This window comes from Anastrepha ludens, chromosome 5, assembly GCF_028408465.1.
Source record: "Anastrepha ludens isolate Willacy chromosome 5, idAnaLude1.1, whole genome shotgun sequence".
NCBI classification, from domain to species: Eukaryota; Metazoa; Arthropoda; class Insecta; order Diptera; family Tephritidae; genus Anastrepha; species Anastrepha ludens.
In genome coordinates, this window is record NC_071501.1 from 67546253 (window position 1) to 67690431 (window position 144179).

The 144179-nt window shown below is 36.6% G+C and overlaps 1 protein-coding gene across 6 annotated transcripts; it reads right to left on the reverse strand.

The window, feature by feature from the left end:
• Positions 1-3693: 3693 nt before the first annotated feature.
• On the reverse strand, positions 3694-104552 carry LOC128864493 (protein decapentaplegic). Of its 6 annotated transcripts, none has more exons than XM_054104183.1 (4): positions 104491-104552; positions 20266-21291; positions 10125-11570; positions 3694-4818 (listed from the first exon to the last, which is right to left on the reverse strand). In XM_054104183.1, exons 3-4 carry the CDS (start codon positions 11554-11556, stop codon positions 3941-3943), a joined length of 2310 nt encoding a protein of 769 aa, XP_053960158.1. In that variant the 5' UTR covers positions 11557-11570; positions 20266-21291; positions 104491-104552; the 3' UTR covers positions 3694-3940. The 6 variants fall into 6 exon arrangements, with proteins under 6 accessions (XP_053960158.1, XP_053960155.1, XP_053960157.1 ...); XM_054104180.1 differs by lacking the exon at positions 104491-104552 and adding an exon at positions 103541-103721; XM_054104182.1 differs by lacking the exon at positions 104491-104552 and adding an exon at positions 43478-43803.
• Between the last annotated feature and the right edge of the window lie 39627 nt (positions 104553-144179).

Here is a 144179-nt window from a genome sequence, read left to right on the forward strand (position 1 = left end):
ATAGCTCATTAATTTGATCTTTTAAATGCTCGAAACCTCTCATGTGAAGTGGCGTTTGAGTTTCCCTAATTTTTCTAATTTTTTATGTCAAATAAATGTTGTGTACCTCTCTGAATTTACTATTTTAAGTTATTCCAGCGGTACCAGCCATTCGCTTCGAGGTGCTTCTTCCGCGAACATCTTTTCTTGAATGAAGCTCGTCAGGTAACACCCATATTGTCCGTTGCTGTTTTGTTTTTGGCTCATATACATAGATCCAAGATACATAGATCCAAGATTCATCAGCTTTTACGATTTCATAGATGTGTTTTCAACTAACGTGGCTGAATTTATTTAACATTTCTTTACCCCAATCGACACGAGTTCTTTTTTGGGCAATTCTCAAATTATGCGTATCCAATGGCAATAAATCTCCTTGACGACCAGCTGCTCATGCAATATTGAATGTATGTTGGTCCATTAATACCCATGGATGCCTATATCGGCAACGCTTATTTCTTGTACAATAATCGTTTTTGAACGAAATTGTAAGCATCGACGGTCACGTTAGAACTCTTTGTACCAGCGTTTCACAGCGGCAATATCAAAAATTGAAGTCAGTTGATCAATGCACTCCTGACTCGATAATTCACGTCGAAAATCGTAGTAAATCATCGGCCGAAAAATCATGTTTTTTTGAAAAAAAATAACATAAATGGTATCGTTATTCTATTCGTTTGTAGAATTTGGACGTGACTTCTTTACTTTCCTCTTGTATTCTGCTTCTGCATCATCTCGACAAACAGTCCAGAATAATCCGCTAACATTGCAAATTTCCAATTGCCCTGATACCGTTCTCCCATATTTGCGATATCCTGATGGAGTCGCTCAACATATTCATCGCTGAAAGCCCCACAATTGTCCGGAAAACTTTCAAATATGAATGGAAATGTGAATTTGTAGGGACATGTTGCAGCCCAGTTCTTTATATGATGACAAGATATTTTTGACAAGTTCAGCATAATTATCACTCCCTTTATTTCCTAAAAAGTTTTTTGCGAGAAGGTGAAAATTATCGAAGGCCTTTTTTCTTTACCTTCTAAAAGAGAGTCAGAGTTACCATCTTTAAATAAATTCCTTAATTAAGGCGGGCGCATGCTTCTTTTTTTTTGGGAATACCCTTACCTGTTCCGAATACAGGTATATGATCTGTCAGGCAGAAATAACAATCAATTACACGATTTGTTGATTCTCGCTACAGCAGTGGCACTGCGAAACGAAATGAAAGAAAGCTTTGAGAATTATGCCAAGATACTTGGCTTCGTTTGATAGGGTGAGTGCTACTCCATCAATAGAAGGTAACTGAAAACTCGGTATCTTATACTTTCTAGTGAACAGAACTATATATTATCATTTATTTGTGCTCTTCGAAGTGCCGAAACTAAAGAAATGCTAATAAACTCAACAATCAGTTGGTTATGGTTACGGCGAACAACCAGAATTCAATTGGTCTATACGGTAGGGATATGACTACGACTTTATGCCAGTATGCCACCTCTAATTGATAACAGTGTTGCCCATAGGTTGGCCCGTTCAGCAGATTTATGTGGTTATGGTTATTGCCTCGCTACTTTGAGTTAAACGCAGCACTATTTGCCGGCAACTACCGGCACAAACTATTCTGGTTTCTACATGCGAAGTACATATTTGTTTTTCTATTCCATAATTTTCCTTTGCCATGAAAATAAACAAGTGCAGATGTTTTTCTATAAAAATTTTGTTTTATATTTTTTCTTTTTTCGTTCTTTTTGTTTTCAAATATATTTATAAATAAATAAAAATTTATGTTTATTTATGTTGTTTTTTTTTTTGGGTGTGTATGTGAGATTGTTGTTTTTAACATTCTTTGCATTTAATTTTTTAGTATAATTTTCCACTTAAAAATAATTTAATCTACATACACATATTGTAGTATTCCACCATTTCTGCATATATAATAAAATTTATATATATTTAATAATTTTTAGGAAAGCATACACATTCGCTTGTAAGTATGCATGCATACAAATGTTGCTATTTAGTAGTAAAAAAAACTTTACAAAGTAATTGTTTTTATATATTTAAATAATAAATTTAAATAGTATCAAAATAATCGCCATATAACTGTATAACTAAGACTTTGTGTGGAATAATTAAACGAAAACTTAAAATTAAAATAAAAAAAAAAATATTATCATAAGATAAACATACATACATACATAAGCATAATAAGGATGTGGCAAATGAATGCAGGATTCCTACTGTTACTGCAGCCACATACATACTCGTACATAACAAATTCTATCAGTAAATTGTATGAGTATAAGTAGAAGCTAAGTTCTGTTTTTTATGTTGTCATTATCCCTACTCATACATATATATTATGTGTAATGAATATATATAGGTGAATATGTACATATATCTTTAAGCCTGGCGTAAAGCCCATATTACGCAACGGCTTAGTAGTCAAGTGTGCTTGAAGGAGGTACTTGTATACTTTCTTCGTTCGGAAGAAAATCGAAGCATTTTTTCAAAATTTGTAGTGCTTATAAATTTCGTTTTTCCCTTAAGCAGGCGTAAATTACATACCGCTACTACCAATGACTCAATTCGATTGTAAACAAAAAAAAAAAAAAACAAATATTGTTATTGCGATTTACACATAATACAAATTGCATACATTCTAAAAACTAACAGTTATTAACAAAACATTAATTTATTTAAAATTACTATAAATTTTTTCTTACTAACGCTACTGTACAACGTATTCTTTACATCTCAGCTAGCTTAGTTGCGTCTGCGCAGAAGTGCGCACACATCTACAGCCCGTGTGGTCAATGATGCTCACGGCAAGATAGTTGCCAACGCGCAGTTGTCAGCAGCACGTAGCTATTGGAAAATGACTAAGGACGCCGCAACAAGGTAGGCATTTGTGTATTTGTGTGGCGGCGACGACGGTGTCGGTGTTGTTCGCGACTTCGTTAGATGATCGGTCGTGGCGATACACGAGGTTCATGGTGAGCACTTAATTTTCTCCCTCTTTCGCGTATTCACTTCCTTGTGCGTGCAGTATGTAGTTTCTACGGCTATGGCGGCTCTGCTGTGGTGTTGGTGTTTTCTTTTCTCAACTGCTAAAAGTCTTCACAACCGGGCTGTCAATAGTGAGAATCGTGAGCATTCAAAGCAAACTTTCAACCAACTCTCAACGCAACTCAGCTACTTCTCGCATTTGCTTATTTGTCCTAATCTGCGCTGTGCTGTCACTTATCAACTTGCTCCATCATACAAAATAAAGTCTAATTTATACTTAAAATTCATATAATCAGTCCATTTTATTTTCATTTCGTTTAATAAAATTTAAACTTATTAAAGCGTGAAGCGGCTTGAAACCCAGCAATTAATGCTCTCTCGCCTGCGCTCCCGACTCGTGTGCTCGTGTGTTTATGTGTGGGGCATTGCATACTGCGATTGGTCTGCGAACTTTGACCTTTCGTACGTTGGCAAGAGACTGGTAACCTGAGGCTACTCGTTTTCATTCGTTAACTCCTTCACTTATGTTGCTAACGAATTGGCGTACATCAGTTCGCATATCGCGTACAGTGGTCATCTCGTTTCCTCATAATTACCAATCGTATCGTTCCGCTTCGCAATGGAATTTCACTTTCAACTCCCCTACTGTACGCGATAAGCTAAACTATATTTTGTGTTGTAGTTATTTTTTTTTTTGTTTTTTAATTTTTTGCGGTTGCACAAGCACACGGCGTTTGCATTGTTTGGTCGACGCATTCGACTACATTGGTTTGGCTTCTTGTTTTTATTTGCATTCGTTTATCTGTTTGTTGCGAATATCAACAGTTTGTTTGTTGTTTGTTTTGTTGTTTTTGTCGTTTAGAGCATTATTGCTGCTCCCTTTGGCGCCTGATTACCGACACCCACAGCCGACCACTGTCATGTCCTGATAGTTCTTAAGCACAACGCTATTCTGATCATTCAGATAGAGCATCGAGACACCCTCCAATTGTGTGGGCACACAGCAGGCCTTTGGCACCTTCCCCGGATTGATGTTATTGACTAAGGTTTGCACGACCGCATGATTTGTAGAGTTCAAATGCTCCGCAAGTGGAAACGGACATTTGCCCTGACAATAGAAAGCATCATAGCCAGGTGGTGCTACGATCCAATCACTCCAGCCCACATCCGCAAAGTCCACATACAACGAATGCCGCCGACAAATCTCGTCATTATTCTTCCTACGATGCGTACGTCGATGATGTCCGGCACGTTTCGATCGTGAACTCACTTCACGTATTGGACGAGATTTGGGTTTGCCATCGTCGGTGTATGTATAGAGCACCGGTTGTTTTCGTTGCCAAGATTCTTGTGATTCGTCGGCGTTGCGTCGCAGGCGTACATGATTATAGGGTGCAGGCTTTAGTGAGCGCGACGTTCGCACTTCAATTAGCAGGCCGTAGTTCTTTTTCGGTTGCTGCAGCCATCGATCAACCGCTGCTTGTACATCAAGACTGAGTGCCTCGGTGCTATTTAGACGCACCGTCTTGTTGTCCAACAGGAGATAACTGGGCTCTCGCTTACCTCGCACACCCACCCGGGTTATATCATAAACGAGCACCTGATAGCTTGTCCGATTGGCAAGGTCTGCATTGAAAACCGCATTATTAATGGCGACACGTGACAGCTGCAATTCGGCAGCTTTCAGCTTCTCATCGGCGGGTATGCTCTTCACATCAAAGTACAAACGAAACCGATGATGATGCGGAAAGCGATCGTCGATTTTACTCTCTGCAAAATAAAAAGATAGAAAATTATAGAAAATTAGATAATGTCTATACCAAATGAGTTAAATCGAGATAATCGATTTGTAAGGAAGGGATTATTATTAAGTCTATGTTGCTAAAACTATTAATAAGGGTTGCCTTAGGAAAAAGTTGACCACCGACAACAGTGAACATAAATTTTAATTATTTAAAGTCACAAACTAGTAGAAAACCAGAGAAAAGATGTTAAGACCGTTCATCCAACGACACTACGTACCAGGAGTCATGATATAATAATAGCTTTAAAGGGTAAAATTTCTAATATTCTGTTTGCTAAAAATTTCTTTGACGATGCCGAATGCTTATTTTTGTGAAGCAGAAACTCTTTTTGAGAAACAAGTTTGCTAATATTTAAATTATTAAAAGGGTCTACGAATATCTGATATAAGTATCCACCTAAAAAAGGTTTCGAGCTCAAAACTAGTACTACTCGGCTAGGGCCGAACGCAAGACTAATGGTTAAGGAAGAAGATTTTATGTATGAGCCATTCTTCGTCAACTGAGCCGCATTTCTGCCCAAAATTGGTTTAATTTTAAATTATCGTTTTCAATGCCGAGTGCGGATTTATTTGAAACTCGTTACGGATATGAAGTATTGTAAAATTTTTAGAATATGTCGCACAAATGGACAAAAACGAGCCAGGCTTGGAAGTCTGTATTCGAAGCGAAACCTGCTGGAGTTAGTAGTGGAGTAATATGACATCTTGTGCAGTACGAATATCAGCTGAGAAAGTACTTGAATGCACACGAAGTGAGTGCCTAACTAGGCACGAGAAATAAACGTTTTTGCGGGCTTTGCTGAATTCGGATCAAAATCGCTTAAGCGGTTTCGCGGCAATCCAGAAACAGAATATATAGAAAATTATTCCGAGGTTTGCGATTCCGATTAGGCGAGCGCGCTAACTCTAAGTGGACTTGATATCGCATTCATTTGAGAATGCAAAGCCACGCAACCAGTTCATTCAATGAAACACGCAACAGTTGTTACTCTATAATTTGACATCCTTGCACTTTCCATCAAACAACAGAGAGCACTTTGTGCCACAGTCAAATCTAAGTGACAGTAAATACCTATACGTTGGATTTTTCCGGCGTCCCAGAATGTAGGCATTTTGAAATCCCGAAAAACCCGGGATTTTAATATCAAGAATCCGAAAATTTCGGGATCGTTAATTTTTAAAAATTTCCATTTCTCTACCACACACACACATGCATATTCGAAACGAAAATTCACACATATCCACAGTGTGAGTTCTCTGTAGCTGTATGAATGCAATGTAATGTCAACCCGCCGTCTCGCTACCTACAGTGACATGAACAAAAAAATTATTTGCGGTACTTGAAAATTTAGCGGGAAACCGCCATAGGTAACAACTTTGCTGAAATTTGTTGCAATCACCTTTTAAACCCTCAAATGTTAGCAGAATGGTCAAGCACTCGAATGCGCAGTAGGAGTTTAAGGATTTTGCGTTTAGCGGCAAATGAAAGGATCTTTCTGTGCATACACATTTACTATTTCTATAGAATATATGGCACAAAGCCGTTTAACCTTTTGTGCTGGTTATTGTTGCACTTTACGTTTCATACCAACAACAGGTAAATCGTTAAATAAATAAACAGGATAAACGCTGTTACTCGAGCCGTTTTAGCACAGCGCTGCAGCAGCGTGCTTCTAGGCAGCTCCTTTCATATCGATCCATTGCAGTTGCTCTCTGTAATAATTGAGCCTGCGGATGTTGTGTGTGTGGTAAAAGGTAGATGTGCCGAAGCAAATATGCTTTGTAATTGTTGTTACCAAGGACAAGTGCATTTTATGATTTTTAGTACTTATAGATCCTGGTGACGCTCAAGCATGCATCTTCTGCAACTTCTATGTGTGCGTGTCGGGTGCATGACGCTAATATCTAAAATTTTTGATTTTCATCATGCAAAAGCCGACAACCAGTATGTGTTACACGAAGCAAGTTCGTGTGCCACCCGACACGCACACATACTCGTAAAAGCTGCAGGGCACGCATGCTTGAGCGTCTCCAGGAGCAATTAGATATATGTATAGATACTTCGATAGGATTATAGATTATTTGAGTGTGCGCACATGTGTATGTGTGTGGATTCTATTGAATCAACATCAAGGTCATTCACTTTCATATTTCATACAAATCCCGACTTTAAGCGTCTTTAGATGCCAACTATTGAAGCAATGAATTTGATGGAAATAGAAGTGATTTTTAAGCCATTGCAGAAAGTGTGATTTGCATATCCGCATATATGTATTTAGGAATATATAAATATTTTGGCGGAAACATCCTTAACCAGGTGTTTGGCACAGCGGGTGATTTGATGCTGATCTTTAACTATTCAACCATTTTCGAGGCTGGCAATGCCGATGACCAAAACTTGACTTTAATTTCTTTCACTTAAAGCTTAACTACAAATTTTAAGAGGCATTCCAAATAATCTTCACGAATATATAAAATTATAAATAGTAGACGCACATAACCTTTAATTTTGCTGATTTTTCTCTATATTTGTTGAACGTGCGAAGAGAAACAAGCAAAACCAACCAAAGAAGCATTGGTACAGTACTGTGCAAAACATAAATGGCTGCTTTTTTCTTGTTCGTATACATACTAAGATTCTTCTTAGCTGGTTCTTGAAAATAATCTTCTTCTTCGTCTTGCAATCTTCTTTGCACGAAACACTTGTGAGCTTAGGCGAAAAATGCACTTAAGCGAATTTTTCTACTGAAAGTGCAATACCGTTGAAACGTGTTCTGGGGCCTGTATCTTAAATGCGCGCTTAAGTATATATGGATGTATAAATTCACATTTCATTTTTCATCATTACAATATGCATTCCATACATACACAAGGACAAAATAAATTTAAAAAATCAGCGTAATAATTTTAATTTCACGCAATTCACAGTAAAAAAGAAACAAACAAATTACGGTTTAAATACAATTTCCATCAAAAATGCCTGTTCTCAATTCTCGTAAACACCACAGCTGCAAGCCCAGGAGAAAGATATTCGGTGGAATCGTATTTTAAGACGGTCAATTCGCAAATTAGTCACACACTTAACTCAGATCCTTCAGTAAAGCAAAAGATCGCCAAAACACAAAGTGCACAAATATCAAATCTAATGCATTGCACTGGCCTTTTTCCTGCCAACAACTGCAAATGTCGTTCTCCTGAGCGTTGCTCTTTGCATTAGTGATTCGTTTCTAACGAAATGCCAGTTAAACATTCGTGGAAGACTAAATCATTTCAAGGACTTAAATGTATGGTACATTTGCAGGTTTGGAATGTATTCTGCTGGAGTTGAGGTAAATAACAACTATGGGTATTGGCAAAGGACATGATTTTAAGCCTATGAATTAGTTGAAAGGCAATTTTTCAAAAGTATTTCTGTTGAATACTGGAATGCGTTTGCATGCACCGTGCAGTGAATAGCCAAACTACCCATAAACTTTCTATAAGTAACATATGTACTAAAGAAAGTAACTAACTGTATTCATATTAATTCATATGTAACATTCTATAAGTTCGTGCACTGGTCCCAGAGTGTCTATAATTGTACCAGTTGCAAAGTATGCGATTAAAAAAAATTTTTGAAATGCATGATTTTTAAAACTAAATCATTGCTGGCTTGGCACAAAGTGGTGATTCAAGCCACAAATTGGTCTAGAATTTGGAGTGTTCATTATGAATTAGGTCGTTAAATTCAATGAAACACTGATAGTTAAATTTACATCTGACAGCTGATATTTCGCAGTACATCGCATTGATTAAAATACCCGTTGCTAGCAATGAAAAAAGGTAGGATACGAAGTACTTCAGCTACAGAGGGAAGAGGCAGTCAAGTATTTCAGAACTATTTGGTGTGACAGCATAGGCTCAATACATTTATCTATGGGCCATGGCAGTAAATGTATTTTCGTACTATTAAGGGCTTATTAAACTCTGAGGCCCATATACATGTATAACGGGTGATGATTGATATTCCTTTTAAAATTCTGCAGGTAGGTTTTGCTTTTGTTGCATTGAAATAACGGAATCAAGCAAGCTAGTTTGGCGTTCTCAGAATATTAACAAAGCATGCCCTGATTTTTCACGATCCATGTAATTGCATGCCAATTTGCAGAAAAGGGTGTGGACGTTTAGTTGGCTTCTTTTGTGTTCTCTGAAAAATAGCTGCCTACATTGATTTGTTCTTCTTGTGCTAAATTACCGAGAGCAGAAATTTAAGGATTCCCAATTCGCAGATGTTTTTGGGTTAAAGGATTAAGAAAAATAATACCTTTTCGGAAGTACTATTTTTTTTCATTACTACTAAGATTTAATTACCGCGTATATTTTAATACTAAGGTCACAGGAGGTAATATTATGGTCATTTGAGGAGACTATAACAAAAATAGTTTGGTCCCTACATAGGGCCTTGAAATGTGTTCAGGCTAAGCCATTCCTTAATGTTGCCCTATAAATTATGTGGCCCTCAGCTTTATAGTACCTTCCAATGGCAGATATTTCTAATGGAGGCTCTCTCTTTGATTTAATGGATTTCAGGCACGACAAGAAGCAAAGAAATACCGCCAAGCCGAGCTTGAGTTAGAAGAGAAATTCCATTCAGTAGATAAGAGGAATAAGCTTAGACCGTAAGGCATGCTTGGTGGCAAGTCATGCGAAGCGTCATGCGCGACTGTTGTTTGAAAAATGCAATGATTAACTTTTGCAGAAATCAGCGGTAGCTCAACGATGATTTTCAAATTCATGCGTGCAAGCTCCTGACATAACTTGTCGGTCTTCAATTGGGTTCATAGGGTTATGAATACTAAGTACGAATACTAAACAAAACTATAGTCCACAATTTATGTACATATTTCTATCTTATATATTTAACCTAATTTTGAAACAATAAACTGTCTAATAGTACAGTCTGGGAAAAATCTTAACGATCCTAAGGTGCATTTCGGTATAACTTTAGCTATTAAAATAAAATCTAAAATTGTCTTGCAAAAGATGTAGTAATTAATTATCGATGCGCATGACTGGCTTTTGTTGCTTATTGCTGCAAGATAATTTGGGTATACTTGCGAGTCTACTTAAGTTTTGCAAGAACAGTGTGCAGTGAAATCTTTATAATGTTTTAATGTTAGAGACTTTAGGCTTACGTCTAACCCTGAAGGCATTTAATTTTTTTGTTTTTGTTTTTTTGATTATGAAAATTAAAATAGAGTCGGAAAAGGAAAAAATTGTAATTTCCACTCACCTATATGTGTAAAACTTCGCACTGTATTCGCTGATTTAGTAAGTAGACCCGGCCGTGGTATCATCACTGAATCCAAGTCATGACCCATAATTTGTGCGTACAGCTGTTTCATCGCTTCCGGTATAATAATTTTAGTGCGATCTATTTTTGGTGGCCTCTTCATATTGAATAGCGACAAAAGGCTATTCTCAATTTGGACTAGAGTCGATGGATCGGGCTTGAGTTTCTCACCGATGATGTCTTTATTACTGTATGTGGCGGGTTCCCTGTTGATGTCGATATGATCTTCGCTGTCGATATCTTTATCGGTATTTATAGCAGACATATAGTTTGAGGAGAAGGAAGAAGTAGAATCAGCAGGGCTACCATCTGGTATTGTCGCTGATTCTCGCGCCAGCTTTTCAGCGGCTTCTTCGTGTGAAATTGTGTTTGCTGCTAAAATGTCTTCTGCTGATTTTGTCGCTAAACGGTCTACCGTCGCTAAGCGTTCATTTTCTGTCGCTAAACGCTTTTCCACAGCCGCAAACTCCTGTATCGCTTTTGCTTCAGCTTGAATTTTTTTATGTTGCTGATGATGATGGATGATATGTTGATGTGTGTACTGCTCCTGCTGTGAGTCCTTATGCTGATGCTGCTGTTGCTGATGCTGATGGTAGGGGTGGGGTTGCCTATGATGTTTGTGGTACTGTTTGCTGTGGGTGGCGTGCATTTTGAGCGCTGCCACAATAGATTCTGCATTTTCTTTAATCGCCATTTGTCTAAGATATTCGAGTTCGGTTCGTACTTTTTTTGCACTAATCACTGCACTGTTTTCTTCTAATTTATTAGTACTTTTTGTTTCTTGATTACGTAGATGTTGTTGCACTTTATTTGTTTGCGATTCCCAGGCGCTATTTTTCTTTATTGTATTTTCTAAAGTATTTCCCGCACTTTTTTCGTTCACTTCGTTGTAGTTTTGAATTTTGTTTATAAACTTTTGTTTTACTTCGAAATTTTCTTCAATTGCTTTCAGAGCGTCACTTGTTTTCCCGCTTTTGCTTTCTTTAATATCCTTTGAACTAATTTTATTTAAATTATTACTATTATTATCACTTCTAACGATCGTAGAGTTTGCTGTATCACCGACGGTGTTTGATTTTGTTAAACGCGTGAAAGCACCCGCAATTTTAGTCGTTGCTGATTTTGTCTCTGATAACGGTGTTATATCGCTAATTGCTGGTAGACCTATTGACGTCACGTTTGATGATTTTTTTCTTACTTCAAATATTTCGGTCATAAATGGTTTTCGCGTACTAAATGCTGTCTGTTGTGTTTCTTTAATTGGCGGGGATATCGCTTGAATGAATCTCGAAGTTATATCCTCGGTGCTAGCAACTTGAACGATCGCTTGAAAAGTCGCCAGCACTGCGAGGAATAGAAGCCATGCGCGCATGGTCGTTTGCAACTCTGAAACGATACAAAAACATGGAAATTGACCAGCGTTAGTCAAAACGTTAACAACGATTAAATAACAGACGAAGCGTACACGACAACTAAACGGTTGAGAGCCGAATGCCAATTAATTGGCAATACCTAAGTATATACATGAAATCGTACACTAACTAACCATAGGCCAGCACACGCCGATCATGAGCACGAATATGAGAGCGCGAGCACACAACTGCGGCTAAATATTGAGTGGCAATGATACTGAAGTGTGGTGGTGGTGGCTGAATAGACACGCCAACTTGGCTGGCTAGTAGCCGTGCAATAGTGTTAGTTATGTGTTAAATGAGCGTAGTGGAAGTGCAGGCGAACAACGAGTGCGATCGAATGAGTAAAAATTGGTATAGTATAGATTTGGTTTTTGCTATGAGCTAGAACCGCACAACTAGCTGGAGCACTATTCACTCAATTCGATCAGTAAAAATGACTCAAAATGCAGTTAGCGAAAGAGTCACACTCTAGGTGACTGTATTAAGTGAATACATAACAACTGCGTAAATGAGTTATGATTTCAGTGCCAAATTCGAGAGAGTTCGCTTTTCTATAATTACGCTCTCTCTCTCTCTGTACCTTTTACTACAATGATACCTGTTGTTGCTGCTACCACTGCCATTGTCATTGTTGCACATGTGCAGCTGTGTATGAGTATTAGCCCATGCAAGTGCAACAACAACAGGTATGTCCTCATGCGAAAGTGCATACGGTCAGTCCTTTAAACCGTCGGATATTATTTGCGCTGAGAATTTTCGTGCCTGGATCATATCCTTTTTCCCTCTGTTCTATTGTAGGATTTCATTGCCAGGTGGAAATGGCACATGGGTGTGTACACTAGAAATTAGGAACATTTTCAATTTTAGGTATTTCTAAAAACCTTTCCATTTCGCAATGCTATTGTACTATTGTACTAAGCGATTAAAATTCTCGGTAGTTGCTAGTATCTATACTTAAAGCCTGCAAGTGGATGCAGGTGAGGTTTGAAGGACACCGTTTTTCAGGGTCAGAGAAATATAAGCGAATGAAAAATTTGGTATGGGAAGCATTTATTTTCTTATACATAATGTATGAAGGTACTAAAAATATGCATACATATAAACCTGCTTTCGAAGCGCAACATTTCTTCTTTGCTAACGAAAAATGTGTACGGGAAAGAAACAAGAGTTCAGCGGTTTTAACGTGACATGCCGAGGCCTGAAGAAAAATTTTGTACAGTCATTAGAAGACAAAAACTTTTTCTTAAAGTAGAAAGTAATTACTTAAATAAAGCCGTGATCAAGTCTACTGAATCAAGAAAATTGAATGTTAGTCAGAGACAAACTAATTCGGCTTTGATAGCCGTCCAGGAAAAATATTGAACAAAGAATTATCCACGTGTAACTACGTAGAAGAATTCGTGGAAAAAATAGGTTCCCAGAGATTGTCATACTATACTAAAACAAAAAAAAAATATGTAATATATATTTCTGGGGGGGTCGAGATATTTCTAAAAATCAGTGTGATATCTCAATTCTTCTGCCCTTTATTTAAATATAAAAAAACGTTATGCTCTTATAGAGATAAACTTGATTCAGTTACCTAGCATTGAAAAATGAAGTACACTTTTTAGACCCACTGGATTACACACATCACCTTAAAAACGTTTTTTATTTAAACTGAGTTACGTCGTAGCAAGAATTGTCCAATATTTCATCTAAATGCGTTGGAAGGTTTCATATCATATCGTGCTTCATCATCATCGGCACGCACATATGTATGTACATACATATGTATGGCATATCTATATATTGTGCTGCACCCATCACAACTCCACATTTATTACTTTAACACACACCAAAGCCTCAGAATGAAGCTCTCGCTTGTTAAATTTCCCACACATCTACTCTCAGTGGAATATTAAAAAAATGGAAAAATAAATTAATTTATAGACAAATTTTTATTGCTTAAGATTGCTCAAAATAAGAAAGAAAAAAAACCAGCGCAGCGGCACTTTTGAAATACAAAAAAAAATCTTGTCAAGTTACTAATGTACTTTCATTATAATTTTAAGGTTCGCTCAAGAAAAGAAAAAATAATAATAGAAAAATATTGAATTGTTTTCAAGTATTTTTTTGTAATAAATTTCATTTCCGCTGTCCAGATTCTAATCTACAGCAAACCATTTTAGTGTCGCTTAAACACAGAGCGATAATCTAAAAGAAATAAAATGAAAAATTCAAGAACACAAAATAAAAAAAAATGTGAGACGTGTTCGAGAACAACACATCACAGCCAACAGTTCAATTCAAAACTACGCCAAATCGCATTGGCTTAGAACTTACAGCAACAATTCATAAGGAACAGTTCTCCAAGCATCTAAGAACTACGAGTATGCATGGAAAGATGAGGAAAGCAGAGGAAACAAGTAATCCGCATAAAATAACTACGTTAGAATTTATGTGCTTTTGTACGTGTGTGCAACACTAATGTTCCATAACTGCGCTACAAACAAATTAGAAGTTATGCGCTTGTTGTTATTCCAAAAACAAAAGCAAAGAGAAAAAACAATATATCCCGAAATTTAGTTTTTGTGCACCTAAATTTTTGTAGATTAAAATCTTATCGCATTTAGTATGCAGACGAAATCGCAGCTAAGTAGAGAGGTACGCATATACACACATAAATAAGCAAAAACCAGGAGAGCGAGGAAAAAAAAACCAAATTCAAAAATACCAATCATGAAGAATTTCTAAAATATTCTTTAGCACACGCCAGGGGGTAATTGAGTTTAATTCCTTGCTACGATGAGGTATGAGCCCACACGAATAACCCAAGATCTCAACGAGCTGATAATAAGAGTATTTTACTACATTCATTTACAACACTAAGTGAGTGTATGTGTATGTGTAGAGTTATAGCCATGCACGAAAATTAGGCGCTGCAACTAAGCAACAACATGAAATTATGAGCACGAGCAGTGAAAGAGCGAGCAGCCGCAGTAGAGGGTAAAATACACTAATGTTAAGTGAAAGCAGCAGCAGTGCACATTAACAGCGATCACTTTGCCGTCTGTTATCAACAGGAAATAGCTAAGCGCATTATGTACGCATTGCAGGCCCTCCAAGTAACAAAGCAATAGCAATAGCAAATATAGTACTCAATGCAGCTGCACGTACACAATGAATGTCCTTGAAAATCCGTACACATTCAAATCACTTACCACTGGTACAAACATGCACGTGCAAGCGTACGCAGTCAATAACTTTCCAGGCAATAATGCTAACGCGTCGCTGCCAGTACCTGTATCATTCCAGTTTCACGTACAAGCATATGTGTGCTTGTGTGTAGCGTGTAGTTGTTGGCTAGTTAGTAGTGAAGGCTTGGAAGAATAGTTTTTGGGGAATTTTAAGCTCAATGCAAGAGGTCATGAATGAATTGAGGGTGGGAATTTCCATGATCACATGAAAGGCACCAAATTCACTCACTTACTCACATAGTTAGCTACCGACTGCTAATCGTAGAGGTAAGTAGTGTAAACCTGATATGCGAATTTGGTCACTGCCATTTATAATACTGTTGTATACATATGTATGTGTATTTAGAACAAGAAGTCGTATAATAGTTAAAGCACAGTTGAATAAATATACCATTTATATGCCATACAATATATTAGTAATCAACGAATTAGCATTTATCGCGCCAAATTTCGTATATAAATTTGAAAATTATCTCAAACTTGTTTTCTTAGTCGCAATTATTTTGTTTATTTAATAAGATTTTGTTATAGTTTTGACAACTAAAATGCAAATTAGGTAATTGTGAGAGATAAGCAAATTATAATTTTTACATATACAAATATAACGGCTAACTATTCATATACATACGTATATATGTATATGCATGTATTTATGCTGGATCATAAGGTTGTGCAAGCAGCTGTGGTGTATTGGGTTGAATGACTCAGCGACACAATAGTTAAAGAGTGCTTCGCAAATTTAACCCTTTGATGCCGGTTTGCACTCATCTAAACTAACTGCTCTTTTGGTTCCCTATATTATGCAGCGACAGATCGGCACTATATGTCGCCTATCATTTTGCCCAAAAACAAAAAATAGAGAAAAACCTTGCAAATTTCGGTGTTTAGTAAATTAGTGTAATATCATTTTTATATAGAAAACTCTTCTAATAACCCGCTTCCCTTAGATACGACCTCGCAAAAATCAGCTCGCCTCTTGCGCATGGTATTGATGACGACGACAAGCGGGAGACGATAGAGGGGCAAATCGACAAGTGTTATGTTTAGTAAGCTGCTACCACAACAGCAACAAAAGCACTTATAAAACAATTTGCTGTATGCACCACACTACAGTTTAAATAAATTATTATAAAAGCATAATTACCTATAATTTCGAAATCGTTGGAATACGAAGACTTTCTTTGCACTGATTTATAGTTGGAGAATCGAAATGGTTTATTTTCATAAAGACGGATATGCGAGAGAAATGCAATTTTTTTTAGTTTAACTATTTTTAATTTGATCTTATTAAAGATTCGCTTTTATATTGGTTTTCAGGATGAATATTTTTACCAACAATCAAAAAAATTTCTAACTTTCGCGAATGAAATTCCGCGCTTTTCACTTTCACATATTTTTATGTAAAATAGATCGTTAAAAACAACAAGCACACAGAAACCGGCCGGCTGATCAGCTGCTTTGATTAGAAATTAAAGCACAAGCACTTCCAGCAGAATGAGCGTTCATCTGCAAATTGGGTGTCGAGCAGCGTCTAAACATCAACTAAATATATTTTGTGCATGTGCGGGCATGCATGACCTCTAGACCAGCTGACCGAAAAAGTCAAATAATTTCCAATGGAATAAAATTTGATATACATACATACATAAATTTCGAACACTGATTCCAACGAAAATGTTTGCAATGCATCAGAATGTGATTTTTCCTAATAAAAAGGTGCTTAGTGGAAAAATGGACAGGGAGAACGTATAGTTCAGAAAATGTAGACAACGATGACGTTAATAGGAGCGAACCTAAAAAAGAGGTTGTACTCGCCCCTCCAATAAAAAAAACTTTAAATAGAATAAACCTGTTGAAAGATTGTTTAGGCCAAAAGTGTTTGGAAGAACTCCAGCGGTGTCTACAGCAAGGGGGATAGGGACGTCCGAGTGTGCGTTCATATATATTCCTGCATGTGTGCATGGACAGGTGTGTGTGTTTGCAAGGGGTGTGCTACATATATACTTTGAAAACAATTGAAATTCTTTGTTGAAAATCTCTTTATACATAGAATACTTTCATATAAGTATTTCATCAAATTACAACAACGCATTTAAGTGTAAGTAGCGCTAGTGTAGAGCTCCAGAGTTTGAACGGGTGGCGGCGGGCTATTGAGCGGTGCCACTCTGACGTACTCACACGCCAAATAATCACGAAGCTAGCGATACGCGGAAGAAAATCAATATTATTTACGTAAACTATAAGAAAAATAATCGTTCATAGAAAAGCGAAAGGCTACAGCTGTTGCGATTTTTGAAATTGTCTAATTAAAAATAAAGAAAGGGAATATTACATCTACTTAAGTATGTCCAGTTGCGAAATTAGACCGATTGTTTGGCATTTTCAATATAGTGCAATATTTTCAGACTTTTCAAAATTTATCGAATACTTATATGGATGTCTCCCTAAAAAGGATTGCAGTTTTTCAACGGTGTTATAAAATTTATAATCTAGTAATGCCAACGCCAAAATATTTCGGAAAAATATATAGATTTACGTGAGCTGATTTGAAAATACCTCCAAAAATCAGATTTCTTTTAAATGAAAGAGTTTTTAAAAATATGTTACCGAAAAATCACATCAGATGATAGAAGAATTTATGCTTAAAATGTCTGCATAAAAATCATTAAACAATTTATCAAAAATTTACTTTTATATTGGATTCAGCTAACATAAGCTCACAATATGGCAATCCCATTCAAAATAACAAAAGCAACAGTTAAGATTAGGCTAACTAGAGGTAGCTACCGCAAGTTTCAGCGGTGACCCACTTAGGATAAAGATGGACTCCTGTTTTACCATCACATTTGGCCTAACAATAATCATCCAGGGTCTTTGAGAATCCATCAGTTCTCTTAATTCGACTGATTTAGATGTGCTAAAAATTAAGTTTTCAGATGTCGAATCGGGGTTTTGGAAAGTGGAAGGTAGTAAACGAATTTTATATTGTACAATTCTAGAATTTCACACCTCGTGTTCTTATTAATTTTTGTGTGGCTAATGTGTTAAAATGTTCTATGAAAATATTACCTGTGAAATTTTACCGTACATGGCTTAAACTTTCATTTTGCTAAAAATATATTTTAAGCTCTTTTCACTTTTTTTGAAAACTACTTAGGGCGGAAAATGAAAACTGTCTAGGCCGTAAAAAGAATCGAGCTAATGTTTTACTATAGAAAGGTGTACCTGTACTTTCAGAAAATACTAACAAAGTCCGGACTGGTTTGAGTTGCCACAAAATAGCCACAGAATGTAAACGACTACGTTACCATCTGCATCGGATGGACTTTTTTGCTTAGACGTAAGCTGACTGTGCTTTAGGCATGAAGATTCATGAATCACTCACTGCTTACATGCTGCATTAGGGGGTCTCCTATTTTGGATATAAAATATTACATACGTATTATTGGGCTACAAAAAATCACTATTGTGCTGCCGTTCAGCGGGAATCAACCCTGAAGCCTTGCACTCCCTTACTAGTGGTAAATAAGAATAAAAAAAGAGCAGGAATAATTTTTAGTGCGAAATTTGCTAATTATAAATGTGAAGGTTGGGAAAACTGCGAAACATTTGTCTTTAGCTCACAACAGGTGCGAAAAAGTCGCTGCAGCAGCTGGTTGCAATTAGATTTGTTTCGCATGCCGTCACTACTTCGATTCGTGAGTATTTGCGTAGTTTCCACATAAAAATATAGCTATGTACAAATATTTAAATAATCCATATTTTTTTCGTAAAATCAAGTTTAAAAATATCAATAAAATTCTGCTTTATTTAAATGTAGCAACTTGTCGTTTGCGTAGGTGCGGCACGTCAGCGCTTATAAAAAATTATGAGAGCAATAAAACACAGATATGCTGGCAGTTGTTGTTTACAATTGAAAAGTATTGTAGCTATTTTTGAATGAGTAGCTGGAAGCGCGAAAGCAGAAAAATGATGAATTGCTTGACTATCGATGAGTTGCTGTTTACACGTGGCACATATGCCCACACATACAAACACATGTATACATTAACATTTTCTGCTTCAGCTACATTCAAGCACAAAAAGTGGCACTTGCAAATCCTTTGATTGGAAGAAATCAGTGGTTACACAAATGCATTCACCAATACATAAACGCTCGCGCGTCAGCTGCTGTATAGGAGGTAGGTGCAGTATGTAAATGTGTTTGTTTATATATATATATATATTTTTTTTTTAACTTTTTATGCACTTTCTTATAATTGACGTCTTTGGCAGTAAGATTCCCGGGGCTCATGCACTTCGGCGCTTGCATGGAGTCAAAATTTCTTGTATTTAGAGCAATTAAAAAAAAATGCTTTACTGGCCAGCATTGCATCGACTCGAAATGAGTTGTGAACTCAATTCAGTTGCTTGTTTATTTATTCATCATTGCAGTGCAATCAATTCCTTTAAATGCTCTACACACAGGCGCTTGTCAAAATAATTAAATAACATGCGAAAAGCTGTTAAAGGTGTTGCGCGCAGATCTATCAAGGATTGGACGTACATACATATTTACACAAATGCAGTTGTATATATGTCTATATGAGAGCGTAAATATTTATGACATTTGATAGCAATGACTATTTGGATGGATGGCCAGTGTGCGTATACAAAGTGTATATATACATACATACATATGCATATACAGGTACGTACGCCTTATTTTTTGGTTAAAAAAGTCGTTGTCGTAGGATTGAAGTCAAAATAAAAAATGTTTGAATGATTCTCCATGGAAAATGAGGTTAGGTGATAAATAAATTTCGTCTTATTCAGTCATTCGCGAGTTCTCTTTTTACAAATAATTACCGGGAAGCAATAGAAACCTAGTCAAAGGAATTTCAAAACAACAAAAGTGCTTGACACAGATATGTGACTAAGTAGACCAAAAAGCAACTTTTAAATTTACACTTTTTTCGTATACGAGGTGTGTGTCAAAAAATAAGGTGGCTTTCTGCTTTTATCTAAAAATATTTCTTTATTATCAATGAGTATTTTATCCGCTTCAAAGTAGTCCCTTCAAATATAATGCACTTGTGTCAACTTTTTTCTAATCCACAAAGGGCTTTGGTATGGCCACGATGCTGCCACTTTGAATATTTTCGTTTTTCCTACTTTTAACAATTAAAAACAAAAACCTAAGCCGTTTTGCTTGTTCTTATTTTTCTTATTTGCGAAAAAAATAAATAAATTGACCTTCAGCCGCTTTGGGCCACGATAACAGCAAACACGTTTAAATGGTAAGCAGGATTTGGTTGTTTTAGTAAAAGTTATAATGGTATGCAAGTATGAAACGATTAGTCACTCTTCGATATTTCGATACTCCACAATCACCGTTAGTATATTCACATATGTATATGATAATATTTGTAATACTTTTCACTGTACCTTTTAACTTTCTTTGCCACCCAAAGTTGTCGACTAGGTTGTGTTGCCTCTACTGATTGCACAGAGTGTTGTGGAATTGCGGGAACAAGTGAAATATTGTTGAGCTATGTAGGAATACTGCTGCAGATATAGCTGCCGCTGATGCTGCCGATGCTTTTTCTTTTGTTTTAGCGTTAGCTGATAGTTCTTCACTTGCCGTAAAATCAGCACTTTTTCTTCTCCTTCTTCTTCTGCAGTGGTCTTGCACACTCTACTACTGGCTGGACTTGCTGACAGTGCCGTCGCTGACGTTTCTGACACTAAACGCTCAACTGTTGGCAAATGTGCTGTTAACGTTAATGACGGCAACAACATTTAGACTGCTCAATAGTGGTGGAGAATGGAGTGAAATGCAAAGACTTCTGCTGTGCACTACTGCTTAGCGCTTCAATGCGAACTCGAATGTGTTGTTGTGGTTGTTGTTGAGTTTTTGTTTTGTTGCTGTTCTTGTGCACGTGGCTTGTGTCAACACTATTGCTATTACAAAACTTTCAAAGTATGATGATTGTGGCAGCAGCTTAAATGGCGGCTTTGTCCCATTGGCTTATTGGTCAATATTTCGATGGCGTATGATGCAAATGCAACAATTGCTGACTATGGCACTGAATTTAGTTCTGCTGTTCGCTTTACAGTTACGCCGATGTTGGTGTTGTTGGTTGTACTAGAATTTTGGGCACCTTTGTGGCTGTTGCTAATTTTATATGTTTAAAAAAATGTTCTTTGTTTGCTCTTAAGCAAGTTTGCTTTGTTCATGTAATTCAAGTCGCTTTGGTGTCTCTTACAACAAGTTGCATGCAATTTGATAACACCTTTTAGTCATTGACGGTCGGTCGGTCTTCTTGCTTTTAATGTCATTGCAGTTTTTTCACACAGTTTAATTTCATTTACTTTGCTGAGGAATTTGTTTGACATTAAAACCATAACTTTTTAATAATTTTTTATTTTTTTTTTTTTTTGCTTTGCTTTTGTTTGAGTTTATGTTGCAATCTGAAATTTCGGAAAGAAAATCGAAATTAATTCAGTTGCCATAACTTTTGCAGTTCTCAGTCTATCATATAACATTTCAATAATCGGAATGCATTGTGGGGTGGTGTGGCTGTTTACAGAAAATTAAATTGATATGTTTGGCTTATTGTGGAGTTTGTACTTTCTAGGGAATTTCAGGAGCCATTTATGCAGTACCTTCAAAAGTGTATTTGCAAGTGGTTTACTCTTCTTTTATAAATAAATTGTTGATTTATTAAAATTAAATTTTTTTTAGGGTTATTTTAATTATTTAGGAGATTTTAAATTACTCGGCTGCAAAAAAATATAATTATTTGAAAAAATCGAAAAAACATGCCCTAATTCAACAAAGTATTTCTACAATTAAGGGGGCAGCCTGGTTTATAAGGTCAAAAAAATCAATTTTTTTTTTTTTTTCGTTTTAAGCGATTCCTAATATTTTTCAGAATATTCACTCAAAGTTACAGAGCCTAATTCTCAATATTTCCGTAGATACAAAGCCAAAGGTAGGCGAGCGTTAGGTAGTTACGCTGACAGACGCGGACAGCTATAGTACAAACTTTATCTTCTTTTCTCGACTTTTCATTTTTATGATTTCTTTGAATTGGCGTACATGAATGAAAAAAAACTAATGAACCTTTTGAAATGAATCATAGCTTGTTCCCTTCAGTATTAAATTCTCTTCTATTTGAATTAACAAAATAGATAAAAAAAAAATTTTCAAGATTTTTATACCAAGTTGAAGTGAATTTTTTTTTTATAGAAAGGCATTTTTTTTTTAAACCTCCAAAAAGTTGAAATTTTGGAATTTCTCTCAGTTTTCTTAGCTCATCTAGAATAAAAAATCATGGTAATTAGAAATCCATTTGAATTTTTTGCTTTAGATAATAATTACGAGCTGTATCTTGTACGTCAGTTGGAAACTCCAGCGTTGCAGCGCTCTACTAATTTCTATGTTAAACATTTTTTTCAACTTATTTTAACCAGTACAAAATTTGTTTATACTTTTTAAATGTTCATTAAAAGACAGAAAAAAATTGGCAGTGCTAAATTAATTTTTTCCTTAAAAGAAAAGAAAAATCGCAAAGAGATACAATTTTTAGACCTCATAAACCAGGCTCCCTCTTTAAAGTGTTTTCAGTTTTGAAACTTCCTGGAATACAGAAACTCAAAGTTGTAGCTGCGATTTCTACGAATAAACCTCTGCTGCTGTTGATATTTTTGTTTCTGTCAGTCAGCTAGTCATAAAACTCTTTCCTCATTTACCTCGACGTCTCTGCTTGCGTTGATAAAACAAAAGCATGCGACCTCTAAAGTTGCCCATCACAACCTGGATTTAGCAGGTAACACTTCGGAAATTTAAAATAGTTTTTCTGACGAAATGACTACGCCGATGATAGTCAAAGCATGGCGTAGCGTACTTCAGGTCAGTGAAATCTGGAAAGAAATTTTACGAGAAGCAGCTACATCTCTTGCTGAGTGCTTGAAAACTGAAAAGATGTACTTGGAGAACTGAATTCGTACTCGCCAGGTAGTCTACCCTTTAATGCGAGGCAAATGGTAATTGCAACGCAAAGGGAGATTTAGTGATTTGTATTGTATTAAATATCATCGTACATCTAGGTATATATCAGGTCAGTCCATAAGTTCGTGCGTATTTTACCCATAATTTCAATTATGTACGATTTTTGCATACAAAAAATTATTCGCGGAATATAACGGAACTATTTGTATTTTCTTTGATATATTGTGCATTCAACAAGTGATTTTAATCGCGGATAGAAGCACGTGTTGTTAAAAACTAAAATGGAATCTTCGAACGCGTATAAGAGACATATTTTGTATTTTTTTATAAAAGTGGTAAAAATGCAACACCTGCTGCTGCAGAAATAAACACTGTTCACGGAGAGGATACCGTGAGTGTAAGGACTGCGCAAAAGTGGTTTTCAAAATTCCGAAGTGGTAACTGCGACATGGAGGATGCCTGGCGCGCTGGTCGTCCTGTAGTCTCGTGGAAGCTGAGCCAAATTTGACAGTCGATATGATAGCTCAGAGGTTAAATTCATCGCATGGAATAGTTCACAGTTCACAGGCACCTCGTTCAGTTCGGTAAGGTTTCAAAGCTGGGAAAATGGGTTACGCATAGACTTTCCGTGGCCAACCTTCAGCAGAGAGTGAATGTGTGTTCTCAGCTGCTACAACGGCTTGAAAATTAAAGTTTTTTGAACCGTATCGTTACGGGTGATAAAAAATGGTTCCTTTACAAAAGTCCTGTTCGCAAACGCCAATGATTAGATAAAGATGAAACACCAGAACCGACCTCTAGAGATGGCCTTCACCCCAAGAAGATTCTCCTGTCTATTTGGTGGGATATGCCCGGTATTGTTTATTATGAACTTCTGGAACCAAACCAGACGATAACTGCTGATTATTATTCCCATCAGCTATCAAACCTGAATGAGACACTTAACAAAAATCGACGATCTTTAGTGAATAGACGCAAAGCTTTGTTTCACCACGGCAACGCAAGACCTCATACCGCAAGGCAAACATTAGGCAAGCAGAACTATCCATACTCTCTGGATATTGAACTTTGTTATTATCACCTTTTCCGTGGACTTCAATCCCATATGAGTAACAAGAACGACCCCTCAAAAGAAGTTATAAAAAGGGATATCGAAGCGGATTTTGGCTCCAAGAACAAGCAATTTTTTGAGCAGTGAATTAAAAATTTGCCTAAACGTTGGGAAGACATTGTAAATAATGAAGGAAAATATATTATTGATTAATAAATACTTTAATATTTTTTAGTAATTTTAAAACCACCTTTAAAAAGGGCACGGACTTATGGATTGCCCTGATAGAAATATAGTTTGCAAGAAACTTGACTACATTGTCAAACAAATGGTTTTGATAATACAATTTTCGTTCAAATAACATTACAGAGTAGAGCAGTTGGTAGTATCTAAATAAGGGTTCAATAATAATGTTAAAGGATTACCAAAATTGTTTATTTTAATGAAACTTTAACACAAAAAAAAAAAAATAGTAATTTATTGCGGATTATTCCGTTCTTGGTGATAAGAAAGAGATTTTGTTGGCGGATTATGCCGTCGAATGATGAATCTATGCCTTGCCTGTGTGCCGCTTATCTCGCTTACTGGAGCTTGGCAGACAGCGAATACGCACAAACAGTAATTTTTTGATAAAATCTTCTCTTCGTTTTCCAAATTTTAGTATTAATAGCAAGCAATTGATAAATCGGCCGCCGTAGCCGAATGGGTTGGTGCGTGATTACCATTCGGAATTCACTGAGAGGTCGTTGGTTCGAATCTCGGTGAAAGCAAAATTAATAAAAACATTTTTCTAATAGCGGTCGCCCCTCGGCAGGCAATGGCAAACCTCCGAGTGTATTTCTGCCATGAAAAAGCTCCTCATAAAAATATCTGCCGTTCGGAGTCGGCTTGAAACTGTAGGTCCCTCCATTTGTGGAACAACATCAAGACGCACACCACAAATAGGAGGAGGAGCTCGGCCAAACACCTAACAGAAGTGTACGCGCCAATTATTTATTTATTTTTATTTAATTGATAAATTTGATTAATTCAGTGTGAGAGTAAACAGGGGTTTATAGCAATAAAAGTGTGTTTTACTTGGTTGCGTAATTTTTGACTTTTTGCAGTTTGAAAATTAATTTTATGATTTTTTAACGTATTTTGGCTTATAGAAACGCCGCTTTTGAAAGTTTATGTAATCTATGGCGGCCGCCGTAACCGAATGGGTTCGGAATTCACAGAGAGAACGCAGGTTAGAATCTCGGTGAAACACCAAAATTAAGAAAACGTTTTTTCTAATAGCGGTCGCCCCTCGGCAGGCAATGGCAAACCTCCGAGTGTATTTCTGCCGGAGTCGGCTTGTAACTGTAGGTCCCTCCATTTGTGGGTCAACATCAAGACGCACACTACAAATAGGAGGAGGAGCTCGCCCAAATACCCAAAAAGGGTGTACGCGCCAATTATACATATATATATGTATATATCTATGTCCTTCCAAAAGAGATTAGCTTCAAAATACAAAAAACCCTCTGCAAATCGGAGCAGTGTGTACGTAGTTATTGGCGTACATACGTCAATCACATTTCACACTTACAATCTAAATAAGTGCAGTATACAAACAGCAAAGCATGGAAGCGCCAAAAAGTCAAAATAAAGATTTCCATCATTCAAAATCTATTTTTGTTTAGTAAAACCGTTGGATGATTAAACAAAATCGGTGCTACTTTTGCCATCCGAACTATACAATTTCTTACATTTTAAGACTCTTTTGGCCATTTACCTAGATAATTGTCGGGTATTTGGCCGAGCTGCTCCTTCTACTTTTGGGGATGTCAAAATTTTCGATTTTTGGTGACGCACCCTAATGTGCATACATGTATGTATGTATGTATGCGTGTATGCATGTTTGTAGGTCTTCATATTTTTTCCGTATTTTGGATTTATTGTTTCCACTTTGCTTTGCCTCCTGCAATGCTGCACATCTTGTCTTGTATTTGTTACAAACAAAGAAATATACAAACATCCATACATACACATATAAGTATACTAAATGCACCGGCACTGGCACGCGTTCAGGGTTGAAAACGTAATTTTTCCAGTTACTCATTTCAGTCAACTTACACGCTTTTATTAATACAGCAACCGCTCACTTATGTGAACTAAGCCTTCGGCTGAGAAGATGAGTTATTTGGCAAAACTTTTCGACTTTACCGACTTTACCGTTGGTCGCATGATACCAATTCGTGCACCGATCGAACCTTGTAAGGCTTAAGACCAAATATTATCTCGAAATTCGCTATGTGATGGTTTTAGGATGGTTTGCTGCGAAAACCGTGCAATTCGAAAAGTTTAATATTCTTCAAAGCTTTCTCTTAAGGCACTGGTATTTTCGAGTGAACGTCTGTAACGAACATGCGTTGATCTTTTTATGTATGAGAGGCAGTCACAAAGTAATAATAAACGGAAATTATTAGGGTTCCAACAATCTAAAGAAAATCGTTTTCACTTGTATACCCGTGGTAATTAGCGGGGGGAAAGTACATAAAAAGGAAATCCTTTCTGGAGGACATATTCATTAGCGTTGAGTGAAAACTGAAGTGGAGAAAAATTAAGTATATTAGCTCTTACGCTAATGAATGTGTCTTCCAGAAACACGAACCTTAGTACAACCTTAAACAACATCTAGACAAAAATTCATTCCGACTTAGTGGAAACATTGAGATGGTCTTCTTTTCCACGTAATCCAATTGCAATATGTTTCAAGGAGTTTTAGTTGGGCAAAACAACGCTCATCCATCTGCCATACCTAAGTTAACGTAAAAAAGCCCTAGAAATTGTAGTAGCTGATTAACGAATGGCCTTTCGGTATATGATTTAAATCATAGATCAGAATAAGGAGGGTAGCCATCGAAAAAAGAGGCGAGGAAAACTGCTAACAATAGCTGAAGTTGCAATAACTACCTTAAAATAATTGGCTTTCGAATTGCTTAAATAACATCCATTCTTCTCAGATTAACTTCCTATTCTCATTTCTTACAACTAGAAACAACTCAGCGGCTAAAAGTTTTATGACAAAGAGAGTATTTTTTTTAAAATCCATAAAAACTTTAGGAAAGAGATGGATCAACTCTATCGAAATATTAAAATATTGTGTAGAAAACAGTTTACTATGAACAATTAAATGCTGCTTACCGAAGAAAAACAAGTTTTAAAATTTACTTTTGTTTAAAAACAAAATTTTGAGTTTCCTCAAATTCAAAGAAATACTAGGCATTTTTTATATGGAAACAACCAACATCATCAACATTTAATAATTTAAAATAATTTAATGAGTTATAAACAATCAATACGATGTTTTTCTAGAAAATCTGATTAAAAAGTTTGAAATTTTGTTGAAAAGTAAAAAAAAAATTCTTTAATCAACGTAAATTTTAAAATTTGGGTTTTATGCTTTTTATAGTAGAATAATTTATGCTTGCATACAAAAATTATTAAATTTAAATGAGTAACAAATAGATTGCCAAAAATTGCCAATAAGCCCCTGTGCTATGGTCATGAAATGCACTTAAGTAAGCTAATCGGTTGATCGACGTGATTTTTGTAATAAATCTGGGAAACCTGTATTTTGCAAAATTGTGGATATTTTCGGTCATTATAAAGCGAGCAAACGCGGCCGGAATAAAAATTTTAGCACATAATTTTTGTCAACGGGCTGAATACAATGCGAGGAACGTAAAATTTATTAAAATTTGTGGAATGTGTATGCAATTTAAATTTGCGTACATAGATTCCTATGGTTGTTTTAGTAGAAAAGGTATAGTAGATTCTATTAAAAAACAAAAATTAAAATTAAATAAAAAACAAAAAACAAGAAGAAAAAAATCGTCGAAATTTCACCATAAATAGGTACCTCTGCTATGGTTATGAAATTCGATTTTAAAATTTTTTTAGTTGCGCCATTTTTGAAAAATACTCTGAAGTGCCAAATATCTATCTGAGTGTCCCTTTAACCGAGTGGCTACTGCACATTTGTATTTTATTTGATTATATTGTATTATTATGCTTTTACAATTACTCGTATTTTAAAACACAAGCACACACTTGCATGCACACATAAACCTATGTATATACACATATATGTATATGTAAGTAGTATATTTTTGCAGTGCTGCTGCCCCAACACTTTCAACCGAAATGAAATGTGAAACTTTGCGTATACGCACCGTGAAACCGACGTGTGCCGCGCCGCAAAGTACAAAACAACAAAGCAAATGAATAATCAACAAAAACACAAAGAAATAAACATAAAATACTGTTGATTTTTTTGCGATGCCTGGTTTTTACTTTCTTAGCGTACCCTGCGACGTTTGCTTATATTACAAGTACATTACATTACAATTAAATGAGAAGTGTTGTTTTGTTTATCCTATCCTATACTTGTGCATATACACACACACATACACATAAATTTAATTATTTTGATTTTTTCGAAGTTTACGCCTGTTTATTAGATATTACTGCAATTTACAGCAAAGCTCGAGAGCAAAAGTATAAATACTTCTCTTGTTTTTGTTTTTTGTTTTTTGGCTTTTTAACAGAAAAATTGCTTATGTCGAAACAAAAATTAAATGAAAAAAATGAATAAATAATCTAAACAAAATAAAATGCGTGAAAAAACATAAATCCAGTTATATGTTGATTAAATTAAAAAATAAAAATGAAAAAGGAATAAGAAACATAAATACACAACATTTTTTATTTATTTACGGGTATTGTCGCTATGGTGTAGTCCATTGTGGTTGTTGTTGTTTTCCACTATTACTTGAGTCGCTGTTAATGCATTGACAGCGTATTAATATTAAAATAAAACTCGATATTCACACAGGTGGCTTGTTAGCTGCCTGGCTGGCTGGCTGGCTGGCTGGCCGGCTGTCTGTCTCGCTCACTTAAATACCAACTGTCTGACAGCCGAAATGTTCAGCCAACTGGCTTACTGCCCAGCCGGCTGCCTGGTTGACTAGTTGACTGCTTGACTGGCTATCCATCTAACTAGGCTCGCTTTTCAAGCTACAAAGCTGTGGTTATGTTTGCATGTTTGACTGTTTGAATGTTTGTTTGCTTGTATGTATGTGTGTCATTTTGACTGACAATTTTTCGGTTACTCGCTGTTGCCATGATTTTTGATTTTTGATTTGTGTATTTCTTTATATTTTTGCGTTTTCGCCGTTTTGCCTTTTTGTTTCTGCAGCCGGTTGCTGCTGCATGTTGCATACGATTTATCGATTTTTCGTTGCTATCATTTGAAATTGTGTTGTTGCTGTTGTTTCTGTTGTGCGCATTATGTTGGATCAAATTTATGGCTTGTTGGTTTTTGTTAACACTGCGTAAGTGAGCAATGCATTTTCATTAAACTCGTTTTTTTTTTGGTTGCCTTTCGTTACAACAAAGTTAATCAGCTGTGGTTTGTTGAATTCGTATAAGTATTTTTACACCCTTATTGCATTAAAGTAATAGCTCAAGCAAGTTACCTCTTAAGTTTATTACGAGTATTTCATTCGCCTAGCAATATGTTTGTAATTCTCATATGGCCAGATTTTGAGGGTATATTCAAAACACTGAGAAGATAGTTCTTTTAAAGTAAAAAAAAAACTGTTTTTTAGTTTACTTCAAATAAGTTTTTTTGGCGCACAGTGCAATTGAAATGAAACGCATGCTGCTTACATCATACCCGATAGTAGGCAAAGCTTCCATCTTAAGTGAACTCCGTGAAATTCCAGCCGATAGCGGCCATAGCTTCTATCTTCCACTCGGTGACAATAATGAGGTTCACAGTAGCTACATACCTATACCTCAAGGCACTGAGTGGACATTATTGAATATCAAGTGATTGTTAGCAGCATCACGTGCAATCGTTTCATTAAATCTGCTATGACCTCTACAAGTCTCATCAAGCTCATGAAATGAATAGCTAACAATAACAGAAGTTCATCTTTGAGCTTTGCCTGGCTGTTCACATGACCATCTGTACCAACAAATCAAATAGCGAATATTACTTCCATGGGCAAGCGAAATAGCTTATTGAGCGATTTCACGGCAAGTGATCCAAGTATTTTGGATACTGTAGTACATTTGTCTGAAAATTGTTTTATTTTCAGGCTTGATCATCTTTTTTTGTTGGAATTGAAAAAAAAAAATTTTTGTGTTGTTAAAACACTTTTATAATTTAAGCAATAAACTGAAAACAATTTGAAAAAAATTACAAAATTTGAGATATATTCAGTGCCAGAAATTTTGGTATAGTTTATTTTTTGAAATGCTTACATTTTTCGTGTAATTTTTTTAGAATGAAACACACTTTACAAAATGTTTTTTTCTTTGAAAAAAATTTAGGCATTTTGTCGAAAAAATAGGGGAAAAACATTTTATTGTTGTTTTTGAACACCACGTGCTCAAATATTACAAAAAAATGATCCCCAAAATTTTTCAAAAATTTAAATTTTTTACAAAAAACATTAAATTTTTAAATTTGTTTTAAATTGTTTTCAGTTTACTGCCTAAATTATAAAAGTGTTTTAACAAATCAAATTTTTTGTTTCAATTCCAACAAAAAAAAAATTATCAAGTGGCTGCTTAACTTTTGGCCAATACTGTATGCACACCCACGTACATAAATTTCCTTAACAGCAATTTATTAGAAATGTTAAATGAATAGTTTCTTTTACCTTGTTTTTTTACAAAACTTTTAACCCTCTGTAGTCCAATGCGTGCTTTAGCGCGCGCTCCAAGAAACTATTTCTGTTATCGAGACGATCTTTTGTTTTGTACATTGTGTAGAGGCATTTGTACACGTTTGTATGCACATACCTACATACATGCATACATATGTTTGTATGTATTTCACTTTTTCTGCTGACATAGTAATCCAAATAACTTTGAAGTGACAATTTGAATATCGCTTGGGTATCTGTTTGCATCAGCTGTGTGTGTGTGTGTGTGTGCGTAAGTTGTTTTTAACATTCGATATCTTTTTTATTTACCTTTTATTTACATACTTTTGATTTTATTTTAATTAAAATTCACACTTAATTTTTTCAGCTGCATACGTGAATATGGATTTGTTACATATGTATGTATGTATATATAAGCGGCTCGTACGTTATGCCGCCGGCTACCAGTTGTCGGCCGCCTTCCTCTTCCTCTTACACGCCTACTTGCGCTTATTCTTCCTCTTCTACTTATGTTTCTCCTTCTTCCGCTCAGCCACAAGTTAACCTAACAAAAACAGCAACAACGTGAGCAACAACAGCTGTAACGGCAACACGTTTTCTTGCTGCAACGTCCTCCAGTCCGGGGTTTTCTTTACAACTTGTCTGTTGACATTCCAATGAAATAATTTTTTTCGTTGTATTTTTTTATTTGTTTGTTTTTTTTTTTTTAATTTTTGTAATGTGTTTCTGTTTTTTTTGTATTTCCGTATGCACTCTGGAACTTTTTCGAATTTTTTGCATAATTTTATTGTAGCTTAAGATTTAATTGTCGCTTAACGCTTTGTTACTGATTATATTAAAATATGGATGAATAGGGTATTTAATTCAACATTGTTTAAATATTTGTGTTCAATAAATAATGCTCGTTTTTAAGTGAAATAAATTTCACTTACTTTTAAAAGTTTTTGCTTTTATTCATTTTTGAAATTTTATTTTGGTAAATCCTGAATTGCAACTTTTTCGGTTTTGAATTTCTGAAATTTGTTTTTGTAAATATGTTCATGTTTTTCGCATTCGTGTCCCATATGCACGTAGTGATGCATATGTATCGGGTGTTTTTTTAGGAGCTTGGGGATTTAAAATGGTAATGCAAAATATAAATATTTTTCTGATGCAATTTTTGATTATTATCTGATAAATAATTTCATGGCATTTATTTTTTGAATATGATATTCGGCATATATTCCATGTATTGGCCATTCGATTAGTCCAATTTTTGTCTACTTTTTCCAATAAATCGCACCGTATGGCGTCAATGGCAGCTTGAATATTGCAATAAATCGATTATTAAGCGCGCTGCATGGCAAGCTGAGGAGGCACCAAATGTCGTCGATGTTGGCTAAATAGTTTTTGGAAATAAAAATTCAGTCAACAGGGCTCAATAGTGGTCGCCATTCACCGTAACGGAAGCTCCTTCCTTATTTCAAAAGATGCCGCCAGTCGCGAACAGATTTTTTTTTTAAGTAAATCTCCAAAATTTGAAAGCGTTTTTCTGGCGTTAAGTGATTGATGATGACTTGCTAAACCTTACTGAACAGAAATATTAGCACAGTTTTGCATTCTCAGCTGTCAAATCGTAGTTATCGCTATCGATATTGAGAACTGCAGCTAAAAAAACAACAATACAACCATAATTTCGTTCAAGTTATTTGTGATTTATTTTAGAATTGAATTAAGTTCAAAAGAAAATGAAGTTTTGGAAACGCTTGAGCTTTTCCTTGTTCCTTCCATACTTGAAAATGACCAATATTTGTAACAAATTCCAAAGAGTTTCAATTGTGTACTTCATCAGTTTTTTACTTTTCATTGGAAAATAAATAATCAACTATTCAGTTATTTTCAAAAATTGAACAAAACTTCTATCTCAACTAAAACTTCGAAATAAGGGCATTTTACATTACAAAAATTCTTTATATTCTTTTATGAAGGGTACTGTTGAGGCATTACAAAGCATATATTGTAATCCAAATGCGCCGATTTCATAAAAGAATATTATCAAAACAAAGAAAAATTGTGAAGTGGTTGCTTAACTTTTGGCCATTACTGTATATACACCGACGTACATACATTTCCTTTTCAGACATTTCTTAGCAATGTTAAATTAATAACCTAGTCTTCAATATTTTCAAGTATCTGAATAACCTACTAAAAATATTAAAAGAAAAAATTAGGCCAATCAACGATTATATATTTGAATATATTAACGACAAAAGCATGGAAAATTTCATCCCCAAAGGGTTTGGGGTTAGAATTTGTTCGCTGTAACGGAAAAAATTGTAAGAGGCAACTTAAATCCACAACTCAGCAGCACTGAATTCCCTCATAATAATAACATTATTACCATTGAAAATTTTCGAAGGATTTAAAAAAACAATTTTTTTTTTAAGTATACAAGTATAAAAAGTATCAAATTGAAAAATAAATTCAATTTTATTATTATTACGTTACATAATTTTTACGAGAAAAGTACTTTTTAAACTTCATTTCACATTTTTCCGTGTTTTAAATATATTAAAATTTTCAAATTTTGTTGTAAGTATTTTCTTGAATGAATATGAACATGAATTAAATTTAAAATGATATCGCATTTGCAAGTTTTTTGACGAAAACTGTCAATTGTTACTCTAATATTCAAGATTTTTTTGTTGATTTCAAACATTTAAAAATAATAATTAAAACATGTAAGAATGCGGAATTATTGAAAAGCATCAAAAATATGTATTTTTCACATAGAATTTCTAAAGAATTGGGTTTTCTTAGTTAAAAGAATTGATTTATAAAAAAAAAAAAAATTGGCGCGTACACTCCTGTTAGGTGTTTGGGCGAGCTCCTCCGACCGCTATTAGAAAAATGTTTTTTTTTTTTTTATTAATTTTGCTTTCACCGAGATTCGAACCAACGACCTCTCTGTGAATTCCGAATGGTAATCAGGCACCAACCCATTCGGCTACGGCGGCCGGAATTGATTTATAAAGTAAACATAATGCTAAAGTAATTGATGACAAAGGAATCGTTAAATGAATGCCCCTCTTAATAATGAATTTTAATCATAAACAATATAAGAAATAGTTACAATTACTTTGTAAGCATTGTGAAAGTAATTGATTACAAAGGAATTGTATATTTCAATCAAATGCAAGAGTAAAAAAACAATCAACAACTATTATACAGAACACGGAACAGATTGCAAATAATCTCGAAATATGAAAGTATTCCAAATCAACCAAGATTATGAGTAATTGATTACAGGGTAATCATTAAATTCCTAGCTCAGATTGTAGTGAGGTGGTCATTTCCGACAAGTAACAAAACCAAGACAAAAAAGTATACTAAAAGTTTATTAAAAAAGTATCAATAAATTCACAATCCGTATTGCAAGTAATCATTCAAAACAAAAACAAATAGTAGTGTGTGACATTTTGATATTCAAAGTGGATATCGAACATATGTATGCAAGAGGATCGGACTACGAACACGCGCTAGCAAAAAGTATTAAAGCGCTCTTCTGTACATATTTCTTTCTAGTTCTAGGTAAGATAAGGTAAGTTATAAGGGTATCATAAGGGGGAGGGTAAATAATATTTTGCACGCCGATATTACGCCCCTAATCTGAAATACCCAAGGCGCCTTCAGACTCCCTAATGAAGAGGAAGAAGTAATTGACCAGCCACACTCCTAACAGTCTTAGCATTAACTAGACTTTTCTGAAAAAATATTAACCTAGAACTAGCCAAAGTTGGACTGCTAATAAAATGTGTTGAGCTATTTCCCCGGCCGGCCAAGGCATAGACGACAGACACATTCTCTCTAACTCTTAAGTGATATATAATATATAGGGTTGTTCAATAGGTGCGCTTCAACTTCCGATAGGGAGAGCGAACGACGCAATATTTTTTATTTTTCGCTTGTCATTTGTAAACTTCATTAGTATACATTTCATCATGGAACGCTACACACTTGAGCAACGATTGCAAATCGTGCAAATTTTTTATGAAAATAATCGTTCTGTTGCTGCTACTTTATGAGCATTACGGCCATTTTACGGTCCATTTAACAAGCCGTCCCGTTTTGGGGTTATGTGAAGTCATTGGTCTACAGTAACAAGCCGGCGACGATTTGTGAGCTCAGAGCCAATATTGAACGCGAAATTGCTGGAATTTCGGCCGATTTATGCAAAAGAGTGGTCGAAAATTGGGTTCAACGATTGGACTTCGTAAAACGTGCACGCGGTGGTCATGCAAAAGAAATCGAATTTCATACTTAAATGTATATGTTGAAACTCGATAATAAAAAAAAATTAGTTAAAAAAGTCAAACCGTTTGTGTTTTATTCAAAAAAGTTCAAAAGTTGAAGTGCTCTTACTGAAAAACCCTATATTTAAAATGCAATCGTGTATACATTTTTAAGAACATACATACTTTTAAGAATTATTTGTTAATATTTACTCAACATTCTTGTAATCCATTATTTTCATTTCATTCGAATTATGAGTTCCATGTAGTTTTTCATAATTTTTTTTTCGTCATTTTAGTTGGTGGGTTAAAGATGTTGGTAAGTTTTTGTGTTGAAAAACAAATTGTGCACACAAGTTTGATGTACACTTTTTCAAAATTTCTTTTGTTAAAGTTCTTTTGAAAAGTTTTGGTTTTGTTTTATTTACAGTTTGTTGACAGTTCCGATGTATCACTATAATATAGATAGATTATTTTAACGTGCCGTGTTGATTGGAACTGATACTTTTTCCAAACAGAATTTATAGCAGTATTCTTGAAAAAAAACGGAATATTGCTTTTTGGCAAAACAAAATTTTCGAATTTCTTATTGTTATTTAAATTTTTTAAATACAGTTTTCATGCGCAAAAAATACATTTTCGTAATTACCCGGCCCACAACAGTGTTTGTCGTTAAAACGTTGCCTTTGAATAAGTATTCAAAATTTAAAAAAAATTCACAATACAAATTGTTTTCATGTCACTTCAATTTTCTTTTATTCCATTGCTTAAACCAAATGCAAATTTCATTGATTTAAAATTAAAAAATTCTCAAGCACTTAAAAATTTTTCAACCACATTTATCACCCAAAAGTAACCGGTAATATTTCGAATAAGTTTTTATTTTTGAGGTACTACAAGTTTGCAATATTCTCTACACGTACGATCTATCCAAATATGCTGTACTTCTTTTTCTCCTCTCGCTTCTGCTTTAGCTCTGTTTCAGGCATTTTACAGTAAAACATTTCACCAAAATAATACATTAAATTGTTCTAATTTGAATGAGGATAAAACGACGCATTGTCGTTTGGCTTTTCCATCGATCTACTTTAACTTTACACCGAAAAATTGATTTAAACTCGAACAGCGTTGTAGAACGACTAACGCCTTACTGTCTACCTGTGCCACAAAATCAACCGATCTACCGATCAGACGATCGATCTTACATACGAGTGTATATATGTATATAAACATGCATACATGTATGAGTATGTTACGAAAACAAAAACAACGAACCAAAATCAGCGCCTATAGCCAACTCGACCAACACAAACACTAGCCACTAACATCGCCGACACTACTCTCAACACACTAACACGATCTCTGCGATACGCACATTGAGAGACAATTGCGTTCTCATGCTATCGAGTAGGAGTGTGAGGCGTTTGGAGAAGTGATATGTGAGTGAGCGCGCAGAATTGCTCAACTTGGGTGAGTTTCCGATCGCTGCAGAGTTTTTGGTTGAATGTTTGAACACAGCTGGCTGGACATTAGCTAAGCTATTATAGTTGGCTTGCTTGCAATAAGTTCGGCATATGTGTTTGGCTGCGTGTGAGCGCGCTTTTCCACTAATTGTCGGCACTTTGTTATACGACACGACGCAACGAATTTGAGAAATGTAGGCAAAGTATTTGTTACAGGTAAAAGGTATACTAACTAAAACATATTGGAATTTTAAATGTTAAATGCAACTTTAGAGATAATCGGCGCGGAAATTATTAGTAGCAGATATTGCAGCATTAAAAGGCGAATGTTAATTAGTTTACTCGTATTTGTGCAAAAAGAAATTGCGATATTGTAAGGAGTTGTAGGCTCTTTTACTTCATTTTTCTAACGTCATATGCGTCAAAAGAGCTGCACTATTTATTTTAATCAAAGCTTGGATTTATGCAGCCGATAATCATCTCTTTAATTCACTCAGTTAACCAGCTACGGCTAACAGGTAATGAGTGAGCAGATGAATAAGTGAGTAAGTGGGTTGAGTTGAGTGAGTGAGTGAGTGGGCGCGCGCGCAAACTAAGCCGCCACGATTACTTGCTATACATCACTCTCATAATTATACTTATCAACTCATAAAGGCATGATTTGTTAAAAAATAAAAAAGTGGTATGTGCTGATTTTATGATAATAATCAAACTCTCTGAGCCACAAAAGTGTGGTGAATTTATTCTTTCAAAAACTCTTTGTAAAACATTAGAGCACGTACAGTGCATGTATACATACACATATACATATACATACCTGTGCATGCATTACGCGCTTTGTTGCCTGGAGCAAAAGCGAAAGCACAAATAAATAACTGAATTAAAATGAAATATCTTAAGTTAATTAAACTCTTTATTTCACCTGAAGAATTAAGGAAAAGTTCATTAAATTTATAAAAACTGCAAACCTGTGCATTTATATACTTAGTAGGAGAATATTTTTGTGTTTAGGGGCCTCATAATTTGTGTGTGTGCGCTAATACACACAAAAATTGCGAATATTCGATAGTATCACCCACAGCAATTCCTCAAGATCCCCAAGATGTATGGAGAAACTCCATAAGATGCATTTATTGTGCAGGGTCAATTGGCTCATGGCGTCGTTTAGGACGTTGGCGAATAGAAGGGGCGACAGGGGTTAACCTTGCCTTACGTTTGAGCTAGTAATAAATGGGTCGCTGATGTTGCCGCTGTGAAGCACTGCCACTTCGCCTCATAGCTGTGGCCGCTTTTAATAAAACGAAAAATTCTTGCCAGAGTCGTAGTTAAGCCTTGTTCAAAAATTAGTAATACCATCGATAGTATGCGCTTAAAATTCTAGAAGCAACTAACTTTTGGGGTGTGAAAACTCGTGGTTATATTCTATAAAAAAAATACGCCTTTAAGTAGTAAGCTTAGTTTCAGTTAAAATATTGTTCGCTCAACTTTTATGGAATTATGTTTTTAAGCATTTGAATTTAAATTTGCCACCTTAAGCCAGTATACTACTATAAATAGTTCATTATTTTAAAGTTAGTCTCTATAAAATGTTTAAAAAACTACTAAATTGGATGTTTCACAGGTTGGGTTAGTACTGACGTTTCAGACAAATGCAATTTTTTTGATATCCTTTTCGTGGAAATTAAGTAAAGCGACCGACTTAAGGATTAGTACCAAAGAAAATTCATTTTTTGGCGAACATTTGTAGAATTTTTGGGGAAAACGTTACTTAGGTAAAAAGATCGGGTTTTTCGAAAATCGCAAAACAACGTCAGCGACTCTTATACTCAGAATGGGCATTTAAGCTTCGAAAGCCTTTTTTCGAAACAACGTTGAACGACTTGGTTAACTTGATTTAGATCGGACTAAATTCGTACAGCTCATTCTGCTATTCTGCGCATGCATATGCATGCTATTTACAGCATGAACTGTGATTGTAATTATTAATTAATATTTAACAAACTTTTTTAACAATTTACGCTTGAAAAAATTTTTAATTTGTTGTTTTTTTTTTGGATTTTACGAAGGCAAATCTCTTAAAAGTGGTATTGGAAAATCAGCTGATTATTTTTTTTTTGCCGTGCCCATGCGGCTGTCAGCACTGAATAAATCAAGGCAGATTCAGTCTTTGATCTTTACTTTATCGTGAAATTCAAACGTGCAATACATTGTTGTTGGTCTAGTGCCACCACCTTTAATTATTTCGCCTTGGAATCACCATTAATAACTAGCTTTTTTGTTATTTCAGTACCTCCAAATTTGAGACATCATGTCAAACGTTTTGTAATATGGGCAACTTCAAATTTATCAATGAGAACCAATATTCATGTGGAAAAAACTGAAATCATCAAAATAAGTTCGAATATGCATCAACAAATTTTGAGAAAAAAGTTAACTCTTTGGTAATAGCAACTTAAGACCACAGAAGCAGTTTACCACACCAGTAGTACTCGACTGCATTCGCGTTTGCATCGAATGGGTCTATCAGATACAAAATTCCGCTTATGTACTCGTATGCCTGGAGGCCTAAACACATTTTCTTAAAATAATAGATATAAACAAAAGCTTAATTCATCATTGAACTTTTGAAAAGGTTGCTAGCAAGATCTTCTTAGCCTTCACTAAGTAGTCTGAAGGTGTTCTGTGCATTGGGACTTAGGAAACCGTCGCGGTGCTACCCAAAATCTATCTTACCTTATGCAGATAATTTTAAAGAATCATTATTTTGTGTAATAGATGCATTGATTTATATATTTAATGCAATATACTTTTTAGAGAAGCCAGCTGATTAGCTCTGGGATAGTGTAGCGAGAGTGACGGAAATATTATTATAAATATATAGATGTGTTGGATTTATGTTGTGAGGTATTTATGCATATCGTGAACCCGGGTAATCGGCTGCTATTATTTGGAAGGTTTATTATTTTGGCAGCCCAAACTATTACTCGTACTACCGTCGGTTGCATGGTTATAAGTCATATGCAAAGCGTGCGAAGAGAGTGCCCTTAAGGCTTGATTGCGCACATCACTTAACAGCAACTAAAAATGTTGAGCCTTGCGACTCGGTGACTCTCTTTAAATGACGAAAATTGCTCATTTAAATATGAAAATAAACGACGAACAGCAAAGTGATCTGTTACTGTTACGAACGAAGAATTTCGTTTGTAGAAACGTCTACCGAACATGCTGTACAGCAAAAATACATACATATATGCATGTATGAGTAGAGAATTTTAATGGTGGTGTGGACGAATCTACTTATGAACGATATACTGGTTTTTAGTCCTGTTGGTATATCGTGAATTCGGGCTCTGCTTTAAGGTGTGCAAGAGCAAAACGATAGATACATAAATGCAAAATAATGCTGATTGTGGAGGGCACAACAAATAATCGAATGCATTTCTAATATAAGGGGCGCAAAATTAATCACCCTAACGGAAGGTGTTATAATTTTGCAAGTGGCGTCGTACGTCAGTCATATTTAAAACTTGTGAACTAGACAGCTGGAGTATTCAAACAGACAAATAATGGAGCGAGTAAAGGTCAAAATAAAGATTTACATCAGTTAAAATAATATTTGGTATTTAGTAAATTTTTTTAATTTTCTTCATTTAGCATAAAAACGAAATTGATTATGTTTGCGAAAACAAATTATTAATTTTGCGCCACCTTGTATAAAAAACTAAATTATTTCAAGCGTATTTTTAGAGAAAGAGGCCTGGTTTTCTGCCTTATAAACAGAATTGTGATATGAGTGGGAAGTTTGAACTACATTGTTGGATGTTTATGAGGAGTGGGCATGGTTTCCTTTTTTTTGATTTCAGCAATAAAATTTTGGAAAAAAAGTATCAGAATAATATAATGAATGGTGTCTGAAATTCACGCAAATTCAACTGAATATCATTACATAAGTTCGGTAGGATGATTTATTTAAGTCAAATATTAAATCTTATAAAACTAATTAAAATAATCTACAACGTGGCAAAGGTAATCATCCAGTTATTTTTGAGTAACATTCTCCTAAATAAAAAACAAATATTTTGTGTGATGGAAATCTTTATTTTCACCTATAGACGCTTGTCTGTTTGTATACTGCAGTTGTGTAGTTGACTAGTGTACGACGTCATTTGCAAGAATTATAACTGTTTATGGTAGGATGATTAATTTTTCGCCACCTTGTTACATACATATATAAAATATAAAAACTTCCCACGATTAAATTCAAATTTGAAACAAACGTTTATCTGGATTATAATTTTTGTTATACACATACATATACATACATAATTCTAAAGAGCTTTCAATTAAACTTCTGATAAAAAACCACATTCTGATTGTTTTCTTTTTAACTTTCGTGAATATAAATCGTGGCTAGCTTTGGCTTGAGGCTGCTAAGTACTAGAATAATAAGAGATAGGCTCATAAAAAATTATACTAAATTGAGCAGAACGATGAGTTGATTCGGTTAAGGCCTTTCTTTGCCCACCTGTATGAAATCGAATTATAAATAACCTCTCAATTTTCAAGGTATCCTATTCTAACTATGGTGTGTCTTTCATAGTGGGTGTCTTTCATAGTGTTTTTATGGTTTGATCATTTTCCGAAAGATTTGACTACATCGAATGCCTATAACTTAATGCTCCCATATAACAGATTATTCAGATATGAAATTTTTCTATAAAATTCCATTTTGACTGCTAAAGCCGTGAAATTGAGTGATCTGTTCACTTACCAATCATACAAAGTGTTTTAGGGTAATCTTCAAAATCGTACGTATTTACACATACACACATATATTTATATGCATCTCTGCATCTCTGATACCACCGACATTGTAGTAATCAGGATTGGGCATTTTGCACTACGACTAATATTTAAGTGGTTTTATTATCACTAAATCATCAGTGTTTCAGTGTTTTGACTATCTGCTTAAGGCATTGAATATTTAGTGCACTACGCCCCACCCTGGCAATAATAAAGAATTTTTAAAACTTTTTCGAAAAAATGGTGCTTAGCTAATATTTTTCTCTCATTTTGGACATTTTGCAATTTTTGTCACCCTTTTCATTCATTTCAACATTTTCCGTTTCGGTAAGACATGTTTTCGAGATTTTAAAAATGATTAATTTCGACATTTCAATTTTAATATCATAAGTTCGACTTATCGTACGAATTCCATATGTTTTATATTTAAGTATATAAAACTGTCTGCTTGTCCAACTAAAACGTTCATCCGATTGCAACATTTGAAAGAACTGGGAGTGTACCCCGTTGGCGATTTGCAAATTTTCTTTGGCCCACGAGGTGGTGCTGGAGTCGGAATATTTCTAAGAATCGTATTTACAGACCGATTTGGCTCATATTGAGAATGTAAATTAACTACGTAAGGTTAAGTAATTTGTAGAAATGTGGGCCTAGCATAATAACTATAAAAAGTGTTATTTAAAAGCAAGAAATATTTCATAAAATAAAGCCGACTGAGGTTTTTTGACAGAAACCATGCGAAAGCAATTCTGGGTATTTTACAATTGAATTTTTTTATATTTATTAATCAATAAAATCAATAAAAAACGATACCAAATTATTGCTTTCTTTAAAATCTAACGGGTGATTTTTTTGCTATTATCTTTTTAAAAAGTTGGTTTAAACAGCTGACGCACGTTTCGTGTTTTGTTTCACTGTCAATCATCTTCAGTTTGGTCTATAATTTAACCATGAATCGTCTTGCAAACGAACAACGCTTGCAAATCATTGAATTTTATTATAAAAATGCGTGTTCTGGTAAGAAAGTTTATCGCGCGTTTCTTCCATTTTATGGTCAGTTTAATCGACCCACTGAAGCGGCTATTCGAGCTATTGTGACTAAATTTAGAACCAAAGTTACATTATTGGACATCAAACCACCAACACGCTTACGTAGAGTGCGAACTGAAGAACATATCGCAGCTGTATCGGCCAGCGTTAATGATGACCATCAATTATCGATTCGTCGCCGCTCGCAGCAATTGGGCCTCTGTTACTCAACAACGTGGAAAATACAGCTGGTGCAAGAATTGAAGCCGAACGACCTACCGCAACGCAGAATTTTTGGTGAATGGACTCTTGGAAAGTTGGCCGAAGATCCACTTTTTTATCGAAAAATTATGTTCAGCGACGAAGCTCATTTTTGGATCAATGGGTACGTAAATAAGCAGAATTGTCGATTTTGGAGTGAAGATCAGCAAGAAGAATTGCAAGAACTACCAAGCGCAGTCGCGATCAAATAATCTGCTTGAAATAATCTTCAAACATCAAATGTTATGGACTGTACTATCGATGTAAATAAAAATGTCATGCATTTTTCTGAATTGTACGTGTGTTTTTTTGAAAAACTTTCCTACAGCTCTTAAAAAATCACCCTTTACATCTCCGAAGGTTTTGAGCTATTTTGTTTTGTTTTTTTGTTTTCGGGTGTACTTGTATCCATCAGCAACAACAAGGCACATTTTGTATTGTATGTACAAGTATTGGTACGCATAACTTCTATTCTCAAACACCAATACAATTCGAGGACAATTCGTTGACGATCGCAAGGGCCCGATACAAAACGATTTATGACAAACGAAAACCGCTATTGCGCTTGCAGGTGTACGCACGCACTAATGTTTTCCTCAGAAAACGTGTAAAATTATTTTACAATGGTGAACTACGTACGCAACACATTCGCAGAAATTGCATACATTGACCTTAGGCACAGCTGATTTATAGTAAAAAAATGCTCACGGAGTTGTGAACTATCCGCTAGACTTTTGAAAGTCGGAGTCGAGCCGGCTGGAGTACAATATTTTTTCGTAAACTTGAAAGTCGGTTTTTGTAAACATATTTTGGGTTTTCTATTGTATTGTAAATATGTACACCACTTCATTTACAATCCAGTTGATTTAAATCCAGTAGGCAGGAATATGTGAAAATGTTGAAACTGCTTGCTCCAGTATCACCCAAAAAAACGTTGAGCTCAGCAGAGACTGAAGAAAATCCCCATAAGATCTTTCTTTTTCCACAAGATTATATTATATCTGAGTCACCAGTTTATAGAAAAAAAAACTTTATAAAATAAAGGTAATTTTGCTTACCAAAATATCGTCGCTATCAAAAAACACTGAGTTTCCAATTCTTTCAAGTTCACCCGACGGTTTTTGGAATTACTTCTGTATTTCTGTGTCACTAAGCACAACAACTACACGCGTCACTATCTTTCGCCGTCGTTGAATTAAAAATCACTTTGCATTGAAATGCGAGTAGTACATTAGCCAAATGTTTGGCAAATCACAAATTCACAAGCCAATAATTTTCAACAACTACTAAGTCAGTAATTAAATTCTTATGCTCTTGTTCATGCTCATGCTCATGAGCGGTGCACGTTTCGGGACGAGAGATCTGGTTCGTGTCGTTTGATGGACTAAATAATGCAACAGACTAAGAACAGCACCAAACTGTCTCGAAGATCGAGCATCAGAAGAACAAGCCATACAGGCAAACAGAGCACATACACACATAGCCACACACACTCATGCAAACGAGGTAGGTACATATAGGTATGTATGTAAACGCATAGTTCAAGAAGCACATAATTGGTATGGCGAACGACCGAAGAATGTGCCTGAACAACCGACTGGGTGGCCGGTACCAAAGCTGTTGCGTTACGGAGCTGTTTAGTTTGAGTTTTTAGTCCTTAATGAGTGACCTTAATGCGGTTGAGCGCACGCACACGTACACATATTTCCATATACATATCTATGTATACACTCTCATGTGCACCAGAGCCAACAAACACTCATTCACTCGTTTCTTTAGGTAGTTTAGCGTGAATGAACAACGTGACTCAGGTGCGGAGGTGTGCACAAGCATGCCTAGAAATACATATACACAAACACACACACACACAAATGCAACACTCGCGACTAGAATGAAACCTAAGGCAAAAGCATGAATTAGGATAATTTTTATTGGTCAAAATGTGCCAGCCGTCGTGGCGCAGCATAAGGAAGCCGCTACATACATACACACATACATAAGCCACAGCCGTACGCTGAAGAGGGAAGGCACTTAACATTCTGATGCATTCGCTCCTACTCGCATCTACATACACACATACAGACATACTGTCCATACAAATATGCAACGAAGTAACGGTGTGCCGGTGTGCGTGCGCAGTGCTTTTGTCGCGCACACCCGCGCTCACTACTACATCTGCATGTATGCATCAGCAGAAAAGTGAATGAGCAGCACGAAGTCAAAATATTACTTTGCTTCCATATTTCTTGTTGTTTCTTTTTGTTTTGTTCTTTGCGAGACTTTGAAGCGACGCAGGCGTGACGCAGTCAAAGAGGAAGACTAGTCTGCGCCGCCACCACGAGTGCGCGATCTACCAATACTAAGGCAATTTTCAAAATGTTCTTCTGCTCTGGTGGTTCACTTAAGCACCTGTCGTGACTTACTTTGCGCTTGTGTTTGTGCGCGCACCGCTTTGTATTCCTTGTATGTTTGTGTTTGTTAAACAAATCTATATATGTGCATATATACATATATGTATATATGTTTTTTCGTTTTCGAGGCTCACGGTTTTGTGGCGCCGCGAGTGTCGTCGCTGTGGCTCTGTTGAATTCTGAGCTCAACAACAATGGATTGTTGTCTTTGGTTTCGTTGTATCCCCGCGAGTGCCATTGCCATCGCAGCAGAATCGGCGATACTTATGGCGCATGCGCTGCTGCAAGACGTATTGACGACATGGCTGGCGTCAAAGGGCTAAGCACAGTGGGTTTAGTTTTGTCAATGTTAGTTGTAATTGTGCGCGTTCTGCTTTGTATTCGTTAATTCATTTGTCTCCCAGCAAATATGGCTGCGATTCTCAAACGATTTATAAGATAAATAAAAAGCACTTGTGGGTTGTATCTCAAAATCAGGCTCTGGCCAATAGCACTTCTAGCCTAAGCCAACTCCCTTGTAATCAAAATACCTGCATTAGCCAGATCCACTGAGCCACTGAACCTTAATATTTGTGCTATCGTTTTATCATCGTTTTTTCAGAAGTTGAGATACCAGATAGAAATGAAGCAGGGAACATCGAGATACACGCATTTATTCAAAAGTGAGCGTGACACCGTACATTTTTCATTTTTAGTTGTATCTCATTTATTTGTACTAAATTTGAGTAATTTTGCATAATTTATAACGCAGATATAAAGAATGGTTGAACTCTCTCCACCGCACAGACACATACATTTTTTAAATGACCGTTAGATGCGAGGCGGCCATGGTTATTGACCGATTCGCCATAGAAAATCTCCTCGGATAAAGAGTAATATGATTTATTGAGATTTTATACTAATCATACTTGGACGGATGGACATATGAATTGGCTAAATTGACTACTCTCATCATTCTGAAGATTTTTGTATATGCGTCATGGTGAGTTTTATATGGCGCAAGAAGTGTGTTTACTGAAAAGAAATCAAAATCATCTTTTCTGGTGAAGCGCATTTTCTGCTCGGCGGCTATGTTAACAAACAACAGTGAATATCGAGCAAGCCATCAGTGAAATAGAGCCAGAGATCGCTACCAAGACCTTGGAAAGCTGGATTAAAAGGATGCGCTCCTGCGCAGTTAACCGAGAAAGCTACAATAATGAAATCCTGCTCCATACATAATGAGAATTTTTGCTCTTTTGAATAAACCAATAATATACCGAAACAACTTTAGAAAATTAAGAAAAAATCCACTATAAGGATAACTATCTATATCTATCGTCATTTCTTTATGTTGTTACATACGACAACCGTTATGTGGGAAAAAAAGTAAGAATACCCTTGGGCACAAATTAGCACGGGTATAAAAGAGAGTGTAGGCCCATTACATACCGGCCTCTGCTATGGCACTATCGAAGAAAAGCTACTTATGTAGAATTAAGAAGCCTAGAAAAGTTTCTAGAATGATATACTTTGACGGAGCAATATGCGGAGCTTCCGCATTTGAAGCCGATTGAACTTTGAAACTTCATAAAATGAAGAGTCTAACCTTAGGTATAAGTAGTATAGTCCAAGGTATGCAGAGCTGAAATTGATTTCAAACAAGATTTCGTTTAGTACTCCAGTGACTACAAGGGAATTCAAAATAGAGTGCAGCGAACCAGTGGCTGTTGGTCCTGGGCTCGAACCATACTGTAGACATGATCACTTCTGAGCAGACAATTTTTTGTTTTGGCGGTGAGGTTGGTTTAAAAATGCCTTCGCACCATATAGTAACCGTCGCTACTACGTGTGTGGTGATTCCACTAAAAATATCCCTCCACTTCTCTTGGATTTTTCCCTCCACCCCGGGACTGCTTCCGCATTGCTTCGAGGTAGAGGGCCAAGACGGCGTCCTAAGAAGGACACTTACTTACTCACCCTGCGTCCAGGGTCGCCTGTTTTGAGAAACCTATGCTCAATGCTCTTCAACATAACTTTCCATTTCGCGCTTTTTTTCGGATCATATCCTCCACAACATTTTTGACGGTATTTCTTTTTTCTTCGTCTATCATCATTTTCTCGATAATTTCTTCAGGTGTAAATACACCAATAGCTCGTTGTAGACCTGTTCTCCCTATGTTCCACCTCTCGCATTTGAAGAAGGTGTGCTCCGCATCATCATACTCAGTATCTCCATATATGCAGTTTGGTTGGCTCACTTTTCCCATTCGCCACAAATACTTGCGAAAGGACCCATCCCGGACGAAAACCGTGTGAGGTAATAGTTAACCTAACCGTGCTTTCTTTCTACCCACTTTTTTAGATCGTTTATTAGTCTCGCTGTCCATTTACCATACCGTTCAGAGTTCCATCTTGCCAAAGTGTGAGCGTTTGAACTCTAATATCGGAGAAGCATGGTACTGGGATTCCTGTGATTTTTGCATACAATGGCAAGCTGCTGAATGCATTTCTGTCTTGAAAAAGCGTCTCTTAAAAACTATCTGCCGTTCGTAGATGGCAAAAAAACTGTAGAGAGATCAAATGTAACAAAAAAGTATATCCATGGTAAAAGGAGAAGCTTGATATAAACACCAGCTGATTACATTAGATAAGACAACATATCAATACTTCAGGAATACAAAAGCTATAGAAAATATCTGTTGTCCGTGAGATACACAAAATTGAGCAAAATTTGAGCCCGTAGAAAACAACTGCTTTCGTTTGGTTACATATAATATTTGCACAATACATGGGCTTGTGTTTGGTGGTATCGACACAATGTTGCCATTGATATTTTCGCATACACACTTGTCACTTACAATTTTGTTTGTATAATAAATCAAGCCAAAAACCAACAAATGCAAATAGTTAATTTATCTAAAGAACACAATTAAACAGCGTGTTTAAGTTATTTTAATAAATATTACAATCTTTCTAAGTTTACATATTTTGTTAATGATTTCGAAATGCACTGTTTGGCAACACTGTGTGGTGAGAGTGGAATCAGCTGACACGTTTTTACGGAACAACCCAAAATGTTTCATTTACCCAGGTCAACGGTCTACGATACTACGTAACGGATTGGTGGTGATTTTTCATTTACATGGCACTCTCATAAGTTTGATCGTGTCAGCTGACATGGAACGCACGTTTACGTTGGTGAGTGTAAGCACCATAAGGCTCTTCGCACACGGCTCGTATTGCCCTCATAGCGTATGTGACAAAATGTACACGAGATATACCTTACGATTTGTTGTCGCACACTTTTGTTCAAAGGTTTTTGCCTGTAATTAAAAATATATTCTACGAACTTTTTTCAAAAATTTTGAGCTTCCTATTAATAATTATCTACAGGTAGTATAGTTTAAAAATGGTTTCCGCAGGGTTCCTACGGAGAAATCCACAGCTTTTTGTAATCTATTCACCACAAATCTCAAAAAGAATGGTACTTGCCTCAGCCTAATTACATATAATCCTTTCCTCCAGGCTAATGCATTCGCGCATGTTAGTAGTTTGTTTTTGAATAGCCGGTTTCGTAATTTTTACAAGCTGCTTAAAAGCATTTTTAAACATCCTGTAAATTGACTGAAATTTGTAAACATCTCCGAAGGAAAAGATAATATAATATAATAAATTACATTTTTCTTAATCGCTCAACATTTTCACAACTCGTACTTTGATTATAGATGGTCGCATGGTGTACGGACAGGAATGCGTTTCGTCATCGGCGCTGCATTAAAAAACATGACGTGCCGATGACAATAAGATCACAATACAAGCCGTGTGCGAAGGACCTAAGCACTCTCGGGTTTTCCTTAGATTTTTCCATGGCAGGTGGCAAGAGTAACCACGGGTACACTACAAGTAGTACTAGAGTGGCGTTTTGAAACCATAATGTAGACCACTACCCGCGAAAAATTCCGAAAACTTAAAGGAAGAAAAACCATCTACAGCCATCTAGTGCTGTTGATGTATTGCAGGGGAGAAACGTGATCTAGGCTAGAGAACTGCCTAACCTAAGTAACCTCAAGAGCTTACCACCAAACCCGGACATTTGCAAAGAAAGTGTTCAACAGTTTCTTTCTCTGAAGGATCCCCACAGCTTCTGCAATGGGGGTTGCGTGGAAGTCCAAGCTTCTCCGCATACTTTCCTACTACCCAGTGACCGGTGAACACCGCTATGAGTTTGGAAATTGAGTGGCGTGGCACTTTCCGCATTCTAAGCGTCCTGCTTCTATTGTACTGAGGTCAACGTATTTTTGAGATAGCACATGATAAGATAGAGGCCCTACATCTGTTTTGCGCTTTTTTAAGAAAGAAATTGAGCAGGAAGAGATATTTATGTATCCCTCCCAGTAGCGATCCCTAAGCATTTTGCAAGCCCTGCAGGACCACGAAGACCTCTGTTTGAAAAACACAACAAGTTTTTGGCAGTTTAAAGAAGACTGGAATATTGGCTGATCTAAAGAAAACCCCCGCTCCAACTCCAGATTCCATCTTGGATCCGTTGGTGAAAGCAGAGGTACCCATGTCCGTGCAGACTCTCCTATCTTTCGAATCCAGCCTGCTGGGAAATATAGATTTTTTTCTATATCTGTTTGAAACATATTGTATTTATTCAACTCAATCCACTGTATGTTCTAGGTATGTACAATACATATGTAGGTAAGTACAGATAAATGTTCAATAAGTATGTGGTTGTAGTTGTGTGGCAGTGTTTTACAGCAGGAGGTGGAGCTGAACTGGAGTTTGAACGAGACTCATTGTGTATTGACGAATTTCGTTATTGAGACTTTTCATCCACCACATTCATTCGGGCCTTTTCGAGTGTTACAGGTAAATATAACAATAACAAAAAATAGATGTACGTTTTTTCTTAATTTCTTGTACATACATATATACACACGTATGCATGTAGGTACAGATATTTAATGACTGCTGTAGAGAATGTTGCCACATCATTATTTCAGCAGCCATTACGACTTGTTTGCGGGCTGATCGAACGTTTGGTTGGTTGATTCGTTAGTCGCTTGATCCGCTGGCTGGCCGTACGTCTGACTGACTCGCTATCTTAATGGACGACTGCGCATTGATGCCCCTTAAATATATACATACATACAAACATATGCATACCAGTACATATACCTATGTATGTATATATAAATGGCGGACTCTCTCTAAACCGACCGAAAGTCTGACCATTTGGACCAGCGCGTGTGCCATGTGCGCCGATATGCCGACGTGGCTCAGTTGCTGTAGCCAAGCTGGCGAGTAGCTTTGGAGTCGAGCATTCTTGAATTGTTGTTGTTGAATGCACCGAAGCGCTGAGTGGTAGCTTCTTATACAGTCGAGTCCCGATAATTCGAAATTGCAAGGGGATCAGTTTTTTTTTTCGATTTACACAGAAATTCAAATTATCGCGGTTTCCATTAAACGAAGCTCAAAAAAGAAGAATTCAAATAAACGAGGCTTTTATATTTCATCATGCATGCTTAATAAATTTAATAAAAAAAAAAAATATTTAAATACATTCAATTGTACGTTGTCATATTAAATCATAATTGAAGAATAAATAAAATTATATTAACAAAATTCATAATTTGTTAATAACATAAAATTAGTTTTTAAAAAAGTCTGTTATTTTCAATTGGTTGACACTTTTTTCTTTAAGTTTTTCTATTTCATTTTCTAAACTAATAAGGCTATCAAAGACACTGTCTTGAATATCATTTGTTGAAAGAAAATGTTTCAATCGATGAACTAACGCTATGGCTTGTGAGGTTGTTAAAGTTTCATCTCCTTCGGCTTTCCACAAATAACACAGGTCAACAACGTTTTGTTCTAGGAAAGTGTAGGGTCATTTTCGAAGTAATTTTTTGCGTAGAATCCGAATCCGGGGTTTAAATTGCTCTATCACGTCAGGATTTTTAGATATCCTAACCTAAAAGTGCAAAAACGCTGTTTTTCCCCATTTTTGAGGTTATGGAGCTACGCAGATTTTGCTCTTCATAAAAAAGTAAACATAGTATTTTAAAGTATAAGTCTTTCTCTTTTAAATGCCGTTGAGTTTGCTTAAATATCTGTAGTTTTCACTGAGATATCACATTTTGAAGTTTCCATCTTTCAGAATTTTTCGATATTCGAAAATCCATTTTTGCACTTTTAGGTTAGGATATCTCAAAGTCCTGACGTGATAGAGCAATTTAAACCCCGGATTCGGATTCTACGCAAAAAATTACTTCGGAAATGACACTACACTTTTATAGAACATTCCGAACCCATTTTTTTGCAGACCTGTGTAATCTATGTTTGATTGACTATCTTCTAAATAATCATCGTTTAATGTTTTATTGAAACCACAAGCACGGAAGCAGTTTAGAATGCACGAAATGCTTACATTTTTTCAAGCTTTGTAAGCTATTTTTGTAGCTGTTAACAGTGTGCAACTAAACTTTTTCTTTTGATCAATGCTGTTAACTAGATTAATAACCATTTCCTTGCGGTATAAGGATTTAAGATCTTTTATAATGCACCTGTCAAGGGGCTGCAGCTTGGATGTGGTGTTAGGTGGCAAAAACTAACGTGGCTCAGATGGGAATTTACGCTATGCGCCGTATAGTTGTCTACTCGTATAAATAACAATATCATTCGATTCTTAGCTGCCATGGTGTTATTTAATATATATTTGAAGCCATTCGTTAAAAATTATTGATGTCATCCAGGCCTTCTTGTTGTGCCGATAATGCACTGGAAAGTAAGAAATGTTGTTAAAGCACCTTGGTTTTGTTGACTTCCCAATAAGCAAGGGCGTAAGTTTTCCCCTGCCATCCATGTTTACGCAAAATAACAAAGTCACTCTTTCCTTACTGTGCTTGCCCCCATAACATTTTTCATTTTTAAAGCAGTAGGTTCGATCTGGTAAACACTTATAAAACAACCCAGTTTCATCTGCATTAAATATATCCTTAGCTTCGTAGTTTTTAATCAGGTCAACTTTTTCTTCCAGTCAGAACAAAACGCATTTTCGCCGCACATTTTTTTTAAAGGAGATATTGTTTCGTTGTTTAAAACGTTCTAGCCAACCACTGCTTCCCTTAAAATCTGTTATGTTCATAGCTCTGGCAAAAAACAAAGCTTTTTATTTTAATAGTTCTCCGCCAATGGGAACATTACTCTCACGGCATCGTGTAAACGACAAAAGTTCAGATGTTTTCTACATTTGGATGTTCAGCATGTTTCTGACGTTTCAGTTTACTATGAGATGATGTTTGCAGAATAAACTCTCTTTTATGTAAAATTGACGTGATTGTTGATGGAGCGATATTAAATTGTTTTGCACGTCAATTTTTTTTGTCCCATTATCAATGGCTGAAATAATGTATTGCTTTTGCGTGATTGATAAGGTCTTATGCGTACGTCTATTTGCCATTTCTAAGAAATGATGTTGCGCTTAGAATAAAACTCGACAAACTAAACGAAAACAGTGTGCGAAGCGCAAAATTCAACATGCACAGCAACAATAAGGTGTCATAGCTGTTTGAAAAATGCAACAGTAATTTAACGACAAAAAGTTTCAAATTGCAATACGAATTATAAGAGGTTACGAAAACAAAATTTCAATTTGTAAGAGGTTTAATATTCTATGAGTTGTGAAAAAGACTACGAATTAACGAGGGGACCAAAATATAGGGAATTTTTACAAATTAACGCATTTTTTTCATGGGGATAGAATTTTGTTTAGATTTTTCGCGATTTTCGAATTTGCGGGTTACAAATTATCGAGACTCGACTGTACAAACAATGAACTTTCACATGCTTATGCAGTTAAATGCTTGTGTGTGTGGACACGCGCTTTTGTGGGAGTGTGTGTGAGTGTCTGTTTGTGTTGGGTACTGTATTTCTTTAAGTTATGCACCGCGTGAAGATCTGCGCAGTCGTCCAACCAACCCCTACTGCCATAGTAGGTAAGTGAGTGGTTCAGTCCCACCAACTCTTCAAGGAGGAGGTAACTATTCGCATGTTTATTCGCGTCGTTCATTTCATGTATGTTTTCTTATGTTTTCTTTATTATGATTATTATTATTTTTGTTATCATACTTCGATTTCTGTCGTTTTTGCTGTTCATTTATTGTTTGTTGCTTATTCTGGTTTGCATGTTGCCGTTTATTTATTTAGCAACTGACCAGACAAAATGTTGAAATTTTGTTTTACATATTTTTGTGTTTTTTTGTTTTAGTTTTTATTCATTTGGTCTCTTTAAGTAAGTCAGAATTTATTTTTTTATGATTGTTGACTTTTCTGTTTTCTGTAGCCATGTATTTTCAGCTTGAAATGCTTCCCAGCTGGTTTATGTGAACACACTTTGCGGGTCGTTTTACTCGCACAAATGTTCCTTTATTTTGCTTTGTCTTGAGGACCAGAATGTTTCGGTGATACGAGTGATCGCAAATATGTATAGTACTCGGTGCGTACATATGTATGCATGTATATACATACCAGCAAATAGTGTCACTCATATTCCTACATACACCCTTTGCTAACATGATTCTTGTTTTGCAAATGTAGTCGAATTGAAAAGGAGGGGTTTTTGTGTATTCAACAGCCTGTGTTAGGTATGCTGGAATACATATATACATATGTATGGTAAATACGTATGCCTATATGGGTGAATCATGAGTTTGCGATGCCATGCTTTTACTTGGGCATACCAGACGTTTTGACTATTTCGATTTTATTGAAAATATTTGATAGGCGTAGAAAGAACTCAATTCGCTTTGAAGAGTTGCAAAAAAAAATTATGTACATATATAAAAAATTATGTACATAGGCTTTCGTGCGCCTGGGGCGAAGTGTGCAGTTCAATCGTAAGTTATGTTTATCCCACCCTGTAGAGCCTTGTTTCATAGCTTAGAAGCAAGAGAGATTCAATTCCAATTTATTTCGTAATTTTTGCCAACTAATTGAGATGCCAGTGGGCGAAATCCTCCAGAGAGTGATGTTGCGTGATGCAACTCGTAAGGCACGCAAGATAGTTTACGTTGACTTGGTAGCCTAAACGATGGCCTTCCATAGATCAAATGCGTAATATTTTCCGCGTGAAACCCGAACTTCTATCCACTGCCCTTAAGCAATGTAAAACATGACGCCCCTTTGATAATAGAGTAGAATTTTCTGTTCACTGAGTGGGCAACATTTGAGCCTGTCGAGTACAAAAGTAAGTGCCTGCAGTGACAGTTTGCTATTTGAAGGCGATCAGGGCAAATATGCAACGCATTATGATTTTATTTGTGCAGTGTGCTTTTTGCAGTGTGTTGTCTATCCACCTTCATTTTCGTAATTTAATATCGCAGGCCATTGCCTGCAAGTAACACTTTTTATATAACTCATCGTTATGTTTGATTTAAATATTCTCATTTTTGTTTGGAAGGATATTTGTGATAAGTCTCAGATTTGGCGCAGCTGAACATAAGCTCCAGTTACTTTATTTATTCTGGCCGGGATATTCTTTCGCGCACTATTCTCAGCAGATATTCCACTTCCTTGGTAAGTAAAATCTCCGACTTGTTCGATTTCTTTGATTGATTTCGTTTTGTCGGTGTTGATTTTAAGGCCAAATTTACCCAATTCGGCGTACAGAGCGTCGACTTTTGCTTGCATGCCAGAGTGTTTTACTGATAATAACCAAATGCCGTCCGTATAACCAATAGATGTCTCTTCTCTTATCATCTCCAGAATTCAATAGAATGCTACCAATGACAATAAGAAAGAGGATCGGTCGAAGTAAACATCCTTGTGGAACACCTGTGCTGGTTGTGATGCTGCCTCAGAGCTCGCCGTTGTGCAGTATTCTGCACTTGAAATTAGCATATTGTGCTCTGATTAAAGCTGCCAGGTTCTCAGGAACACCCCTGGATCATTAACATGAGTTCAACTATGAGAAACATGTGATAAAAAATGCCTTAATGGGTCGAACTGCTTGACTTTTTTGAAATTGCTTAAATTCTTCTTCTTTTAATAGGCCTTACTAGAATTAGTAATGACGACCAAGTGTAATTAAGAGTACCAATTAGTTTTTCGGGTGCCCGTGCATTGCAAACAGATCTCACATCGAACAATTTGATCATCCGGCTAAGTCTGTCCAAGTATTGCAAAGCTGTACCAGCAATGATGATAGTCCTAAGTTACACAAAGACTGTAACCAGCTGCCCAGATGTTTTTATTAAGAGATCAGGCGCTGCAGTTAACGCGCTGAAATCTTACGCCTTCTTACAGTAGCCAATGCTACCATCAAAAACAGTGTCAGACCAGTTGGCAGATTTTCTTGTCACCGAGACTCCTTGGTACAACACGTTCCTACAACTGTAGTCGAAACTCTTCGCGAATAGATTTGAATCAGCTGTTAAAAGGATTAGGGGGTGTTTGTATTTGACACAATCCATCATCACCAATTACCAGAGTACCAAGTGAACATATCGCACCCTAAATACAAAAGGGTCACAACTCAAAATGTACCTTCTGCTTAAATATGAACGAGACGTTATCAATAAAACGGTCTGCGGATGACATATGGCAAAAATAAATTTTTTGTTTTTTGGTAGGACTGTTATAAGCTTACATAGCAAATTTCAGCGTGATATGTCACATAGTTTGTTTTCTGTGCTACTGTAAACAAGTCAAGCTCGAGTGTGGAAAATTTCGAGTTGTGACCCTTTTGTATTTAGGGTGCGATATGTAGAGCCACATAGGGACACAAGCCCTATTTCATAAAAAAATACGATTCTGCCTACTTTTCTTTACTTTCAACAAATCATGAATATTTTGCACAGTTTGGCGCACATGAAAAGTCAAAATGTTTCAAGTGCTCGTGCATTGCTACTTGATGATGATTTTTATTGCGTATTCAGTTGAAAGTACTATCATCAGTAGTCCAGCCTATCTATCGGGTTTGATTCAAATGAAGAGTTTTGTTTGTTATTAATGGCTTCTCATAAGTTTTGTCGCTATTATAAAGTATGTTATTAGCGACTGTTTTTTTCGTTTCTCCAGTTGCTTATACAGTTCTTGATGTCCAGCTATTCAAAACCCAAAATTAGGTAGAAATTTTGATGTATGCTATGTGGGAGGATCATGAGTAGAAAATGTTGTTCCAGTCCCACTTGGTTAGTTCTAAAAAGTACTTATTGCGTCGTTTCATGGAATATAGACGGTGGCGCAAAATTAAGCATCTAATTTGGTTTTTGAATAACTTTTTTACCAAATAAAAAAAAATTATTTTGAGTGATGAAAATCTCGTCTGTTTGAATATTTACTGCCACTGTTTAGTTCACAAGTGTCAAATACGATTGACAGACGACGCCATTTGCAAAACTTATAAATCGTCTGATAGGATGATTAATTTTGTGCCACCTTGTATGTCTGTACTTTACATGAATTTCAAGAAAGCTCTTTATTTGATATTACATTATTTTAGAAATAATATTTCGCTTAGAATAATTTTTGTTTTTCATTTTGGGAAGTCGCGGAATTGGAACATTTTGAGTAAAAAATGCACGGTTCTCCAATTTTATTTCAAAATCGTGTAAAAATACCGTTTTTTTTGTTTTTGTAAAGCAGCTTGTCAGCTGTCGTTTGCCTCGTCGTTTTCATATTTTTTCTTCATAAAATGGGATCGAAAGTGAAAAATATTCGACGTATGTCTGCCAGCTAAATTAACATTCGGCTCATTCCACTCTATTAACATATTTTCTGCATTGATTGCATCGGCGTACGAAACAAGAACCTTTTATCTCTCGTTTACTTGTTTGTTTTCGTCTATCACTACTGCGAAAGCAAATAAAATTGATAAAAAAAAAAAAATAGAAACTACCAGATATCTGAAGTAAAATCTTAACTATCATAGAATCTTATGATTTTAGCTTAAACCTTAACTAAAATTTTAAGATTTTGAGAAGTTATATCATCATCATCATAAAGTAGCGATTACAGCTCAGGCTGAGGTTCGTCCTCAATCCTCTTCCATTCTGCAGGATTCACAGCAGCAAAACTCCAGCTGTTAACTTGCAGTTTTCTCAGGCGGGTTATGACTTGGTCAAGCTAGGTCAACTTTAAACGTCGTCCGGCCCGGGTTGTTAAAGAATTTGTTGCTAGAAACTATTTTTGAGGGGGGCTGTCCTCCTCGAAAACTCCTAAGCTCATTTCAGCTTTGCTTTTCACCGTCCAGCACTCGCAGCCGTAAGACAGCACCGACTGTAATATTAAGATTTTTGGACCTTTGCACGTTGGCAACGGCGAATATCGCAGACGATGGAACGATGAGCTGTATGAGCTTTACGACGACATAGACATAGCACAGCGAATAAAGATCCAGCGGCTGGGTCATGTCGTCCGAATGGATACAAACGCTCCAGCTTTGAAAGTATTCGATGTGGTACCAGCTGGTGGTAGTAGAGCAAAAGGAAGGCCTCCTCTGCGTTGGAAAGATCAGGTGGAGAAGGACTTGGCTGCACTTGGTGTGTCCAATTGGCGCCGGTTAGCACGAGAAAGAAACGACTGGCGCGCTTTGTTAAACTCGGCCAAAATCGCGTAAGCGGTTATAACGCCAATTAAGAAGAAGAAGAGAGGCGACTTTCAATGCTACGGAAGGTTTCCATTAGATACCTTTTGCCCTTGCCACTATTTCGATATTGTCAGCATAGGCGAGCAGCTAAGAAGGTTCCTACATTTGACTTCATTTCTTATAATAGACTTCCAAACTTTCCAAACTAGACTTAATTTCGTTTAATGGAAGAGGAGATTAAAAAAACATTTGTTGAAAGCGAGTCGCCCTCTTATACGCCAGTTAGCTGGGTAGTGTAGATTCTAGAGAGGATTTTATATGTGGTGTTTAGGAGTGTAATTAAGAAAGTTTCATGCAGGAAAAATTTCTTTAGTTTTCGGTACAATCTAGATTTCCGCACTTACTCAGCGTCCACTCTGTACCATAACTTTAGCTACAGAATTTATTCACAAACTGAAAAATTATTCGCGCATATTCTAGTTATTTCCCCTTTATATACTATATAGCACATTTAATTCCTTTTTCAATCTTACAAATCCGATGCGTGCATGGGAGTATGTAACCAATGGTAAGCATAACCGAATTTGCGGCATTTGATATCAATTTCACCTTTTCACATCAGCTGCCGCATGTATGTCTGTCCATTTAACTTCAGCACAAATGTCGCACGCTCTGGACGGCTGTTCATTTTGTTGAGAGCTAAGCAAATGCTAAATGCGGTATCTCAATTGCACAGCATAGGGCGCACTGTTGTGCCATTGTCTCGCTGTTGGGCCGCCTTCTTCGAGTATCATTTGTTAGGCTCCTGCTGTGCGTTCAAGTACCGACCCGAAATCAAATTCCAAAATTATTTGATAACAATTTACGAAATGTTAAGTGTTTTTCCCTTTCTTCGTGTGTTGTTTTTGCGCTTGTCAGTCTTTCGAATAGTTAGTAGTCATGTATGTACACATGTGTATGTATGTGGGTAAGTATGTGTGCATGAAGATTGTAGATCGGTTTTGATGGGATTTGCTTAGGTTAGGTGCGTGCTGTACTTGTTTGCAGTTTTATTGCAAGAGTCATGCATTTTCATTGGAAAATGCTACTAAGAGCGAAAAATTTTGCTTCAGCAACGGAAAAAAGGAAAAAAAAAATATAAACGCCAAGTGCACTCAGTTTTTCCTGTTTCCATTTTATAAATGACTTCTCAGGTGATAATAAATGAAGGTTTGCTCATTTTTCCATTACTTTTGGAAAAGTGATTTAGATTTTGGAGAAGTGCAGCAAAAAAGAAAATTTTACGCCGTTGATAAATGTCCACAGATAAGGAAAGGAAAGATCCTGTGTGTTCTTGAAGAGGCAGCAAATCACGTCCGGCTTTCAGTGATTTGGAATGTTAGTTGATTTTTTCTTTCTTGGAAACTTTAAAATTGTTACTACTCGTATTTGTGTGTATGTAAGCCGCATTTTTGCGTGTGTGTGTGTGGCTTTTTCAGCGGCTTGCCCTTTGTGGTCAGAGTGGGGTCTTTCCGGTGCATTTCATCAATTTTAACAATTTAATTGCATATTGTGGAGTGACGGAGGGATCAATCAGTTGAGCACAGACCAAAAATTGTGGAAATTAAAAAGAAGCACAGAAGGTGAAAGTCTGTAATTAGACGCAGCAGATAAAACTTAAGAAATTCGGAGGAATTCTGCATCAAGTTGGCTGATCAGTACTTCGAACGAACTAAGTTGGAGAGACATTTATTGGTTTTTCGACACAGAGGAGATAAATGGCCAACTAAATGGTCAGCAAAAATATGTACAATAGGTGCATTTCTTTTAAAACAAGTTTTGCACTTAAGACTGTGTACATATATGTATGTATGTATTTTAATATGTGCAGATATATTTCTCTTAAAAAAGTAGCTAGCACTGTATTAGGGGTGTTCTCATTTCTTTTTAATTTCTCATTTCTGTTAACTCAGTCCTTTATGGATCTGAAGATCTAAAGACGCAAAAACTCCAATGGCTAATTGGCAGAAACTCCTTATTTACAACCAAGTGCTAAAGCCGGTGTGGACCTATGGTCTTCAATTATGGGGATGTACTGCAAAGACCAACATCGACATTATACAGCGCCTCCAAAATAGAGTAATCAGGGGAATCGTTAAAGCTCCTTGGTACGTGCGTAATGAAGATCTGCACAAGGATTTAAATTTAAAAACCGTGCAGTTAAGCATGCGGAAAAGTTAAAAAAACACATTAACGCAGAAGCTTCCGTACTAAGCGATGAAGCAACTGTAAAAAGAAGATTAAAAAGAAAGAAACCTCAAGACTTAGTAGTCAATATTGTTTAAGCTACTTCAAATTGTGAAATGAAAATTGCTTATTAGTTTTATACTAGGTGTAATCTTTATGGAATGTAAATAAAAATTTATAACATTTCAATAAAAAAAAAAGTCCTTTATGGATTTCTGAAAAGTTAAGCAAAAATATGGAACACGGAGTTGTACAAAATTTCTAATCTCTGTAATTGAGGACTAAGAATTAATTTTATACCTAACCAAAAACCATTTCTGGCCTGCCACTCAATCATTTCTTGCAACTCAATTTCTTTCCTCTAAATTTAAGTTTTATTAACGCTCAAATTGCTACCCTCACCGTGTTGCGTTCTATACGTCATTGTTTTTGTTTACTGTATTCCATCTTTAGAGCGATTCCAAGTATTTTAAACATTATAGATATTTAAACATTTCATATATTTACTTAAATTATACATCGTACAACATCAACGAAAGTGACGGCTCAGCAACCGACATTCGCAGTCGAATATCGAAGGGTTGCGTCTTTTAGAGAAAGTGTGGAGATCATCACATACTCGTATATCCAGGCGCCCGAAATTGCGAGACGTGGAACACAACAATTCGTGATATACAAGCACTCCAGGTGTTTATCAATCGCAGTATTCGCAAAATTGTGCGCGTTTTCTGGCCTGATACCCTCACCAACACCGACCTCTGGTCATTAACGAAGTAGATACCCGTTCACCTTGAAATCCGACGGTGAAAGTGGAAATTAATCGCTCCACTTTGCGAAAACTCTTGGAGATATCAGAAAAGCAGCTCTAGGCTGAAACCCGCAAGGCAATCGGAGATATGGTAGGAAATTTAACACGTAGATGCGACTAGCGGAAGTAGAAGCGCTAGAAGCTGATCATATTAACGGACCAATCAAATTCTTCGGCGTCTTCTGAGGTAAAATGTGTAGGGGCAATTTTAAATATTAAGCTCACCTGGAAGATGCGCATTGAGTAGAAGGGCTCTTGAGCAACAAAAAGCCTTCCGGCGGTGTGAGAGAACCTTTGGCAAGTCATGGGGTCCGACATTGGTTGTACATCGCCATGCTTATACCCATTATTACTTACGCCTTTGTAGTCTGCTAGAAGGCTACTATGGCTAATTCCAGAGTAAAAACCTTAACCAAGAAAAGGGACCCCACGAATCAAATGCCACACCTAGATCAGAAAACTCTTTAAATTTACGAATCAAATTTCGTGTTTTAATTTTACACTGCTTCTTGATGGGAAAAAATACCGCTTTGAATGATCGAAAAGTTCAGTTGTGTGAGTTACCTCATATCATAAAGATGTCAAAAGAGCGCATTGGCTTTATATTGCATGATCATTTGACTATGAGAAAGCTCTGTTTAAACTGGGTGCCGCGTTTGTTCACTATTTTGCTTCATCAAGACAATGTCACAAGTCAGTCAAAACAATGATAAAACTGCATAAATTGGACTTCGAATTGCTCCCACATCCACCGATATCGCCAGATCGCTACTGGCTGTTCGCAGACCTAAAAAAAATGCTCGCCGGTAAGAAATTTTGCTTGAATGAAGGGACCTGAGACCGGAGCCTATTTTGAGGCAAAAGATAAATCGTTCTACAAAAGAGGTATTGAAATAATAGAGCGGCGATAGAATGATGTTGGATTTGGATGCTTTATCTCAGATTTCTATTCCATATGTCCAAAGTGGTGGAATTATCGTTTTGCCTGTTTTGACTGATGTCGTAAAAGCCAGTAAAGTTAGCGATCGCGACTTTCAATTTCAATACATCTTTTCATGAAGTGATCCATCCATGTTAATTTTGCGTCAATTGTTTTGTAATTCCTAAATAAGTGACCAATCTCTCGAGGTGAATAAAAACCACACTTAATAAGACTCATTAATCTTCTCTTGTTAACAACATTGAATGTGGCGATCCTTTGATGTTTCGAGAGAAACTTTATTAGCAACTCTTGCGAGTTAGTTGATTACTCGTATGAACAATTTAGCGGGATAGACATAGCCAAGTAGTGCAGAGAAATAAAATAGCGGCTCCACTGATAAGTTCACATTTAGGCGTTTGCAGCGCCAGTTATAAGGAAGAAGAAGGAGCTCGTCGTTAGATTACATTTTGCGAAAGTTTGGTCGAGACCATGAGTACCAGCCTTGTCACTCTCAAACGTTTATCCCTGCGGTACCAAATATCCAATCGAGAGTAGACTAAGAATCTCGTTCTTAAAAAGCTGAAGCCTTGAGCTTCGGTTATATTGGACATTTTTGAAATCAGGTTCTTTATAAATTTCGTCAAATTGTTCATCTCGCCATGCTTCAAAATTCGAAATACTGTTTGGCTAACTCCAAACGAAAACATTTTGTGACATATTTTAGAAACTTTTTTTTTACCTGAAATTTGTTCACTTCTTCACTTAAGACCCGCAGGTGGAAGAAATACAGGTAAGTGTAATTTTAAAAGCAAAACAGAAATTCATACAAATTCGAACACCCAGTATATGAGGCATTATATAATATAAGAAAATATATAAAAATTTGCAGCAAGTGGGAATATTTACTGCGAGTTGAATAGCATTGAAATGAGGATAAAAATCAATTGCTAAAAGCTAGAAGCAATGAAAAAGGGTGAAAAATAGGGTAATCGGTCTGATTTTTAGAAGTTGAAATTGATGTAGCTTTCACTGTTTTGCACATTCTTATGGAAAAGCGGTAGAGGAAATTCATCATCTTTATAATTCAGATATATGATATGTTCAGTAGTTCTATCAAAGGAAAAAACATCAGAGAACATTTTAGTGAAACATTTTAACCCCCAACTCTTCAATAGAAGGTTTTTTTTTTCTTTTTCTGGAAAGAGCCGAAAATACTCATAACAGAAAGTTAAATGTCCTACGCAAATATATTTCAGCAAATTCTAATACAAGTCTCTAAATACTCCGAAGCTCAAAATTCAACTTAAACGATAGAAATAAGGCACAGTGGAAAATGTTTAAGGGTTAATTTCGATAGTATGTATTGAAAAATTTGTTTTCAATATATTTAATTTATTGCAAAAAAATTTAATAGGCCTTAAAATCGCGTACTTATTTTTTTTTTATTTGGATTAAAAAGTTTGAAATTTGCATAAACATTTGTCGATGTTTTATTAATCTTGCACAAACTTTAAAAATTTAATTTATTTAATATTTATTGTAAAATAAACTATATTTTTATAAAAAATTTATAAAAATTAAAAGACGAAAGAAAAGTAGTCAAAACTAGTTAAAATGTTGTGGTACTACAGTTTTTCCGCGCTAGGGGGAATTTACATCCTTCTTTTGAAAGCTCCACCAGGTGAAAAATCTGGTATTTTGTATTTAAATACACCAGCCCTAACTTGTAAACTTCAAGGATAATAGCGTAATGTTATTAATTAGAAACATTATTTCGATGAAAATTGTAGATCTCTGTACGATAATTTTATTAATTCTAATATCAGCAGAGCCAAAAACATTATTTGCAGAGCCACGAGTACATCTACAGGGTGGGCCCAATAAGACCTACTAAGCAGGTCCATAGTTTGCCTAGCAGTATGCGCAGTTGCTCCATCTTGTTGAAAACACAAATTAGGATACTGCTCCGCCATTGGCCACAAAAAGTTTTCAGTCAATGTTCTGTAGGAAGCTCCTGAAACCGATTCCTAGTGGCCATAACACCGCACCAAACATTACATTTAGATGGGTGCAACTGATGTTGGTGTGTTGCCCTTCGATTTTCAGAGCCCCACAATCTACAGTTTTGTTTGTTGACGTAACCATTTAAATGGAAATGCGCTTCATTCGACATTAAAACATTATTTAAAAATCAATTTGTGTGGCTAATTATGTAAAACGGATAGTGTATTGAATGTAGTCGTTGTTGGTGGTCTTGCGGTAGGGTTCCATAATAAATTTCCAACAATTCAATTATATCCTACAAAAAGAGAAAAATAAATATGTCAAAAAAGAAAAAAGTTATTTGTGCTTAACATTAGTAGGTCTTATTTGGCCCACTCTGTATAACGGGCGTGGAATTCCCGTACCGGAAACTTGGTAAAGGGATCGGATGAGCTCGTACGTTATGTCTGAGACAAACTTCGGATTGCCTTCCAACATTGGATGAATTCAAAAAAATTTAATATTCTTTAGCTTTTGATTTTTCATCTTCAAAAGGCGAGCCAAGAAGCACCGAAAGATTGGTAACTCCTAAAACACTCATGATAAAGAGTAGAAAGTTAAAGGGTTGATAGTCAATGAGGAAAGGAGAGAAGTGACAGAGAAAAAGAGATGGGATAGATTGGAAACAGAGGCAGAGATAGCTGTACTATGAGGATTTTCCAAATTCTTTGCAAAACCTGAAAATATCCTCCAGTTTAAGAAAACGAATTTTACTCATTCTCATGACATCGGAACCCAAAATTCGTAGCCTTGTCCTAGCAAAGGCAGCACATTCACTCAGAAAATGCTCAGTGCTATCCAGCTTCTCTAAGCAAGACAGGCAGCAATGGTGGTCATATGCTGACCTCATACCGACTATCAAGCGAACGTCTTTTCTACCAAGTCTTAGAAGAAAGTTCGACAGTTTTCTGTTCGGGCTTGTCATAAAAAACTTTGCAGTCCTATAGCGTTCTAAACTTTTCTAACGCTGTTCATGTAAATTGCGTACATAATCGCTGATTTAATAAAGTTAGATTCTCAAAATTCAAAAAAAGAGGAAAAATGGTGGTTGTGCACCCCTTTATGTAAGCAGCTTCATTCAATAACGAAAGTTTGTTAAATTCTGCTTAATTTGATTTATTTAATTTGACCGCCAGCTGCTGTTAAATGTTCGCGTGAAATAAAATGATGTTGCGAGCAAAATTTCACTTCGGAGAACGTAGTACAACACTTTAGTCTCTAAATTTGAATTGATAATTTTTATAATGGACTTTATTTCAAATAAAAATAAGTAATAAAATAAACTAGATTACATTTCTTTTACGATTGCTGTGAAGGGTAAACTCTAAAATTGTTCGCCATGATGCCTACCTACCAATGAAGCTGTATTCTACAGTTGAAATGGTGTGGCGCTTACAGTATAAACAGAATCAAATCGCTGAGCGAATTTCGTTGGGTGAAGCGATGACGTCGGGATCAGCTGGATTTCACCCAGTTAAACAGAACCAAAACGAAATTTGCAACATAGGCGAACATTTGAATCCCCACATTTTTCGATTAATTAAAATTATAAAGTTTAAATATCCTCTTTATAATATGGCATTTCCGCAAGATTTATTCACATTTTTCACTGAGAACTTGTCGCCGGCAGTATTGGAAAAGCTAAAAGTTATAATAATAATAATAATAATAATAATTCATCAGGCGAAAACCGCCGTCATTTTCGTAGTGTGCAGTCTCATATAATTTTGACAACGAAATTTCGCCCGACGAAGTTCGCTCAGCGATTCAATTCTGTTCCTACCATTAGGTGGATATGTAGACACAATGACCTCAAGGATAATAAACAAATCAATGCACTAATAATAGCAGGCTCGAGAGCGCAACTCACTGGGCTCAGCAGGTTGCTACCAATTGTCTATTGTCACAAAAACAATGTAAATGCTGACACAGCTATGAGTCATCTCAATTTGTAGTGCAAGCTGTTTATCCTCCGCTGCAGCTGCAATGAAGTCTACCTCCCGAGTTCACCATTGCTTTCTGATGGTGGGGTTAATATGTTAATTTAATATATTCAAAGCTTCAAAATGTTTTGAACTCACAGAGTTTAACGATCAATATCTTCAAAACTAAATTTTATATCAGTAATTCAGTAATTCGACCGCCGTAGCCGAATGGGTTGGTGCGTGACTACCATTCGGAATTCAGAGAGAACGCAGGTTCGAATCTCGTTGAAAGACTAAAATGCAGAAAACAGAAAAAACCGCCAGACTAATTGACGAACACCCACTTGCGATAAAATCATCCTGATTCAAAAAAATTATGGCATTGTCATCTCAGCATACCTTATTTACTTCACTAAAGTGCCTCTCCATTTAGCTGAGCTCCAGAGCCTTTTGAAGCTTCGATAGCTGTGTACACAGCACCGTTCGATGAAATCGATGATTGTGCAGCAATTGTCTGTACTCTTTACCTTTGACTGCCTTTATGCACCCCCGTATTTCAGTAGAGTTGGCTAACTACCGGGCTAATAAGTGTGTTAAAGGCTGCCGACTTCGTTGCTTGCAAAGCACGAGAGCCTTCCTTCAAGGTATTCTCAAACTGGTTAAAGTCTCAATAGCCAAGTACAACGCGAAACTCATTTATAACAACTGGTGTGTTGAAAATTCCATTTTCGAATGGCTTGTCTCTCATATCAATAATGATCACCCTACTGCTGCTAAAAAAATACCCTTCAACCAAATGCAACAATTCACGAAACGGCGGTTGCTGACATCGTCAGAAAACTAAAACGAACACTTCAAGAATTGAAAAAAAAAAAAAAAATGAAAAGGCGGCGTCGAAAAGGCAATGAAAATAAGAAAAGAGCCCCCCGTACACAAATGTGAAAAAAGAAGAGGCAGTCACAAGCGCATTTACACACTCACATTAGTTTATACCTTTTGTTGGCTACCAGTGATCAGTGGAGTTGGAGTCAGCGGCATAGCCAGTGAAAAGAACTGTAGCCCCACAATGCTACTCCACGATTTAGGTAATGCCTACGAAACCAAACGAAAAGAAATGAAATGAAATGAACAATAGCAACAACAAAATCGACCCGAAATAAAAACAAACAACAGTGGCAAAAAGGTCTGGTTGTTGTCGCTGATTACCATACAAAAGGATCTCTCTGTTTTACGGAATTCGGGCTCCTCCTGCTTTGTGTGTTCGGCAGCACGTAAGTGTAATCATTGAGACGCACCAATAGCGTAGCGTATCATGCCGCTTGTGGATTGCGGTGTGGCGGAGAACGTGAGCGAAGTAATGGCGATGATTGATAGTGATTGTAAAAAAAAAAGAATTGGCTATAAGAAAAAACGAACTGAATAAAACTAAGTTGAATTAGTTAATACAAAATAATTAGATTTATTTAAACCATGCTATGCTTAATTTGTTTGAAATCTATCAAATTAACGAATTAGATTGTCTGAATCAGATTAGCGAATTAATCAGAAAATCTGAATTGTTTCAGATATTTATCATTCAGCACACTCTTCCAAACGCCATAACCATACTTATGTATTATATGTATACATAACAGTGATCGGGATCTTCGGAGCAGGTAGAACTTGCACGAACAGATCTCTCTATCCGCAAACTGGGGTTTGAGGTTCGTGCCAGGGCAATCTTTCCTAGTAGGCAGGATTGGAATGAGGGAAAAATCTGCACCGATTCTGGCACCTCTGTCTTCACTGCCAGCTGCAAGATGGAAGTGCGATTCGGAGCGGGGTTTCCTCTAAATTACCCAGTTTATCTATTGCCTTAAAATTGCTAGTGTTTTTCAAGCCTACATTTTTGCGTTACTGTAGGCTCATGCATCAGCAGTTGTGGGCGCAAAATTAAAAATTGGGTTCCGACTCGTTTCATATCACTTCTATTCCTCCATACTTGGTTTCGTCGAACTACTATTTGTTCCCCTATTTGAAGAAATGAGTAGCAGGAAAGAGATTTTATTCGAACGTAGGGGTGATTGCAGAAACGAATGGCAAATTATCAGACTTGAACAAATCCTATTACTCGGAAGGGATTAGCAAAGTAGAACACCGTTGAATGAAGTGTATAAGTCTAAAAGGAGATTAGGACTTTTCAAACGACCCTAGTATAGTACAGCAGTTTATTCACAATGCCTATTCAAGGGTGAAAGAATTAATTCATTAATGCAGATTTATTTTATGTATCAATTGGCACACCTAGTAAAGATAGTAAATCTGAATGAAAGTTGTGGAGTTTTGAAGGACTCAGCCACAATCGCCACCAACAAACAACTGCCGTTTTAGCCTCGCCAATAAGTCGTTGCTATTACTACATATATACAAAGAGCCTTTGCTTGAAAACGTCTTCGCTTCTGAAATACATTTTAGGGTTTCGGAAGTACCACTGACTATTGTTAAGTGCATTTTGTGAATTCTGAAGTAGAGTAGAATGGGGTAAGATAGGTCTTTTTTTTTTGGAAAGCTCTTGCTACGATGTTTTTGCATTGATTTTGAAAAATAAGCGAGATTTTGAAAGGTTATTTATCTGCTAACATTTTGGTTATACTGACTTATGTTTGGCTAAATATTTTGGAAGCTGCATTCAATAAGACAAAGGTACTTTTTTCGATATTTTCAAAATCGGGGGGCACGATAGGTCACTACATGTGAGAAAAAGAAAGGGGAAAAGAACAATGTGCATGGATTGAAAATTAACGTTTTATCTTTTATTTATAGAGTATGAACACTGCACATGTTATAAAAGTTAGGAATTTTTCTTTAATTCATCGCGCGAGCACGTAATGTTTCCAACGGAGTTTTAAATTGTTTAGGCTGATCGAACACTAGCGCCATCTCGGACTGCCGCGATTGCGTGTTTTACGTCCTCTTAACTTCGTTTCGGCGTTTTTCGCACATAATTACGCACCATTTTGCTGCAAAAACAATTAAAATTTATTTTATTCAATTAAAAGTAGTGACCTATAATGCCCCCCAAGCACATGTTTTATGTTAGTGTCGATATTTTTTTTTAAAACAAAAATATCAAAAAACTAACACATTATTCGTGTTCAGCATTATTTTCTACGTGAAATAAAACTCACCTGACAAATATTTACATACATTAAATGCACTGCACCGTAGAATAAAAAAATGCTTTGTCGGAGAAAAGCGCACAAAATACTAAACGACGCCAGAACTAGGACAACTAATCAATAGAGACGGCCGCAATGACTGTCGCGAACGTTGTTCCCCACCACGTACTAAATTCACATAAGACGACTGACCTCTGCAAACACAGTGCGACGAAAACCCCACCTACCTATTGTGCCCCCATACCTATCTTACCCCATTCTACTCTACATTTGACGCTTTCTGAAGTACTAATTAGTAGATCACCTGATATTGAAGGAACCAGCAACTCAGTCAGTTCATTATAAGTAGAAATCTGCTTTAAGAAGTTTTTTTTTTTTTTTTTTGTGAATAAATAATAATTGAGCTCTGCAACTTATTTTAGCAAAAATCCTCACACTTCCGCATTTTAGCGCTTAGAAAAGAAAAATCCATTTCGACTTGACATACAATACATTTTTTTCAGTTAAACGCAAAATAATTCAGTATTGAAGAAAACAAGTTATGATTCATTCAAAAGTTCGATTTTTTGAGAAAGGTGCTTGGTAAGGTTAACCGATAATTTGCTTCAATTGCTGCTGGAGTATTAGTTGTAACTTGTAATAAAAGAAATTGTCATTCTACGTAAAATACGAATGCCAATTAAGTTTTACCGCTTTTCTTGAAATAAAAGGTGGTGACATTCCTATGGCTGATAAATTTATATTTAAATTACATGTCTTACACTTGGGCTGCCTCTTCAGTTATGAACTTAGTTTGAGCTCATTCATCGGGAAGAGCTTTAAAATTAAATCGCCTACCTGGTGTATCTACTATTATACGGTAGCTAGGAGTGCACGTGAGGAAATATAGAGTGAACTTTAGTTGTCAAGGTTATTGCTAAGATGTGCCACGGTAGGTGGATGGTTCTTATTCATAATTGAGTTTCCAAGAAAGAAATCGTTGTGAAAACGAGTATGTATTTTGCACCGCGATATTGTTCTAGAAATACAGCTGGTGTGAACCTTACCTAAGCACTCAATGCACAATTTGTTTCGCTTGACAAACTCTTTGTGAGCTGCGGAAAATGCAGCGAATTTGAAACACAGCTGAGGTAAGTAGTAGTATTGAGGTTATAATAGTTGTTGTTGTATGAACTATATTTGTGTACTATTTTCGCCGGAATCCCTTATTTGGTGTTCTAAGATTTTTTTGCAACTTTCCTGTAGGGCTCTCTTTATCGACAAATTCCAATGCTTTGTTCATATAATCTAGAAATTTCAAGAAAGATTTAACTAATGAAATTCCGTAATTTCCGTTAAGAGATTGTTCCCATTACTTTCGAGTTTGCTTTACAAGTTTCTGAGCCAATATGAACATAAGGATGGGGTGCCAGTTAAAAATGTCCGCATCCAAGACTCTTAAAAGTAGCAGGAATTACGCATAACATCTAGCAACTGCAAAGGTGCTAGCGTGAGTACTAGGAATCGTTGAATGAGCAAGTTCTATTTGCAAATCCAGTTATTCGGACTTGAATGCTATGTATAGGTGATAGCAGTTGTAGAGTATCTCATCACTCAGATGGGGAACGTCAACGCGAGAATTGAATTTTACCGAGCAGTACTGCAAAAGTCGTCATGACGTTATGTGAAGTTGGGAAAGAGCAGTTCAACTTCTGTAAAAAGACTTTGTCCCAATCCAGAGGCTTTCTCAGCTGGTTTTTCTTCAAAGTAAGAAGGGCTGAGGTGCGAGTAAATTTTTCGTAGGTCTTCAATCGCTGCCTTATGACAGCACTCCACTTTGATAGCAAAATTTCAAATTTTACAGTGAAATGTAGAATACTTAGCTGGCAGCGAAGTGTATAAACGTGGGTTTACTATTGTAAGTAAAGTTAAGTAAATGAAATTCATTGAATCGATGCAAGAACTTAGTAAATAAAATACTCAAATATTCTCTGGCTTTGGCACCATTTTAATGTTTAAGACTCACTAGTACAAAAACTTTGATCAGCTTCAATGATAGATAGCAACTACTACAAGCAGAATAGAACAGTGAAGAATAAAATTAAATAATACCGAGCACTATAAAAAAGATAATTCTCAAACTTTACGAGCCTACGGAAGTTATTGGCTCTTACACCCACTTTTTGAGTGTTTGACAGCACCCTATTTGTGGTGTGCGTCTCGATGTTTTCCACCTCCGGTCGGATGTTTTTCGCCTAGGTTTTTTTGGAGGAGCTCTTGCATGGCATACTACTTAAGGTGAATTTGGTTGCAAAATGAAAAATCTTTATTTATTCTTGCAAATCAATTTCATCCCCTTCAAAATAATCCCCTCTCGATGAAATACACGTATGCCAACGATTTTTCCAATCCCCGAAACATGCCAAATGGTCCATTTCCGGTATAGCCATCAGCACCTTCTTCAATTCAGCTTTTATCTCCTCAATCGACTCGAAACGCGTTCCCCGGAGTGGTCTCTTGAGTTTTGGGAATAGCCAGAAGTCACACGGAACCAAATAAGGCGAATACGGTGGTTGCGGAACGATATGCGTGGAATTTTTGGCGAAATGGTCACGAAGAACGAGTGCAGTGTGAGACGGTGCATTATCATGTAGGCCCATAATTCTGGTCTTTTTAGACGAATTGCTTCACGTAAACGACGCATAATGCTCAAATAATACTCCTTATTAACAGTTTGGCTAGGTGGAAGGAATTCATAGTGCACGACACCACGAAAATCGAAAAAAACTGTCATCATGACCATTATTTTTGAACGACTTTGACGTGCTCTTTTCGCCCAGGCCTCGCCTTTAACACGATATTCGCTTGATTGGTCCGTTGTTTCAGGGTCGTAAGCCTAAATCCAAGTCTCATCTCCCATAATGATGCATTTGAGCTTGTCCTGAAAGTCTGAAAGCATTGTTTCACACACATCAACGCGACGACTTTTTTCCAAGAAATTGAGAGTTTTCGGTACCGAACGAGATTTGACTTTTCGTAGGCCCAAATGGTCTTTCAAAATGGTTTTCACAGATCCTTCTGATATTCCGATCATATCAGTAAGGTCTTTAACAGTCAACCGACGATTTTTGAGCACTAACTCCTTCACTTTATTGACGTGTTGGTCATCTGTTGACGTCGATGGTCGTCCGGAGCGCTCCAAGTCATCAACACGTTCTCGACCCTCTTTGAAGTCTTTGTACCACTTATAAACATTTTTCTGCGACATGGTCGAATCACCAAATGCCTTCTGCAAACATGCTAAACGTTTCCGCAGCCGAAATTTCATTCCGCAAACAAAATTTGATGGCACTTCTCTGCTCAATCAGATCAGACATTGTAAAAATCGAAAAATGCACTCTTGGTCGTTTGGTAAACACAAGCGTAAATATATTACTTATAATGACATTCACATGAAAGTTGGCCCAGATGTTATTAACAGTGCTGCCAACTCATGAAAAGAATAATTAGAGCGAAATTTTAGTCCCGCGAAGTTTGACAAATAAATTCATACATAAATACTTTTTGCTCACACTCGAGGGTTTGCCATTGCCTGCCGATTGCGCACTTCATGTGTTTAAATGTTAAGTGTTACTTCAGAAGATCAGTACCACTCAGGAACTCCAGCGTCTCATGGATCGACTTCAGTTTTCAGAATCTTTGCATTCAATCAACTTAATTCCTATAATTGCGTCCTCTGCCCGCTTGCAGAACACTTTACTTCTTAGAATTAGGAATATAAAAGGGGCTTAGTGCTGCAAGTGAGAACTGCTTTGTTACTTCGCTGAATATTGATGAACGCACTCAAGAAATTTCTTTTGTCTCCTCCATCTTTCACTGTGTTCCTTATTTTCTTTCAACTTAGTGCATGTCTATTATTTTCTACACTTAATCTATTCTTTTACTTAATCCCCACAACTACTACTACGACTACCACTACTTGTATCTCTATTCTCTAATACTTCTTCTATTTAATAATTTAAGGATTATTTTCAACTTAGTCCAACTCGTGCAATCTTGTTTTAAGGCCAAATATTGTAAAAATAATTTATGTTTGTGTGTTTGACTAAAACTGGTATTATGAGTTGCGAAGCGAAGATTCACGCGAAAACCGTGGGCATTGGCATTATTAGGGACATTCTCTTTATTTGTTGTTGGTATACCAAAGAACAAAGGGTACTTCTCAAATGCATTCATCCCAATTTGTCAATTTTCACACTTGCATGTTCGCTTCGCTACTCACAATACAAAACAGATAAATTCGTGTGAAGATTCGTTCGCTACGCCGCAAAATCACCCAAAAATAGCAAAAAGAAGTTTATTAAACAAATAACCTGAACGCAAATCCAAGAATCTGGGCCATAGAATCTGGTGGAATCCTCAATAGAAATTTTATGGTGTGTAGGTACAGGCTAAGTATTGGAGTTTAGCTAATAATGAGCCTCAAGTGAACTCATCGTCTTTTCAGCAAAAAGCAATAATAGCCTAGCATTGAGAATTGAAAACAAACAGGCATTTTTATCTCATCACTCTCTATCAGAAATTTCGCTGCCCGCACTCTTAGAGATATTGTTTTCAAAAATCAAAATGAGGGTGCAATCCGCATTTCCAGACGATCTGACATCAATGATACAGTCCGGTTCACTTGATTCTTCTTCTTCTTAATTGGCGCGATAACCGCTTACGCGATTTTGGCCGAGTTTAACAAAGCGCGCCAGTCGTTTCTTTCTCGTGCTAACCGGCGCCAATTGGACACACCAAGTGAAGCCAAGTCCTTCTCCACCTGATCTTTCCAACGCAGAGGAGGCCTTCCTCTTCCTCTACTACCACCAGCTGGTACCGCATCGAATACTTTCAAAGCCGGAGCGTTCGTATCCATTCGGACGACATGACCCAGCCAACGAAGCCGCTGGATCTTTATTCGCTGCGCTATGTCTATGTCGTCGTAAAGCTCATACAGCTCATCGTTCCATCGTCTGCGATATTTGCCGTTGCCAACGTGCAAAGGTCCAAAAATCTTACGCAGAATCTTTCTCTCGAACACTCCAACCGTCGCTTCATCGGATGTTGTCATCGTCCAAGCTTCTGCGCCATACGTTAGGACGGGCATGATGAGAGTCTTGTAGAGTGTTAGTTTTGTTCGTCGAGAGAGGACTTTACTGCTCAGTTGCCTACTTAGTCCAAAGTAGCACTTGTTGGCAAGAGAGATTCTACGTTGGATTTCAAGGCTGACATTGTTATCGGTGTTAATGCTGGTTCCTAAATAAACGAAGTCTTTTACAACCTCAAAATTATAACTGTCAACAGTGACGTGAGTGCCGATACGCGAGTGCGCCGACTGTTTGTTTGAAGACAGGAGGTACTTCGTTTTGTCCTCGTTCACCACCAAACCCATTCGCTTTGCCTCTTTATCCAGTTTGGAGAAGGCAGAACTCACAGCGCGGTTGTTAGGGCCGATGATGTCAATATCATCGGCATACGCCAACAATTGTACGCTCTTATAAAATATTGTGCCTGAGCGATTAAGTTCTGCGGCTCGTACGATGCTCTCCAACATCAGGTTAAAGAAGTCACACGACAGCGAGTCACCCTGTCTGAAACCTCGTTTGGTATCAAACGGCTCGGAGAGGTCCTTCCCAATTCTGACGGTGCTGCTGGTATTGAGCAACGTCATCTTACACAGCCGTATTAGTTTTGCAGGGATACCAAATTCAGACATAGCGGCATACAGGTAACTCCTTTCCGTACTGTCGAATGCAGCTTTGAAGTCGACGAAAAGATGGTGTGTGTCGATTCTCCTTTCGTGGGTCTTTTCCAAGATTTGGCGTATTGTGAATATTTGGTCGATGGTAGACTTTCCAGGTCTGAAGCCACACTGATAAGGTCCAATCAGTTGGTTGATGGTGGGCTTCAGCCTTTCACACAATACGCTCGCTAGGACCTTATAGGCGATATTTAGAAGACTAATCCCGCGGTAATTGGCACAAATTGCAGGATCGCCCTTCTTATGGATTGGGCAGAGCACACTTAAATTCCAATCGGCAGGCATGCTTTCATCCGACCATATTTTGCATAGGAGCTGATGCATGCACCTTCCCAGCTCCTCGCCGCCATGTTTGAATAGCTCACCCGGCAGTCCGTCGGCGCCCGCGGCTTTGTTGTTCTTTAGCCGTGATATTGCTATTCTCACCTCGTCATGGTCGGGTAACGGAACGACAATTCCGTCGTCAACGATTGGGGTATCGGGATCTTCACATTCTCTATGACATGCGCAGCTGTCCCCGTTTAACAGGTTCGAGAAGTGTTCCCTCCATAATTTAAGATTGCTCTGTACGTCAGTCACCAGTTCGCCGTCTTTGTTCTCACAGGAAAACGCCCCGGTCTTAAAACCTTCTGTAAGCCGCCGAACTTTCTGGTAGAATTTTCGGGCGTTGTTCCTATTGGCCAGCATCTCAAGCTCCTCGCACTCACGTATTTCGGCCTCTCGTTTCTTCTTTCATATAATACGTCTCTCTTCCTTTTTCAGCTCTCGGTAGCGATCCCACATGGCTCGCGTTGCGCCCGATCGCAGCGTGGCTCTATAGGCAGCATCCTTTCTTTCTGCGGCAGCATGACATTCCTCGTCGTACCAATTGTTTTTTCGGGCTCGCCGGAATCCGATTTCTTCTTCGGCGGCGGTACGTAGGGAGCGAGAAATGTTGCTCCATTGTTCGTGGATGCCGGTTTGTTGGGCAGTACTCTCTGAGAGCAGGAGTGAGAGTCGAGTGGCGAATCTTCTGGCTGCCTGTTGTGATTGCAGCTTTTCGATGTCGAACATTCTTTGCGTAGGTAGATGCACGTTTTTTGCTGCACAGAGGCGGGTGCGCAGTTTGGCTGCAACAAGGTAGTGATCCGAGTCGATGTTGGGTCCTCGGATCGTACGTACATCTAATACACTAGAAGCGTGTCTTCCATTTATCACAACATGATCGATCTGGTTTCGTGTTTTTCGATCAGGAGACAGCCAGGTGGCTTGGTGAATCTTCTTATGCTGGAATCTGGTGCTGCAGACTACCATGTTTCGGGCCCCGGCGAAGTCGATCAGCCTCTGTCCGTTACCGGATGTTTCGTTGTGCAGGCTGAATTTTCCGACTGTGGGACCAAAAATTCCCTCCTTGCCCACCCTGGCGTTGAAGTCGCCAAGCACGATTTTCATGTCGTGGCGGGGGCAGCGCTCATAGGACCGTTCCAAGCGCTCATAGAAGGAGTCTTTGGTCGCATCGTCCTTCTCTTCCGTCGGGGCGTGGGCGCAAATTAGCGATATGTTAAAAAAACGGGCTTTGATGCGGATTGTTGCGAGACGCTCGTCCACCGGAGTGAACGACAGTACTTGGCGACGAAGTCTCTCTCCCACAACAAATCCGACACCGAATTTGCGCTCCTTTACATGGCAGCTGTAGTAGACGTCGCAAGGTCCTATGTTTTTCTTACCTTGCCCCGTCCATCGCATCTCTTGGATGGCAGTGATGTCAGCCTTTACTCTCACGAGGAAATCAACCAGCCGGGCAGAGGCACCTTCCCCATTAAGGGACCGGACATTCCAGGTGCATGCCCTCAAATCATATTCCTTATTTCGTTTGCAGGGGTCGTCATCAGTAAAGGCAGTTCTCATCCGAGGCTTTGCAGTTCTTTTCATTGGGGGGGATTTTTAAGTGGCGGGTCCCAAACCCAGCGCACAACCAGCTATCCTGGAATGTTTCGCCTTCTCACGTTGGCTCACTCCCGAACGGGTGTTCGGAAGCTACCCAGAGGATACGTGGGCTAATCCCGGCCGTTGTGAGCTGCTTGAACCATATGTAGAAGAATCGTCCTGGCCACTCCCAAGTGAATGGCGATCAGTAACTTTCCCCACTAGCGTGGACTTCTACACATGGAACCATCCTCCATACAAAGTTTTCTGATAATTCAAGTGAAAACTGTACTTTGCTCGAAAATAAATATGCATCAAAAAATTATTCCATCTCATCAACGGTATTTCGCAGCAATAAAACTTCGGCAGTTGTAATATTGGGCTTGATTTATTGGATCACTTGAATAGAGGCACTCAGTGTGCCTATAGTATTTGCGCATTAAAGCTGTGAAAAGGGATAGATTTCTTTAGGCATTCATTCTGTTTGGGCGAAAACTTCTTAATTATAATAAAATAAGAAAGCAGGCCTTAAACCTTTCAACATATCTTTAAAAATGACAGATCGATATCTTGACCTCAGATGGACTTTGAAATCGCCAAATTACCAAAAAGAATTTTAGAAGTCCAAGCTTTCTCTACCTTTACGTGAAACATGGTAAGAACTACTTCGCCACCACAGGAAACCCGCAAAATCCTTAGGAGTGCATCAAACTTTCCCCTTCCAACAGCTAAAATTAAAAAAATGGCAAATGTCGCAACCAGCAAATTCACCATTCGAAGGGCTTCTAAAAGTGGCACATTTGAAGCATAAAAAATTTCAAATAAACCACCTTTGGACAAATTTCGCAAAGAACGCCACCTCGATTTTGCAAGGGACCACATGGAAAACAGTATTATAGTATTTAGTGACGAAATAAAGTTCAATCTGGATGAGCCGAATGTATAAATTACTATTTCCATGAATTAAGAAAAGAGGACAAGTACTTGAGTCGACATCACAGCCGTGAAGATGGTGTTACGGTATGCGGAGCAATATCGTACTACGGCGCGTTCGAATTGAAAATTGTAGGATAATAAATGACGGGAAAATGCTACAGAGCTCTGTTGTAATAATCTGTTATCGACATTTGGACCTATTAAATAATTAATCCCAAAACTTGGATTGCGTTCCAAAACGTAGAAACTTTAGCACCGCTACCCTATTCCCCAGATTTGAACATTATTGAAAGTCTATCTAATCATTAAAACGGACTAGTCTGAAATTTCATTAGGCTATCTAGAGAATTTTTATAAATCAACGTATTTACGAAGTAATTTATAAATAAGGTGGCAGCACAAACAATTAATCTTTAAAAATTAAAAAAAAAATCCTATATTTCGTATTATTTTTTCTTATTTGGGTAGCACAATGTTACAGCTGCGAAATACCATTAGATGGAATTATATTCTGATACATGTTTATTTTCGAGCAAAGGACAATGTTAACTTAAATTATCAGAAAACCTTGGATTAATAGATAACATACGGTTCCTTTAATAACCATTTTATGCCATACAAATTATTGCCTCTAATCAAGTGAAATCAGACTGTATGTGACTGTGCCCCTACTAAACGTAACCGATGAAATTCTACGCGTTCTAATGCCGGCAATGCCAACAGAAGGCATCTATTTACTTCTATAATCAGGTCTACGACAATCCCAAAGTATGGAGTGAATGGCATATCTAATAAAGCTGGACCTTTTCTACTCTTAAGGCAGACCTAGAATAAATGGGATCCCAAATGATGCTACAATACTCAAGATTCGAATGAAAAATATGAACTCTTGAGTGTTGAAAGGTCCCGGAATTCTAGACCTACACTAAGCAATCATAAGATCAATATGTTTACAAAATTACATTTTCGAGGAAAAGATGTCAACCCGAACTTTATTTTCATAAATTTTAGTGAGTGCAGCAGTTCTTAATCCGCAATGATACTCAATTGCCGCAATACGTCTATGAAAGGCATAAGAAGTGTGTTCAAAATATTATATAAGGAGAATTTTCAAATTTTGCAGGCTTCGTGCATCCGACTTATAACTTTTTTAATGTTGGTGCACTCGACTCGAAGAGACAAGTGCTTTGCGTGTTCGGCGATTTTCTACTATCGCTAAAAGTGGATCAAAGAAATTGCTTCAAATTTTGTGTAAAAAATGGAATGAAATGCTCAAAACCAGTTCAAATGTTGACAATGGCTTATGGTGAAAGTACTTTGAGTCAAAAAAAAAGTTCACAAATGGTACAAGCATGAATTGTTGAATGACGTCAACGATGATCCGAAATTGTGGAAAAAATGCATAGCTCTTGCACCATGATAATGCACCTGCTCACTCATCTTTGCTTGTGAGAGATTATTTTGCCAAAAATAACACCGTTATCATGCCTCAACCATCGCATTCACCTGATTTGGCCCCCTGCGACCTTTTCCTGTTTCCAAGATTGAAGAGCCTGATTGAGGAGATCGAATCGCTGAGAGAGCTCAAGGACATACCAAAACGTGCATATCAGAACTGCTTCGAGGTCTGCGTTCGAAATATCGTTGGAAAATATCAAAAAGAGTAATGACCGTCTTAGTGCTGCAGACGAATAGCGTCCAATCAGACACAAGAAGTGATATTATGCATCAAAACTCGAATTAAACATAAAAAAGCACCCGGACATGATATGCTGACAGGCAAAGCACTTACGGAGCTACCAATTGAGGCTTACCTATTTCTTAGAAACGTATTTAATGCTTACAATACTTCCCAAAAGTATGGAAAGTCGCAGAAATCAATGCGCTACCAAAACCGGGCAAAACCTCAACAGCTTTAACTTCATATCGACCTATAAGCCTACTTCCGACTATATCCAAAATTGCAGAACAACTTTTACATGACTGAATTACCCCAATACTTGACACGAAAAACATCATTCCAAATCATCAATTCGGTTTTCGAAAAAAACACTCAACTATCCAAAAAATACATCGAGTTACACAAAAAATAATTTCAGACATGGAAAATAAACGATACTGCGTTGCTGTATTTTTGGACGTAGCAAAAGCTTTTGACAAAGTTTGGCACAAAGGCCTCTTGCATAAAATTAGGACAATATTACCACTCGACTATTATTTAATTATCAAGAGCTACCTTACTGACCGATGCTTCTACATTAAATACAATGACAAATACTCACATATATGTACATCCAATAACAGCAGGAGTTCCTCAAGGCAGCATTCTAGGACCACTGCTATATGTCTTATTTACCTCTGACATACCACTCCCAGACGAAACTAATTCTACTATAGCAACATTCGCAGACGACAGAATTTTATTGCCATCTGACAAAAACCTCTCAACCGCAACAGCAAAATTACAGATGTACATCAACAATGTAAAGAAGTGGAGTTTAAAAGTAAACGAGGACAAATCTGTACAAGTAATTTTACGACAAGAACAGAGATTGATGTTATGGCGATTAAGCTCAACAATAAAAATATACAAATTGAAACATCTGCAAAATATCTTGGAATCCATCTGGACTCAAAACTAACTTGGAAAGATCTTTTAAAAAAGAAAATAAAACAAATAAAGGAAAAATTTCGACAATTGAATTGGCTAATAGGCAGAAATTCTAAGCTCAATATTTCCAACAAACTTTTAGTATACAAGGCGGTCATTAAACCAATCTGGACCTACGGACTTCAAGTGTGGGGAACTGCAAAAAGAACTCACATACATAAACAAAGTACAGCGACAACAATCAAAAATCTTACGTATAATAACAATGTCCGACAGGAACACAAAAAATGATGACATCCATACTACGTTCAATATACCATTAATCGACGAAGAAATAAAAGCGATATCAACAAGGTATTTTAACGAAATAAACCAGCACAAAAATAAAGAAGTCAATACACTCTCACAACTTGAAAGAAGAACTTTACGACGTCTGAAGAGAAACCGACCAATTGACCTATTAAATTAAACATTAATTCTCGTATGCTAAAATAACTGTTCTATATAAAATATAATTCTTTTCCTAAAATGTAATCGCTGTATTCGTTTTGGCACTGGCCATGATGAAATATATTTAATAATTTTCCTAACTAATTGTTAAAAAATGTACTAGATGTCAGTATGGCAGATATATGATTAATGTAGGAATAATAAAAAAAAAAAAAACAGCAACATAGGGTGCAAACCATTTAAGCGAATTGATATTATTGATAATTATCCTTATCAAAAGCTTTCGAAAAGTGAAAATAACGGGATCCACAGTTTTATGCCTCCTCCGAACGGCAGATGGTTTTTTTTATAAGTGCACTCGGAGGCTTGCCATTGTCTGCCGAGGGGTGACCAGTGTTAGAAACAACTTTTTAGTTTTGCTACAATATTTCATGCGCGGAGATTCGAACCTACGTAATCCCGAATGTTAGTTATGTTAAATATATATTATATTGCTGATCTATTTTTACTAGTAATCCTTAAGACATTATTATCTTATCGTACGCTTGGAAGATACTCGAGTGGTTTCCCAGTCGTAGTTACGAGTAATAAGTGACACTAAATTAACTCTCGTTCTTTTACTGCCGAGCAGGCTGCCATTTCTTGCTGGTATAGTTCAACCAATGGGGCTCAGGGCTCATGATAGAGTTTAGTGCCTTGCACGGATAATATTTTAGTCCTTTGGCTTTAATTCTTTATTCAACTTGTATTCAGCTGAACTGTCGGACTACAGCTGCAACGGATGAGAAATTCTAACATTTCTACCTTTAATACAGCGTTTTGTACCTACAACTAATTCGCAATTCGTCCTTTGGCTTATGTATCAGAAAATATTTCCTTTTGTTTGCCGTTTCTGGGTGCGAAATTAACATTAGCGTTAATGGAAAAGAAGAAGAAAAACCACATGTAGTCGTAGAAACGCCGAAAAATAATAATGCATACAAGTACTTCCATCTCTACGTGACGGTCTGTCAATGCATTAGCCGGTAAATGCAAATGCCAATACAAATACACTAATGCATAATTCTATCTGAATTTGTGATGACTGTGTGTGGTTGTGTCTGCAAGTGCGGACACTTGATCGTGCATTGTTGTTGTAAACATACAGGCTTTTCACGATTTTAGCACGCAGCTACTCACACACATTTACACACAACGTGTTTCGCTGTGCTAAGGATGGAGGTCCGTCCACATGAAAAGGAATTCAAAAAATTTTCTTCGTATCATATTTCTAGAAAATGTATTTTTCCTTTTTGTCGGCTGGATCATAGCTTTGTTGTTTTTGTAGCAAGCTAATGTAGTGGAAAATCAGTAGTGTGCCAAAACGACTAAAATTATTAACCAAGCACCGCCAATGCCACTATGCCACGGTCTCTTAAAATCCTTAAACCGGATGGACGATCGATAGTTTAGCGAGTGCCAAACTGTTGTCAGTCGGTGGTGAGTGGTGAGTGGTGTCGAATTCTACCTAATTTTCTAATCTTTTTTTTGTTGTTGGTTTTTTCCCTGTTGCGTTTATTTTGGTAAATGCCTGCCACTACAGCGTGAGCATGGGTCAGTGCGGGTTCTGCGAGTATTCGCCTGTGCGTGTTTTCCACCTTTCGGCATACTTGTCTGTCCGCACCTCATTTAAAAACAAAAACAGTGAAAATACCAATTAGTAGCGGCGACAGAAAGAGCGGCGACTCTAGCAACTGACACTGACAGCCACTGTGGCGTGCAGCACGTGTTATGAAGTTAATTCTGCGCTGTAATGGCTAGCTCCCATTGATTTATTCTTTTTATGTTTAAGAACAATGAATGCGATGTAAAATATCGAGCAGTTCATACACAATTTGCGCACAACTGTAATGAATAATTCTTAAAAATTCTGCTTTCGGTACTAAGAATAATTTTTTTTGTCATTGTCAAGCCGACACTAAATCTTAGCGCTGGAACAACGGATTGTGCAAACTTGAGTGAATTTTTGAATATGTGAATTTTTCCAGATCCAAAAGGAGAAAACCGAAGGGCCGAGTTTTCTTTTTTGGTAGAGCTTTATGGTAACACCTGTTACCGTTCGATGGCGTCTCTTTTGACAGACTGCAAAACTCATTTGACAGACTAAAACTTCACTCTGACCTGCTCTTTGGTTAGTCCTTTCGGGAACTTCGGGGTGGTTGTAGTTTAATATTTAAATGTGGGCAGAGCCTTTTCCTTCAATATTGAATGAATATTTGGTCATCAAGAGGTTTTGTCTAATTATGGTAGTATCCAACGACATAATTTGAAAATTGTCCTAAAGAGTCCCCGTGTCGATTGATGTAAAGAAGTTTTGAAGAAATTCAGACGCGGTGGTTCAAGCCAAATATTTCACTTCGTAGAATCAGTGAAGAATTTTGGATCTATGTACATATATGAGCTGGAAACAAAATAGCACTTGACAGTTTGGGTGTTCCAAAACGGGCTTAATCCAACAAGAGTTACTTGGGGAAGAAGCACTTCAAAGCAAATGGTTGGCTTTTTTCGGCAATCAGGTTGTGTCGCAGCCGTACAGCCTTATTTGGCAGCCAATGATTTCTTTTTGCTCCTGAACATCAAAAATAAAATGAGAGGTCAGCGTTTTTCAAGGCCCTAGATGCTGTTCAAGCCTTTAATAAGCTCGTTTTGGAGGTATCTACTGCTGAGTATTGACTTACAAGGGCAATATTTTGAAAATCAATTTCATCATCAGATTCAAAATATAAAAGAAAACCCTCGTATACCTATGCTCTCCAGTAAAGAAGCGGGTCATCGTCTGGTTTGGGATGCATGCATTCAAAAATTGATGTCAGTAGCGATGAAAGAACTAAATAATTATGGTGCGATGCTTTTCGTAGATGTATCAATAATTTCTAAACCATTGATATACCATAAAATAACAGGCATTATCGATACTATCGGTGACAGTTTGATAGCTCTATTGGCCTGCAAAAGATCATAGTAGCCAATGTTCGAGATCTTATCGGAATGGCTTAAGCTTGGTATCATAGGAATTTTAGGGTCGTGGATCACGGATTTAAAGTTAGATTTTAAAAATTAAAGGTGGCGGGTAATATTTTAAAAATAATATAATAATATTAATAATAATAGTAATATTTTTTGTAGTTTCTTTTTGTTTTTTTTAATTATTTTTGTTTTTTGTAATATTTTTTTTTTTATTATGTTAAGGTAGTTGAAGACTTCTTACTGGAAAAATTAATCTTAAACTTATGTTTTAAAATGAAATATTGGATTAAAGTGTTTTATTCTTTCTCATGTTCTGACAACCCAACATGCGTAAAGTTTCAGATGGTATTCCATACGGAACCAGTCGATACAAATTTTTCGTCTAGCTGCTTTATTCCGGACTTCTAGGGAGGATGTAACGACTAAAAATGTACAAAATTTGTTTGAATTTCATATCTTTTTTGAATTATCTATAAAAAGAGACGAACTTAGAAGACCCATTATATAGGGTAATTCAAGCGTGATGCGTATTTTTGGTACTAAAATAGGTACTACAGTCTTAGACAAACTTAGTTTTGGATTACACACAAAAGTTATCCAAAAGTTAATTGATCTGGAAGTGGTGCATTTCGTACATTGCCTGGTTGTGCGATGAGGCGGATTTTCACCTCAACGGATAGGTTAAAAACATAACTGCCGCATTTGGTATACTGACAATCCAAATGTTACTCAACAAAAAACTTACACCCTAAGCACTATCCACTATTGGCGGGGTCGTCGGAACTTTTTATTCTTCTTATGTGGCACTACAACCGTATGTCGGTTTTAGCCGAATCCAAAATGGCGCGTCAGTTGTTTCTGTCCTGCGCTCGTTGGTGGCAGTTGAAAATCTCGAGTGAAGACACGTCCTGCAGCACTTGGTTATCCTCTTCCCGGCCTTCCTTTTTGGGGTACCGCGTCGTAAATTAGCCTTACGGGAGCATCTACTTTTATACGGGCGACATGGCCAAGCCAGCGTTGCCGCTGTATTTTTACACGCTATGTCCATGTCCCTATATAGCTCATACAGCTCGCTGTTCCTCCGTACGCGGTACTTCTCACTAACAAACGTAGAATTTTTCTCTCTAAGGCTCCCAAAACTTTTTCATCCACTGTTGACATCGTCCATGCTTCTACGCCATATATTGGGACGGGAATGATGAGCGTTTTGTAGAGTGCCAGTTTAGTCCTTCGAGAGAGAGCTCTACTTCTCAGTTGCTTACAGAGTAACACCTCTTGGCAAGAGTTATTCTCCGTTTGATGTCCAGGCTGACATCATTTCTGTTATTAAAACTGGTCCCAAGGTAGACAATGTCAACACTGATATATTGTCCAAGACGCGAAGACTCCTTCTGTGTTTATAGAAGGTACTTTGTTTTGTATCGTCGGAACTTACTTCTTCGAAAATGATGCCGGTAAGGCTATTGCAGTGAACGGTGAAGGTAATCGTGACACGACAAACACTTTGTATGAGCTGAATTACATAACATGGACCAATTTTCCAATTGTTGTTTCAGCAGGATCACGCAGCGCATGAAGCAATGGTCGTATTGCGAGTGAAATTTCTAAGACGTAGTATTTCACGAAACAACAAAAATGGGCGCCGAGATTTTGCGATTTGACATCATTTGATCTACATGAAAATTATGGTCTATGTCAATATAATTATTATTTAATTAGGCTACTGCGCACTGCAACTAAAAGATATCTAGTGTGCAAAGCCTGCTGAGGTACCGTTTTCTGCCCAATGCAGGACATTTACAAAGGAGTTACCCTGAATTTTCAGTATTCATTTCACAGAATCGGCAATTATACCAATTTTGTTTAAGTGGTATCTTATTCTACAGTGGTCTGTAAAGTAACCAGTTAAAAGCTTAAGTCTACTCTGCCTCTCGTTGATTACTAGCAATAATGTTAATGCGGGCTACAAAGGATTCTAAGGTATAAGTGCAAACCTCCATTCCACTCAATTCTGCTCTAAATTTAATGTATTTCACTGGCATTTTTCAAAAGTAAATAAGTTAAATTCACAAGGAAGTGCAAATAACCTCTTACAAATTACCACAACGACCCAACAACTACATTCACAAACATGCACATGAGTATTTTCCATTTACACTTAATTGTGAGCTGCGCTAATGGATATTTTTGTTTTTACAATTGAGAAAAAGGTAAACTTCTCAAAGGTTTGAGAAAAGTAGGATAACAACCTTCGATATCTACTTCAACAATTTAAGGCACAGTAAAAGGTTCTTAGCGGTTTTCCCTTTATTTCTACGATGAAATTATCCGACTCAGATAAACTTTTTTTGATAAGCAAAAATAAGCAAATGTTCATATTAAGGTATCATAAGGCTGAAATGGAAATTTCCATGGTTTAACCAAAATTTTCGAGGATTGGCCTAAAAGCACGGACTTGTTAAAGCCGCTTCTTTGCTGTTGTATTTGATTTTTATACGGATTTAGCTTTCTTAGATGGCTGCTGCAACATTTCACCTTGATCGTACTGGTACTGAAGAGTGCATAGATTTTTTTCTCTTTTACCTCCATTTTGGAACGACTGCTATTAGAAAAAATCATTTCTATCATTTTGGTGCCTCTCTCTTATGTAAGCCTATAAAAACAAGCCTTGTAAATAAAAAAGCAAATTTTTTTACAAGTTGTTTCTTAAAAATTTGGGACAGCTTGGATAATAACCGTTGGTTAAAGTGGTGATTCATCCAGCACCAAACTAGCGCTTCCGCACCATTTTGTTGCCACATCCTCGTTACCAAATAGTTTAACGGCTACTTTCAGCATGACTCTATTCAGCCTGTGGGGTTTAAGAGTCTCATTAGTTTGTTGACATCTAAGCCAGACAGTTGTTACAGACTCTCGAACAGTAGTTTGCTCCAAGTTCACATTCTCTCCTTCCATAGGGCAGGGTATTCTCAGATAAAATGTAAAATCGTTTCCTTTTTCTCCGGTTGTTTACAACTGTGACGGTGTGTGTTGTGAGGGATACCCATTTTGGCTGCCAAAATCCAGTTATCAACGCCTTGAGTCTCCAGACATCCCCTTCGTTCCATATTTTTCAGTATTGACGTTTATTGCAATGTAATATTTTTCTAACTTTGAATGTTGTCTGTTCTTTCCTTCTTCATTTCACGATTTGTAGATATTAAGTATACGGCTAAGCCCAGCAGAAACCCTTGTAGATTTAATGGACGAGTAAAACTCTCCTTTCTTGACCGCCCTCCTTGTCTTCTTGTATTGGGGAATTGAAAAGTTTCTCAAAAACTTGTGTGGAATATGCATTTTTACAAGGATACATAAATAGCTTCTAGTAAAGAGGGTTTTAAAAACACCCAACCATCCAATATACCTTACACAACAACGCGCTAAAATTATTGACTTTTTCAAGTCATGCAGTTGCACACAGCGAAATTATCGCTAATAAGTTTTTAATGCCTTATCCGCCCTCACAGCATCCATAGTTCTAGAAGTTTAATAGTCCAGTTTGAAGAAGTGGCTGGAACTACGAAAGCACCACACTTAGCTACAACCAGGTATTTACTACAGAATAATAATCTAAAAAATGTTTGCGGCAAATGGCGAACAGAGCTTCCTAGTAGTGTCACAACCAGTGAAGCAGGGGTCATTTTGGCAACGGAAAGTTTCGGCAATGCTAAGTCTTCAGGACCTGACGGCATTCCGAACAAGGCGCTGAAGATCGCTATCAGGCGCAACGCAAAGCCATTTGCAGAACACTTTACCAAGTGCATAAATGAAGGCATGTTTCCAAAAGTATGGAAGAAGCAACAACTAGTCCTACTTCAGAAACCGAATAAGCCACCGGGTGACCCAAGTTCTTATCGGCCATTCTGCATGATGGATACTATGGGTAAAATCTTGGAGAAACTAATCTGCACGCGCCTGGAACAGCATCTGGAGAAAGTGGCTGCTGACCTATCCGAACATCCGTTTGGTTTCCGAAAAGGTCCTTCAACCATCGACGCCGTCAGGAGTGTGACAAACATTGCAAGCAAGGCTATTGAGGGTGACAGGTGGATGCATGGTGATAAAGAATACTGTGCAGTTGTCACTCTAGATGTCAAGAATGCCTTTAACTCAGCATACTGGCCCCATATTATAAAGGCTCTTGAAGAGAAAAAAACGCCAGCATACTTAGTACGGGTTATAAGCAGTTATCTGTCGGAAAGAGTACTTCTGTACAATACAGATAAAGGTCCTAAGAGATATGAAGTGACGGGCGGAGTACCGCAGGGATCTGTACTGGGAACGATCCTATGGAATGTATTATATGATGGGGTACTGCAGCTCCCAATGCCGAGGGAAGTGCAAATAATAGGATACGCAGACGACATTGCGTTGACCATAGTCGCCAAAACAGTCCCTCAGATTCAGAATATCTGCAGCAAGGCAACAACAAAGGTCAAGCAATGGCTAATGGCGGTTAAACTCCAGCTAGTAGGACAAAAAACAGAAGCAGTTCTCATTACGAGTAGAAAAAAATTAGAAATAGTTTTTAGACTTATTTCCCTTAGAGTTGCCTGCGCTTTCAGGACAGTGTCGTTTGAAGCAGTATGTGTCATATCAAATATCATGCCACCAGATATAATGGCCTCTGAACTGGGTAGAGTGTACGATAAAGCCAAAAGCCTAAACAGGAGATTAACGGCGGAAGAGCGTAAAGAAAAAAGACGGGGGAGCATAATTGAGTGGCAAAATCGCTGGGACCTAGCGACAAAAGGGAGATGGACACATAAACTTATCAGAAGCGTGCAGGCTTGGGTTGAGAGAGGACATGGTGACACAGATTACTACCTCACACAGTTCCTGACGGGGCACGGACGCTATGGCCACGAAGACGCAGCTGACTGCTCGTTCTGCGGCAACGGTAGTGAGAACGTGGAACATGTCTTCTTCTCCTGCCCGAGATACGCATCTGAAAGGATGTGCATTGAAGAAATCATAAAAGAAAGAATAACACCGGACAACATTGTAGATCACATGCTGCAGTCGATGTTCGTGGGAACGCAGTAAAGAAGGAAGACCAAGAAGTAATGAAGGGTAGACGGAGACAGAAATACAAATGAAGAGCCATAATGGCTAGTTTTGCCCTGCGATGCAATGCTTAAACGGCGGTACCGCAGGGCAAACTAAGGCTACAGAGGTCGGAGTTAGGGTTTAGTACGTAGGTGTACTGTTTCGCAAGTCCAGCTTAGTAGTAATACTGACTGTGCGTGGTCCCGAATGAGGTGCACCCTTAGCGATCAGTATGAATCGTGCATGCCGTCTATATTGACGGTATCTATGTAAGATTCCCCCTTCGGATAAAAAAAAAAAAAAACATGCATGCATGAGCGTTCCCCGGAGCTATAAAACCGGAATGGGGAACTACTCCTTTAACTTTGCTTTTGTCAACATGTCAATATATTGCAGTACAATATCGGAGATGTTACCTATTACCTAAATTAATGGCAATGCCTTGAAGTTTATGTGACTCTCCAGGGTTAATCAAAACAGAAAATATTTTTAAGTCATCAGCATATATACATAAGTGGTAAAAAACAAGCAAATGAAAAGCAACCACTGATATTATTTATAAATGCGGAAGCCTAAGATGCATTCTTGGGCTACCCCAGAAGACGCAGTTAACAGTCTATAGGAGACGCCACGATTTTTGTTTAAATTTGTTCTCAGCCAATCAAGCAAGATGGAGTCAACACCTACAAATGCAAGCTTAACTAAAAAAAAACCATATGATACCATATTAAACGCTTTTAAGAAATCTGTATAAATACTCATACAGTCCACTTTATGCCCAGATGAAAATACAATGCCATAATACAGTATTCAGCGAATAGGGCGAGATTAGAAATTGTGGCTCTCCCACAAACTAATCCACGCTGCTATGGAGAATTCATACCCTTTGTAGTAAAATACATCGTAACTTTCACGATCTTTCGAAAAGCTTAGCCATAGCCAAGACCTTCGAAACACGCCTGTAATTAGAGATCCCATTATTTTTGCCATTATGAAAATTGGGGCTTCAATAAAGATGCAAGTCCTTAATGATTTATTAGAAATTAATTCGAATTATAATACAATAATTTAAGAGGCAAACCCCAAATATTAGAATACTAGCTAGAGCACGGCACAATTTAAGAAGAACTGAGAGACCATGAGCATCCGTCTTAGAGGAGGGCTTTTGACTAATATTACCTTTAATATCTTTTTCTACAGCATTCAATGCCAGGCTCAAAAGCCAAAGTCGGGAAGTGAGTTATCATTCACAGTTTATAATCGGAACCAAACACAAAATCACCATAAACAGACTTTGATTTGCTGCAGATGGAATTCCAGAGGTGCAATTTTCTGTGGATTTCTCATAAATAATGTAAAAATAAAAAAATTAAAAAAGTTTATCTCATCCTACGTTGGTTAAATGCAAAATGTGAGAAATATTGTCAAATAAAATTTTGGTGTGTACCTATACACACTCCCACACATAGCCACGCATGTAGGTGTAAGATATATTATTTTGTTGGGGCATTTATGTACGTGATTGCCTGCCACAGTCAGCCAACTATTGTATTTAACCATTCAACCATTTACCAATGCAGCCAAGCAACCAATCAACACGCAGTCATTTTATGCCGCAATTACAATTGACTTTAATGCGCTTTCTAATTGCATTTTAAATTGCAGTTGCCTGCTGTGTTAATTTGAATTCAAACAGTTTTAGACGATAAAAAAGGCAATGAAATGTAAACAAAATCGAGTTGAGAAAAACAAAAAAACCGTGAACATGAAAGAACGAAATTTAAGTAAAAGAAGAATAAAAACAGATTAGGATAAAAGAAACATCAACCAAAAGTGTAAGAAGAATGCAACATGCTGACAACAGCAATTACACAAACAACAAACGCACAAGTGGGCAATTTCAAGTGGCAGTGGCGCTAAGGTAAACCAATACATGCACACCCATATGTAAATGCAAACACATGGGTACGCATGCATGCATCTGTGTACAAAGGTAACTATGCAATCAGGGATGGATTTGGGCGCATAGAGGAGAGTATACCATATGCATGTATGCGTGCGCAGCTCGAATGCTGCATTGCTGTGGTAAAGCAAACCATATGTGCTAGTATATCTAACCATATTTTCCCTGGCAGTGCCAAAGAATTAGTATTTTTTATTTGAGAATTAAAAAAAAACAATCGATTTGACATTAACGAAATTCTAGCTTCAGTCACGAGCAAGTTGTCTTAACTAGCTCTGCAGCCGCGGTCCGAGAGTTCAATGTTCTAAAACACATGCATTTTTTTGAATTTTTATTTTTGTGTGGTTGTTTTTAAATTGTCTTCATACACATTTCTTGCCAGTTAGGTTAGACTGTCAAGCGCCACATGTGGTAATTTATGTGGAATTCGCTGGCCTTTCTCTCGAAACAGTTTTTTGTTTCGAGTGGGCCACTTCTGCCGTTTCTTAAACCCCGGTTACATTCGCTATTAAAAGTTAATAATTTTTCCAAGCAAATCAGCTCATATTACAAGCGATTACATAAATCATCGAGCGCATAGAGATCTCTATCATTGATAAGGGCTAAAACGAGCGCGCTGAGAATGAGAGCCTGTAACTTTGGTATTTACTTCGATGCTACGTAGATACCTACGAGTCAGGGATTCAAGATTTTTCGATTTTTAATATACAATACCGAGATTTCGGGACTAGTTCCTGGATTTAGATATTAACCTTTTTATAAGATCCTAACTCGAATATAGTTTTGAATTGAAAATATTTTATTAGTAAGAAATATAAGATTGTATGTAAACGCATATCTGCACATATCTGGTAGAGTGATTTATGGTATGTCGAAGCAAAATAACTAAAAAAGTGCATCCAGTGCATTTTGTGGTTGAAAAACTTCTTTCAGGGGGAAAGTAGAAAAAAAAAGATTTAATACGTCAGTAAAACTTTTACAATAGAGCCTTACATATATATAAATATATTAAAATAAAATAAATAATTGGCGCGGACACTTTTGATAGGTGTTTGGCTGAGGTCCTCCTCCTATTTGTGGCGTGCATCTTGATGTTGTGCCATACATGGAGGGACCTACAGATTTTAAGCAAGAGCATGCGGCTACGACGGCATGCAAATATTCCTTTCTATATTCAAGGGAAAGTAAAAACAAAAGTCAAACACATCAACTCGAGTACTCAAAAATTAAACAGAAAGAGCCGGGAATCAACAATCTCCATCATTCTAAAAGAAACCGAAAAACTGGATATCATTGCTCAGCCAGTACTTGTAGAACCTGCAATACATCCACCGTGGGTCGTTCCCAACTCGATGATATTGAACAATCTATCCAAACATTTAAAAGATCCCACTAATACAAACGAATACCACCAGTTTTTTCTCGAAACCATTTCCCCATTAAAGAAAGATTGGGAGATCATTTTTACCGACGGATCAAAAACCGACACTTGCACATCGTTTGCAGTGACAAACGCAGAAGGTGTTACCATCTATGCCGGAATTTTGCCAAGATTCACTTCAATATTTACAGCTGAAGCAGTTGCGATACTTGAAACAGTAATCTTTGCCTCCCAGAAATGTAGCAAGCACTTAATTTGCACCGATAGCAAATCCTCAATCGAAGCTATCTTAAACCCCACAAATGACACCCGGATGATAACAAAAATCCGCAATATAATTTCAATACATATAGGTGCAATCAAAATTATGTGGTTTCCTGAGCACTCTGGGATAAATGGTAACGAAAAAGCTGACAAGAGAGCGAAAGAGGCGAATAAGGAACCTCTACGCACATTTGACTATATCACTTGCAATGCCATAAAGATACTAGCGAAAGAACTTGCCGCAGATAACGCAGCAACTAAATGGAACATCTATCAGCATCCTTATAAAAACTTTAACCCTTTTGGGGGAAAAATACCTACCCTCCATCTGCATTATGTCACCAAGCAAAAATCTTTACTCGACTGAGAATCGGTCACACACTCATGACACATGCCCACCTGCTCAGCGGTTCACCGAAGCCTACATGCCATTTTTGTGGCTCGAACGAATTTACTACACTTCATCTGATAGATACTTGTCCTCCCCTACAAAATATCAGAACATCCTTTTTCTCAAGTATCAAACCATCGGAACTCCTCAAACAGACAACGGTATGCAATTTAAATAAGATTTGTGATTATGTATTTAGATGTAAGTTAAGGCTATAAGACCCGCTGTCATTTTTATTATACTAATAGCCGAAGGCCACCGTAGCCGAATGGGTTGGTGCGTGATTACCATTCGGAATTCACAGAGAGATCGTTGGTTCGAATCTCGGTGAAAGCAAAATTAATAAAAACATTTTTCTAATAGCGGTCGCCCCTCGGCAGGCAATGGCAAACCTCCGAGTGTATTTCTGCCATGAAAAAGCTCCTTATAAAAATATCTGCCGTTCGGAGTCGGCTTGAAACTGTAGGTCTCTCCATTTGTGGAACAACATCAACACGCACACCACAAATAGGAGGAGTAGCTCGGCCAAGCACCTAACAGAAGTGTACGCGCCAATTATTTTTTTTTTTTAATAGCCGAAGGCCATAGTAGCCAGTGCTTTAGCTTTTTAAGGCGTTATACGCAGTTATGACTTTCAAAAAAATCGATTTTTTTATTGCATTTTTGTAATGTACATATATTCAAAAGTATACGCACGAAATTTGAAGTGGATCTAAGCAATACTTTCGGAGTTATACCTAAATATGTAGAGATGCCTCGGCACGTTTTAAGGTAGGTATTGAAACTTTAAACGTGTTTTTTTCAAAACGGCATTTTTCAAGTCGGTGTACACGATATCTCGAAAACGCTTGTTTGATCGGTCAACCGTTTTAACTCAATCTTTAAAGACACATTTTCTAGTAATTAATCGTTCCTTTTGTAAATCTGATACTTATTTTCCATTTTATAATCAATTTACGGCCAAATTTTAACGTAAAAATCGAAATCATTTCTTTTAAAAGCTGCCATTTTGTGAAAATTCACTATTTTGATTAGCCGAACGATTAATTACTAGATAATCTAATATATTAACAAAATTTGTTTGGTTTTTTGATTTCAGATAATCCAATCCTGAGTTACGATGCACACCGTAAATCGTCTTTTTTTAAAGGAGGTTCCAGAAATCGCCTGCAGCGCGCTCTATAATCAACATTTTCATAAATAAAAAATTTTGTTACGTTCTTGAAGGATGCTTTTATAACCGCCAAAAATTTTCAAATTAAAATATTCTGAAGTTTCTTCAGGATAAATCCTTGACAACCCGTCTTTTATTTGCTTCATAACTGCGTATAACCCCTTAAGTGGAATAGTTATTTATAATTGTTACTCTTTTAATAAATAAATAAATAAATAAATAAAAACAAAAGTCTTTGAAAACACCCATATTTCAAATCAATGTTGCTTTCGTTTGCAAAAAAGAGGGATTTTACGGCCTCCAATTCATATGCCTATTTGGGGAATTTAGGGACGTAAGAAAGTACAAATACACATAATTTCGGGACTTCCAAAATACGGAGACTCTGGAACCGCGGGATCTTGGGGTTGACGTCCTTACTACATACATGTATACTGGAACAACAATGGAACAATGTATTAAAAATTGTTGCAGTTAATTTCAATTATTTCATCAATAACTTTCGAGTCCTGCAGGTAACTTTTGCAGATTTAGGCTAAACTGTTCTACGGAATTTTGGTACAGTATTTAAACATTTTTATTGCATTTTTTTTAATTTGTGCTTAATATCTCAATAATAGTTTGTCAAAGTTTCAAGTTGATCGGAACAAACTTCAGGAAGTTATAAATATTTGAGCGTCCGTTGCTCCCGGCTGGATTTCTGCACCTGCTCGACTTTAAAGCGTTTTTCTGAAACTTACTATTTTCAAAATTACTGTGCGCCACAACTCAGAATCTACCGGATGAATAGTTTTGAAATGTTTCACAATACTTCAAAGAATTTATTAAGGCAACCGGATGGTCTAGAAATTTCAAAAAATTGATTTAGGAATATGTTGTGAAATTTTCATGTGGAAATTCCCAATATTATAGCTTTTATAGCACATTAACTAGGTAGAGAGCGGTCCGCGCGCTCCTGTACCTCAAACTATAAACTCATTTATCGCGAAACGACTTTTTTCGGCACGGCGGGGATGAAAACAAAAAAACTATTCAACCGAATCACTTGAAATTTGGATATGTTGTTCACAACATGTATCAGTATCGTCGGAACTGGAATCATAATTTTATTTAAATAATTTCCTATTTTTTAAACTAAAAAACTAGTTAAAAAAATCCGATTTTACGAACTTTTTTTCAAAAGTGCGCCATTTTGTCAATTTTTCATTTTTTCGATTTATTCTAGTTCCGACTATAACTGCACTCTTTCTGATTAAGAATCTTTTTGAATTTTGTGTTTCAGATGAGTAGAAGTCTCGAAATCATCTACGCCGTCCGGGTTCGATTTTTCGAGAGGGGTCACCTTCAGCGGCATTTTTATAATAATAAATATTGTTTCAAAAGTAAAAAAAAAATTTTTGTGTATGCTCAATAAACGTATTAATAAGCCCGAAGAGTTGAAATATCGTTTTCTAAATTTTTAATGGCAAAAAAAAAATTGTGAAATTTCGTGCTGTAGACCAACGGGTACCGTTAAGCATCCCTGAGAGTTTCATTTATTTATTTTTAATACTCGTTGCTGACTGGAGAAGGGAATCGGCGATCAGCTTGCACTACTTTTAGCTTTTTATTCAACTTCGTGGTAAAAATACTTCACAATTGAAATTTATTAGTTAATTTGCAACATATAGTTTAATAGTACATAAGCATTTGTGTCTGCACTCGTAGGATTATGCGACCTTCTCCGCAAAAGCACACCTAACCGCAAAGTGGAGTGACGTTTAGCAAGACAGATACCATAAGTTGTGGTCCATAAATGATTCGCAATTAGTAACGTATAATTCAGATAACCCTCGTGCGTTAGCACTCGTATTATTCTTTAAATAACTCAGCTTAGTTTTTTAGACGTTGACAATTTTTTGGCTTCCAAGTGCTCCGAATAAATTAAAAACACATAAAAGCTCCTCAGGGATACCTTATTTATTCATTCAAAATATTTGTATTACACTAACTTCAAGATATATTTCGTTCTGCTTTTTACTGCAGAATAGTTTCACTCAAGGGCTACGACGCCAGTGCTAACTCAGGTTAGTGTCGTTCGAAACTTTCCCGTAAACGCAACCAAACAAAAATGAGTGAGAAATACGTAAAGCGTTTTGAGACGGTGTTTTTATGAATGCATTCGAAAGGCCCGAAATTATTTTACGCCGCAGCTGCAAAACTGATTAAAAAATCAAAAAGTTTTGTAGTGATGTGGAATCACCGGTATAAGGTGTACAAAAATGTTGATGACTTTTCCGAGCGCGGGTTGAAGCGAGTGATGACAAAAAATCAGAATAAAGCGATCGTCCACCTTTTTAAACGGGACCCATCTTTGTGACTACGCCCAGCACGATCAGTTCTTGCTAAATAAAGAATAGATGTGAGTGTCAACACCATCGAACGTCGACTGAAGGAGACGAACATATCCTACCGTCCTACATCATAAAAACCACTGCACTCAGAAAAACACATTGATAAACAACAAAATAGGAAAATGGCGTCACAGTTTTGGACTGACCTTTTCAGTCCCTAGGCGTCAGCCCAGTTGAAAATATGTGAGGAATTATGAAAAGGCATCAAGGCCAGTCCATGATTTACAGCAACTCGTGCGTTAAGTTTGCAAAATCTAGTCCTGCTTGTCGACAATCTACACAGAAAAGCTGGTTCAAAGCATGGAGAAGATGCCAGGCTATACTCGACAATTGTGACTCGTAGTTTTGTACATACTTTGATGTAAAAAAAATTTAAATAAATATCTTTTATCTATCATGAATAATCGCGCTTCCTTTTTTTTGACAAAGAATGTATTAGTACATTTGCCTAATTAGACCGGTGAGTTGTATGCGTGTAGTCAAGCGGGTTTTGACGTAGAGGCTTGGACGATAACAAATATCGCGGATGATGGAACAGTGAGTTGCTCGCAGCCAAGGATACAGTGCAGCGAAATGAGATTCAGCGATTACGACGGTCGAATGAACATAAACACACCAGATCTGAAGATATTCGATCCGATACTCAAGTTTGGTTACAGAGGAAGAGGAAGACCACCACTGTATTAGAAGTGCCAAGTGAAAGAGGACTTGACTTCACTGCGTATTTCTAATCAACGGCGGTTAGTACGTGAAGGAAACGTATTCCGCTGGTGCCAGGGAATATACAAGAATAATAGAATAATATTAAGTAATATTTGCTAATATCTTAAGATATGTTAATTTAACTTAAGTTAAGTTAAATCTAAACTAGTTGAGCTTCTAGTGAGGGACTTGATCTCGGCACTATTGTATCTTCAGACAACTATCTGTATACGAATCGCTTAACTAACCCTAACCAGATACGAATAAAACAAAGGTGCAAGGTAAAATCCACCAAAAAATCAATTAATGAGAACGTAGATATATCGATTTGAGGTTTCTTCAGCAAAACTTTGCGCTACAGCAGCAATATCTTTAATAGTACGTCCAGTTTCTATCCTCGAGTTTCTTGAAATTTTCTCAACAACCTTTGTGGAACACTTTCCACCAAAATCGCGTTGTTCAATCGCGTAAAATTACATATCTGTATACTTGGCAAATGTCAAAGTGACATAAGGAAAGGAATTATTATCTATGAATTATTCACAATTGACATCTAGGCGTCAGTTTTGACTTTTTATTATTTTTAGTTAAGTATTGCTGCGTTAACAGGACATCTTCCCTTCATAAATTCCTCTTTTAGGAGAACTTTTTGACCTTCCTTTGCACGGACACATTCTAATGCCAGTCGTTTGTTTTGTTTAGCTGCGTTTATCTCCCTTCTTAGATATTTCAGTACGAGGATTTTGTCTTTTACATCATTGTTCGCTACTAGACTAAATAGAAATGGTGCACCCGTTTGCCAAAAGCTGATTTTCATAATGCAAGTTCACAGTTTTGGAAGAGGTAAGAAATCGTTTCATCTTTCTTAGCGTTTTTCCGACTTAAGCAGCATTTTTGGAAATCCCCCTAACCTCGCCGACAGGGTAATTGTGTGAACGGCAGTACAGAACTTCCTACTTTACTGATCCTCTCAGAATATCTGCCCCTGTCTCGCCTATCGATACTTTATATCCATGCACAAGCACATTTTATATTTCGGTTTATTTTACTAAAGAAATTTGTTAAAGATATAAAAGAGCATAGCGCCAATAACAATTGAGAGAATTAGTATAAAAAATGAATAACAATTCAAGATTTATATCGCTGTCCATATTTTTTATAACTACTCGTATCATATGCAGATACATTTCGAGAAATATATTTCAATTAGATACAAAGTAAACGCAAAAAACAAAAAAAAAAACAAGAAAGAAAAAATCAAAATGAGAACAAAGACTAAATGCAACTGAGAACTCTAAAAAGCATTTAAGTCGCTTAAAATCAAATTGCCAAAAAAAAACAAAAAAAACGCTCAACTCATATTTTTGTCAAATTAAGAGAGATCCGTTATTGTTTCATTTGATGCCAACTCAGGTGCAGTATTGAACACTCAAAATATCAACAACGCCACAATGTCTCAGATTACCGAGCTGGAGAGTTGAGAAAACCTTTGGTGAACGAACAAAGCCTTAACTCAATTAAATGACAGCACAAGTGAGGCGGATTTCATACAGAGCAGCCAATCTCATTGTTGGCGCTCTTTGTTAAAAACAAAAGCAACAAAAATGCTGATAAAGAGAAGCAGATACAAAAGAAACATAAATAAATGAAAGTATATGGATTTGCCCCTATTTGCGAGTGTGGCTGTGGTGACAGCTGTGGTTTGATTTCAAATTGAAGACGGGTACGAATTTCGGGATCTGCGGGATCCAACTTATACAATCGAAAGTGGCTGGGACGCGGGAGAAATAAGTAGTAATCAATATCCAAGCTTTTTAAATATTCCCAAATAAGCACCTATCTATTTAAAATTATATATTTATTATCTTATATATTAAAAAAAAATTTACAAAATTCCAAAGCATTGGCTGCCAAGGTCGCCGACTCGATTTCGGAATATTATTAGGTTGTTCGAAAGAGTAAACATATCTGGTTTCGTATTAGCGCATCCAATTAATTCAGTTTTCCAAGACCTTGGTGACATTTCCTGACTCTTTCTCCCGAATGGCTTGCTCGATATTTGCTTTAAGCGTTAGTGGACTAATTGAATAATATTGATCTTTCACGCACTTCAAAAAATAAAGGCTAACGGCAGCAAATCGCAGCTCCGTGGTCGCCAACTGACGTCGTCGAGACGGCTGATAACACGACTACGGAACTTGGCGCGCAACTCATTTCGTTGCACGATTGAGAAAACCACTATATGCATCACCCTCTACAACGAATAGAAAGTTGTGAAAGGGAATATCGATCATCAGACAAGCGTTTCTCGCAGTACCGAAAATGCGGGTATGACGCCGCGAGTTTAACAACAATACAAATACATATATATGATCGGGATCGATCTCTAGTTCGATTATCAGTTGTCACTGCCAAACAATGGGGCACAAACCTACTCATACACAAGAAATAATATCGAACAAATAGATATGTATATGCAGACAAACTTATATTTTTCCTCAAAGCATTACAAACGAGAAGCAGCCGTATCAGATTTCACTTTTATGGCAAAGGGACAGCTCTAATCCCTTTTTCGGCAAAGTTATATTTGAAACACCTTGTCTCAGCCGGGCACAGAATTCACATCATACAAGCATCACCCTCATACACTCGACACACAACTCTCATTGACTTCACATTACAATGATACTAATGAAATAATTGTGCGGGTGTACATACATACATACAGACAATGTGTTGCGAGCCACCGCCTTTCAATCATCCTCCATTAATTTAACCTTCTTCACTCCTCTTTAGGGATGTTGGCGATGTGACTTCGATATTGTTTGTGCTTTGTGATGTGTCCATAAAATAATGGATCACTACAGGGCTCTTTGTTTGCTTGTTGTCGAAGCGGCTGTTATTGGATACTTACGTATAAGTAACTTTTGTTTTCTCTTTTTCAAAGGACACACACTGACTTTTGTCATACCACCTTCAGCTGTGGCAAAGACACCTTGACTTGACGTACAAAATGTGTTTCTGAGTGCCTACTCCTTAAGATTTTCACAAAGCATTTGGACCACGTGCCAAATATGCGGATGAATTTTAGTACATGAGGTAACTTTGTATAAAGCAACTTTGGAAAATATTGCAAATTTGTTACCAAAGAGAGTGTTGCATTTTACGAGCAGTGAGTTTTTTGCATTATTTTCGGCCTAGTTAGCTCAGCGCAAGTATGGACTCGCTCCTTTCATCCACGACTGCATGAAAGGCGGTCTTCGACTACGTGGAAAATGTGACGTTATGATCTTAGTATGCGTGCCTATAAAACACAGCTCGTCCAAGAATTGAAGCCAAATGACCATCGTTTGCAGCGTATTTTTACATATGAGCCTCGTTTTGTTATATTATTCAGATTTATTGCAAAAAGTAGTCAAAAATTGGACTGATTGACTGAGACTCATAGCCGAGGCGAACATATGCCGGATAGCATCTTCAAAAAATAAATGGCATGAAGTTATTTACATATATATGAACAACATTCGGAAAGATATCCAACTTATTTCCAAGGTCAATGTTGTGTAAACTAACCAGAAAAGAAGTAAAAATCATCTGTTCTGACGAAGCGTATTTGCAACTCAGCGCCTAAGTTAACAACAAAACTGCAGATTTGGCTTCAAGTAATTCGCTTGAAGTTTTCATTGACTCAGTATTTGAAGGTAAAAAAGGCAACAGCTATTATTTACTTCTGAATTTGGGACTTGAAGCAGTTCCAATCGGACATATGATTTGCTACTCCGCTTTCTGACAAGGGGTGTTTTTGATTTCAGCAGCAAAGAAAATTGTCACGGCTATAGATTAGAATACTGACTTTAGTTTTGCCAACAGCTCGCCCGCGAAGTGTATGGTACTTATTAGGGATACTCAAGGCACTTTGTGCAAGGATGGTTACGTACAGATTAGTGGGGTATCAAATACCTTTTAGATCACGGCATGCCTTTATTCTGCTAACCCAAATATTCCAACTATCTCTTTTTTTGCTTTGGGGCGATTATATCAGTCGCAAAATAAAAACTTGGAGATGCCACAACACTAGAAAAAATTTTGAATTTGTATGAATTTGTTGTATTGTTGAAATTTTTCCAAGTACTGGAATAAAATACAAATGACGCATGGCCGCGGTCTTTTAGGAGCAAGAGAAATTTCTATTTCAGATAAATGTATGTTAAATGCCACTCCATGAAATTTCCTTTGCTCAGGAAATATATTAAAATTACGCAACAGTTATTTTATGAGCGATCATTCGATATTCGTGATTGTATTGATTGCCTGACTTTCATACCCGAAAACTGTTCCCAACTGCAACCGTTAAGTACTGCAAGTATACAAAGTTTATATTCAATAAAATTTAGTTAATATCAAAAAGCAAAATCGAAAATTTTGTTGAATTTTTACTAAAAAAAGAAAATAAATAATAACACTTTTTCGGCTTAGCACCTATACAACTTTATGGATATTTCAGAAATTTTGGCGATGAAAAATTAGGCCATAAATGTTGCTGTAAATGGAAATTTTCCCAAAGCAATAAAGCAATGTTTGGAGGGAAATTGTGTAAATATATAAAGAGAGTTTTATGAGCGAGTCAGGTGTACAAAGTTAAGGTCGCTAATAGACATTGTTTATTTGTACATACGTATATATATAAAGCAAAATGGATTTCATTAACGATGACTGAGAATTTTCGAAATATTTTCATGCAATTAAGGAAGCTTAAGATCTGCCCTTTTTGCTGCTGGCACTCACCTGCAAAGATAAAATAGACAGAAGAGAAGAATTAGATATAAAATATTTACATACATACATATAAACATTTGGAATACATTTTTTTCGATATAGTTCAAATATTTTGCATAATGAATTGGAAAAAACAAAATTAGACTTAAGTCTGTGGTAGAGGGCAAATTAACCAAAAACTAGCGTCAATCTTTATTTCAATTAATCTACAAGAACTTTCAAGTTCCGCCGCCGCCGAATGGGTTGGTGCGTGATTACTATTCGGAATTCACAGAGAGAACGTAGGTTCGAATCTCGGTGAAACACTAAGATTAAGAAAATGTTTTTTCTAATAGCGGTCGCCCCTTGGCAGGCAATGGCAAGCCTCCAAGTGTATTTCTGTCATGAAAAAGCTCCTCATAAAAATATCTGCCGTTCAGAGTCGGCTTGAAACTGTAGATCCCTCCATTTGTGGAACAACATCAAGACGCACACCACAAATAGGAGGAGGAGCTCGGCCAAACACCAAAAAGGGTGTTAGCGCCAATTATATATATATATATAACTTTCAAGTCTGAAATTCAGTTTCAAATGGAATTCAAACATTTGTATGTATTTATACATATACAATACAAATATTTTTAAGGAGATCTCGTACTTTTTCTGACATGGCAATGCAACTCCAATCGGTACAGAAAACATGCAATCATTTTGCTATCTGGCCGGTATCACCCCAGTGTTAGGTGGATCAAGCGAAGACATCAAACATCGCATTAAGAAAGTTTCAGCAACATTTGGCACCCTGAGTACAGTCTGAAATGTATCACACTTTTCGCAACGCGCAAAGCTGAGGATCTTTGATTCTAATATCAAATCATCTTTACTCTATGTTTGTGAAACGTGGCATGCACTGCAAGTTTTCACTTATCGATCCTTCTCGAATGCTGATCTGTGGAGAATAACTAAGCAAACCCCAATACTTCTTGATACTTACAGAAGAATTGGCCACGTCCTTCATAGACAATATGATGAATTAACAAGGGCCGCTATTGAGTGAAATCTCCAAGGCAGTCGTAGTCAAAGAAGGCCATCGAACACTAGGAGACGATGCTCGGATCTGTGCGTCGCGCAGAATAGATCTGAATGGAAGGAATTTGTTGGGGCCCTTTGTTCCTCCCTGGAACCTGGAAGAACACACACACCAAGTTTTAGTTAGATTGCTTTGTGTTTGGTATTTGCTTGATTCGAGGAAGTCGAGTGATTTTCCTATTTCATCGCGACAACGTACTAGCTGTGGGTGTCGCAAAATTAATAGAAATAGGCTTCCAATTCGTTTCACAGCACGCCCTTTTATTCAGATTTGGATCTCTCAGATATATCGGACTACAATTTGTTCCCCAATTTCAAGAAATGGTTGATGCGAAAAAGATTTTATTCATTAATAACGAGGATGTGATTGCAGAAACGAATCGATTTCTTTCATACTTGGGTAAATCTTATTATACAAAAGAGCTCAGCAAACTAGAACAGCGTTGGACGATTCGTATAAGCCAAAAAGGAGTTAATGTCGAAAAATAAAAAAAAGTTTACTCCAAACATTTAAGAAGTTTTTATTTTTGCTGAAACTTTCATTGATATCCTTAGTAAGGGATTTTGTAATATGTAAATATTTTCCAAATGCCAATTTTTTGGTGAAATCTTTGCTGATGCGTGTATAATATATGGGGGACATCAGAATTCGTTTTAGAGGTATGGTTCCTTCGGCAAAGTTTCTTATTTTGATCCCTAGAATACGATTTTCACAGAGCAATGAACGATTTTTAAATCGACCCGCCCTAGTGTATACCTATAGTCCTAACTGGGGCACTATTTCGAACGTTTTGCGCCGAATGTTATTTTTCAAAGCTTCAGTTGTTTCTCATATGAAGCCTATCTTTGAGGTGGCCCTACGGAAAATAGTCCAAAAGAGTCAAGCTGTCGTAGAATAGCAGAAAATTTCCTTGCAAAAAATTGGTTATTCTATTGGCTATGTGGCATATCGCGCCGTTTCGTTGAAATCTCATATCACTTATGTCCATTCCATCAATAATGGACCTAAAACAGACTTGTTAATATTTCAAAATTTTTTGTTTGTTTTTCTTATAGGTATTATATTCAATTATTTGTATTTATTTGAATAAAAATTAGAGTTTGAAGCAAAAAATCATTAGTTTTTAGAAAAACATAGATTTTTTGAAGGTCAAAGCTTACATTGCATGTGTTTTTGTGCCTCCAAAAAAATTCCTTAAGGTTTATTTTTGTTTCTAATATTGCTTTGGTATTGTTCTGTTTGCGCTAAATTATGGTATACATCACTATTCAAATTATACAATTTTTCATAGCTTCCAGTTTGACTTTCTTAAGTATACGAGTATGAAATCCAATTTGAAAACAATAAATATAAGTAAAATAAAATTTTTTTCGAAATATATACATGAATATTTGAGCCGACTCTTTATTGATCCTTTCCAAATGTTTAGTATAGCACTGATATATTCATTTTATGTTGCGGAATTCGAACGAAGAATGCGTAGGAACTGTTGGTAACTGTTCAACAAAAGAGTTCACAAGTTCTACGTCGATGTCACTAGATTTGATATAAGGCGTGAATATCTTTAATTTAGCACTACAAGTTTTCAAACAACTTTTTTTATTTTTCACGGATTTTATAGTTTTTTATGATGAAGATTTTTCGTCAGAAATTGGTGAAAGACTTTGAGACTACTATTATTGGAATTAACTACGGCTTTTTACACTCCTGCTCATCATGCACGAAAGCAGACTGGCTTATATTGTTGAAAATGCTCCAAAAATGTTTATTTTCACTGCTTTCACTTTCAGAAGGAAACTGAGGAACACTCGTAACGCGATTCTTTCTGTAGCCTTTTATGTAATGACTTTAGCTTTTTGTAACCTATTTTTCCAACACATATCTATTTTTTATTTTCTTTAGCTATGCCTACCGATATGTACGAATTCCGTACATTCCGAAGCAAGCAGTTTTTGTGAATCAGTTTCATATTTCTAAAGAAAAATAGTGAGTACCGCTATGTCTGTGTGGAACGAGTGCCCTTTTATTTGAACGTTAAAAAAGTTTTAGTATACCGTATAAAATTATATATAATTCTTTAAACTTGGTGCAAATATAAAAACACAATTACCCCTGGCTGCTACAACGTCATATTAAAAAAAAAACCTTAATGAAAAACGAATGTATTGTAATTTAGTCACTTAAAAGCCACTCGCGCTCACAAAAATTGTAAACAAACCAAACATTTCTACTTACGTCAGAATTGTTTTTGTTCTAAATTCATAACGGCTCATTCGACAACTATGAGAAGGGAGATTGAGAGATGATGTGTGTGATAATAAATTATCGATTTTCATAAAAAACAAAAATCGAAAATTATGGCGCTTACGTATCTTTGCCGCACAGCGCTCGATATTTTCTTTCTAGGGATTTTAAATAAAATTTTAGGGAAAATTCAAAAAGCTACCCTGAATGTCGCCCTCGGCTTAGTTCAAGAAGAAAATAGCCATGGATGCTGGGCTCAAAGTGATTTCCTCTATTCTAGATTAAATGTTGACATATAACATAGCCCACTACTTAGACTCTGATATTTCTAATTTTGTACGCCACTAAATCCATTTGAGTCCAATTAAGGGCATTGTACTATATTAGCTTTTCCAATATATGATTAAAAAAAAATTTCTTCCAAAAAGTTCTTTGTCCCTATATTTTGACAACATTTTTCACAAAAAATTAAATTTTTTAACAAAAGAATAATAAATTGCTCAATTAAAAAAATTCAAATAATACAAATTTAAAGTGAATCCAAAACATCCATACCAAAATTTTTCCACCCAAAAACTTTGTTTTCCCACAAATTAAAAAAAAATGGCAAAAGATTAAAGATTTGTTGAAATTAAAAATTATAAAAATTTAAAAGGGTATCGAAGTAATTCACTTTAAAAACATCTATACAAAATTTTCAAAGTTGTACAAGGTGGCGCAAAAGTAACCTTGCGATGTTTTTTGGCTGTAATTTAAAAAAAATATGAAAAACTTTGATTCTTTTTGTGGATTATTTTTATTTGGTCTTTTAATTTTTTTTTACATCAAGTCGAGAATATGACGTCATGTAAATCGCCGCCGCCACAGTTGATTGCCGTTTGAGCCTTTTTTATGGCCAAAACTTCCGGCGATAGGTCCTCACATTCTTGACGGATATTGTCTTCAAGAGCTGCAAGAGTCTGAGCCTTGTTGACATTAACACGCGACTTCAAAAATCCCTACAAAAAGAAGTCTGGAGCGGTCAAATCAGACGATCTTGTTGGCCAGTGCAAATCGCCAAAACGGGAGATTAGGCACCCGGGAAATGCATTCTTCAGCATATCGGTTGTGGCACGTGCAGTGTGTGCTGTTCCACCGTCTTATTGGAACCACAAGTTTTCCAATCCCAATTCATCAAGTTGCGGCAAAAAGAACTCGTTGATCATTGCTCTGTAGCGCTCACCATTCACAGTAACAGTTAGGCCCGCGACGTCTTCGAAGAAAAAAGGTCCGATGATTCCTCCAGCGAAAACAGCACACCATACAGTGACTTTGAGCGGGTGTAATGGCTCTTCATGGGTTATACGCGGGTTTTCAGTGCCCCAGAAGCGTAAATTTTGCTTATTTACGTACCCGCTAAGATGGAAATGGGCCTCATCACTCATGATTATTTTTGATGAAAAATCATCTTCCTCTTGGTGGTGTTTAAGGATGGCTTGAGCGTATGTTAGACGCGATTGGCGGTCAGCAGCTAACACCTGATGCACCGTCTGGACTTTGTACGGAAACATCTTCAAATCTTGTATCAAAATTCGCTGTAAAGACCGTCGACTGGTACCCATTTGCGTGGAACGTCGTCTGGTCGATGTCGACGGCGCTTCCATGACATCCTCGGCTACAGCAGCAATATTCTCTGCAGAAGGGCCACTCCGGGGCCTGCCACGCCTAGCAGCATCTCGTGTTGTGCCAGTCTCTTCGAGGCGAGCGGCTAAACGTCGCAGTGTTTCACCAGTAGGAGTTGGACGGCGAGGAAATCTGTGACGAAATTCACGTTGTGCCAAAGTCACCGACCGATTATTGGTCAAATAAATAGTCAGCAATATTCCACGTTCTGGAGCAGTGTAGCGTAACATTGTTTATTAACGTGTATTTGGCATGTGTTTACTACACAAATGTCAAAACAGAACTGATATTAGGGATCAATCGCAAAATTTATATCATTTTCTGATAGGAGGATTACTTTAGCGCCACCTGTTATAAATTTCAAAATTATTAAATTTTTTCCAGACAGATTTTGAAAATACTTCGGTCACTTGACATGGGATAGTTCCTACAATAAATTATGGTTGATGAATGAAAAGCTTTTCCATCAGCTCCTTTATGAATTTTAATAATGCCCTTAATATTACTCCAATTATATTAACTACTGTCCACCACATTTTCTGTTTCTTGGAATTTATAGATTCATTCTAGTTTTATTTACAATTAAAAATTAATTTTTATAACGCTTTCAATTTTATCTAATCTTAAATAAAAATAATAGACATTTTTCCGCGTATGTTTGCGATTGGTAAACTAAAAAGCCGCTGGAGCTCAAAGTCTCAGGATAACTTTGCCTTCAAGCCAGTTACAGAAAATTGCAGGCATCATATCTTTAACAATGGCATTTGTGGAGCGATTTGGCTTAAACTCCAAGAATATATGAGATACACAAAGAGAAAGTTATATTTATTTTATCCCGAAAATTGATTGAGCCACAGCGAAACGAGGCCGAATTCACTAGTCAATTATAAAAATTGTGCAATAAGAACAACTGATTTATAAGGAAATTTCGGTCTAAAAATTAACATCAATAAAACAGAATTCATGCATTTCAGCAGGAGTCACGCAGGCGCTAATAAAAATAGATAAATTTATAAAGAAATTGTAGATAATATAAATTAATATGTTTTATGCAATGTTGTTCAGGAACAAAAAGATATATATTAAAATATTTTGTGTTCGCTATATACAGTCCAATCGTGATAGTCCGACACATACGGGACCGACTCGTTGTCGGATTATCAAATATTCCGGACTACCGAAGGTTCCACTCCGTAGATCCCACTTAGGTAAAGAGGTGTTTCACCACGCTCGTATCGCTGAATTATGGCCCATTTATCATTCAGCGTAAGTGTTGTATGTTTACGTTTGTTTGACGTCGATGCCATCACTAAGTAAAACCAAATCAGAAAATAAGGACACGAAAAGACAGAAAAAAATCACATCAACACCGTCAGAAATCGCGAGAGAACTGGCGTCGTTCAAATTTAATGACAAATACATTGTGACCGGGAAACAAAACACAATCCCCCTCTGCTCCTCTGCTACGACTGATCAAAATAAAATAATGCCAATTGAACCCATAGACGATATGAGGTTGTCGGATTACCGAACGTGTCGGATTAAGAAATGTCGGACTATCACGATTGTACTGTATTCGTAAATGAATGAGGAAGAAGAAGATTTATAAGAGTACTTGAGTTTAATTTGAATAAAGTTCCACTGTTATTGGAAACAGTTTAATTAATTCTGAAAAATATTTCGTTTAACTTTAATAAACTCTGTTCTAGCATTTTCTCCAGTTTGGGGTTTGAGTCTCGAGGTTATCCCACAGATGTTAGTGTATTCTCAGTAATATACCACCTACAAACAGCAGAGGGTTTGTTGGTGAGAAGTTTGTTTTTTTCAGGGCGAACTTATACTACTCTTTTGGAGACAAGTCCCTGTAGGGCATAGCAGCATCTTGAAGCAGATCTCCCCTTCCTTCTCTGAAATTCGCACCGACCTCTCCATCCGCAAACTGTGCTTTGAGGGTTGTGCTAGGGCTATCTTTCCGAGCAGGCAAGATTGGAAAGAGGGGGGAGTTGTTGCGGATATAGATGCCTCTGTTTTCACTGACGGATCCAAAATGGAGTCTGGAGTGGGAGCGGGGGTCTACTCCAAATCAGCCAGCATTTCGGTCTCCTATAAACTGCCGGAGACAAGCAGCGTCTTTCAAGCAGAGGTCTTCGCGATCCTGCAGGCATGCAAAATGCTTCGGGATCGCTGTTGGGAGGGAGACATTAATATTTTTTCCGATAGTCAAGCTGCAATCAAGGCACTGTCGTCGCCGTATTGCAGCTCTCTTCTCGTGAACTCCTGTAAGGCAGAACTTAAACGCCTCGAACGTGCAGGAAACATTTCCCTCATCTGGGTTCCTGGGCACAGGAATATAGAGGGAAATGAAATTGCCGATGAGCTTGCCAGGAAGGGGGCGGCAGAACCGAATCCAGCTGCCCTCTTCTCAGACATCGGTATCCACTTGGCCGTCGTTAAAGGGAAACTACACAACTTCTTTCTAAGAAAAGCGCAAAACAGATGGAGGTCTGTCTCATCGTGTGCCATTTCAAAAGCACTGTGGCCTCAACACGATATAAACAGAACGCTTAAGGTGATGGGAACCCCCCGCCATTCAATTTCCAAACTCATTGCGCTGATCACTGGCCACTTTGTGATCGGCACTCACGCGGAGAAGCTTGGAATTCCGTACAACCCCCATTGCAGAAGCTGTGGGGATACTACAGAGAAAGAGACTGTGGAACACTTTCTCTGCAGATGTCCGGCTTTGGCGGCTAGGCGCTTGAGATTCCTCAGCGTCTCCTTTGGGGATGACTTGATGAAATTCTCCAGCCTAGACCCCTTTTCTCTCCTCCGCTACATCAACAGCACTGGATGGCGGTAGACGGTTTTATCTCCTCCTTAATCCTTTCACAGGTAGTGGTCCACTTTATGGTATCAAAACGGCACGTAAGTACTACTTGTAGCGTACCTGGGGTACTCTTGCCATTTTACCTACCTAGGTACCTATACTACTCTTAGATTTGCCAATGCCATTGAACGGCGAGCGGGTCTAAAAAAAGCTACTTTTCTATCATTTGATTTTGTATGATCAGAGTGGACATTGAACTCGAGAGCTACCGAATGTCAGTGACGCACTAATCTGGCGTTCGCAGCGCTTATTGCAATGTATCTACCAAAATATGTGTAATACTATAATGTTTCAGGTGTACTTGGTGTTGAGGTGTTTTATATGATTTTTTTTTTTTTTTTGCGTTAATTAACACACATAAATAAGCAAGCATACGCTTTCAAGTTTTTCCACAAACTAAATTTTCTTTCTTAAGTTTTGCGCCACCATCAAACAGTTAAAATCGATTTTTTTATTGTTCGGCAAAAAGTGTGAATTTCTGAAATAAAAATTTCCAAAGGGCAAAGAAAATTAATGAAATAAGAAAAAATTAAAAAAAAGAAACATATGTATGTAGATAAACAATGTACGAATGTTGAATGTTTGAATTGCGCCACCGAAAAACCGAAAGTGTTGTAAGACAGCGGTGGGTCGCAGCCGCAGCGCATTACAACATTTTAAGAAAGCATATTCGTGTGGAGCAACAGCAGCAGGGGTGGAGGACGGAGCAACAGGAAAAGGAGTAACAGCAGCGGCAATGCGCAAGAAGATCTACGATTGTGGTGATTCAAAAATTTAAGTTTAAATAAACACTCAGACAATTGTAAAATAACAAAATCACAAACAGACAGACTCACACGCACATAAAAGGAGTTTTCATTTGATTTCGCTGCGAAGCATTGCCATCAGCTTTCTATATCGCATCCAAAATAAAAACAAAACACAAAAAAAAAACAATGCAAAGAGTTTTCAATTTCGTTATCCAACTCAAGTGGCAAGTTGCATATTTATGAAATCATAAAATTTGATGTTTCCTCTGTCAAATGATTACCGTTTGACACTAACGATCAATTTTTCCTACTCTTTCAATTGTCGAATTTAGTAAATTGATTACAGTTCATTGAGTGTTGCCACAGCCGCACACACTCAGTTGATTGTTTGTTATCAATAGCACTTTTTGTTGTTTTGCAACTCAAACTTTCTTCTTTTCGATCGCTGTCTTTTTTGTTAATTTTCATATTGTTGTATTTGCTGTTGTTGCCACTGATGATTTTGTTTGATGGTTTTTACGATTATGATGACGATTACCATAAGAACTTCAAATGATTATGGCAACTAAATGATGTTGGGCTGCCACTGATGTTTGCCTACAATTTACAGCAACAAAAAAAAAACCAACCACAACAACAACATGCTATAAGTAGTAGTCGTTTAAATATGAGAATATTCAACTTAAAGTAATTAACATCGCTATACTCCATAAGTAGATAAGAGCGAAATGCGCTAGTTGATTGAAAGTGCGGGCTGATGCACTGTGAGAAATTTTAAAATTTTTTGGTATTTTCGGGGTATACACTGTAAGATTTTGCGGTTATAATTTAAATACACTCTTCTCATCTAGTCATGAAGTTGTGATTTTCTAATAGAGCCGATAAACTATTTTTTTACTTTAAAGTTATATTTAACTTTTGTGTTTTCCACAATTGCCTGGCAATGATAAATTTGCTAGCAGAAAAAATATAGTAAGTAATGGCAAGGCTGGCGTAGAAATATTCTAATTGGTTCATTTTTTTTTTTTCTAAGGCGGGTAATGTGGTTAGGTAAAGCTTAATTTTCTTTTACTAGACCTAAAATTTAAACTCTAATTTTAAACGGCTGATATTTTAATAAAGCGGCCAGAGGATATAACAAGTTTTCGAAACAAAGAAGACAAAGTGCCCTGTAATGTTAGAGTTTAATTGAGAAAATAGCCTAAAAACGCAAAAAAAAAAAACTAAAAAACTATTATATCTTATATTAGGTGCGGTAAAAGAATGTATAATTACAGAAAAAACCGAACTCTTGAACTAACATTCAAAAAAGCTGACGAAGAAGCAACAAAAAAAAAAGTATATTTTTTAACTGATTTTTAAAATCGAATATCTCGAAAATGGTTTAGTTTTTAACATCATATCATATCAAAACATTAAAGAGAAATAAATCTAAATAATTTGCCTTTAAGTATCTAGGACGACTTTTCCGGTAACCTCAGTTATATTAAATAACTACAAACTAGGCCCTATTGAGAAATGTTGACAATTTATTTGTTTCTTATTTGCCTTTCTTTAAAATTTCAAACTTTTCAATCAGAATTTTTAGAAAATTTCCGGGTGTGCAGCTTAATAGTCCATTAATAATAAATAGCAAGTTTGAAGTAGCTCGAAAATCACTTTCATTTTTGTTTTTGTTGACGGAGTTGAGTGTTGTCTTGCGTTGAAAATTGTTTAGCTACTTCAATTCTATATTTTATTATATCAAATTTTAATGGGACTTAAAAGAGCATACACAAAATTTGTCTAGAGATTCTGATTAAAACGTTAAACATTGATAAAAATGTGTGAAGGTTTCTTTTAATTTGCCCAAAATTTGAAACTTGGATTCAAATGGTTTTTGTTTTTAAAAGTATATAAGAAATACAAAAAAATAGTCAAAAGTCCCGAATAAGTCCCTAAATTATTTAAATCCGTGTATATATTATATTCTCTGTTGGGTGTTGGGCCGCACTTATGCCCCGATTTATAATATGCGCTGCGTTGTCTAACCGATCAATATACAGAGGTGTACATAAAAATGTTGACAGTTAGTATAACCACAATTCAAGGGTCAATAAAAATGTTATGCTGGTTATAATATAAATGGAGATCTTACGATTCGAGTCAAATTAATGAATCTTATATTTCTTTTCTCCGTTGGAAAATATAAGTTTCAGCAGCACAGCATGGCAACTGTCTACTGACTTGCAATAGGTAAAGTTTTGAATACTCACCGACTATTAGATCCATTTATTGCTTAAAGAGTTTTGGAAGAGTACGAGAAACAACTGTCTATGATATTCCTTGCTAAAAAAATGTTCTTCTGCGATCGGTTTCAAGCTGCCGAGAATATTAGAAGATTGAAAGAGAAACAGCTTATTCCCTCGACAATCTGACAAAGTATCACTTTTGATTGAAAAAATACGAAAATGGTGAGAGGAATGGGGAAAAAAGTAACCAAACGAGATGGAAGGTGACGTCAGCAAGATATTATTCACCGAAGAATCCAAATTCAGTTTGCTTAAATATGATGGGATGGCTTACATGAGGCGTTGGTCGGGCGAGCGCTCTTCGGACGACGGCGTTAGAAGAACAGTTAGTTAGGAAGACAGAAAATGATTCTGGTATGTTTTACTTTTCATGTGGTTCGACAATTGATATTGATCCGTTAACAGAACTGCCTACAAAAACATTTTGTATAACTATCTACCCGATTTTTAAGTCGAATTTTCGGTATGTCATTGCGGCAAGCTGCTTTTCTTAGTTTTTACAACCGCGCATTTGTGTCATAAAGGATATCTGTATTTCTATGAAACACAGGAAACTGTCCCCATGTGAATTCGTTTGAGAATTTTTGGAAAAAGTAATCAAAAAATGTTGCTTAATTTAACCGAACTGATCGAAGATTTTTAGTTGTTTCACAAATGGTGGAACTGATAGTTTTACGCGCCCACAGAATGGCAGACGGTTTTTTATTGGAACCGTTTTCCGGAGAAATGTAAACTCAGATGTTTGCCATTGCCTGTCGTGGAGGAAGGGCTATTCGGGCTATTTCGTCTTGAATGCTTACAATTGGTTTCGGTCGTCACGGACATACTCATTCGAGTAATGCGCCCATTCAAAAAATTTCCGAAAAGCGAAAAACTGATTATAGCAGAGGTTGAGATTTTTACATAAGACCGACCTGAAAACAACTCTGACATGAATTCTTTCGAGAATCTCTGTCATATTCTGCAGACGCAGATAATAAAGCAAAAACCCAAAATTCTTGACGAGTTGGATGGAAATTATTGAAGATGTGTTTTTTATAATAAAATTAGAACACCACGTTTGCAAAATTTGGGTTAATCAAATTAACTGCATCAATTATTTTATCGCCCATCGGAACACAGAGCCATGCTTCCTGTGTGTATGAATCCAGCGGACATAAGAAATAAACGAAATAATAATGAAAATCCAAATTATGAATCGGAAGCACTGCACAATAACAAATTATTTAGTAAAAAGTAGCGCCGTAATGACTATACAATTAAAAAAATTTTCCTTCCATTAAAAATATTCCATCTGGAACCGTAATTATAATTTTACTATAAAATTTTACTGATTTTCATTGAAGAAATGTTTTTTTTTTTTTGGAAAATGAGGAGAAAAATTAATAAAATGTGAATTTGTTCAGGTGTCAAAATTTGTAGGCCCTCTACTGTACAAGATATAAAAAATGCAATTCAATGGCATGCTTTGTTCACTTGTTGCAAGCACGGACTAGCTTGCCACATTCTCTAAACATATGTACATGTGTGTGTATGTGCTTGCTTATATTTATGTACTGAGTTGAACATTTTTATTTTCAATACAAATCTAAATATTTTTAAAATTTCTCTCACTTAGCAACATCAAAGCCATTTCAATTAGCACCTCATGTTGACGGCAGCCACAAATGCTGCTGTTGCTCCTGTTGCTATTGCTGCTACTGTTGAGGTGCTTGCATGTGCTAACGGCTACTGATTGCTTGTTGCTACCGCGCACTGATGATTGCAACTGCAGTCAACTGCGTTGCACCTTTTTCGAATTTTTTTATGCAATTCACACCTAATTAGTAATAAATTTTAATGCCTCTTTTATACGTAAGAAATTTTTCGTATGCTTTCTTGGTTTCTTGATTTTTCTTGTACTTCCTCAATTTTATTTTTTATTTTTTAATTTTTCTATTTCAAAATACTCTATGCAAGTACATGTGTATATGTACATAGGTATATATTACTTTTTGCTTTTTTCCAAAGTAAAAGTGCTAGCCCTCATTCGTTTTACTGCGCTCTGTTGTTATGGGCAATGCAATCTCTCAGTTATTAGCTGCAATTATATTTCACTCGAATGTGTTTGCTACTGTTGCATTGCAGTTATTGCCACTGTTTATATGATTAGTCAATTTTCAATTGATTTTTTTTTCAAGATTATATTTTTCTCGTCTTTTCCCCATTTTTATACAGCTTAACGCACCATTAAGCGTACAGTAATTACGGTAATTCGATTTTATTAGATTTTAGCCAAGCTGTCTGCCTCAGCGCCACTAAGTGGCATATCAATGATATGTATACTCATATATGTATGTGCGATGACTATGAAGCATAAATACGCAGGTTTGTACTGATGCTTCTATGCACCACTGTTGCTTTTTCATGCCTGCATCGTCCCATAACCGATTAGGGCCATTTTGTTAGCCGCTGGGTTGCATTCGGCACTCCCTCTTGAAGATATTTTATGACCACCACAATTGGTTTGCCATACGTCTTATTCATTTTATTAAATTTACTCAAAGCTTTTGCTTCATCTTATTCTTGTTTTGTGCAGGTAGTTAATTTAATTTGAATTTTATATTTATTTTCTGATATGTTTGCTTAAGCATTGAACAAGTTTAAGCATTTGTTATCGTTCAGAGTCGGTAAGTAGTTGAGTTGAATGCTCTAAGATTTATTTCACTGATATTTAAAAAGACATATATATATATAATTGGCGCGTACACCCTTTTTGGGTGTTTGGCCGAGCTCCTCCTCCTATTTGTGGTGTGCGTCTTGATGTTTTTCCACAAATGGAGGGACCTACAGTTTCAAGCCGACTCCGAACGGCAGATATTTTTATGAAGAGCTTTTTCATGGCAGAAATACACTCGGAGGTTTGCCATTGCCTGCCGAGGGGCGACCGCTATTAGAAAAATGCTTTTCTTAATTTTGGTGTTTTTTTACCGAGATTCGAACCAACGTTCTCTTTGTGAATTCCGAATGGTAGTTCGCACCAACCCATTCGGCTACGGCGGCCGCTTAAAGAGACATAGCTTACACGAAAAATATTAAAAGAAAAACATTATGCGAAATACTACCAAAACATTTTTTCCAATTTTTTTTTAAGAGAATGAAAATAAGGTATCTGTATGTAATAAATGGTGTTCCAAAAGACAGGCCTAGATATTTTTTGCGCATATAAAAATTTAGATTTCTCAAGTTTCACTATTTTTATGTAAAATACTTACTTTGTTTTGTTCTTCGTCTTAAAATTTCTGCATTTTTGATACCTCCATATCCGTTGTGCTGGCAAACAATCAATGATCGGAGAGTTCAAGGACCTTTGAGCACATTTATTTAGCGAGCCGTTCGATTGAAAGTCGGCAGCCACTCCAGCCGTACCTAACATGGTGAACAGACGCTTAGACTTAGTGAAGTGTTTTAACGACGCGCCCTCTAAGAGTTACAGGCATCCCCTGAGGGGGTTCTTAACAATTATATGCAAAAAATGGCATCACTTAAATGCTTACCATGAGAACGTCTACAGGTAAAATCCGCCGAGCAGTCGATTCATGAATGCCTGATTGTTGAGAACGTCGATATATCGATGTTCAAAGTGGTTCAGCAACACATTACACTACAGCAGCATTAGTCTCAACAGAACGTGTAGTTTTTGATCTGCAAGTCCTTATCTATCCTCTAAAGAACCAGTTTCTTTAATTTTTTTCACCAATCTCTCTTAAGTATAGTTGTATATATAGGGACTTTTTCATGGCAGAAATACACTTGGAAAACATCATCACAGTCACTAGGTATATCCGTGTAGGAGTCTAAGATGGTTGAATGTCCATGTGTTATAGTCTTCCATTGTGAGCTCGCTTTGAGCCTTAAAGCAGAGCAGGCCGCTGAGTATTTGCAGAAGAGATCTAGGGGTGGCAGATGTAGCATGATGTCCAAAGCCATGGAAGGCGTGGTTTTCATGACGCCACATATTGATAATTCCGCTGATATCTGCACCTTATTCAATAAATTAGAATGGGTTTTTTTCTGCATAGCACACCACCAGACCATATTTCCATATAGAAGATTGGGTCTGATGACAGTAGTGTAAAGCCAATGAGTAACCTAAGGTTTAATTCCCCAGGTCTTACAGGCATAAAAAGCTGGGTTCGCTTTCCTAACTCTTTCTAAGATGTTTGACTTCCAAGTCAGTTTCCTATCTATGTTTAGTCCCAAGTACTTGGTTTCTTCCGAAATCACAAGATCTTCCCCTTTGAGCATAATTGGACTTAGTTGAGGGATTCTGTGTTTCCTCGTGAACAATATGAGTTGTGTTTTGTCTGAGTTGACTCCTAGCCCACCTAGAAAGTATATCTAGAGCATTTTGTATTAGGTCTCTTAATGTAGATACAAATTTACCAGAGATAGCAATAACAACATCATCGGCGTAAGCTATCATCTTACAGCCCACCGATTCCAGTATTAACAGAAGTTTATTTACTACTGCGTTCCATAAAAACGGTGAGAGGACTCCACCTTGCGGTGTACCTCTACTTACCAATCTCCTGAGCACCGATTCTCCTAGTTTCGCTTCAATAATTCTGCTTTTTAGCATTTTGCCAATGAAGCCTACCAAGCCCGGATCTCCAAGATCAGTGAGTGCTGCAGTAATTAAATTCAGCAATTTAATTTCCTGTGCAACGTTATCCTTTAACTACTTTCTTCAACTCACTTCAACTTATCAGTTAATCAGTGACTTAGCAGTTAATCTGGTTGCCAATGTTGACAGTGGCTTATGGTGAGAGTAATCTGAGTAAAAAAAATGTTTACAAGTGGTACAAGCATGAACTATTGAATGACGTCAACGATGATCCAGATTTGCTTAAAAGGATTATAACTGGTGGATCATGGATATATGGTTATGACATCGAAACCAAAGAACCAAAGCCTAATCGTCATAATGGAAGAGTCCAAGCGAGCCAAGAGTCGATAGCAGGAAATCCCCGAAACACGTGCCTTATTTATGTCCCTCACAAACAAACTAAACATGCTATATTAAAAAAACCACGAATATATCTTCGAGACAAGTGTGCCAACATAAAAAAAAATACTAATCGAAAGTCGAATGTTTAAAAATTCGCCTTATTTTTTCGGACTTACTTACGGACTTCCACTATAGCAAACAGCATGGTATCGGACAGTACTGAAAGACACGCCACCCAAAAACTACAATTAAAGCTAAACAAATTGCTTGCCTTGTTTTAAATTTGAACATCGATAAAAATAGTGACAAGACCGTGCAAGTTATCTAAAGCCATTGAAAAATGGGATAACATGCCAAATTTCTATGAGAAGGCAAAAACGAAATTATCGAGGAAGATTTTCCACTAGTGGGGCTATAACTCAATATTTTCGATGCGGCCGACTATCTTTCAAGATAATTGCATAATTCCGCGTTCATACAGGGAGACTTTTGTTGCTTCAACATTGGGAATTCTCTTTTGGTGTTACTCATTGTGTTAAAAACCTTGAAATTGTTAGTTTTTAGTCTAAAGTCAACAACGAAATTAAGAAGAACGAGAAAACAAAGGGTGTGGGACAGATCACGAGCATCGAAAGTAACGAATTGAAGTACTAAAGGTTTCCCTGTATGAACGCGGTCTTACTAATACTTATGAAGCGCTTCCAAAAAAATTTAATTTTTGACATCCCCTTTTCTTACTGCCAATATACATATGTTTATTTACAGCAGTAGCTTCATATATTCGCCACTTGTTAAGCTTGGCGAATCGAAGGCGCCTAATAATTAGCTAATGTCTCAAAACAGTTGTAATATTAAAGAAAGCAGTAAGAACCCCGAAAAAAACAAATTCAGCTGAGTCAGCGATTGTTGATATGCGACCCATGTAAGATGCAAGTTCACAAAGTATTCAATGTCCTACAGACGGAGCTGTCAATTTGGAAATATTTCCTTTAAAAATTATTTTTCTGTTTTTTCAGTTGTTGTAATGGTGCAGATATGCATATTGTTTCATTTGACTTCAGCTATTCGTACTAATTGATATCGAATTGCAGTCCCAGACTCTTCCGAATTTGACTCTCATAATGCCAGTGACAAGGGTGCTCTTAAACTATCTGAAAATGCTTACGCCTTTTGTATTCATTTCAACTGTTTTCCAAACAGTACAGAAGTCGCAAAATGTTGTTATGGCGGATTCCCTCACGCACCCGCCTCAATACGGCCAGCGAAATTCAGCGGCAAGTTTGTGATACTCCACCCCATGAGTGCCGAGGAATATCGGATTTCGGATAGAAGTTTGTAAAAATTGACTTGAAGCACAATTGACATTCAGCCACTTTCTCGCGTGAGCTACTCATTTCGTATTAACTGTTGAAAAAGCAAGTGCCTAGCTGGCTAGATTCTTGCTAATACATATAACTACTATTTGAATTGTGCAGAATATTATAGGCTTGAGCGACTTCATTATTTTTTTCGCAGAATTTTATTCTCTAAGCTTTTTTGTCTGCAACACAAACAAAACAAAAAGTTATCGAAGTGCTAACGCAACAAAGACCAACTTGAAGGCGCCGTATTGTCTTCCAAGATTTGTTAGTACAAAAAAAAATTTCAATATAGAAAAAATCTACACAATACTAAATGCACGATTGCGTACCATACAACTTTGCTGAGTCGAAAGTCCAGCACAGCAATAAAAGCTAATAAATAAATAATCGAGTTATGAGAAAACAATATAAAAAACTAGCAGCTTAGGAGACGCACACAATCTAAAATAACAAAAAATAAAAAAAAATTAATAATACAAAATAAAACGCTGGCATTGCAACATGACAGCAGCATTAAACAAGCAGACAAGCAGCTTTAAATAAATTACAGCAGCAGAAATAGTAAAAGCAACAGCAACGACAGCTTCATTGCTGCAGTAAGAAAAAAGCTCTTAATAAAAGTAAAAGAATGCAACTAGCAAGTTGCATCAACTACACAATACGTACACACATACATACATATCTGCAATGCTGCCACAGCTGGTGCAACTACCGCTTCCAGTGGCTTTTGCTGCTGCGACTTCTTGCCACAGATGTTCATTGAATGCGCATATATTTGCAAACATTGTTTTTACTTCGATATGAGTTTTTCTTGGTTGTTTTCTAAGCTTGGTTGCAACATTTGCCAACGATTGCTTGCCACAAAACGCATAAGTGTCTCGAACATTCTACCTACTTAATTGAACGTTCAATGTTGGCCTAGGATTGGTAGAGGATGTGCAGCGGCCCAATAGCGAAGGAGTAGAGTTTGCAATTGCGCACGTTGAATATCGAAAAAAATATATTTATGTGTAATTTGTAGGAAGTATCAACTCTACAATCAATGAAATTCAGTAAACTGCACTTAACGAGATCTTAACAAGTGCATACGAAAAAACGACCTCCAAAACTGAACAGACTTTTTTTCACGAGACGACATATGATAGGAATGCTTCGGACCCTATCACTTCCACTTTGTGGAAAAATCATCTCGAGGAGAGTAGAAGAGTGCGATTGGTAAAGACTGGGGAATCTTACTTCAGATAACACATTGTTGCCTGCATAAGGCGGTTGTAAGCGGTTTTTCAATGGGAACTCAGCTTCTCTGAATTTAAATAATATCCATTCCAGGTTTATGCTATTACCTTAATACGGTTCCCGAAAGGGGCAACATTTGGAAATTCTTAAAAATTACCACCGTGCTCACTCAAACTTTCAATTATTGTAATCCTCAACTGGAAAAGCTGTAAATACATTCGAGCTAAAAATATTCACTATTGAATACTTACGAAAATATCGCACTTAGAAGTTTCACATTTGCGACCGCTGTAGCCGAATGGGTTGGGGCGTGAGTACCATTCGGAAGTACACAGCTCGAAATTTTATTTGTATCTTACCTTTTGATGCACGCAATGCATTCTGTGTCTCATAATGCTCCTTATATGAGCCGAGAATAATGACGCTTTTTTTTACACCTAAAGGCGGGAGCCTGGTTTATAAGATCAAAAAAATCAATTTTTTTTTTTCGTTTTAAGCGATTCCTAATATATTTCAGAATATTCACACAAAGTTACAGAGCCTAATTCTCAATATCTCCGTAGATACAAAGCCAAAGGTAGGCGAGCGTTAGGTAGTTACGCTGCGACTGGACAGCTATAGTACAAAGTTTATCTTCTTTTCTCGACTTTTCATTTTTATGATTTCTTTGAATTGGCGTACATGAATGAAAAAAAAAACTAATAAACCTTTTGAAATGAATCATAGCTTGTTCCCTTCAGTATTAAATTCTCTTCTATTTGAACTAACAAAGTAGAAAAAAAAATTTTCAAGATTTTTATACCAAGTTGAAGTGAATTTTTTTTTTTATAGAAGGGCATTTTTTTTTAAAACCTCCAAAAAGTTGAAATTTTGGAATTTCTCTCGGTTTCCTTAGTTCATCTAGAATAAAAAATCATGATAATTAGAAATCCATTTGAATTTTTTGCTTTAGATAATAATTAGGAGCTGTATCTTGTACGCCAGTTGGAAACTCCAGCGTTGCAGCGCTCTACTAATTTCTATGTTAAACATTTTTTTCAACTTATTTTAGCCAGTACAACAATTTTTTATACTTTTTAAATGTTCATTAAAAGATAGAAAAAACTTTTCAGTGCTAAATTAATTTTTTCTTTAAAAAAAACCGCAAAGAGATGCAATTTTTAGACCTCATAAACCAGGCTCCCCCCTAAAGGAACTTAGGTTACTTGACCCAGTTCCTAGACACTCTCTGGCCATATGCCACTGTTTGTCACATCCGAAACATATCATATTTTCTCTCCTTGCATTTTATCGTTCAAAGATATCTATGCGGAACTCCTCTTGTTTGTCGACAATGGAGTAACCCTAACCTTCTCATCTACACGAATATGTCTCCACTTACCATACCTGCCTGGATCAAAACACTTTTAATTGCCCTGACGTACGTTATCCCATCCAAAAAACACTCTCCCACATTGCTTGCTAATACAAGAATTGTTACACTTTCCTTTCCGGAATACATTCACTCATTAACGAGTTTTCAGTTAATTTACATATTTTACAAAAAAATCTAATTATTTTAATTCACGTTGCACGGGCATGAAATTCATATTAATAGAAAAAGTTTTTCTAATAGCGGTCGCCTCTCTGTAAGCCATGGCAAATTAAGCATAATTAACTTAAAGAGTGAAGACTCTTCATGATAACATAGGGTTCTGAACAATTTTGTGGAAGGTGCGCAATTTTTAGCAAAAATCCACTAATAAATAAAGCAAATGCCTTTATCAATAAGTAAAATATAGGCTAACCGACAGCAATACCACAACATTTACTGCAAACAGCTCCTTTGCATTCACATAATGTTCTTATATTTCTCGAAAGTGAAAATGATTATAACATCGTAGTTTACCATACACAGGACTTAATGGACTTGATATCAATGATATTTCATTTTAACAACGTAGTGCCGCATGCTACACAGTTGCTAAACAAATTTATTTATTATTTTTATATCAGTTCGGAAATGCTATGAAACTCCATTGGATTTTTTTATGGACTTACTGAAAGTAGTTCAGTTATGCAAGCCAATAACGTCAGAGGAGCTCAGAACAAAATCGAAGAAAAAATTGCCAGCTATATGTGTACGCCCGATATATGTAGAAAAATTAGTTGTTACAAATTGGCTTCAAAGAATATACGGATTTGAGCCATATCGAAATCCATACCAAAATCTACCATTTAGTCTACACCTGGAATAAAATTGAGCGCAATTGAGTTACGTTGTGGTTTTATTTAAGTCCAAGGCTCCTAATAAATAACCCCTTAGGAGCCCTTCTCATGTTCCCATGTATAATGGGTTGACCTGGTATGACACCCAATCTACTCAACCTGACAAAATATGTACCGCAAGCAGGCAGCTCAACGTTTCCAACTGCGCTAGGAATATCTATGTTAAGGATGCTCTAAGCAGCCGCCGTGGTGGAGTGGTGTGACTATTATTCAGAAGTGCACAGATTCGAATTTCAGTGCATGAAACACCAAATGATAGAAAAAGTTCTTTCTATGGGTTGTCACTCCTCATCAGACAATGGCAAACCTTCGAGTGTATCTCTGTCAAGAAAAATCTCCTCCTAAAAAACAATTGTCGTTCGGGGTCGGCTTAAAGTTCTAAGGCGTTCCATTTATTGAACAACAACAAGACGCACACAACAAATAAGAGAAGGAACTGGAGCCTAGAATCTGTGTCTCTGAATTCTGCAGAAGATTATGGGAATCGAATCTAGTTCTAAATAATAATAAGAGTCCAATCTAGACATCACATCTATGCTGCTAAGCATAAAAGTCTAGCTGTAATCAAGAACAGCACTTCTGCTAGATCTCGAGATGTAGCAGAATTTCGGAAAATAAGGAAGTCGAAAAATGTTCCCCTGAAATTGTTATTATTCACGGAACCTTAACTCCTTTCTAAAACGGAGTTAACATAACTTTGCTGACTTAACATAAAATGTTACGGTAGCGAAGACAATTTTTTTCAGGATTTCAAGATACTATACATACATACTTAAAGGCGCATTCGGAGCCATAAGTGTAGAAGTGAAAGAGAGATTTTGAATTATTTCTGAAGTTGAAACCGAGTGTTACTTCGAACACTACAATAGCTCCAACTCAACTTTGTATACAAACTTAGCTGTTATTAAACTTTCTTGCTCGCTCACCTTGGTTCATAAGAGTTTTTCACTTTGGTGGTCGCTAGTAAAAATTTCTACTGAAAACTTTCTTAGAACATTTGAACTCTCTACCTGGCTTATATAATATAATACATTTTCAAATTTTAACGAAGCTTATTTTAAAGGATTCATTCAGAGATCAGATTCAGCTAAGAGATTAAAATGTTCTCCAAAAATTTCTCACTAAATTTTATTATAGGTATTTAGATCTAGATATAGATATAGATAGATATTTAGATCTGAAGTCAATTTCGAGAAAAATAATAAGGTTTTCCATCAAAATATATCAATTTTAACCCACTCTAATCACAAATTTTTTATGAGGTGGAGCTGAGTTCTCTTGTGGTTTGACTTCACACATAGATCCTAACGTTTGAAATTGGTTTGGTTGAGGCCCTACACAACAGCCTTCAAATTGTTGCACAGTGTTAAGAAATTTTTAAAAGGCAAAGAGAAAACATGAAGCTTTCATAAATGTGAAGAGAAATCAGCTTTTTAAGTCAATTCTAATGCGGTGGAAATGCTAGATAATTCTGAAACTTTACAGAGATCTTAACTGCAGTAAAGTTGTTGGTGAAACTAAATTCATACATTAAATTTAACTTGTTTACCTGGGGTAATAACCACCAAATAAATATTTCTTTTTCATTTTATTAAATCTACAGTACAAAGTAGATTTAAAAATAGTTTATATATCATCGCAGCATCACCACATTAATGTGTGACTTTATCGCGTGACAATAATTTACAAACAACTACAATACATTAACAAACAATAAGGAAGAATTCCATTCCACCCTGCGCAAACATTCCAGCCATTGCGTCCTTTCATGCTAAGCTTTAAGAAATCCTGTATTTTCTACTTCCTTACCTAGGCAGTCAACCACCTGGTATATTCTTCTAATCTCCCTCTTCCACTTACCTTTCTTCTACTGGCTGCCTCAATTAAAATTCGAAACCACACTCGTTGTTCGGTTCAACTGTCATCTGTCGCCTGCCGCCTGTCACCATTTATAGGCTGCTCCAGGCGATCAAGTTTGACTAGTCGTTAAAAGTACGCGGGAAAAAATCATCAACGCATCACCAAGTTAAATTCATTCACTCACACACTGTGCCATTCATTCATTCATTCATGCATGCATACTTGCAAGCCCCCGTGAGCCCCTTGCACTTATAAATTCAGCAAAGCTGAGTTTCTAAACACATTCTAAGCTCCATTGGCTTATGGCAGACATGCATCCCAATCTGAGGCAGCTTTTGCTTTGCGAGCCAGTGCGCTTACGCAAACCGGAAACAACTCATTATCCTAATTAAAACGTTCGACGCACCGCTCATATGTATGAAGCAACATTGCGTTGCACGCGATCGCGCAATTGACGTTGAGACGATCCGATCTGGACACGCCGGCCATTCAATCTGTGCGATCGGTTGTTCCAGCGTTGTTTGTGTCGCTCGCTATGCGAATCACTGTGCTGTTGCTTGAATTCGAAATTAAACAATGTGTTCCAGCTTCCACAGCGAACAGCAGGTCGTAGTAGCTGGACCATTACTGTCAGCCACATAACTCTTGTTGTTTACTTTTTCTTCTGCCTATTTTCTTTTATTGCTAGCACTCATATGTTGTTACTTTTGCTGCTGTGGCTACTGCTGTTGTTGTTTGCTGCTCATGTCCTTATATGTGGCATTCATTCATTCAACCATTCATTTATTGTTCCATTCACCAAGAAATGTTGACTCCGGAATGTGCATCATCAGCGTTCAAAAGTCCAACTGTAACATTTATGGTGCAATGAGTAGTATGTATAAGTAGTTGTTTTTGTTGTTGTTGTTGTTGTTTTGGCAAATGTTGTCATCTGTGGCGTAGTTGCACAGCTTGTATACACCAAAATAGGTAAAAGCAACAACATTAAGCTTACCAGCGACAACAGTGTGGAGTTGTAGTGACAACTTTTTTTCTCTAAATTAAAATAGAACTTTTCCTACATATTTGTGCTGACGGAATAGTGTAGCTCGGAAGCTAAGTCCAGACAACGGATCAATCTGAATCATTTAGTGCTTTACGTAGCCATTTGCGATATTTTTAGTGGAAAAGATGGTGAAATAGTTATGATTCTGCTAGAAAATTGTCGAACGCCACGAACGGGACAGCCCAGTGGGCGTACAAAGAGGCATTCAACCTCAGTCGCGCCAATGGGACTTTCTGCAGTTTAACAGTGTGACGTCCTGGTGTGCGGAATAACTTTTGCCAACCAGAGCTACTTTCGAATGAAGGGTAAGCTGGCACTCTTCGCTGCGAAAGAAGATGAACGCATTTCTTGCCACTTCACGAAAGTCAAAACTTAAAAACGGAAGGCAAGAGGACTTGCGAATATTTTGCGAATTCCGGACTTGATCTGTTCATGGAGAGGAGAACGGGACGAAGTTCCTTGAAATAATTATAAAAACATTCAGTAAAAAGTTAATGCTGATATAGAGTAGGTAGCAGAATGGAAAGATCTTAAAGGTAAATTTTCAACTTTTCAAACAAAAGCAAAGAGGTTTCTTTGGAGCGAGTGTTACTACGAATCCCATAAGAGTAACTTTTAACGGGTACAGGCACGAGTGCATAGCGGCATGGAAAGAACACTATTTGTTCTTATGAATTTTAGCAAAATCTGATTTTGGTCACAGCAGCTTAGCCGAATGGATTGGTGCATGACTACCATTCGATAGAGCCGGGTTTGAAACCCTCAGTAGGTAAGCAATATCAAATGATAGAAAAGCGGACGCCCCTCACCATTTCGGCAAACAGCCAAGGGTATTTTTGTAAAAAACTCCTCATAAAACGCCATCTGCCATTTAGAGACGGCCTACAACTGTTATTCCTCCATTAGTGGAAAACGTACACATATAACAAAGTATGTACGTGTCAAATATATATATATTCAAACAAAATATGAGCACGATAACTCAATTACTATTTATTGATTACTCATTTTTTACTTAAATACACAATTTTCCTGTTTGCATTGGAAAAGCCGATAACAACGGGTAAACTAATCTGAATACCCGCAAAATATAGCGTCTACTTCGGCAGACACTAGCGCCTTCTAAGCGCCTCAAATACGAATAAGCGGCAAACAGAACCATTGCTCAAATAACCATCAAGTTCCACAGCACAACAACGATAAAATTCTCCCTGCACTAATATCCTGAATTCTGTAGGTCGCGTTTCAGATGTCGAGGGAAGCAGGGAAGCACTCTTTAATGGAGCAGAACAATACTGATTTGAATAAAAAAATGGAGAATATTTACAAATATCTAGAAATTCAGACGAACTCTTTTGAAGTCAGGAAATTAAATATACAAATTTACTCAAACCATGCACTGTGCCGAACATTAAAACTGGCGGTCCAGTACAAGGTCCATGGTCCATGGTTCAAGGCCTAAGCAGATATTTGACAATTTCTTGTGATATTTAAATCTGATAGTCCAGAGATTCGAATAAACTGTGTTGGTGCAAAGATCAACGAATGTAATAAGAAGATTATTCACGAGAATTAAGAATTCCCTCTGGTTACCAGAACGGAAACTGCGTACTAGGATATTAAGTCCGATCTGATACGGTCTCTCAGGATGCAACAGAATGTAGGGCTTATGAACTATGAGGCGGAAAACACTTCCTCCCTCAAAATATCGGTCATAACACTCTCTCTAACACTGCAGTATAGGTTTAATAAGGGCTTACTAAAGATTAACACATTAAGAACCATCATATATTATATTCCGAAGAGCATTTACCTTAACACCAGCTTAACACCACGCCCACCTTTCACAATAGCGTTAATTTTTAAGAAATAAAACAAATTGAAATATCTGTTATAATGAATCAAATTACTCAAAATACTTAAAAGCAAATCAAATTAAAAAATATGAGTGGTGCCATTTTTGGGTAATTGATTGTATTTCGATAACGACTTAATAGAGTTCGTCCAAACTTGGTACCCATGTTGCTCTCCACCTCATTTAGATCCAACATAAATATTATTAGGATACCACCGGACCCAGTTTAAACTTCTTTACTTTTTGATTTTTCAATGTTCCAAAAGAGCGAAGAAAATGAGGAAAGTGGTTTTAAATCAACTTACTCTGATGGAGATTTTGCGGACCCCACCATCAATAGAACAAAGTTTGTTTCTCATGTTTCTCATATATGACAAAAAAAAATTTTTTCTCAAAGATGTGTAACAAAAACATTAAATGTTTTGACGTGATAACGTCTTATAATTCGATTTAGCCGGCTGCACGCACGAAAAAATGTGTCGTTACCTTGCTCATTCGTCGTTACCTTGCTCATTCGTCGTTACCTTGAATGAACTGCAAGCGAAAGCGCGGAACGAACGACAAAGCAAACAAAGCAAACGAACGGCAACGTTCGACATCTTGCTCTCTCCTACTTAAGTGAGCGTATATATGTATGTAAATACGCATATGTACATATATAAATTCACTTATTTGTATTTGCATATGCCTTCTTATTGATTATTATTAATTTGATTTACTTGAAGAATGTAAAATAAAACCAAGTTTGTTAATAATACCTGCTGTCTTAATATTATTATTATTAATTTTTTTATTATATATGAAGGAAAAAATGTATGGTAATATTTACCACATACCTTATAAGATATGTTGGATACTAATATATTTATATAAACACGCGCAATTTTCAAAAAGAACAAGTCTATATGTAAAGATGCATACAAGTCATATGGACATATCAAATATACGAATCTATTCCGTACGCAAGCAAATGTAAGCTAATGTGCTTGAACTGCAAGCGAGAGCGCGGAACGAACGACAAAGAGCACAATCGGCCCCCGCGTTCGGCAACGTTCGACATCTGGCTCTGTCCTATTTGAGTGAGCATATATATGTATGTATATGCGCATATGTAGGTATATAAATTCACATGCTTGTATTTGCATATGCCTTCTTCCTGTGTGCATGGTAATGAACCATTTCTCTGTTGAGAATAGGACGATGATAGAAGAAGTAGGAAATGAAAGGGAGTGTTTCGAGTGTAAAGTGTCTTGAGAAAGTCAAATCGATTATGATGCCTCTAAGTGTTGTTGACTTATTAACGTCTGATGCACAATCGAAATTGAAGATATCTTTCATGAATTTGATAAATATTTCGTCATTTTTCACGTTTGTGTAAATGTAACTTGACCTATTCCATTGCAATTCCATTTACCTCCTCCTCTATATCCATACAAAATATCTATCAAACAAATAAAATTAAAATTTTGTTTTGAAAATTGCAACCCTTACATCAGTATTTTCTTATGACGTTGTCACGTTAAACTATCGTCAGTAAACCGATTTTACAGACAACCTCTTTTTTAACAAAACAAAATGTCATATATGAAGACAACAACAAAATTATTTCTCAAAAATGTTGAGCAAAAAAATTTGATTTTGTTTTTCCCGAAATAAAAAAAAAAAATAATATATTATTGTATATTTTATGTTAAAAATTAACAAAAACAGGATTTGAATATTAAAAGGAATCGAAGATATTGCAATTAAACTCTAAGCCAAAATTTCAAAAATTCAATTAACCTTAAAATTATTCAATGTTTTTTCTTCTTTCAGTTTATTTTAGTGAGTTGTGAAGTAGTAGTGGTATAGTAAACATTTCCTTTTGAGTTCAGTTAAACATGTCACCATCGGTGGCACATACGGTACTTGAATAAAAGTACGGTACTCATGGCAATCAATGTGTTAAGAAACATATTCCCGCGTTAAATACTTATTTATGTATCTTTTCCCACTGCAATACCTGCTTTTGGATATCCTACCAAGTTTTTGCCTTTCATTGTCATGCTGCCGCATTACAGACAACATGCCGCAAATATGTTGCAAGTACGTACAACAGCTGCTGCAACCAGAGCTGCTGACTAGAATGATAGTAAAGCTGCTGGCAATCATCGCCGCTCGCTCCTCTCCAGCAGAGAGGGCTCACCGTGCTAGGGGTTTGGAAGGCTTTCGCGCTGTTCGTCTGCCAGTTGCATTGCCGCATTTAGTATGCGTAACTGCAGTTGCACTAAATCAACTAGTGCATAGTTGTAACTATGCACCTCTGCTGCAACATATTCGAGTAGTCGGGAGTTGCAACATACTCAACTACTTACTATGTACGAGTATGCGACGAATTGTATTGTGACTAAGGCAAAGCCAATGGAAACGGCAACGGCAACGGCAACGACTTGTGCCGGGCTTGTGCTGCACATAACATGTTGAGGTCGCTGCTTGAATACTAATCAATCAGTGTTGGGGATAAGGATGCTGTTGGGATTGTGATGTGACTTTTGCTGTTCTTCTTGTTGTTGTAGTTGACAACAATTGTCGGCATGTTGGCTGCGGCATGACTTTGGCCATTTTTGGTAGTGCAAAACACAGAGTTGCAGTTCAACACATACGCACACGCACGCACGCACAATTCATATGTGGACAAACAAACACGCACAAAAATTACCATTCCAGAAGTAGTAACAGTGAACCCCAACAACAACAATGGGTAAGCATAAGCAATGCGTATTGATGAGCAATACATTGATGGCATTTGCAATGAATGAAATGTTGCAGCTTGTACACTTTTGTTGCACATAAAAATGCATTTCTCATTGCAACGCCATTCTATTGAAGTTTTCCTGCTGCCAAATGCCGACATGCCACCCCTTCCTTGCCACTCTCCTTCAGTTCCTGCTGCGTATTGGAGGTTTATAAATCACAGAATTTATAAAATACTGCAAAAAATCTTTTGATGATTTTTTGGCGTTGTTCTTGTTTTGGAATATCAAAGTTTTTGATTGCCTGCGAATCGAAGTGCCAAATTTCAATGTCAAATCAAATACTTTTCCACTTAAATTTTCTCCCACGCAAGAGCTTTCAATTTGGCTTGATTGTTGCAACGATTTCGGAATTGGGAATACCTTAGTTATTGATTTGCTGTCGATCATTTTATTTATAGTTTATTATGTTTTTGCTAAACGTGTCCAAAATGCTTGTTTTGCAAATATTGATTTGCTTAAATTGCCAGATTTTCAGCACTCACCAAATATTTTGAATGAAAACATGTGGCAGTTGCAATGTTGCACACATGAATAATTTATCGACAAATACATACATACATATATAGGGTGTTGTGTTATAATTGTAAACTTCTCCCTCGTTTGTAGTACATTTTAACACAACGCATCAGCCGAGGGTCCCAAATTATTCGCATACAAAATCTTATAGGCTCAGCAATTGAAGACAAATGAGCAACACTATTTTACAGCTTGAAGCTTGTAAAAAATTAATCCCTTAGCAGACAGTTTATACCACATTTAGATCACTGTAAGATTCGGTTGTCGCTACTGGCTAATAGCATATTGCGATTTCCTTGTCCTTACCGGCCATAAACACCGAAAGTTGAAAACAGTTACCCTCAAAAGATATCAAATAGTCGAGCTTTTGTGAGCTTAGACCTGTTGAGATACCAGTCGGAGCTACAGTGTGTCATCCTTATAATTTGTTTGGGAGGGGCAGTGAAAGATCGTTTTAATAGATCGTTTTTTCAAAGCAATATGACAAATACAAATCGAGCTGAGTTCTAGAGTTCAAGGAGAATACTTTCTGCCAGCTTGAAAAACCAATGCCCTTGACTTTTTGGAAAGTCTTGATTTAGCTCCAGGCTCTCGCTGCATTTGCATTATAGAATCCACATCTCTTTTCCAAGAACGGAGATTTAATTCTTAGTTTCAACTTAAAACTTTACTCTAGGGAGTTGTTCATGGCTTGTGTCGTTATGCTGGTATGGAAGGACAGACGTATTTTTTCTAAGATGGAGGATTAGTTCTTTAACAAGCATATTTTTTATATAAAGGAGATTTAATTCTTAATTACTACTTAAAGCTTCCCACTAGCGGTTATTCCTGGCTACTTTCGCCACGCTCCCAACGCAAGTTAGACCTCGTTTTATTAGGGAGATTTAATTCTTAATAATGAATTAAAACTTCCCTCTATATATGTAGAGTGTTTGCAACATAGTAGGTCCACTGGCCTTTCAAGCTTGACTTGCGTCCCATTCACTATTGGTGATCTGCACACTAGGAATTCGCAGGCACTGGCAATAAATGTTTTGTTAACAATTCCGTCAGCTGTGCAGGCGACTTTGAAGCCATCTTAGCAGCTTATTTACGTTATTTATCTATTTATTATATTATATTTAGACTTACATATACATAGTGTACTACAATTTTTAAGTAATATACAATATTATATGAATATGCTATTATTATTTTTTCCTCTGATAAGGATAATAGCAGTCGGTCTTAGCAGGGCCACTTCGTAAGTTCGCCATCACTCTAGGAAGCGGAGGAAAGAAAAGTTTTCAAAAGTACTTGTTAAAAATGGCGTCAACTCTTGAAGGATAGCATTTTTCATCCTGTCCATCCAATTCTGTAAGAGAGGCTTGTCAGCTATGGGTTATGTATGGAGAATCAAGTTGGACGGTAATTTTTATTCATGCATGGAGTCCGATCCCCAATAATGAATAATAAAAATATGACACAAGACAGCGAAAATTGAACGTTTATTTTACACTTCAAAGAGATTCGAAACACGCAAAACCACCCTGTATATTAGTATGCACAATATGCGTGCGGTTGAAAGACACAATGTGATTTTGACGTTTGATGAATGCGAGGAAATTATTAGACATGCTTCTTTGTTACTAATTACTTACATACTTCATTATCAACAAATTTACTTAGCATGCAATAATTTTGTTGATCTATTTCGTTCTTCTGGAGATGATCACTCAATTGAAGTTAGGTGATTGATTTATGGTAAACAGAGAATTCATAAAAATCATAAAAAAGTTGATTAGCGGGTGTTTAACAACTATGGCATACATTAGCTGAGTGATCAATTCTCATGAATTTTCCGGGAGAATTAAGAGACACCAATATGAGTATCCAATGGAGCTCGCTTTAATCCTCTAAAAACTAGCAAAAATTTCACCAGGTCACTAACCTTTATAAGTGGTCCAACACGTGGCAGTCACGGAGGTCCACGCTCCCTAGGGATCGGACGACTAAGTTGGGCTCTAAGCTACCGTGGGGGTCAGCAGGTTGCGGATAGCCGGACGGCCTGTAGTAGCAGGTTAGTTGCGAATAAGTTTTGACAAATAAGTAAACCCCGACAGAGAGCGGCACAGACGGAGGGCACGGTATAAAAGCCAACTGTTCCGATGAAGTTTCTGTGTCAAAGGCGACTCGACTCCGTCTTTCACAAATAAATGCCCCCTTCACCATATAACGGCATGGTGAACGCAAAAAAAAAAAACATCCAAGGGCGTCTGACTCATAGTGGGCAGCTACCTGGTCAGCGACTGTTCTCCATGTTAGGAGTGGCTGGTGATAATATGACAGTATGGCCTGCGGTTCATCAGTATTGACGCCAGTAAGATTCTGATTATGGCATACTGGATCGGAAGCAGATTGTGATTGGGCTGGAGCAGTAAACCTCTGTAATCTGAGTAGTAGGTGAAATCTAACTGAAATGACTTACAGAAAGATTTATTGTTTCTCCGCCCTATTAAAACCTGGCAGGTCTCACAAAGCGCTCAAAGCGCGTAGTCTAAAGTGACCATGTAGGTTGGGTTGAGATTACTCCCCATTAGTTCCGACTTGAAGTCTGGCTCTGAGCACTGATACCCATAAGGGCCAGTGTCAACCTTAGTATGGCCTCCCTGTTCCATAGATAACCATAGAACTTATGGAAACTACATACACTTGCAGAGATACCGACTGTGAGTTTGAGCCCATAAAGCATGGACAAAATTGAAAATAAAAAAACAAAACGCAATGAAGAAAACAACAACAATGCTGTTGATGAAGGAGGAGCTGCAGTCTTTAGGAGGAGTTCTGTTATCAGTAGAAGAGCTTTGGGCTTGTATACAATGCTAATGCAATTCTACAATATTTACTCTTTAACTCGTTTGATTTCTTCTATAAAATGCCTGCTCACGAATCAGAATACTTTTTCTTTACTTTTCGCGTGAATATTCAATGTTTAATAGAAACTATCGCCCAAACGGATTTATTTCATCAAAAATTATATCAAAAGTGTTGAGAATCCATAAGCAATCAAAAATTGTGTATGCCGAAGTATTTTATTTCCTCACAATCGCTGCAGCCAGAAAATGTAATCGGAAAAAAGAACAAATCTTACTAAAATTCAAACACAGCTATTACCAAGAATCATTGCATTAAAAACAAAGAATAAATAATTGTATTAATTTTTACTAAAGCACAAAATTGTATTATACTTTCCCCACACGAGTACTGACGATGATGACTAGCGTCAAGGGTGCATACGTACGTAGCTGGGTATGCGGGCATGAGTGTAAATGGAACGTAGGTAAATCGCCTTGTGTGGAATGCGTAGTAAAAGGTATTTTAGTCGTAGTAAAAGTGTTGGTGCGCGCGTGTTTCGATCGACGCGCATATTTAATTATGCAGTTATACAGGTATTGCAACCACAACCAAATACAAAAACCAACACAATCCGCAGCTTCTCAGCATGCAATTCGTAAATGGATGCAAGGCAATATTTGATGATTTTGTTGTGAATATGGGAGCTATAAATTATGCAAGCAAATACTGTGGCAAGTGCCGGCAAAGGAGTGGAGGCGTAAGAGCAAAGAGGATTTATAAGCGCAAGAGTAGTAAACTTAAGAAATGGATAACTGGCATAAGGTATTGTATTGTAAGTATGTTAGGATGGTTCACAAACGCTTCAGACACCTTGCGAATTCTATTTATGTATATTGAAGCAGCCGACATGCATAATTATTTCTCAAAAAAATGTACTAACTCTTCTTAAGGGGTAACGCCACTGTAGAAATTTCAAAAAATTGATTTTTTTTTATAAGCTTAAAAAATTCTTTGAACCTTTTAAAATACAGAACAAGAAGTTTTATACGTTACCGAAGTTTATTTCATAAATATTTTAAGCTTTTAACCAAGCGTTAGTGACTGCTACCTAACGATTTCTCCAAATTTCCAAACTTTAAACGCGTTTTTCTCAAAACACGTTTTCTGAAATTGGCACGCAGCATAACTCAAACAATTTCAAATATTTTTAATCAAGTTTTTCACTACGTCTGTATAATAACCTTCTTAAGAGAAGAGCGTAGGGGATTTTCGATAGATTAATTTAAACGATTATTATAATTATTTAAGTGCCGTTTTTTTAGTCCAAAATAGAGCTTTTTCCTTCAAATGCTTGCTAATTCCACAAAAATAAATATTTCTTAAATCCCCTACGTGCTTCTCTAGCTATTCTTATCTAGATTAAGAAAAAAAAATTTCCTTGTTCCAGATTAAAATTTGCACCCTCTGTGCTGCGTGCCGCGGAGCTCCTTCAAGAGAAACCACATTATAAAAATGTCTCCAATGCCGCCATTTTGTAAAATTTCTCGATCAAACTTTGTAGTTTTGTATTTTAGTATAGTAGTAAGTAGTAGTAATTCTTCTTTATTTATTTATAAATATTTCATCTTACATTACAATAATTTTTACAATAATTCGTTTAAATATACATATAAATACATAAAGAAAGAAATAATAAATTTGTGGCAATAACAATGTTGTCTGTCACAACTCAAAAATTAATCAAAAATTGAACTCTGCAATAAGAAAATTTCTATAGCGTAAGGCTGAGTATATAAAGCAAGTTAGTATTTTCCAATTGTGGCCATTAAATATATCTATTACTTCTGCTTCATTTAGCTTTGCTGCGTTTAGGTATTTTATTCTGATCTCCTTCAGTACCGGACATCTTCCTCGTTTAAATTGCAGAGGGTGCATATTTTCTGAGCATTTCCATACGTAGTTGCATTTAGCTTCAGTAAACCACATCTTGCTTTGAAAATTGTCGTAATATCAGCTAGCCGCATATCTTCTTTAATATATGATTCCCCTTTTGAGTAGTCTAAATGTTTATAAATTCGCTTCTCGCTTGACTGTGCTTTTTGCCTTGCCATGTTGATATCTTTTACTCTCATTTCGGTAAGAAGTTGCACACAGCGATCTTGCCAGTCTATAGAAGTGATGTTTTCTTCAAACTTTTTAGTATATAAGTAATTTAGTATATAAGTAATAACTTCTCAAATCAGAGTGATTGTTTTCCCTTTCTTTCTACACAAAAAAATTCTTTAAAAATCGTTTTTATTTTACGCGTGTAGAGTGGTGTTACCCCTTAAAGGTTGACAAAGTAGGCCTTATTTTTTACAGGTTGGTTGAAAAGCATGAAAGCATATAACAAAATAATGTGAGTTTTTAAGAAAATAATTGTTTTTGGTGTAACACTTGATCCTCCACGTTCCAGGACAGTCGATTCTACCCCTGTGTTGAAAAAAAACAATACACCATATTGCAAAGTTTTCACTATTTATTTATTTTTAATGTAAGTTTTTTATTTATTTATTTTATTTATTTTATACTAAAACAAAAAGCATATAAAGTAAAAATTCAAACTAGGCACAAAATTAAAAAAAATTTCATAAAAGTTTTATCAAAGTTCAAACTTTTCAGTCAGTGTTTTGAGAAAAATTCTGGATATACACTTTTGTAGTAAATTAAATTCAATATTGATGATTTTTGAAATTTTCCTTTCATAGGAGTATCCTTTCATAGTTTCTTCTTATAATAGAATAACCAGCAGTCATTATATGGAAGAAAATTCATAACACTCTCGGCGAACAAACAAAATTATCAAAAATTCGCGCAAATTTTGAGCGACTTCAAATTGACGCCAAGATGTAATGGACTATAAAAATGCGTACCCAGAATTTTACTAGAAAGTTGTATCATTTTTTGATAAAAATTTGTGGAATTTTTTTTTATTTTTACAAAGTTTAAAATTTTGATTTATATGGTTTTTGTTGTAGTCTAAGATATTAAAAAAAAGAAATAAAAAGCAAAAACTGTATCGCGCTGCTAATATTTTGAACACAGGTGTATATATATTACTCGAACGACCAGAATTTTCTTCTAGCTAAGAATTGCCCCCTAGCAGCATTTCGTAAGCGTTTACGGGAAATATTTCTGCTGTTGCAACAACAACAACATCCTCCAGAAATTGCATACCATGCCATAATGGTTTTCTGGAAACTTTGCAAAATACAGTTCATAGCTTTTTTGAATTGTTAACGACTGCGGCACTAACTCTCCGCACAAATTTTATGTATGTGATTCTACATCTAAAAAATGAAACACTCTTTCATCTGAGAAGCCTTTGCTATCGCTTAAGCAAATTTGTATCTTCACAGGTTCGTTAGTTAGTTTTTATTGGGACGTAGTGCACAGCGGCCTCTGATGTGGTCTATTCTGCTTGACTGGAATATTATAGTTCTAACCTTCTTCTGAATATGACTTTTTGTTGCATATCACTAATGGATTTAGAGTAAGAGCTTCACATTAATAGAGGATGGGCGGTTTATCACCCAGCTGGCAAAAACGAGATAAGCTTGGTTCTACTAAGCCTGGATCTTCATCAATATTATACGCTTGGTCGATAAATTCTAGTATTGTTACACTCTTTGGACGCCTTTTAAGTAGATCAACTTCATATAAACTCTTCGTATAAACTCTAAATCCCATCGATGAATAAAGGAGTATATTCCCTTAACACTTTCTTAATTTTTCTAAATTTCTGTTGAAGAAAAATATTTAATTTAACGTCAACTCCAAACAGTTTGTAAGCAAAGAATAAAAATGCAGACAGAAATAAACAATTTTATATTGAAGTTGGTTTCCTTTTTCAATTCAGTATTTCAACTTTTTGTGGACCACCATAATGTATGTTTGTAAATATGTCTGCGCATATCCGCATGAGTTCGAATCGACATGGAGCAGTTAACAGTAAAGAATGAAACAATTAAAATATCTTATTTGTCTTTTAATAAAACAGCACAAAAAAAAGTAGCAAGTGAAATAAAAAAATATACGTTTAAGAACCCTCAAGTAGAAGTTGCTGTTTAAATTCGATTTTCACACGATCGCCGCAGTCTGTAGCCCACAGTCAACAACAGCTACACCAACAATATTTACTCTTTACTGTTAAGTGTTGGCATGAGTGCCATTGAAGTCCTTTAATTTACATAATTCTTCTGAAATATTAATGTAATAAATTCAAGTAAATCACCGATTGTAATAATAAACACTGCAGGCACTTGAAGACCACAGTACAAGTGTGTGAGTAAAAATAAGAGCAGTAGTGGAATTGTGAAGTCAATAACCAGTAATGTCAATGTTGGTATCGAATGCTAAGTGCTTGCCTTTACATCGATCTACTGCGCTACTAATAAACATTATTCGAAAATTTTTTATATTTTTTGTAGCTATAGTTCTAAGGAAGCAAGGATCAGATATGTGACAACAAAAACGACAAATTTTCGCTGGCTAAACACTATTTTTAAATTTTGTTCGCTTTTTCTCTTTCTTTAGACTTTTTATTAAGGGCTTAAAGGGTGTGTATATTTTATTGTAAAAGTAGTTGCTACAAAGTGGCGCACTTGCAAAAATTATAAATTTTCCAAGTAATCTTGCAGCACCTTCTATAATTATTCAAGCGTATGTTAAATATTTCAAAACGAAATTTTGAGGTTTTTCTTTCCTACTGATTTTAATGTAGCCCTCAGGCGTTTTCCGTGAGCTCACGCAGTGCGTTTTTCTCAAAATGCCTACTTTTCAACTATTTTCCAATTACCGCACAATGTTAATGATTTTTTTTCGAAGCTTAAACAATTAAAAATTATTTTTGATAACTTGGTTTTTTGTTTTACACATTTGCTTTAGTTATCCACTTTTTAAGTTATATTCAGAATTGCAGTATTTTTCATATATTTTTGTATTTTTGTGACCCATTTTTAAGTTATATTCAGAAATTTTAATAAACTTTTCTGTCAAAAAGTACCAGGAATTCTTCAACAAAACGTAAAATAATTATTTTTTAAACATAAAAATTTATTTTGTCGCTTTCAAAATAGGCTCCATTCGTTGCAATACAATATGACTACGATTAGTCCAGTCATCAAAGCACCTTTTAAACGCGTTTGAAGAGATCTTCTTCAGTTCCTACAGCACATTCTCCTTAATGGCCTCTATCGACTCAAAGCGGCGTCCGCGGAGTGGAAAAGGAAAAAGCGGAGTTTTGGGTAAAGGCAAAAGTTACAGAGGGCTAAATCCGGTGAATACGATGGTTTTTCGATGATATTTGTCGAGTTTTTGGTCAAAAAAGTGTTCACAATATAAGCCTTGTGATGCGGTGCGTTATCATGGTGCACGAATTGGGCCGTTTCCTACACACATTCCCTCTCTCTCTCACGCATAACTGCCAAATATTATTCCTTATTTACTGTGGAACCATTTGGAACGAATTCCGAGTGCACAACACCATGATAATCAAAGAAAACGAGTAGCATCACTTTCACTTTTGACCGGCTTTGACGTGGTTGTTTGTGTTTCGGGTCAACTGGATAGCACCATTCTGCCGCCTGTTGACTAGTTTGCATGTTAAACTCATATACCTACGTCACATCACCTGTTATGATGCGCTGGATAAACGTTGGGTCCGAATTCACTTGCTCAAGCATGTCTTCAGCCACCTTTTTTGAAAGAAATTCAACTCTCTTGGAACGAGTCGAGCAGACACGCGTCTCATGCGCAATTGATGGTGTAAAATGTTGGAAATTGATTCGTGAGACATACGCTAAGATCTCGAGCTACCTCCCTGAAACTTAAATGGTATTTTCCCAGCACCATTTTCTTGGCTTTGTCGACGTTTTCATCCGTTGAAGACGTTGATGGGCGACCAGATCGGCGCAAGTCTTCCACGACTTTTCGGCTCTCTGCAAAGGTCTCATACCACTAGTAGACCCGTGCTTTTGATAAAGAGCACTCGCCATAGGCTTTCTGCAACTTTCTCATCGATTCGACACACGAAATCCCGTTCAACACACAAAATTTAAGACAAATTCTTTGTTCGATAGTTCTATCCATAGTTAAAATCGCAGAGCACACCTGCGGTTGACTGATATAATTAAATGCCAAAAATAAGCTAATTGACAGATCTCGCTCAAACTCTGCGGCACTATAGAGAACAGTTGTACCAACATTACAGCAAAAAAAAAATTAGACGTAGATGGGCAATTCCCGATATATTTTTGACAAAATATATTTTAAATTTTTGTTACCCGAAAATTGTATTGTAAAATTTTTCATAATTATGTTAATCACTTTTTAAATTATTTTCAAAGATGGCAAAATTTTTGGCATTATTTTTTATATTTTCGGCCCATAATTGTAAAATTTTTGACATATATTTTACCCACTTTATATGACATATTCAAAATTAAATTTTTTGTTTATATTTTTGTTACCCACGTTTTAAGTTATTTTCAAAAATAGTAATATTTTTGTTATACAATTATTAATATTTCGTTGTTTTTTACATCTTTATAATTTTGTTATACACTTTTAATGTTATATTTAAAAATTGTAATGTTTTTTATATATTTTTCACTATTTTCCTCTTTGAATGTTTATAAAGGGTGATTTTTTAAGAGCTATAGGAAAGTTTTTCAAACACAAACACGTAAAATTCAAAAAAATGCATGAAATTTTTATTAAATCGATAGTATTTCATGCAAGAATTTCTTCCGGTGTGGCATCACTGCCCAATTTATAAGAAATGCACATTTTGACAGCGCTCTCATGGGGAAAATAGTTTCGCATCTAGTCATCTATACTATCAGTATCACATTGTTGTTGTTGCATTTGCGTGCGAAATTTTTATCCGAATTCTGATGATTAACCATTAGAACCCGCTATTCTTATTATTACAGGGTTATAATGCATCGCGACCTCTGATATGGTCTATTGTGTTCATACATACGAGCAGAACGAGCGATTACATTTTATACGTGCAAAATGTCACTTACTTTGAATTTAAAGTTTGTTTTCTTAAATTCATAGTGCATTTTATAATAAGAGTAAATTAAGTCAATATTACTAGGTTTTTACGCGAATTAAATTCTTAAGCAACAGCCCTAGGTCATAGTAGCCAGTGCTTTAGTTTATTTTTAAGTGGAATAATTATTACCCGTGTAATATAAAAATTTAAATTCTTTAATACAACGTGGAATATATTATGTTTCCTCAATGACCAAAGTGTATATTGTGGGAGGATTTTGCGACAATTTGATACAAATATATTGTCTTTTCACCATTTCTCATCCTCTACAGCCCAGATAGAAAACGGCATATTGAATTATATAATATACTATACTCTTATATGTACAAGTATACCCATATATTTTTATACGTTTTAACGACCACCGTTTGCGAATATGCGATTTTCCTTTTCCGTATTGGGGCGCCCACAAGACGAGACATCAATAAAGAACTCAGTAAACCTTTCACAATCTACGAAAATTTCCATTGAAAATTCTGCGAAGCAAGCAATTCCAACATTCTTCCACTGTGTTTTCTCTTGGTGATCAGTAAAGTACATACCTTGAACCAAAAGCCAACAAAAGTTTTGTTGCCAGGTGTTTGTATATTCATATGCTTATAGGATTCTATGGCATCTGAAGCGATCCCAAATCTTGCAAGTATGTATAGATGGTACTCAAGTATTTACATATGTATATAGAACTTATTTATACTGCATGTGCGAGAATTTCATATGTGCCCGCCTGCATGTAATTATTAAATAAATTCACAAAAAAAAAAACAACGTTTTAACTTTTCGCTCAATTGCTCAGTAAGAGTTTTCCGCCAATGCCAGCAATGTTTTAGCAACATTGAAAAATGCCCTGCAACAACAGCCACAACGTGCTCGGCTCTTATGTACTACATTTTACCATTTCCATTAACTCGTTAAAAGTGTTGGCATAAATTTCAATTTTATTCACACCTGCAAAACGTAATTTTCTCACACATCTTTCAATTCGAAGTGTTTCAAACAGTGCCGCTAATCGCTCTGATAATATTAATAAAGTGCCAGAGGCGAAAAAAGTACTGAATTTGATTTTGAAAAATAAATAAAAAAACAAACAAAATAAATAAAATGTAACTTAAAATACACAGAAATTAAGTTAAATTTTTAAAATTGCTTCGATGAGAGTACTGAGCACTTAGAGTGCAAGGGCAAACAAATCATGTGGATTATGAAATAATATAATTAAAAATTGAAAGAATTGAAAAAATATATGAGACAAAAGATATTGCCAGTTTGGATAAAACATAAACAGTTATCGCACGTGTTCAACATTTTGACAGTGATAATTTTGGAGTAATAGAGGACCTCGCATTGAAATTTAATAAAGAAATTATCACACCAACTAGTGCTATTTTGGAATAAGACTTTATATGGAGAAAAATTCTCAATATTGTATGCAAAAACAAAAAAAAAAAAACAAAAAAAAAGATTCTCCAAAATCAAAGCGATTTTTGAGCGGCTTTAAATTTGCATTTTATTTATATTCATACTAAAATTAGATGCGCTATAAAACTGCATAACCAGAAGTTTTCTAGGTACAGATATAAATTTCAATACTAATTTGTTGAAACTTTTTTGAGTTGTTGTGAATTTCGTACAAAGCTGGGAACTTTGATTTATAAGGTTTATTATATAATTAACCATATTTTTGTAAAAAATAAAACACAAAATTTAGCATTAAAAAAATTGCGGATATTATTAGAAGAATTAAGTGGGTTAATTATGTGAGCACAAGTGTATGCGTATATACATACTTGTTTCAAATGCTTATTCTTAAAAGCCTTTATAACAGAAAAAATATCCCTTTAAACTCACTTCGGGGGAGGAATGGGAATAATAAATAAAAGGTTAGCAAATTGGGTCATACTCTTCCACCATCATCAACATATTAACGGAGTTTCCAGCAGGTTTCAGAAAAAACTTTTCAGGTGTGAACAACATTTAAAAAAGTATACGCCTATTTTGTGGATTTGAAAGCGGCTTTTGACAGAATCCTCAGAAAACCGTTGCTGTGTAAGCTACTTACGTGAAATGGGTATATCAAAATATCAAACTGGCTGTGTGGACAGGACAAGCAGTGTCTGATTATTTTGAGACTAGTACAAGGGTGAAACAGGGATGTTTGCTATCACCACTCTGTACCTCTTTACGCTGTACCTGAACGACCTACATAATTATTTGGGAAATGGTCCAATGGTTGAAAACATTAATATGTACTATAAGGCTACTGCTGTACGCGGACGACATTATGCTGTTAGCAGATATGATCCTTGGATTATCAAGCATGCAATAATTTATACATAGATTAAGAAAATATTGCACAGAATGTAATAAAAAGTTAATCCAATTAAACCGGAAATTATGATGTTTAGAAAAGGCAGCCGGATATAGCAGTTAGAAAAGTGGTGGTACAATGGCGAAGATGTAAGGGTTGTGGCGGAATATCGCTATCTGGGTGTCACATTTAAATCAAAAATGGCATTCGGATAACATTTAAAAGACAGAAACAACGCAGCTAAGGCAAGCGTTAATTGCACCTGGAAGGACTTTCTTGCTAAATCGTCAGTATCGCTAAAAAATAAATAAGGACTTTTTCAAGCTGTCTTTAGATCCATACAATCTATATAATGCTGCCCAAGTGTGGGGTTATAAATTATCAGATAAGGTCGACCAACTGCAAAGATACTTCTTGATATGGATCCTAAGGATTCCAGATTTCAAGCCAAACTATGAATTTTGCTGGAAACCGCAGCTGAAGAAAGCCACTTTTTACCATAAAATATATTTTTCAAACTTTATATGAATGTGTGATATAAAAAAACCTTTTCTGGTATAAACATCTAAATGAAATGGGCTCAGAATTAGGATTAACTTTCGACGAATGCATCAATAGCATGCAGTGGCACAGCCTTTGCATAAAGCTGCTGACAGAATTAAAGGCCAAACACATCAGAGAACATAGCGAAAAGATACTCGCATTTATAAATACATACTTAGACTAAACAAAGGGTTGAACCTGTTTAATAGAAGGAATGCCAATTGTAGATATATACTGTAAATGATTGTCAAAGCACTATGTCGCCTGCTTATGTTAAATGCCAATAAATTCGGAATCATGTCAAAAATGTGCAACCACTGCGATCTGAGCGGAGAAGAAAATGTGGAGCACCTTATTGGAAAATGGAGCACTTTATAGGAAGAAGTTATAAGCGCATTATTTATTATTATTATTAGAAGGCCATTACTCACTGCGACCAGAGCTGATCCATTGTGAAAGGCCTATTTTTGTAACCCTAGAGTTTTAGGCTTTTTAAAAATTTTAGCACAATTTTGGCTTTGTTGTTCCAAAGATTGCATGGAGATACTACGATACCACCAAGGTGATGAAGTCTTTGTCTGCCCAACGCAGGACATTCACAAAGCACATGTTCTGAGCTTTCTATGTCCATTTCGCAAAAGCGGCAGACATTGGTCTCAGATAGACCAATATTATTTAGATTATACCTCAGGCTGCAGTGACCTGTGAGATATCCTGTTAAAAGACGCAGATCTACTCTGTTTAGTGAGAGAAGTTTTTCAGATATTCCTTTGTTGTTATTCCTTAAGAATAGTTTGGCTTGACGCTGACCGGCACAGTTTAGCCAGTGTGCGGCACGTTTTCTTTCTTCCCATTTCCTAAGGAATTCATTAATGTGGCCGTTTTTGGGTCCACAGAAAGGCTCAGGACCAGTAAGTTGCATATTTGCTCCTTGTTTTGCAAGGTCATCAGCCCTTTCATTTCCCTCATGTCCTTCATGTCCCGGAATCCAGCCTAGTGTTACTATGTTGAGGTTCCCTAACGTGTTTAGAAGGTTTAGGCAATCATTTACCAATTTAGAGGTGATAGTTGTTGATAGAAGGGCTTTTAGAGCCGCTTGGCTATCTGAAAGTATGTAGATGTGAGTACCTCTCATTTTCCTTCTAAGGCATTCTCTCACACATATTTCAGTGGCATGTATTTCTGCCTGGAATATTGTTGGGTAGAATCTTATCGGAATCGATTTTTTGAATTTAGGCCCATTGATTCCTGCCCC

Bases quoted from the DNA above. Each gene is read 5' to 3' on its own strand.
- LOC128864493 (XM_054104183.1), bottom strand. From the start codon at position 11,556: ATGCGCGCATGGCTTCTATTCCTCGCAGTGCTGGCGACTTTTCAAGCG. The intron at 4,819-10,124 runs GTGAGTGGAAAT...TTTATTTTGCAG, and splicing joins GCGAAGTTTTACACATATAG to AGAGTAAAATCGACGATCGC.